A 144,179-nucleotide genomic window follows, 5' to 3' on the forward strand; every position below is an offset into this window, starting at 1 on the left:
TTTCATCAAATCTTCAAGTTTAGGTTCGAAAAACTGATAAGCGTATACATATTAGGCATACTGATATATTTGTCAAGTCTTCATGTTACGGATTTTAAGTCCTTTGTTTGTTCTTATTCCTACTGTTCTGTGGTTGATTTATGAAAACATTTAATGGCATGTTGCAACTTAGAGAATATATTATAGGATTCACGGAAACACATATATACACACGCGTAAACAAAATATTCACATATCATCACCATAAATTACTATAACATATAATTTTATTTTACCTTTTCAATTCTCTTCTTTTATAAACATTTTTGACGTCATTATGGGTACATTCAGAACTACCATAAGCTCCTCTACTTGTGAGTGACCTATTCCAGTGGCCACAGCTACCCATACTAACGCAGTGTTAATTTCACAATTGAGTACAAATTTTCATCTGTTGTGACATTTTCTTCAGCGCCACATTTTTCACATTCATACGCCCACATACAGAGAAGCCCTGTACGGATCTCATTCTGTATTTTCATTCGACCTGTTGTATATACTGTAAGGTGTTTAGATATGGACTCCACATGTGGGAGCAAAAATGATGGATTCATAATGCGTCGTCCAGGGACCACTTCGCTGAGTTGCAACGGATATGGATGATATTCAACGGTGAGAGGTGGATTATCCAGTACGTTTATATCAAATCCACCCTATTCCCATTATTAATTGACATCGTCGTCTTCATCTGTTGTCTGAATAGCACTGATAGTGGGAGAAACTGGTATAAGAACAAATTCATCTGCATCACTGAAAGTTAAATTGAAATAATATATTTAACGTTATTATTACTTTTCACAGTCCATACATAAGAGAAAATATGTACCTAACATGTACTGTATAGGGGTGGAAGACGTACGTGATATTTACGATACCGACCAGATTATTTAATCCAAAACTAACTCATGTCACTTTACTCATGGAACAAAATGCGGAAAATACAGGTGTCTGGTGACCTATAGAAAAAATTTATATATTTAAATTAATAAACAAGGTAAGGAATTTAATACTATAAAACAGAAGAAATCAGTCACGTGCTTTATTTCTTAAATTTCTGTTACCTACAACGGGTAAAACTTGGAGGAGGATGATCTAACGATTGACATAAAGAAAGTTCAATTTTCCTCTTTTTTCACATTTTGTCACTTTTTAAAGAATTTCATTTTACAAAATAAGTTTCATCTAACGAAAATTTTGGTAGATCAAAACTGATCTAACGATTATCCAACAAATGGAATAAAGAAAGTTCTAATTTTTAATTGTAGGGGTGCTAACTACGCACTTTTTTAAACATGATTATTTGGTAAAATATGTTTGATCAAACGCAACTTTTGGTTGAGCAAAACTTATCTAACGATTTATATAAAAAAAATTGTTAATCTTCCTTTTACTTCCCCGATTTTTAAATTGGGGGTGCTGACTTCACACTTTTTTAAACATGATTATTATCAAGATACCAATATTGATCAAATAAAACTTTTGGTTGATCAAAACTGATCTAACGATGATCTAACGAGCGACATAAAGAAAGTTTAAATTTTCTTGTTCCTTCCCCGAAAATAACTGATTTAATCTAACGAAACTTTTTGTTGATCAAAACTGATATAATGATGATCTAACGATTGACATATAGAAAAGTGTGGTTTTCAAAAGTGGGGGTGTTAACTTCGCACCGGTGCTAGCGGAGTGGCTAGGAACACCACTTCGGCCCCCACTATCGTCCTGTAACAGTAGAACTAAAATTTGAAAGAGTGATGATTTTTCAGACGTGAACCACGCCCTTAAGAGGAAAAATTAACACCAAGGAATAAACCTTACGTCCATCCGAATGCAAGTGGAGTGCATTACCATGGCACCACGCCAGCTTTTTTCGGAAACTATAATCAAGTTGGAGAAATGTTAATAGCCTAAAATAAATTATAGCCTGACTGTATAGCCGCAAACATTGTTGTATTGTTAAAATAACATGGGGCGTAATTACGATTGAACGATGGGCTACAAGTTTATTTTATTTCCTTTTTTTTTTAAAAACTTCAAACAATGTTCTCAGCTGGTCACGCATTTACAGTGAGTAGTTACATTTTGTCCTCTTTTACAAATCCTTGATAACGGATAAACCAGCAACATTATCAGATATCATTATCAAATATGTTCATGTTCGATTGTGATTCAGATTAACGTTACGTCTATAACTATATGAGAGGCAAAGGATTTATTAATGTGTTTTATTTTTGCACTTTTACGAATCAAAAACATTTTAGTTAATTATCTGGCATTATACCAGCAGTGTTGATGATTATAATCCTGACATTTTGGTAGAGCCTCAGTGCCGTGTAGCGAGACTGTGGTCTGGAACGTGGCAATTTCAGCTCTGTATTTCTTCATTGCTTTGGAACGTTTAATCATTTTACTTTTGTGATAACGTCTGCCGTATTTAATATTTACGGTGCCATCGCAACAGCAAAAATAACTATTGTATAGAAGTTAAATTAATTTAATTACTCTAATACATTGAAGCATTAAACCACTGACCACGACACTTGACAACTTGTTTAAACTGCTGTGGGGAAAGGAAGAAGGCCCGCTGGTCTAGAAGCAGGTAGAGAGGATTGTCACAGGCGGGTCAGGTACTCGGCAACGCCGGGCCAAGTCCGCGTGCTCTTTCCGGGAGGAGGGAAAGACGAGCCAGACAGTGCGGCACCACTAGAGTGGCGGGTTGCATTCAATATATTTTGGAATTCCAGGGGCTACATTTCTCTCGTAGAGGCTCAGAACTTTGATACAGTGAAAGTCACATTTTTGTTATTTAAGATGAACGAGTATTCAGATATGTATTTCGCAATTGTATTTTAATATGTTTTAAACAAGTATTTTTGGATCTAGAAAAAAGTTTAATTTTCTTATTTTCTGACTCAAGCACACGAATAACTTATTATTTTTAAAAAAAATTGGTTGTCTGTAAAGTCGGTTTACGGACGATAGTTTAACGTGCCAACGTCATAACAAAACATTGATGAAATGATTGATCCAGAAGAAAAGGAAATATCATATTCGGCCTGAGACTGAGCCGTAATAGTTTTTTGCAACCAAATCATTTAGGCATTAAAAATATTATATTCTTTGAGGAAGAATTTTTTTTTTAATTTTTCTATCTTTTGTATGATAAAATCTACCTCTGCATACTTTTATGAATAAAATTGAATCATTTTTATTGAATTATCACTATTTGGTATGGATACAAAGTAGTGAAATGAAATGTACGATTTAATTAATAAATTTACTTTTATTTGCATTCATTAATTCAAATATATTTATTACTTCTGAAGTGTCGCGCGCGGTATTTATTTTTACAAGTACAAAAAAATTCGCATCCGAGTTTCGAACTGTCAACCTTGAAATTTGTATTCTGCGACGCTGACCGCACAGCCACGAGGCCATATTTTAAATTGTTGTTTCAGATAGTATATATATAGATATTTATAAATATTTTGTGTTGTGGGAGTTTGAAAAACCTATGTAGTCCGCCATATTTATTTCTTATAGTGGTAGGCGGGAAATTAAAAATATATTGTCGGCTGCAAATCGGTGGACGATCGTTAAATTACATAATATTAATAATTCAAACGACGAAAATATGATTGAAAAGTCAAATCGATTGTTGTTCCAATGGAGTGGAAGAGAGATGCCACACATGCGTACAATGAGCAAAACAGGACACATACGTAGTGGGACATCCGAAGTGGGACAATTTTTCGTGTGTGCAGCCAGCGTTCATCGATTTATTAGACGTTGTCACGTCAAATATTTTAAAATACAGCACTCAATAGTATGCATAATGAACCCATAAATTACTAAAAATTAATAAATTACGTTGATCGGCTACTGAAATAATGTCTACAAGAAATGTCATATTTTAACTTGGAGTGCCAGCTATGAGAAAACTATAAGTTATAGCAAAAATCGGTTCTGCACAGAAACATGTATGCACGAGGCCAACATAAAGACAAAGTAATATTCTATAAATAATTTTGGGCCTAACACCTTTAAGAGTCAGAAACTGTCCAGAGACGGACGGTGGTAGGAGGTGATGAGCCACGGAGGCCACAGCATAGCCTCGCAAAACGTTGAAGCATATCCTCATAGAGCGCACTGTCGTAGCTGGGACAATCAACCAGGAATAGCTGCCGCCACTGTGTCTGTCTATAGCAGTTGGGTCCGAGGCTGGAGCTGGTAGCTAGCTATCTTTTCCCGCCGAGGGGGTTTTGACATGCGCGTGACTACACCTCTTATTCTTCCCACCACGGTTGGGCCGACATGATGTTAAAAAGCGGAAGGGGGAGCGACATCATCATGTGACGTAGCTGGGATGTGTAATGCACAAGGAGTGGGTATGTGCATCCGTTATTTTTGATTGTCACATGCGCCCCAAAAAAGTTGTCAAACTCAACTCGCCATAACTCAAAAACCATTCAGTCAAACGACGTTCAAATTTGTCAGTATAATTGTAAACTGTTCTGCCAACAAAACTATCCATTAATCTTCTTAATGTAAGTAATGCAATGGGGAAAATATTTTTTTTGGATCTAGGAGGCCTTAAAAAACCTAACCGTGACTTGATGTATCAGATTTCTCATTGCGAAGTATTTTAAAGATAGAACCGAGAATTTTTTCTGCATGCATAATTATACTATATTCATAGAAAGAAAAATTGTAGAGATTTCAGTGTCTTTTCCAGAATGATGTAATTTAAGGGCAAGCTTCAAGGTCGCGGTTGTGAATCACGGTCACCAGATAGCTCTGGGGTGGAGCTGAGAGCGAGAGATCGCAGACAGAGATATGACTGCGGCAGCGAGTGGGCTGAAGGGTGGAAGGGGGGCGCCGGCGGGATCACGTGTTCATCCGGTGTTGCCAGCTCTGTGTCCCACTGAGGAGCACAGGCGCGTGCCTGGGTAGGGATGGACCGTTAGGCGAGCGACACCCACTCAGCAGAGCTTCAGCACTAGAAGCCCGGGACAGCCGGAATCTTCATTGAGCATCGTATAGAGCAGGATTTTTTTGGAGATGAATTCAGATAATACGACATTGATAACTTTTTTTTTAAATTATAATCCTACAACCATTGGTCAGTTAAACTGAAATCTATCGCATGTCACGTTCAAGGATGACGTGCACTTACACGTCCCATAACATAAGCCCCGTCACTCTGGCGGGTTTGCCTACACACACATTTCATTTTATGAACAAACCTTTTTTTTTAATTTAAAATATTTTAACTTATCCACATAATGTATGCGAATATTACACTTGTGACCAAATGTTTGAATTACGTTTATTTATATTTATATATATATATATATTCGAGTTATAGGACAGGACTATTTTCATAATATTAAACAATTTGTCATTTATTTAAAAAATTTACAGTTGTCGAGATGCGCTTCTTGAAATAAATAAATCTATTTTTTATTTTATTTTTATATATTTATTTATTTCAAGACACAAATATTTCGTAAGAAATAAAACACAATGTACATACATACATATACTTGCTACACGTTGGCAATGTAACGAAATGTAAAAAATGAGGACCTAATACAAGGATGTATTAAAACTTAAGTTTATAAAAGAATTGCCAAGTGCAAGTACAATAGGCAAATCAAGTAGGCTACGTACTCTGTATCGTTCATGGATATGTGTTCTTAGCTTGCATACTTGTAAACTGAAGTATTCTGTTAATTAGTAGTATAAAAATAATTTATTATAATTAAATATCGTATTCCTTACACAGAAAAAAAAATGTTTTTGGACATTTACACAAAATTCCTTTAGAAATCGGTTGCCAAGAAATATTTCGTAATATTACAAGAGAAAATATAGTAAATTTCTACAAAACATTGTTATGGTTATTTTTGAATTTATGATTTGCGTTTTTCGAAACAAAGCTGGATATTTACTGTCGCGCTTACGAATATTGCAATATAATATTAAAAATCGACTTTTTTGTACAAGAGTACATTTTTGAACCCTTGGAAAATATAATAATATTTAGCAATTGGACTTCATAATTGTTTATTGTGCTTTTGTATGTGCGTATTTAGTCGTGGAAAGCTAGCCAGGGAACGGTTTACAAATAACTTTAACTAATTCAGGTACTGGGACAACCCAAAGCATAAATGCCCGGGCAATAATACAATCCCACATTTGCAGCGATTTGCTTTCATGCAAATGTACAGATTTACAAATATCTGTAATTTTGTTTGCATGAATATTTCAGTTTGATTGAAAAAAAATTAAAGAGTACTGTTTAAGCTTTCCTGTATAAGAATCAACAGTGTTTCAGTCATATATTGGCTGTAACCACGGTAAAGTTAATATGATTGACGAGCTGTCAACTTTGCAGATGCAGCGTTCCTAACGAAGTATATAGTATGTGAACATGGAAATTTTTATAGTTTGTCTTTTATGATCTACAAGCCAGTGCGGACAAGACCTACAAGCAAATGCGGACTGACAAATGACCATATTAGACAAAACAAGGTTGGTTACCAAATCTGTTAGACCTTTTACCTGAAACAGGGACGGAAAAGTAAAAAGAGGCAAAAGAAGTATAGGAATGTGACCGACTGACCTCTGATGTCACGGCGGCCATCTTGGACTCAAGAATTCCTCAAAATGACTCAACATTCCTCAAAAATGACTCAAAATTTCTACAAATTTCCCGTTTTTCATGGAAAAATTCCCGTCTTGAGGGAAAATTTACCGTTTTTAGACCTTAAAAATATCAGCGGCTAGAAATATCCATATTGAGACTTAAGCATCCATGTCTACAGCTTCCGATAAGAGCCCGTCTACAATAGTCCGAACCTGTGCGTGGTCCGTGTCCTTATCCGAATGTGAGTGACGTCACATTGTCTCACCGAAAACTGTCCTGTCCAAAATTGCGATGTCCGATGTCCGAATGTATTGATTTCTAAAGTTGTCACCAGAGCGCAGTAAATGTGCCAAACCAAATGTTTTTCTTTATTGCTTTGATGCTTTGTAGTTTGAGATTGAACTTATGAAAGTTGTGGGAGTTCAATATTATATATTTATTCAGTAAGGAAAAGTGGCAAATGTAAAAGCTAAAAAATGATCTCATATCACATTTCAAACGGGAACCGGAAATTCAAATATCGTGAGTGTTCTGTTCTTTTTCTGTGTCCGCAGTACACAGGTCGGGACAAAAAGTTCAAATTGACGAATGTCTTCGGACCAGGTAGGTTCGGACCTTCGCCCACTTGACGCATGACGTCAGAGGGTCACGTGGACCAATCAGCGACGAGTGTCCTTCGGACACAGTTTAGGACATTGCTATTGTAGACGGGCCTTATGCCTCTGACATCATTGAATATGTCATCATGTAATATGACGTCACCGTTGCAATTTCCGTTACGGCAGCCATCTTGAAAATCATTATTTGTTATCCGATTATAATGAAAAAAAAAATATTTTTTTTATAAATATAACTTTTTATAAATTTTTAATTTTTTTCATTAAAATCTGATGATAAATAATGATTTAAAGATGGCTGCCGTAACGGAAATTGCAACTGTGACGTCATATTACATGATGACATATTCAATTATCACGTCAGAGGCTTTTCGGAAGCTGTAGACATGGATGATTAAGCCTCAATATGGATATTTCTAGCCGCTGGTATTTTTAAGATCTAAAAACGGTAAGTTTTCCCTCGAGACGGGAATTTTTCCCTGGAAAACGGGAAATTTTGAGTCATTTTGAGTCATTTTGAGTCATTTTGAGTCATTTTTGAGAAATTTTAAGGAATTTTTGAGTCCAAGATGGCCGCCGTGACGTCAGAGGTCGGTCGATCATTGACCCGGCACCGGCACCAGCGCCTGGCCCCTGTGCCCGGACATACATCCCTATACTACTGGCGAATCGAATCACAGCCAGTGTTATCAGCCTGGATAGGCCTATAAATAGAGATAGGTAAATTTCTTGCATTCAATTTGTCGAAAGCTAGTATGAAAACATTTATACTGTTCCACTGAGTTCATTTTTGGGCGACAGTTATTTGGCTACCCCTCTGCGATGCCCAACTAGGAGAAAAAAAGCAAATCAGGTAGTTCTGATCAACTAGGATAGGAAATCAGCCAAAGGAAAAGCAAACATGGGTTGAGCACATGTAAGACATTTAATTCTATCCTGATTCCAGGTTAATTCACGAAATTTTCGAGTCCCTACGTAGAAGTAACGTGAAATCAGTACGTTTGTACGAAGGTTCGTATTCACTTAGTCATTTTATCAATTTTCTAAAAGTGGCCATCCAAACCTCATTAAAAATATATATTTCCTTTCAGTTTCCCATTACCAAGGAAATAATGATAAATCAGCATTTATTAATACACACAGAGATTTTCAGTAGAGTAAAATTGTGCTTAATGCATGAAAAATAATTATATATATATGTATATACATACATATATATGTATGTATGTATGTGTGTGTGTGTGTGTGTGTGTGTGTGTGTGTGTGTGTGTGTGTGTGTTTGTGTGTGTCATTGAAATATAACTTTACTTTGACAACGATTTTTTTGCGAAACTGAGATCTCTCCAAGATAAAGAACTTTGTTATAAGTTAGTAAGAACTACACATTAACGTAGTTATATGTTTTTATCATTAATTTCAGTTAAGTGTAGGGCATTCTTAGCTGAAACCGATTTACGTTTTTAATATTCAATTGCTGCAAGAAAACAAATCTCATAATAATAAAACTTTAATAAAACCTGCCAGAATTTGAATAATTTTCATCCACATATAACTTCACAGCTAAAGTATTACATAATACTTAATTGAAGTTGTTTGCATTGATTTTTAAAAATTATTTTCAGGCAATTAATAGCAGCTGAGAGTGTGTCAAAATAATTAAAAGAATTGTTTTATGTATTTGTGAAACATAAATACGGTTCCATACGTTTCAAAGCTGTAAATTTTACAAATATTTTTCTTTATTGATCAGTAAATGCAGCGATATGAGTTAATCTTTATGAAGGATCTTATCAGAGGATGTGGCTATGACAATGCTCAAAAAATTGGTATTGTGAAAAATGTGTCTAAATCAGAATTAACACAATATTAGATTTACTTTTCTTTAAAAAATGTATTTACCCTCTGCCATAATATTTAATGCTAATGATTGTACAATTATTGGTAAACGTGTATTAATTATTACATTTACCGGTACTACAAATAGTTATTACGTAGAATGACCACTTCTTAAGTTGCTGCGAAATGTGAACCACAGTTAAAGAAAATACATTAGGTTTGAAATTTTTTTTTTATATTTCATATTTTACAAAGAATTAAAAATAATAGTGACATTAACTCATTCAGTATAATATATCATACAAAATAGAATAATGAGAAGAAAAACCATATAACTGATAGTATAAACGCATTTTATATTAGCATAGAGACCAAAATACACGTATATTACTGGAACATACTAAACAAATAAATACTTAACTATAATAAAAATAAACAACTATAATCATTTTTTCGGAATTCATTATAAACAATATTTTAAAAGGTATGTCTCCACAGAATTAAAATGTAAACTTCAGATAAAATTATAACCTTATATAAAACTCATGGACAGTTACTTCCAAAAAAAAATTTTTTCTTACGTTTAACTTAATGTTTTCGATGTTAGAACAAATTTGAACACAACAGAACATTTTATGGCAATCGTCCAGGTTTCAAAGGAAAAAAAATATCTTACTTCAATTATATTTACATTCATTTATCCCTTGCTTTTTCCGGGTCAGTTTTGACGTCTTGATTGCTGTTTATCTGCCAAGCTTCTTTCAGCTTCCAAAATGTAGCCTGGTTCTCTAATGGCTCTGTCTATGCTTTGATTTTGCACCACTATCTCAGGCAGAAAACACCTACGATAAAATCTAGTCAGTTTCGGCAACATTTCTGTTTCCCGCATGAGCTCATCTCTTTCTACTCATTTACTTGTAAATTCTGACGAACAACGGACATTACCATGAAGTAACAGTATTCGCGCTCTGTATGTTTAAAGTACCTTGCAGCTGATAAAAATAAAGGTGTGAACGTTTAAGAATTAAACTTCAGTTTCATTCACACGTAGAAAAAACTTTCTTTTTCTTATTGCAGTTTCTTGGAGCCCTTGGTCAACTGCAGAAGGCACACACTTGATTTCAACAATCGCATTTTCTTCGACCACAAGTCCGTCAGGGCTAGCACTGAAATATCCGTATTATAGATCCAAAAATAAACCACACTTCTGTACAACTAATCCAGTTTGTGCTTGAAACCTCTGAATGGCAATATGCTCATTGCGACCACCGTACTCCATTGCCAGTGTCTAAAACGGGGGCGTGTAAAGTAGGTAACTGTTTAACATGATTTGAACAGGACACAGATTCTTTCCGGCGACAAACAATGCCGAAATTACTGACTTTTAACCGCACACGTCTCATTTTGTGCCATAGCTCACAATCAGCTAGCATTTTTGTTCGTTCCACGATATTAGTTCTTTCTCCAAAAGTGACTTGCAGTGATGCAATGTAATCAACATTAATTTCATAAGTTGTTTTGTCACAGAAATAATACTTCTAAATATACTAACTTGTGCACCTGTTAGATGTCAGACATGCAATTATAACATGACAATAATATACATTTTTATACTATTCATTACTATTAAATAAAAATAAACGTTAATTATATAACGTTTTTCAGTCACATTATAGTAAATTTAAGACGTGTGTATAATCACAATGGCAGTCCAACGGTGAGTGGGCAAAAGCGTCACCGAAACTCAGAAATTCTAATTTAGTACTCTTTTTAACGTAAGTTGATTTTTACATTAAATTAACATTTTTAATAAATTTTTTGTTTTACATAGACGTCTAAATAATTTATACATGGTAAAATTTAAAAATGGAATAACAAAGCATATTTTACAGAAATATTTCCGGATTAATTTCTCAGTTTCTGTTTTATAATCTATTGTCGCTGACAATAAGTGCCAGCACGTGTTATTGACAGTAAACATTACAAAAAATTATAGACGAAATTGCATCCTAATAAAAATGGTATTTATAGCTGCATATAAAATCAAAATTGTCCCGCATGCATCCGCAATTTTACGGCTAACATTGTCACTAGCACACCAGTGTAATGTATCATTAATAAATTTTCAAACTATAGGCTTATTTTACGCATAAAAGGAAACGTTAAATACGTTTGAAATGTTTTTAGAGCAAATATATTTATAAACTCTTACAAATGTTAAAAATTAATTTCCAGGAGTCAGTTTTCAATATTATTTTAAAAGTTTTACAGTAGGTCACATATAAATGTTTCATATCCGTGTATGTATAATAATATATATAACACATGTACATACTTTTTATTTTTAGCAGTACGTGCCAGAAGCATTTTCTTTTTTAGCGGATTTCTTTCACTTTGACATTTGTGGCCGTTTCTTGAGACATTTTGTGCTGCCGATAATCGCACACTACGTACCAAGACTTCATAAACTTAGTTGAATAAGTCACACGTAGTCGAGCGTTCCGAACACTAATACTACACAAGAGAGAATGAGTGACCGCGGTGAGACGCTGGCGCCAAACACCTTCCCCCATCCCTTCCCCTCATGCTCGGTAGCCGAGGGCGCAGCTAACCACGGGCCTCAACGCCATAAAACATTTTTCTTACAAAAAGTTATAATTGACAGAATGTGAGTGTCGCTAGATTTTTTATCTACTCAGCTCTACCAATAATATCAAAGTTTGAAGCAAACAATCATAATGTAATAGTTTGTGCGTCTTCAGAAACATTTGCATTTTCAGGAGAAGCCTAAACCTAAAGATAGCAAAAGCTATTCTATGTTATTTTTTAAACTCGTTATTAAAATAAAATGTTATCAAGTATGTGTAGATATTCAGATAGGAATTTGAGATCTGTGTCACAATAAATGTGAAGTTAAAAATTTTAATAAACATTTGGTTTAGACAGGATTGTTTTGATGAAGCGTCGGTGTGCATAACAGTGTGACATAAAAATCCTCCTAAATTATATACGAAAAAACGACCACAGAAAAAGCTATTTAAAATAATGAACGAATTTAATTTGTGAAGACGAACTGCGCGAGCACAATTTATACTGTTTTTAATACATGCCATCATGCTATCAGTTTTTGTTTTATTTGCTGTCCTGTAAAGAGTTAAACATTAACCACTGAAGTTGTAAATGCAGAACTGTCACTACCCCGCGCGCAAGGCGTGTCCGTCTCCCTGGCTCACAGTCGCGAGGGGTGGGCGACCTTCCAGGAAGGAGCTGGCAACACGACAGCCTGTCTCCGCCTCCTCGCGCGTCATCCTCTTCCCCCTGCCGCCCCTCGTCCACAACCACGTGCTGGGCCTCGCGGCCTCAATGTTTCCATTACAAATAACCATGCTGTGTCTTTGTTTTTAGAGATAGAGTATCAGCCACGCTGACTTTTTTAAAGAATTCAACTCAGTCAAGGTTTCAATACAGCTGTTTAAGCGATTAAATGAATAGCCTGAAAACTATGATACTTTAAATATTATATCACATGATATCACCATCTTGAAATAAAAAATTAAAACTTTTAAAGCTATAGAGCTGTTAAGGTCTTCAAAATCTACAACATGGTTTTTGTTTGACGCCGTTATCACAAAAATTGTGGAAATCGCGCGGGAATTTGTTTTGCTTGTAAATGCCTATCCCGCGGCCGGAGTGAATTTGGTTGAAGCCCGGCCTTAAAACGAAAAATTGTGAACACCATTTTACAGTTGGGTCTTTTGCTGTAGCCGATTTCGATAGAATTTCAAAGAAAATATGCATGTTATATGGCACGCAATCTGCGAAATGAATAAAAATGCAAATTTCATATCTGGTTTCAATTTGTATAATATTGATACCATATGTCTTCCAGGCAATGTGAAAACAAGTAAAAAATGTAATTAAAACAACTTTTTCAAAGTGAATTTCACGCATTTCCCAGTTAAACGTGTTTTTAGTGTGTTTATCATTATACATTAGGAAACATCTATTTAAAAAAGTCAAAAGATATATTTCGAAAATAATATATTAAAAGTTTGTATTGTTATTACCTATTGAAACATATTTATTAACAATTGGTAACTTGTCGATACTGGGCAATTCAATTATATAATTAGCTCGTGTGCATATGTAAATAGATATAAATAACAATCAGTGTAAATTGTGTCAGTAGTAATTAATATGCTGTGAAATAAATTTTCTGAAACATTGCTTATAGAATATAAATACTCATTCTAAAGGTAAAATTGTTTATTCGTCTAGCTCTGCACATTATGTGTAAAACGTTTTGGGGAGCATTGTTTACGTCCTAATTTAAATGATAATATTGCTCAAAAGTAAATTATTAAAATTTTACACTTGTTTAGTTGTCCATAAAATCTTAAAACATCGACAAATGTGCATTTGAAAAAAGAAAGGGAGGAAAGTATTTTCAGCAGTGCCGTAGCCAGGATTTGTGTATGAGGGGTGTTAAGAAGCATGGCCCCCCGTATTAAAAGGGGGGATCCGGGGATCCTCCCCCGGGAAAATTTGGATTTTAAGGTGTAAAATAGTGCTATTTCAGCAGTTTTCGGTTCTTAAATTTAAATATTGTAATGGTAAAATTTTTATTAATTTTAATATGAAATTTGTTTGAGTGATGAATAAGAAATTAATTAATTATTTGGAGCTAAAGGGGGGGGGGGGGTTTGAACCCCTAAAACCCCCACCTGGCTACGCCCCTGATTTTCAGTACCTACTCAGTTCGAAATTTTTATTGTAAACGTAAATACTTAAAGAAAACATTCAAACTTAATCTGTTTGTAAATACGAAACTGAGTTTTCCTTAACTTTGGTTGTAATTGGTGAAGAAAAATGATGTAGCTCGTTGGATCACATATCGTAGAAGCAAATTGATTGTTATCATTAGTTTGCATGAATTTAACACAAAATTACATAAATTAAATATTGTGTATTTGTTAAGTAACATAACCGGTATGCTGACAATATTTTACTGCTCCCTTTATATAGTTTTAAATGGAACATTTCCATTTTATGTTCAGCCATTGCTTTCATATAAAAACGTAATTTTTCAGAGTAGGGCCTATACCATCGTGTTAGTTATCATTAATTTGTAATACGTTGACATAGTGTGACATTGTCTGGAGTCTTGTTGTAATCGAAATACGTTAAACAAATTTTCTAGCCACAATATTTCATAAACCGTATTTCAATTTCGATGTTACAACTAAGCATATGGCAAAGAAAAATTTAAAAAATCTAAGGTCTCGTGGCGTCCTCAGCTTATCATCCTTTGGCCAGGCCGAGCGCGTACGAGCCATCCGCTGACGTCACGCATACCACAGGCGCCAGGCCGTATTAGTGGGCCCGCTTGTTCCACTTCCCCTCCCCCATGTTTCAGGCCAATCTTATCCGACCGCGAGCCTCCAGCCCCCAGCCAACTGGCATGCAGAGCCGAGCCTTCACGAAGTTAGCCGAAGCTTGATACAACGGCTAACGAAGCGAGTCACAAAAATTTGAAATTGCGCGCTAAAGCAAAGCAACATTTCACCTTCAGCAAGTTGCGATAAGTGCTTAACTAAACAATGTTTCATAGACGCGACCCACTAGTCAGTTTTAAAAAAAAATTAGGTTATATTTGCGATTTGAATCTTGGTAATAGGATACGCAAATCTGAATACGTTTTCCGATTAAAATAATTACCACAGGTCTACACATTGTAATAACATTGACTAAATCCACCCCAAAATTTGCTACTAATAATAAAAAAATAATTTTTCCTGCTAATTAAGAATGAACTGTATCTTATTAAATAAACGTTACCAAATTTACAACTTTGCAGAAGTTATTTACAGTTATACCGAAAATATAAGTACCTATCCATCACAAGACACAGAGCTACAATAAATAATTTTATAACTGCCTCGAATTAGATCTCTGATTAAGGTAAGTTTTGGAAAACAGATTTAAATTCCACACATTGAAAGTTATAAAAAGAGTCGAAACAAAATATTATCACCACATATATAGCAACTGACCTAAGAAGCTGAACAGTTACTAAAATTGCATGAATAGTTGCACATTTCGCGTACTAGCATTGAAAGTAAATAACATTGAAAGATTAGTTGTACATATGTATACGTATCATTTAATGTTATCCACTAGTACTCGGTACACATTAGATATTTGCCGTTCCTGCATTTAAACTTATACTCACATAAATATTAATTTATACAAATAAAAAAATACATCATGACCTTTGTTTTAAAATTTAATAATTAGTATTAATAATTGTTAGGCAACTCAACACTATACTAAAATGATTGTTTTGAGGCCCGCAATCGGTGGGTGGATAAAGCATTTGCCTTCAAATAAATATGGCGCGCGGCCTTGTTGCTGTTCATCGACATTTAAAGTGTAGGGGCAAATTAACTTCTAAATATTATATCTTGCTAAGGTAGAGGTTACAGTTTTCATGTGGTATGTATCTAATATTCAGACATTCATTGGAATGATATCTGTAGTATTTTAAATGTGCAAATTATGTCAATAATTGTGGTAACATATGTCGCTGCATTTTAAATACCCGCAATAAAAAAAGCACATCGAGAAAATTTATTGTAGCCTCAGGGCCGACACGTCCATAAAGGCGACCTAGGCAACCGCCTAAGGCGCCAAGTATCTGGGGGCGGCGCAGCACGACACACAACAGCTCATATAATATGTTTACGATTATTGAAAAAGATGAAAATGGATTTTTGTAACAGTATGGAATGTTATATTGATATAAGTAATTATTTAAAGTCCACGGTGACCTGTTTATGATTTGTAATAGGTAATTAAAAAAGTAAAAAAAAAAACACAAGCCTGCTTACATTAGATTGTTGACAAAATCTTAGGCTTACGTGACGTATTTTGAGACAAGGAAAATTTCTTTTTGTGGTGTCCGGCCTCGGGCATGAGGGGGGGGGGGTGGGTGGGGGGGGGGCATTAAGGTTTATCGCCTAGGGCGCCGATTTACCTTGCACCGGCCTTGTGTAGCCATAACCCTTATCTATAACATAACGCCGTTGTTTTCAATAATTTATATAGCTGACGACATTTATTAAAGTTTAGTAAGAGTTATAAGCTGTCAAGGAAGAATGGCGCGAAAACATGTAGCTGTACATCGGCATTAAAAATGTCGCCTAAGATAGAAATTCTAAAATGTACATATTGTTAACAAAAGGTTTCAGCTATCATTTGCATAGTGTCTGAAATTAAGATAATCCTTGGTATGAGCCCTGTAGTAGTTTTAATATAATAAATAATTTTTGAAAAAGTGCTTTATTCAATGGGCATGTAATTAAAAAGTACAAAATGAAAAAAAATAATTACATTAATTTCATGAAGAATTTACCTTCCTCTTTAATATTCTCCAGTTTTTTCTTCAAAATATAAATATTGAATGTCATAAATAAATTTTAGTTTGGAAGCCTGCAATCGGCGGGAGAAGCTATAGCATGAAAGGAAAACAGGGCGCGCGAACTTGTTGCTGTCCGTCGGCATTAAAAGTGTCGGCCCAGATAGAAATTCTGAAATGTACATATTGTTAGGGAAGGTTAGAGCTTTCATTTGCATAGTGTCTGATAATGGGACTATCCTTGGTATGAGCCCTGTGGTGGTTTCAGTATAATAAATAATTTTTGAAAAAGTGCTTTATTCAATGGGCGTGCAATTAAAAAGTACAAAATGAAAAAATGTAATTACATATATTTCATGAAGAATTTGCCTTCCTCTTTAATATTCTCAAGTTTTTTCTTCAAAATATAAATATAGAACGTCATAAATAAATTTTAGTTTGTAAGCCTGCAATCGGCGGGAGAAGCTACAGCATGAAAGGAAAACAGGGCGCGCGAACTTGTTGCTGTCCGTCGGCATTTTAAAGTGTCGGCCCAGATAGAAATTCTGAAATTTACATATTGTTAGGGAAGGTTAGAGCTTTCATTTGCATAGTGTCCGATATTGGGACTATCCTTGGTATGAGCCCTGTGGTGGTTTTAATATAATAAATAATTTTTGAAGAAGTGCTTTATTCAATGAGCGTGCAATTAAAAAGTACAAAATGAAAAAAAGTAATTTGATATATTTCATGAAGAATTTGCCTTCCTCTTTATTATTCTCAAGTTTTTTCTTTAAAATAAAAAAATAGAACGTCATAAATAAATTTTTGTTTGTAAGCCTGCAATCGGCGGGAGAAGCTATAGCATGAAAGGAAAACAGGGCGCGCGAACTTGTTGCTGTCCGTCGGCATTAAAAGTGTCGGCCGAGATAGAAATTCTGAAATGTACATATTGTTAGGGAAGGCTAGAGCTTTCATTTGCATAGTGTTTGATATTGGGACTATCCTTGGAATGAGTCCTGTGGTGGTTTTAATATAATAAATATTTTTCGAAAAAGTGCTTTATTCAATGGGCACGCAATTAAAATGTACAAAATGAAAAAAAAGTAATTGCATATATTTCATGAAGAATTTGCCTTCCTCTTTAATATTCTCAATTTTTTCTTCAAAATATAAATATAGAATGTCATAAATAAATTTTTGTTTGTAAGCCTGCAATCGGCGGGAGAAGCTACAGCATAAAAGAAAAACAGGGTGCGCGAACTTGTTGCTGTCCGTCGGCATTAAAAGTGTCGGCCCAGATAGAAATTCTGAAATGTACATATTGTTAGGGAAGGTTGGAGCTTTCATTTGCATAGTGTTTGATATTGGGACTATCCTTGGAATGAGTCCTGTGGTGGTTTTAATATAATAAATATTTTTCGAAAAATTGCTTTATTCAATGGGCATGCAATTAAAATGTACAAAATGAAAAAAAAGTAATTGCATATATTTCATGAAGAATTTGCCTTCCTCTTTAATATTCTCAATTTTTTCTTCAAAATATAAATATAGAATGTCATAAATAAATTTTTGTTTGTAAGCCTGCAATCGGCGGGAGAAGCTACAGCATGAAAGGAAAACAGGGCGCGCGAACTTGTTGCTGTCCGTCGGCATTAAAAGTGTCGGCCCAGATAGAAATTCTGATATGTAAATATTGTAAGGGAAGGTTAGAGCTCTCACAGTGGCGTAGCGTGCCATCTCGGCGCCTGGGGCGGGAGACCCATTTTGCCGCCCCCATTCTATAGGTGCTTAGTTAAAATTAAATTTCACATGCAATTAGGTACCTTTTATTGAAGTTAAAATAGGATGAGTGGTTTTACAAGCGGATTCTACGGGCCTTATGAGCAGCGAAGTCAGAAATAACTTTGTCAAAATCAATATTAGCAGCCAATTCTTGTTCAATCGACAATATAGCCAAGTTTATAGTCTAGCGGAGCTCATAGTAGATCTGAGGTAATTGTGCCACTGCCCCGTTGACCCTTTAGACCCCTGGTGCGAAACTATAATTTGTGGATTTTCGGGATTTAAATTAACGGACTAATAAAACTGAAACTGGGATTTTACGTTCAGCGTGTTTCATCCAATCCTTGCCAGACCTAGAAGAAAAAAGGCGTCGACCGTTAGAAAATGATTTAACTGAGAAGGGCTTGTAAACCCATAATTTGTAATTTGCTAAATTTTTGGTATATTTATTTGCATGTTAAGGTGTGTCAATTTTTTGCTAGATTTCGCCTATGTTAGTTAGTATTTACAGCGGTGATACGCCCGGTGCGTATCTATATTTGTATATATTTTTAATGCCTTTTTGGTAATTATATTTAATTTTTGGAGCTCCGAAGTATATGATCAAATTATAATTTTTTGGGGGAATTGTTAAAGTATTTTTTTAGTATTATTATATAGCTATTTTTTTATAAGTAGTAATAGGGTAGGTATTTTATGATGGATGCGCCGATTTGTGATGAAACGATTTTATGATATATATATATATATTTATTAAATGTTGTCATATAAATTTTGCGTCTTTTTAACTTGCTGCCTCCTCTCACTGTTCGCAACCTTATTAGTATTTTTTAAGCCTGCTATTAGTTTGGGTTTTAATATTTTTTTGGGTTTACCTGCGCTCGCGGTACGGGGCAATATAGGAGTTTTACTGTGTCCCGGTTCGCGGAAGTTGTTTGGTTTGCCCTGGGTTAAGGTCAAACTTTACAGTACAATGCGTAGTACTAAATTCAATGAGTGCGAAAGAGAGGCATCGACACGGGCCGACGCGTGAAACAAAAGATTTTGTATGAGTAATTAACATAATAAGGAGTGCCGCTCAACTCGGCTCGCGCGCGCCGGGCGGCGCGGCGTGATGCGATGTTGCCGTTCGTATGTAAACAAACAAACGTTATAAAGAGCTCTGTCAGTGATTTCGCAGTTTTTCTTTTAAATAAATATTAAAAAATAGTTGGTGCGCAAAATGTTAGATAAAAATGGAACATTATAGTGTGTCTGACACATGTAATGAATGAATCATAGATCAGATCTCAACCCGCTTCACCGGCGACCCGCCCCCCGCGGGCTGCCGCCCGGGGCGGGCCGCCCCCTCCGCCCCACCCACGCTACGCCACTGAGCTCTCATTTGCATAGTGTCTGATATTGGGACAATCCTTGGTATGAGCCCTGTGGTGGATTCATTATAAGGAAATATTTTCTAAAAAGGACGTTATTCGTTGGTCATGCTTAAAAAAATTTCTTACAAAAATAAACTTATAAAGATTATTATACATATTTGACCCTTTTCTGTAATATATATCAGTTTGTTTACATATGTAATTTTAAAAGTTTGATCGTTAAAATAATTTTTTTAACAGTCTTGTAATAGGCTTGTGGTTCGATAGCCTTCAAAGAATAAAGGGTGCGATAATTTGTTGCTGTCCGTCAGCATTAAAAATTTCGGTCCAATCAGTAATTCTAAAATATACATGTTGTTAAGGATGATTATAACTTTCATTTGCCATGTAGCTTAGGTATGTCTAGGCTATCCTAGCTCTATCGTTAGTAAGTGTGATATAATGCATATAAATTAGTAATTTTAATATAGTTTTAATTATTTATAATGGTTTATTTATTTTGTGTTACATATATGTTTACTTTATTTCCTTTGCTTCTTTTTATAATATTATTTTATTTTGTGTTATTTGGGGATAATGTTTTTGAAATAGTGAAATTGTAGCGAAAGTGTCATGGCAACCATGTGTCTGTGTAACTGTTGCTGTTGCTGTCCAAATCCATTCTTTTGACTCCGGTGGTGTCAACAGGATTAATTTTTGTATAATGATGTCTGTACTGACACTTGGAGTTGCTGCGATTATGCTGAGATGTAGAAATTAATGCGTGCTCGTTTACTGCTATAGAAATCACCGATGAACAAAAGAATGTCCAGCATGTCAGCTTTGACAACATTGTCATCAGACTGGGACCCGATAGCGAATACTGATTGGCAAAAAGAAACCCCATCACCGCAATGTATATTAAGGATAAAGAGGTGAGAATTTCTTTGAATAAATTGGTGCTTATTTTAGCGTAGTATATTTAGGGCAGTAACGTTTGGGAAATGGGTTTCCTGTCAATCGTGTGATGGAATTACAATAGACATCCCCCTTACCTTTTTTTGTCTGTTCCCTTTTTCGTCTGTTAGCACCACGCATCTTGTCAGGCGATTTACAACATTCATCCACCTCTCAAAATATTTTCCAAAATCCATACTGCCAACAAGCCATGTTTCATTTATGTTGATATTGGCTATTTATGTAGTATTCCTGTCTATACGTATTGTGTTAGGATGTATCCGGAAAATTCAGTCATGAATTAATTGTTTGGACAGTAATTATCGAACGCCGCGGCTTTTTAGAACAGAAAAAAAAAATTGGAATACATGATTTTCATACACTATACACGTCAATAAATTTGCTCCCAAAGAATGGTTTTTGTAATTCCTACTAGTTTGTGAAAAAATTAAAAAGTTATATCTGGCATTACAATACCTGTTCTTTAATGCTGCTACTGTCATTCATTGTTCACCCACGATAAATAAAAATATATGTTTTCTAAATACTTGAGATGTTCCTGAATTAACCCTGAAAGGAAGGTTTCGTCATTCCTACTGGTTCGAGAAGAAAAAAAAGTTTACTGCTTACATGAGATTTCAACCAAATAAAAAATATTTGGTTGCTGCATGTTTTTCAAAAATTCTGAAGATTTGTCCATTCATTGGTACATGTTTTGAGAGTTCAAAACCAATTTTACAAAAAGTTATTTCCTTTAATTTTTGCCTAGGCACCTGTTTGAAGATGACGGCGTGTGAAAATTTAAGCATTTTCAAGCATTTACGAAAAATGCTGTAGCTCCCTCAATTTTTATCTTAACAACTTCTTAAAAACTACATTTTACTCAGCTCAAAATGCTGATTATTTTTGTCACAAGCATTTCCTGCTGTGATAATTAACATATTTTCTGTTATTTTTCAAAGTGCACCAACAAAATTGACCTTTTCCCAACTTTAAGCCTAAAACCTTCCATGAAGGACATGAAACATTCCAATGATTTCTTGTATGTGTATTCTATAGTATTAGTATTATGTGGCAGATATGTGAAAATTTGGGTGTTTTGAGTCCTTTCATATTTACAGGCTGTTATAAATCGAATATTTCTGAAATTTGCACTTTTCAACGGGATTTTTGACTGTGGGACACACGTGAAAAATTGGAAATTTACACAGAATGTAGTTCTATTGAGGTACTTTAACATACATAAAATTGGTGAGGGTGTTTTGAAAATTAAAACAAGAAAAAAAAAAAAATTCTGAATTTTAGCAGAAAATTATTATTCATTTACTTAGCAGCGAATTGCTTATTTAACACAATGCTTAAGAAGGTGTGCAAACACTAAAGTACAATGCAGTGTATAAATAAATTAATAACTGTAATAATGTTATCTGCACAGAAAATTGAATGACCTAATGAGAATGCATAATGTCACTTCTGTAATATCTTTCTACAGCTGCTGGTATATAAAACACAAGGAAAACTACTACACCAGCAGTGGCTTTGTAACTGATGTCATTCCTTAAAATGTAAACAAATTTTAAATTGCTATAGGGCGTGTTTTTATTCTCAGCCAACAAAGCGAAGAGATTGTCAAACAAAGAAATAAGTAGTGTGAGGTAGTACTAATGGTGAGTTTTGGAATGTAATCTCTATGAAGGATTGCAACATTTATTGTCAACTTTTTTAGATCCTGCTTAACCCGCGATCAGGCGCACTATGAGCAAATTGCTCACGGTCAGCAAATAATCGTACATCATTTTATGAAATCTTCACATTTGACTTCGGGTCTCTTGGTACCTTCAAGTCGGCATTTTGTGATTCGCCTAGAGCCATTCATAGCCCCTAATACACAAAGGAATCGAAAGTGTCAACATTCAAAGTCAGCTACCTTCACTCTGTGAGCAGTTTGCTCTATGCGCGCCCGATAGGTAGTGTATGTTGACCTCGTATCGGGTGTGAATGTCTATCAAATGCGCATCCGATTACACTTGCATGTTATTACAGTCTGTGCATGTCGCTCGTGTATCCCCGATAGTTTTGGCGCGGTTTCTTTTGACTTTTGGGTGTAAAGTGATGAAGACTAAGACACTAGTCATGTGACACAATGAGATCTATAGGGACAGACTAAAAATTAGCTCTTGCGAGTTATTTATCTATTATTATGTTGATTTGAGTTATATTTTTAAAGGTTTTACTAGGGCCTCTGTAGCTATTCAGCATGGCTGTATTTTAGTTTCATTTTTTTTTTCAATATTATGATACTTCAAATGTGGATTTTACCTAACAATATTTTTTATGTTAGATTACTATAGATGAAGAGGCACGAAAGATGTTTGCAAATAATAATAATTATAAATAGTAGTGAAGTTGAATTTTATGTGAACTTCTTTAATTGTATCTTAAAAAAATATAGTGATGATTTAAGACTACATTACAAGATACGCATTGCAGTGCATTCATAAATGTGCAAATTATAGATGTGTAAATGTTTTTTCAGCATTAAACACAAATAAGTATTTAATTTGAATCATCATTTGAAACTTCTAGTATATAAAACATGTTATTTAACTAAAATCTCGCATTTTGACAGAATAATCACAACTGTTGCTGCCGTGAGCAAAATGCTCAATGCGCGCCCTATTGCGGAACATTTATAGTGCGCCTGATCGCGGGTTAATCTAGTGCATTGTTTTGGTTGATGAATGAGATGAAAATCCTACAGTGAGTTTTTCTATTGTTTTACATGATTGTGTTAAAATGGAGTGTTCAATTGGACATTATTTGAGTGAAGACTGCCACAAGAAAACTATGGTAGAAATATTACAGACCATTTAAAAAGGTTTAGTGAGTTAAGTGAGAAGAATCAAAGCCTTTTGAATCTAAGGTTAGAGCATTGTGACATTGAAACAATCTGTGCTTTCCATGAGAAGAAGTATTTACAAAAATTCTGTCATCTGTTTGGAAAAACTTGTTCAGATCCATTCAGTGTACATAAAAAAATCATTTCTAAGGGTCTCAAAGAAATTTGCAGCAACCAACCCTGGTTGAAATCTCCTGGAATGACCCCTAAGTATTCACACAATTACCAACATTCATTGTTTACTCGTTTGAGGTTTTTAATTTTTATTGAGAACTTAGTCAATTTAGGTTGTAATGTAGTAATTAAATTCGTTTAATGACTGTATTGCAATTGTAAGGAATTTTTAATGATTATATTTCATCTTGGTTGTTTAATTGGAAGAAGAAATTGTATTGCGAAAAGTTTGTTTTGTTACAGTGCATTTGAAGTACGTACTATTTTGAGTGACGTAACAAATAAGTCTAATGGGAGGAAAATTTTGAATAGAATTGTTAACGTCATTCATTTTCTGTGAGGAATACGTGATGTGTATTGAAGCAGCTGACATATTGAATTTTGCAGTCTTTCCAAGGAATTCTTTGATTGCAGCCATCATATATTCTGTGTTTTACATGGCTGGTGTTTCGTGTATCCCAGTTTATCCCTGGATCCTGTTGGCTTGGTCCTGATGGTATCATCCTGTGGTACATGATGCTTGTTTTAGTTCAGTACGTCGGAAGATCCTGCACACACAAGAAATTGCCAAATAAGAAAGAATTATGATTGTATTTTGAAAAATGTTTTTTTTTTTATTTTTTTTTAGACTTACGATCATAGTTAATTATTATATTTTTACGTACAAGAAATTGTACATCCTTAGAATTGAAATACAGTCATTAAACAAATTTCATTATTACATCACAACCTACATTGACTAAATTTCTCCAAAAAAATTAAAAACCCCAAACGAGTAATCAATGAATGTCGGTGATTGCGTGAATACATAGGTTTGTAATGTAAGCAGTAAACTGTTATTTTTCACAAACCGGTAGGAATTACGAAACCTTCCTTTCAGGGTTATTTCAGGAACGTCTCAAGTACCTATGTAGAAAACATGTATTCCTATTCATCGCGGGTAAACAATGATTGGCATTGGCAGCTTAAAAGCACAGGTATTGTAATGTGAGAAATAAAAACTTAATTTTTTCACAAACTAGCTGGAATTACGAAATCATTCCTTCGGAGTAAATTTAGGGACTTGTGTAGTGTGTGAAAATCATGTTTTATAATTTCTTTCTCTTCTGGAAAGCTACAATGTCTGAATATTATCGAAAAGGATACAGCATACAACTTTAAACAATGTAATGTAATGTACTTACTGAGGATATGTTAGTTCGAAGCCAAGCTTCGAATCGAAAATATACCATAATTATCGTTCACCCAGAAAAGAGTTAACCTTAGCTAAGTGTAAAATAGTCTAAGTGAAATTATTTGGATTCAAGTCAAACAGTAAAATTAAAGGAAAAATAATGTCATATTATTTATGAGTGCTTCACCATATCTGCTTCGTGACACTTTTGTTTTCAATTTTTAATCATAATGCACTAAACACATGGTACGAAAATCATAGCTCTAGTAAAGAGCCAATAATGGGTTGAATAGATTAAACTCTGGCGAGACTACCTTATATAAGCATACTACACGTTTAACGTACACATCCTTGTGAGTGCTCCAGCATATCAGCTTTGGGTGATATGATTTCAGATTTTTACCATGATATTTCTAAATAATGTTTTATTAATTACTAGCCAGTATCCGTGCTTTGCTACAGCAGTCTGTAGAGAGAGCGGGGGGTATGCCACAGTCATTGCCAAAGTTGTTTCCATGGATACACAGAAGGCAACAATGCAAAAGTCCGTACATAGTCATAGAAATAGAGAAAGCATCATCAATGAAAAGGCAAAATTTCATCAAGAAGAATTAAATTCTGCTTTAGGTGTGGTTTTCTTGAAATCTCACATAGTCAGTGACCTTCTCGGTGTTTTAAAGGTCAAGTGCATAGGCGTGCCCAGTTATTTCCATTAGGGGGGGGCCCTGCTAAATTTTTTAATCAGAAGCTGAATTTAGAATATTAAATAGCCTAAATACATTCACTCATTGACTTGTTTATATTTTTGTGCAGTACCAACGATATATGTTTACTAGTTAATATTTATATCCGTATGATTTTACAATCTTCAAAATATGTTTTTTTTTTTCCATAGACAATGTTTAAAGGGTACTTACACATTTTTTTCCCCTCGAATTTTCCAATAGTTTGGTCCAGATCTACCTTGAAATGAACTTCTTTTTAGTGAACGCAAACACAGCAATTCAGACAACAGAACTTTAACAAAACCTCTTAAAATATTTTTTGTGCTTTGAAATACATGTACATTATGGAGAGAGAAAAAAATCAAAATTCTAGATGACACAGACGACACTCAAAAGGTACATGTTTTTTAAACCACAATAGCTTGAATTTTCAACTGACCGTTTTACAATGAATGATTGTTCAATCCATCAAATTTTAAAAACATTAAAAAATATTTCGATTTATGTGGTGATATATTGTACTCAAGTATTTTCAAGTTAACTCAAAGCACTGATTACCAACACAAATTTTAACAAACCTGCAAAATATTCTTATTTACATGGTAATACATTCTACTTAATTATGTAGCATTTAGTTGGTGCGCGGAAGTGCCGGGCGATAAATTTAATTTTTCTAGTAAATTATGTTCAAATTAACACAAAGTTCTTCAGGGTGTCCAGCGACCTGGAAAACCTGGGAAACCTGAAAAAGTCAGGGAATTTTGGGTATTTACAAGTTTTTTGTTTCATAAATCATATGAATTTGATTCTTTGGCAAAATAATTATATTCAATATGAATGAGATCGTAAGCATACTTTGATAAGTATTTTCAGAGTCATCGAGGCTTTGGGACAATGAAGTATTTAGATTGAGGCTTTGGGCAAATGAAGTATTTAGTTGTTCAAGAGTTGATGTTACTGCCCTTGTGTAGTTATATGTTAATTTGGTTATACAAGCCCTGGAAGCTGCTGTGAGTGGGTGAATGACACTGCAGTAAACTCAGAGCTACACAAGGGAGAAACATTAAAAAAAAAGTAAACGTAATTCTTAGAAGAGGAAGTAGAAAATAGATTGTATTTGAAGAAATTTAAAAAAAAACCAAGATGTTTGCTTAAAGGTTACCCTATTTATTGTTAATTATAGTTTTCATTATTTTCTTTTAATAGTTTCAAGAATTACAAAATTACACAGAGCAAAGTTTTTTGGAGCCCTGGCTGTCAAACTCATCAATTACAAATATATTATTAATTGTAACTGGAGTACAAATTTTACATTTGCCTTTGACTAATTAAGATATGTTATAGTAAAGTTTTCACAAAAAAACTAACATAAATAATTTAACTAGAAAGTTGAAACATTTGTTAGACCAACCAGTGCGTGACTATATATAAGTAACTATGTTAGGTTTAACAATATCTGATATCGTTGACTGTTCACTGGCGGTGACTAGAAGCAAGGAGAAGAGGTGGCAACTCAAAGGTTGGCTGGCAGGAGAGACGCGTGGAATTCATGTCCATTCAAGATGAATCTGGCGATGGTCTTGAGCTGGAGGAAACCCGAACTCTTGGACCATCTCTTGTACCCCACTGGAACCAAATGAAAAAGGTCTATTGGTCAAGATTAGAAATGTAGGTGACAAGAAACAGGGATTGTGAAATCAGGGCAAAAGTTAAGTAGAGAGCCAACTATCAGCAAAAAGGAGTAGAATTTCCCACTTGCCATTCTGGGGGTGGAATGATGACAATCACGCCCTCTGGAGATGCACTAGCGCTCACGGGAGCTACGCGCAAGTTATGCCACAATATTGCCTAGTAATCAGAACTACGAGAATATCAATCTAGAAATAAATAAAATATGTATCACTTCCGGACTCCCTGGGATCACATCCCTTAAAGCTGGTCGCTACAAGACTGCTTCGTGATAAAGGGTCGCGGGTGAGAAGCACCGGGAAGAAACGACCATGTTGACGACAGAAGGACGAATCCATTCTTGGGCTGCACGCAGGTAAAACTCGCGATAGGGGCCCGGAGTCTTGGAAGTGGGGGAAGTGGCCTCTGATTGGCTGGATGTAGCGGTAGAGGGCTCGCTCCACCGACCAAAAGAAAAAAATAACAAAGGTGGCTGGTAGCCTACCTTAAGGGGCATCGAAGGTAACTTGTCTCGCTCCGAAAGCAGCGTGCTCCGTCAGGGCACAGGTGAAACAGACTCGGGGTTAGTTACAAAAGTCCCGCAAGAGGGACTAGCGTAAGCCTGGCCCTTATGGACCCAGCTGGTTCACACTCTGTTGGGCTAAAAGGGAAATAGAGGTGTGGTGGTGGCCACTAGAGGCATCGCTACTCGTCGAACTAAGGTAAAGTAGTTGGCATCTTCGCCACGAGATGGCGAAGGCAGACCTTTAGCCGTCCAGTGAGATGTCTTTGATTCCGGCTCGCCGAGAGCCGAGGTTAAAGCCCGGTCAGAGCTCTGGGTGAGGTTCCTGGGGATCTGCTAGCTCGTGAGAAATGTGTTAGGGTGCCCGACAGCCCTGGAACATTAGCAAGGAGCATGACGAGCTGCTAGCCTAAGCTGAGCTCTGGGAAGAGGGCTGCCCTGGGAGGACGCTGAGAAACACATTCTCGGTCACGAAGCCAGACACTGTTACTTGTGGTCGTGGCCTGAGGCAGGAAGATAAATGCAATCTTATACTTGGCAGGTGAAATCACACCAGGCTCTCGGTTGCAGAGCTGGGAAACATAGCGGGACTCTAGTAGGAAAGATTTGATCAGGATGAACAATGGGCTAACAAAGTTTATGTAAGGGAATTTAGATGAGAACTAAATTTGTGCCAATTATTTCAAATTTGCATCAGTTGTAATTTCAAGATCCATGCTATATTCAATCCCACTGTCCATTATTGAGACATTTACTCCTTCGCCTTATGGCCTGCAAAAAAACTCAATTCCAAGTCAATAAGGATATTTACAAGAAAACTATGATAGATGGGAAAGTTAGTATTATTCTTCACATGACAATAAGTATTATTACCTTTTGTTTGAGGGGAGCCAGTGTTTGAGGATGGCAAATGGTTGACTCAACTGTTCGCTCAGCTTTCTGACCTATAACAACAGAACCGAGTTGTTTTGGTTATGTTCTAAACAAATGGTGAAAGTGAAAGAGCGTGATAATGTTGTATGGAACATTTAGCCAGTCAGAAACCATAACCATGAAAGTGCGTGATGCGCTACAGTAAGTTTTGAATGAATTGTTGTCAAAATAACATTGTGATTAAAAAATATATAAATATGAGAACATGATTTATGATTGATTATTGGGAGAAAAAAAATGTACTTAATTCAGCATTTTTGGGTCAAGTTAAAATTACGATACCAGCCTTTCTATTGCCAGTGTTATACATCAAATTTGTTACTGAACAGCTTGTGAGTGTGATCTACTTACATCATTAGGCTATAGAAACACAGGCGTAATGGTTTTGTCCCTCAGCTATACCTATGTAGGACCTTTGAATATATATTCTATGGTAGGACACTGCTGTTTTTATTTCTAGGCTTTGAAAGTACAAGAATTTGTACTGTAAAATTTCCAGTAGTCTTGAAATGTGAGCATAGTGAATACCTAGAAATTAAGTGCCCTTAATTTATTTAAGTGTGAGTTTTGAATTTTAACACTACTCGAGTGCCTTTATAGTAGTTCAAATTAATAAAACCATTACAAGATCAGAAATAAATTCTTCCTTTGGCAACGCATAACACATGTAGCATGTGAATAGGGTTGGAACTAATATAATAAGGTAAACTTAATTTGTCACACTTTATGAGGGTAAATAAATCATTAAAGGTACATCAGGAATAGCAACATCTAATATTGAGGGCATCCTTCAAAGTTATAGTTGTTTATGAAACACATGTAAACTAACTCAATGCTCGTAAATTATATGCCAAACCAGTATGACACCATAACCCTTTTCCCCCATGAAAGATGTTGAATTCTGGAAAATGCCCTGCCCCACTCATGTTTTGAGCTGGATACACCATTGATACCAGTATTTCTCAGCACAATCGCAAAACGCATTAGCGTGCACAACCACCCCTCACAGCTGTTCTTTTCGTGGAAGGAAATGTACCCCAATTTCTTATATCTATTTACTCGTGTGATTAATTGATTGCATGTCATAGAAATTCAGAATGTAGCTTTTCAATCATTTTTTTACAAATAAAATTCAATAACACTAATTAATACCTCTGTTAGTCATTATAAAATTAATTTAGTCCAAACAAACAATGCCATGTTTTAAGATGTTAAAAGTTGTAAATTTTGTGAATGCTGTGTCATATGTAAGTAATAAAGAAATTATATATTTTGCATCCATAGTTCTTTGTGGATATTGATTAAGAAAATTCACATTTGTAATGTTTTAAGTATTAAATAGTGTACAATGCCTGGGGTGATATGTAAAGTAACACTTCTAATTAGACAATTTACTGCTGCAGTAATTGGGTTTAAGTTACTCAGTGAAGATTTTATTTTACATTTACTATTTATAATTTTGTTCTGCCATTATGATTCTTATTTATTTGACTCTAAGTATCAGGTATAAATTACATGCCTGCACCCTAAAATTAAGGGTGTAAAGTCAGATTTTTTGCACGAGTTAAATAAATTTTTCGATTGGCAGTGTTGTGCAAAATAGATGTAAACCCAGGCTGGGTGTGGTCACAGAATAAATAAATGTATCAGAAGCGAAATAGCAAGTCGGCGCCTTTGAAGTCAGCGAACTCGGGCGCTTATTGGCTAGTGATGTCCGCCATATTGTAACTGCGTTCTCTTGGTAAACAACTCATATACGATAATGTATTTTCGTGTGAAATGTTTATCGTCAAATGTGCATTTGTAGTGTGATTCTGACGAATAACTACGCTTTAATAAACACGCGCAAGCTTACGGTTCGTAATATTAAAATTTTTTTGAAGAAAATTATAAAATTTCTGATAAACTCGGTATTTCATTAACCTGCGTAGCTGATGTCGGCTGGTCATTGTACGTGAATAATTACATGGTTTCATGGAAGACAAGTTTTTTTTATTTATTAAATTTGGTTTTGCAGGAGGAATAGAATTTGTTTTTTGGATTGGTGCAATTATTGTGTAGTGCGACAGGTACTTTATTGCAAATATGCCCACTTATGAAGTTTCCAGATAGCATGATCCTGTACAACTGATACCGTGGTACATGGGGAGGCGCGTAGTGCCCATGCGCGATACCTGATGTAAAAAATAAATTACGTATAAGATAAATTACACACCTCCCCACTGATAAGCATCATGTACCACAGGATCACGTGTACAGGCTCATGCCATCAGGATCAAAGGGTTAACTTGGAAGCGCAATACGGAACTTTTACCAGAAATTTAAATTCTAAACGCATATATAGAAACATAACACAGGTTCGTCAATTATAGGTAGTTAGTAGGGCCTATTGCTATAAATAGGTTATGCATTCTAGTAGTTATAGTAAATGTAGGCCTACCTGCAATTAGTTACATGGTATTTATATAGTACATACAGTGGATATCACAGCAAGGGAGTGTTCTCCAGCTTCGCATTGAAAGTGTCGGTTATAAAAAATGATTGGCTTGATAAAACCCTAGAATAGGAAAGCTGGCCTAAGCTGTTTTCACACCATAAAAATGAGATAAACAAAAGTAGTCCTACCCTAGGCGAAGTTTTAAGGACAACAGTACTTACTGCAGTAAATAGAATATAAAAAGCTATTTGTACATTTCCTCATGATTCAATCACATCAGTTTAATATAACCAATACATGTACAAAGTGTAGGACTGTTACAAAAGTCTCACGGAAGACTTAAAACTAAAGAAAAGTCGGGACTCTTCCAGTTCGCGATACCATAACAATAACAATGACATCACCAAGATGGCGTCGCTTACGTCACTACCACCCCTACGTGGGAATATGGGGGTTTTTGGCGGGGAACTTTAAAAACACTGCTTTTCTATGTTCCTGAATTATTTTATATGGTATCGTTAACTGGAATACAATCCCCCCCGCTCAATTATATTTTGTGATACCAACGGTATCGTAAGAGAATTGACCGGGTGGGACAATATTCCAATTCACGATACCGCGATTTTATTTTATTGAAATATCACGATTTCAATAAACTAAAATCCGGTATCGCAAAATAGAATTCACCTGGTGGGACTATATTCCAATTCACGATACCGTGATTTTATTTTACTGAAATATCACGATTCCAATAAACTAAAATCCGGTATCGCAAAATAGAATTCACCGGGTGGGACTATATTCCAAATCACGATAAATAAAATACAGTATCGTGCAATAGTGTCTAATATTATAACATTAACTTACCTTCTATTTTATATTCCACCAGCTTCCTTCCATGAAACTTCACCATGTCACATTATCCCACCTCCTTTCCCCGTCGTTTCAATGGTTGTTTTGTGTCTCCAATCAATATAATAATGTTTATAACCTATCAATATTAAGTTTATCTTAATTATAATTCTTAACTCCTACCCGATTTCAAATTTTATTTTCTACTTTCTTGCGCCACTCCATAACTCACACAAGTTCAAAGCACACGTTTCTACCACTTCCAGCCAAAAACTAACAGTTTTTTAATGTCACATCCCGCAACTGCAATTCCATCAGCCCATAACTATATGGTTAAATTTCACACCCCAACACTTCTTCACGATTTAACTTCATATTACAACACCTCTTTTAACATTTCCCAATACTTCAATATTTACCTTTTCTTAATTATATTTTATACTATGTACCAAAAGCCCCACAATACTTCTTTTAAAATATGTTTTTCTCTCTTTCAGCGACGACATCATAACTTCCCATCTTTGTTTGACGTCACGGGTATCGTATTTTGGAATAGAGCCAAAAAGTCCTTACATTTTGACTATTAAAAAAGCTTTCTTCCAACAGCACAACTATTTCCAATATCGGCACCTATCTTATTTATTTATTGTCACAGAATGTCTTAAAGAACATAAATACGTGTTTACAGGAACTGTACAAGTAAGATTTAGGGTGTAAGTGGGGAGGATAGGGAGTTGTTTTTTTAGTTCACATAGTTAAACAAAACTTTTATTAATTTTTGTTATTTATTTATTACATCCAAAATTCAGCTCTAGGCTGTTTTACAATTGGTACATGTTATAAACACAAGTTACATGGTAATAAAATTACATTGTGTAAGTTAAATACAATACAATTAATAACATTACATTATGTGAAAACAATACAATTAATAACATTACATTATGTGAAAACAATAGAATTATGTGAGTACTTGAGACATTACAAGTATATCAGTTTTCTTTGATTTTACATAAACTTGTATATTATTGATATTTATTTGGATTAAGTTTGGTTCTGTTACATAAGGGACTTAAGCCCATCCATTAAGGTATGAAGCGTGGCCTATTTCAACAGAGTGGCTACCCGAAATCTCAAATGAAATTCCCTAACTTTTCCAGATTTTCCCTGACCCTTATTTTTAACTTTTATGCAACTTCACTTCTAAAAATTAATCATCACTATTTTTTCAAACTGCAAGTATTCTACAGACAAATGAGTAAACAAAGTTTGAACTAATTTTTAACCAAGTTATGGCAATATTATGTTATATGTATTTCTAGTGGTTATATTCCCCATGTACGAAATTCATCAAAAATAAAAACATGACATTCTGTAAGAAACCTAATGAACTTTAGCAGACAAATTAAGTTACCAAAATAAGACGCAGTAATTCTAATGAAAGCCACTTTTTCGCAAAAATTATAAAAAAACAAAATGCATAAATGCTTCTTTTTATATGTACTTCCTGATATGTTTTCCAATTATTATCTAAGATGGCATTGTAATACTAATAGTAGTTTACCAGTAATTGGTCATGTTAGGTATTATTATTATTATTATTCTCTTATAATTGGGCTTCCACCCGGTGGCAAGGATAACTCCCTCTCAACCTTAACTCCCTCTCTACTTTATACCTCTACATCTCTGAGCCTCCTCCTTAAGTCCCTCCCTCCCTTCCCATCTAATACTCTCTCCTCAAGCTCATTCCAGTCCCGTCCCGTTCTCACCAGAAATGCCTGCTTCCCCCTTTCCGTGCGTCTCCACTTTCTATGTATTTTCCACTGATGATCTTTTCGCCCTCTATACTCTCCTCTGCTTAACCTATCACCCAGCGTTCCCCAGCCCCCCTCTCCTTCAATTACCTTATACAGTCTCACCAAGCGCTCAATCTTTCTCCTCTTTTGCAGGCTTTCCCACCCTAGCTTCTTCATCATTACAGTTGGCCTGTGTGTCTCCCCTTCTCTTCGCCTCCACATTCCAGTCACCCACCTCGCTGCTCTGCGTTGCACCTTCCTAGCTCCTTTATTTCCTTTCCTAGATACGGGTCCCAGATTGCTCCTGCATATTCTATCACTGGTCTCACCAGCGTGGAATATGCTTTTTCTTTCACTTGTTCCCCTGTCCCCTTTAGAGTTCTGGCCACTAGCCCAAGCCCCTTCCTTCCCTTGCTTATCACCCGCTGTACCTGTTTCCCCCAACCCAGGTTGCTCTGTAGGGTAACTCCCAGGTACTGTATTTGTAATTCTCTGCTACCTCAAACTCGTGCCCCTTCCAGAAATACACTCTCTTCTCCACTTTCCTCCTCCTCGTGAATCTGACTAACTTCGATTTTTTCACATTTATGTCCATACTATTTACCCTTGACCAATCCTCCAACTTCCGCAGATCCTGTCTCAGGTGTGACACAGCCCCTATGTTTTCGTAAATTACACAGTCGTCCGCAAATAGTCTTAGGCAGCTCTTTATGCCCTCCCCTATATCATTTAGCATGATGAGGAACAGAAGGGGCCCCAAGACGCTCCCCTGTGGTACCCCTGACGTCACTCTTCCCTCTTCAGAACATTCCTGTCCCACCTTCACCCGTTGCTTTTTGTCCCTAAGAAAATCTCCAATCCAACTCACTACCCTGCTGTCCTCTATCAATTTACCCACCTTTACCATCACCCTCTGGTGTGGCACCCTATCGAAAGCCTTCTCAAAGACTATAAATATCGCATCCACCTACTTTTCCTCATCCACCGCCCCTACCAAGTCCTCCAGCAGCCCCGCCAGCTGGGTTTCACATGAGAAATTTTTTCTAAACCCATGCTGCCTCTCCTCTAACCAGCCCCGCTCTTCAATTTTTCCCATTACGTACCCCACTAATATCTTCTCCATGATCTTTCCTGCACACGAAGTCAAACTAACCGGCCTATAGTTAGCTGGTTTTGCCTTATGCCCACCTCCCTTAAAGATAGGCACCACCACTGCCTCCTTCCATTAAAAACCCTATAAAAGAGTAAAGATGTTTGGTTAATTTCAGTTAGCTACATTATAATGGTCATTCATAACCAAATTTTCAAAAAATATATCTCAGGAATTTTAATATGCTCAGTTACCCTTAGCATACGGTACAACCTCTAAGATATTCTAAACATGTCAAAGATCATACTTAAGATGTGATTACAACTTACAATTATATAGCCTTAGTACATCTGTGATAATTATGAGTACAATGTATACACAACTAACTAATTAATTAGAACACTAACTTTAAATCCCAAGATTAATGTGCACTTCTATGCCAATACATATAAATCATGGAAAATTAAATTAGTAATATTTAAACATATATGCTTTGAAACACAAACCACACAATGGGGGAAAGAAACACAAATTCCAAATAGGAGTTATCAATGAAAACAAAATGTATCTGTGTTTTACGACACACTTCCTGACAAGTTACTGGTACCTCTTATGTACAAAAAACCAACAATTACCTATAAATATTCACATGTATTGAAAAAGTAATGTAATGGAGAATAATCACAAAAATCATAAAATGAAAAAAAAAATTTTCATGAATTATTTTATGGTAAAGAGAATCATTGGAATTGATTATTAATTGTCTATACTGCACTCTAAATGTTTACTGCTTATAAGACAATAATGGAACAAACACTGTTGGTGCAGTAGCAGATAAAGTGCAACAATCACTTGACATAAATGCAGAATCTACATAGATACATAATAAGGTACTATGAAGATGCTCAACTAATTGATGTAACTGTGCTTTGCAGTGTTCAAAATTTGAAAGACGAAGTGTATCTCATTAGAATCTAACAACGATACAGTACAGTAACAGAAAATATGTAGTAGTAACTAGAGAAAGACGAAATGTATCTCATTAGAATCTAACAACGATACAGTACAGTAACAGAAAATATGTAGTAGTAACTAGAGAAAAATTAACAGTACCACAATTGGCAATTTCTTTCATATGCATGTAAGCCAAGATTACATGCACATACACAGTTCCAGCCCTATTACTTGTGTAATACTTTATTGGCTTTCCTGTTTCTTCTCTTCTGAAGTAGTTGAAAATGTATGTCTCTGTTGTACCGTTTCACAGAATGGTATATCTTCATTCTTAGAAAGAGCTTCATAATAAATGATTTTGGAAAACTGGGGCAAGGATGGCAGAAGTCAACACACTGAAATGCTTGTAAAATAGTGTGTGCAATTCCATGTGTCTTATGTTTCTCAAACAACAGCTGGAACAATTCATCAAGTTTAACAATAAAACTAACAAAATCTTCACAAGGCATCATCAAACCTCCAAAATCTCCACGATTACTGTCATATGCTCTGAAATAACATAACAATTGTGAACTGTCAGTTAAACTGGCATTACCACTTGCATAATTTTCACATACTCCACAAGAATGTCGCATGAGAGCTTTAGACATAAGATAGCCACAAATGTAAACTAATGCATTCTGCTCTGGAACATTCAGATGACGGTAATCTTGATGATTAACACAACAAAGACTTGAATTTACAAGTTGAGATGAATTTGCATCAACAAGTACCTTTTTGGATAGATCTGCAACATTTACAATCCATTTATCAGAATCTCACATACAATTGCTGGTGGGCGAGCCCTGCAGTTCAACCTGTACAAGCAATTTCTTGAAAATACAAGAGAAAAGGTAGGGTGTAGGATTATCACAGTTTCCACCTTGTTGACAAACAGTGCTGAAGTAGTTTTCCAGTGCATCCTGATTCAATCTCCTGGTGAACAGAAACTGGACATTCTCCTGTGTTTTCATTTGTTCCCAAATACCAAGAATTGCACGAAGTGAAATCCTCCAGCCAGATAAACACTTGATAGTTTTGGTTACATCTTTGCCTAAACAATTCCTTACTACCAGATGGTCCAGGAAAACGAGGAACTCTGATATGAATTCCTTATGACCAGAGGTTTCTGTCAGAGCACATCTATATTTCTTTGGAGACTTCAAAGATGAACTGTTTACACAATCAAAGATAGTGTCAAACTTCTGCAACAGTTCAGCAGTGCCAGAGGCAGATGCAGGAAGTAAACCCATGGCAACACTTGTATTAATGGCTGCCGCACACGTATGACTTAACACTTGAGCTGCTAATTTCACTAGCATTTTCGAAAAACCATTCAAATAAATGTGGTTGTCTGTGAGTTTACTTGCCAGTCTGTTGGAACGTGTCTTATCCTGCAAATACATTGTCTCTATGTCTTTCCAACATGCTACTTTACCATCAAAATGAAATGTGTGCTTCATAAGGTTGTTCCTGGATGACTTTTGTAAATGTGATGTGTCAAAACAATAAAATATTTTCTGACAGTCCAGTTCAAAATATGGTTTTTCTGGTGTGACGGACAGTAATTTAGTCATTTCCAGAAAGTTGGACCCCATATCAGAAATCACTACCCTGACAATCAGACCAACTTCCTTCAACTTTTGGACCAACGAAAACAGAATTTCCTTTACTTTCTCAGCGGGGCATGAATCTGCAACAAAGTGATAGGTTAAGGGCTGTTTCCAATTTTGAAACAAACCCTTCGCCATGAAAACAAGTGCAGATGTAGCCAATTCTGGTTTGCCTACTGTACCAGTCCTAGCAAATCCTACAACTTCATCTTTAACAGGATTGTATTGAAGATGCCGCTTCAGTGCCATTTCATCTACACACACAACACAGTTCTTGTCCCTTGGACTCAGTTCACTTGCTTTTACCTTCAAAACACTTGTTACTCAATCTGTAGACCCTTCTCCAACAGAAACTTTTGATAGCAATTTTTGTAAAAGCCTTGGTGTTGGAAGTGGCAAATGATTTCGCAAATATTTTTATGTTTTTGGACTTAAAAAATGGACAGACAGTGCAAAACTCTTCAAAGATTCAGAATACCGGTATTTCTTTTGTGTTTTGAACAACTCCATGAATGTTTTCAATTTCTGTGGTAATGACTGGCAAGAACAAACAGATGACACGTTGGGGAGGTTCTTGTGAAGCTTCTTCTTCAAACGCACAGTCCTGCACCTCCATTTGCAAGCCAGTTTCTTCAATGCCGCCTTCCTTGGTGAATATATTGGCCTGCATGGTGTCTGTTTAGGTGAACTCACTGGCTGAGATGATGGCACTGGAGTAGCAGTCCCGGCTAAATGGGGATCACTTTGTTCCACAGCCATACCATCTGCAGACAACAATTCCAATGTTTCAAAAACAGCAAAATAACGCTGTATCATAAGGCAATCACAAATAAAAGCATGTAAGGTGGGCAGATAAAAAAATTGGAGAATTGGCAGCTCTACATTATCAGGTATTCCAAAATACATTACTGTGTCCGAGATACAGTGCCATATTCAATCAATGTTTCATATTCAGAATGGTGCGCACACTAGCACAAGTGACAGGAAATGGGAACGGACTCACCCACTGCCTTTGTTAAAGAATCATCATGTTATATGCCTGGAGTGAACAGGGAAGCCATGGAAAACATAAATCAGGATGGCCTTACCACGAATAGAACCCTGAGTTCTCCTCAATGTGAGGTACAGGGTGGCCACACACCGGGAAATCTTGGAAAACCGGGAAATTACAGGGAATATCATTTTGCAATGGAAAACCGGGAAAAATACAGGGAATTAGTGATTTGGCCCTGGGCCCTATTTCATAAAACTTATTAGTCTCATAATTAGGAGTTAGGAGTCATAGAAGTAGCTGCTAATTATAAGTTTTGTTTCATAAAACTAGTAGTGTAAAAAAGTAGCTAGTAGTGTAGGACTCCTAATAATGAGTGATAAAATGAGTTCAAAATCAAGAGTGTTTCATAAACTTCAAACACTAATATAGTGCACTGATTATTAGCACTGAAATTTATCAGTCTTGGCTTTATAATAAATAATTTTAAGAGTCATCAATTCTTAGAGAACAGCAGTGGTATCTGTTTGTGTAGTACAAAAATTTAACAAAGAAAATGGAATCCTCAGATTCTAGTGGAAGTGAAGATGATAATGTAATAGTAAGACGCCCGAGACATTTTCAAGAAAGGAAAACCTATACGTTGTTAGAGGAAACATATGAGTACAATGAACATTTTAGGTTAACACGTGGTGTTTTTAATTATATGTGCTCACAAGCATTGAACCTTTTTTATTCCATCCAACAGCACGGAACCAGGCACTTTCACCTAAGCAACAACTGCAAATAGCACTACACTGGCTTGGTAGTGGTGTGCAATACCACTGCATAGCAGACATGCACAATGTTTCTAAAGCTACTGTCTGTAGAGCAATTGACAAAGTAGTCACTGCAGTGAATAACACCCTACTTGCAAATACTGTGTGCTGGCCCGAAAATGTTACTGACATTGTACATAAGTTCAGTGAAATAGCAGGTATGCCACTTATTTGTGGTGCACTGGATGGAACCCTCATCAAAATCGATGCCCCTTCTGAAGACGAACAAGCTTATGTTGATCGACATGGTAATCATTCGTTAAATGTTATGTTAGTAGCAGGTCCAGACCTCCAGTTCTACTATGTTTGCGCTAATTGGCCTGGAAGTGTAAGTGATGCACGTGTTCTAAGGAATAGTTCTTTGTTCGACAGAATGGAAATGGGTTGGAGACCTTTCCCTAGTGGAGTGCTTCTTGGAGACTCTATTAATCCCTTGAAAACATGGCTGATTCCTCCTGTATTACAAAATGTGGATGATCAGTCATAACTAAGATTCCTTCGTGCACATAAGCAATCACGACGTGTTGTAGAATGTGCAATAGGTAAACTGAAGGAAAAATTCCCTTGTTTGAACTATATGCGCATTCATCCTGTTTTTGCATGCAATATAGTCAAATGTTGTGTTGTATTAAGCAATCTATCAAAAGAAAATTATTTCTTGGAAGAAAATGAGTGGTTTGCTAATGAATTTGAGGAAAATCATGTACAACTAGAAGATTACGATAATGATGAAGATGTCCAGCAGAATATCATACAAGCACGAGAAAAACTGCAATATTTTTACAGGCATTTTCAGAATAGAAGATAAGGCACAAACTTAACACTTCTCACAATGAAAAATGTGGGGCGGCCAGATGTTCAAGTCATGTATTTAAGTTAAAGTATATAATGTCAATACAATGTACAATAATTTTTATGGGAAAAAAACATTGTTGTTTAAAAAATAAGTATTTAGGAACAAACTCCAACCATTCCTAACTTTTCAGTGTTCTTATGATTTACTTTTTTTTAATGTTTAACATTCTTTAAGTAATAGCATATTGCCATCATCATTTACTGTATATTGTCCATTGTTAACAATAACAATCTCTGTCTTATCTTGCTGGGATGCATCATTACAATTGTCAATGACATTTTTGATATCCTGTGTAAGTTCACAATGCTGAACACAGCCGGTTCTCTGTTTCCCAAATCTCCAGTTGCAGTTTCCTTACTTCTAGCTTCGTTTTTCTTATTTTAAGTTCTTCTAAACATTTTTTATTTTCCAAGGTTCTCACGATTACCCTTCTCTTTTTCAATGGTCTTGAACCTAAAACAAATTAATGTCACAATAATAAATATTTTTAAGGAAACAATATACCAATATTTAATTAAAATTGGGGCAGGCCTACTCACAGATTTCTTCGTTCGTAGTCTTTCCCGAAGAAGCAGCTGGTGAAGGATTTTGATACACATTCACATTCAATTCGTTAGAATGATGCCCGTGGTTGGCATTATCGTGATCACATATCTGGACATTTGCACATGGTATATCATTTTCAACAGGATTGTGTCCTTCTATTTCCTGATTTACTTCAAAGGAATCAGGAACTCCTAATCCTCTCAAAACAGGGGACGATCTGCCAATTATTTCCACAATCAACTGGTCCGTGACATCCAGCTTGCTGTGGACATCACCACCAGCCCCACTTTTAATGGACCTATCGAGTTTTGCCTGTAAAAAAATATAAAGCACTGTCTATAACCGCATTTTGTATTAAACGTAAAAATAAATCACTACCGGTACTTCCTTTTGGAAGGGAGAAGTTTCATATGCTTGTTACATGCCTTGCATGCCTACAACCTAACCCATAACCTATATACATCATTACATTTAAAAGCAAAATGTTTATCCTTTTTAAAGTCAATTGAAGTGTTAAAATTATAAACAGTTACATTTAAATATTTTCTAAGTACTTACCACTGTTCTATTTCTGAGATTTGGCCAAGTGCTGTCTCTGATGTATGCATAGTCTTTGTCGTTTGTGACTAAACCGATTGCTACTGCATAATCACGTATTTCTGTCCAACACAACTTCTTCACATCTTTTGTTAAAGTGCCAGAAAATGCACCAAACAGAACATCTTTATTCTCCAAAATTTTCCTCAGAAAATTTTCATATTTCCTGTTTTTAAGTTCTCTTTTAGCCATGTTTACACAATGTTCAAAAATGTAAACATCAAAATATTACCCACCAACATCAGCTGACTATTAAACTAATAAAAATAGTGAACTATTTTAGCAGTCCTTCAACTTTGTTTATGAAACACAAATTTCTACACTAATAGCTACTTTTTATTTCACTACTATTTAGGAACTAATATTATTACTGTGTTTATGAAATAGGGCCCTGGAATTTTTTTTGCTGGTAGTAATTATTTCGTCAACTGTGAATATGTACATTATAGAACCATTTAAGGGCAACGTGCAAATCTCAGCGTTTTTATTAGTGCTAATTAAATTTTATAAAACACGCTATTTAATGTATACTATCTTATTAAAATGCAGAATATTCCACGCCGTACCGCGCATCGGCTACATGGAATTTGGTACGGTACCAACATTCCATTAATATAGTATTTGTACCATATTGCTGATAATAGCACCATACAACGTGCGTAAGTAAGCAGACAATAAAATTAACGTACTGTATTTCTGGCCAGTGTACCATATTCTGGTCTACTGAATGTCGTATTTTTCGTGTATTTGCCGAAATAGCGGAACATTGCCGTGCCATTTGTTTTTGTGGCAAGGGCATGAATATCATGACCGGATTGTGCATGGTTTATTTGCTTAGTGGTTGTTGTTTGTTTTGCGTAATAAACCATTGAACAGCAATTTTTCACAAATTCCGAAGTGTATTTTGTGGTGAATTGAAACTATAACCATTTTGACGGTAATTTGTAGTCCATCGTATGTGAAAATACGGGTGCATAACCTGGATTAAATGGCGGGAGCGCGGGCCGTGAATGTATTATAGGCCTAGTTATGTTGTGGTTGATGCGTTTGTGTGAAAATTTGAATTTTTTGTGGAAACATTGATAAGGTAAGCTTTTGTTTTATTTGGTTTGTCAATTTTACAACTTGTCAGTTTATTCAACAATTACAAAGCGTTCCTAGTTAAAAATTTTCATATAGGTAGTAAGTCAAGCTGAAATCTCAATAGCACATAATTATATCACCGTGCGTCTTGGTAGATTAGGTTAAGAGTGCCGCACGAGTGTTTTTTTTCTTCACAATAACACTGGGGAAAATATTGCGTCAAACTGTGTGGTCGCCGGTATTCAGTTATGTTTAAACATTTTTAATTTTCTTTAAAGGTTAGGCAAGTTAGACTTACATTGAATTAAGTATAATACTTTTAGGATTTTTGAGAGTAATAGGAAACTAATTATAATTTTTCTTTATTTAGAGCCAAGATGTCACACTCAAAATATACTAAATCTGCATTTAAAGAAACATGGCTGCAGAATGAAGATTTTTCAGAATGGTTGAGGCCAGTTGTGCACAATCAGTATGCAGCAAGGTGTAGTTTTTGCCAGAATGTGTTCAGCTTGAGTAACATGGGCAAGAGAGCAGTTACTAGCCACATGACTAGTAAAAAACACATTAAATTTGTTAATGCTAAGAAGAGATTGCTGCTGATGGGAGTGTTTCTTAAACCAAAAGACTTACCTGGGACAGATTCTGAAATGATTAATGTTAATTCAGAAAAAGTAGTTGCTGGCACTTCTTCACAAGATTCAAAACCTGATATTCATTCTCAAGAAACTACATCCAAAAACATAAGCCATTTTTTATTGAATGATTCTGTTGTACATGCAGAAATTATTTGGTGTCTCAATATGATATTATCTCACAACTCAATGCGAAATGCTGCTAGCAGTGTTAATCTTTTCCCTATAATGTTTCCAGACTCTCAAATTGCTTGCAAAATGCAGCTACAAAGAACAAAATTGGCATACTCAATAGTGCATGGTCTTGCCCCACATTTTCATAAAGAGTTGATTCGGAAGTTGAAGGAATGTAAATACTGTGTTGTCGGTTTTGATGAGAGTCTTAATAAAGTTGCTCAAAAAGGTCAAATGGACATAACGGTTAGGTTTTGGAGTGAAAACAATTTGCGCACCCATTATTTTGGATCTGCTTTTTTAGAACATTCTTCAGCAAGTGATCTTGTCAAGGCTTTTGTGGAAGCACTTTCAGAAGTCGACATGAAAAAAATACTACAGATATCCATGGATGGACCTCATGTAAATTTTAAGTTCCTCCGGGATTTGAAAGAAGAAATAGTTACAAGTGAAAATGATCCATCATTCCTTGACATAGGTAGTTGTGGCTTACACACATTGCATTGTGCCTTCAAAGCTGCCATAAAAGCCACAGACTGGAAAATTGTTGAGTTCCTTCGTGCTCTGTATAATTTATTTAAGAATGTTCCAGCAAGAAGAGCAGATTATGTTCAATTTTCAGGGTCTTCAAATTTTTCAAAAAAGTTTTGTGCCATACGATGGCTGGAAAATTCTGGTGTTGCAGAACGTGCTGTTTTAATGGTTCCTCATTTGAAAGTGTTTGTGGAGAAGGCTACAGCAATGAAACGTGTTCCATCTTGCCAGAGTTTTTGTGTTGTTTCAAAAACTATTGGGGACAAATTTCTGATTCCAGAGTTAGTTTTCTTTCAAGCTATAGCTTTGGAAATGGAGCCATTTTTGCAGAAATTCCAGTCTGATGCTCCACTTGCTCCCCTCCTTTACGAGTCTTTAAGTAACTTGTTGGAAAAGTTCATGTTGAGGTTTGTGGTAAAGCATGTTTTAGAGAAATCTAAATCCATCAAAGATGTTCCACTCAATGATAAAGAAAGTTTAGTTAATCCAAAGTATGTAGATGTTGGGTATGCTACAAGAAGTGCTTTGCAGAAGGTAAAAGGTTCAACAGAGAAAGAATTACTGCTTTTTAAGGATGACTGCATGAAATGTTTTCAGGTTCTTTGTCAGAAGATAATGATTAGGTCACCCTTGAAATATTCTTTGGCAAAGGGAATTTCATGTCTGGATCCGTCTGTTGCTGTTATTCCTAAAGTCTGTGATGCTCGTCTTTCCACAACATTAAAACTGCTTGTTGAAAGTAAATGGTTGTCAGGAACAGTTGCTGATAATGTTGACAGGCAATTCAAGAGTGTGTGTAAATCATCAGAATTTTGTGAGAAAATGAAAACTTTTTCATCTGAAAGCACTTCTCTTGCTGAGTTGTGGCTAAGCCATATTCCAGAGAATGGAGACTATCAGGCATTAGTCAACTTTTTGAAGATGGTTTTCTGTTTGTCTCATGGGAACTCTAGTGTTGAGAGAGGATTCTCTATTAACAAAGAATGCTTAGTGGAAAACCTACATGAATCTTCAATAGTGTCACAGAGACAAGTTTATGATGCAGTTTCAGCGCTAGGAGGCATTCAAAATATGACCTTAACAAAAGATCTGGTAAAGTCATATCGCTGTGCTCGTTTGCGATACTCAGACGCCCTCAAAGATGCAAAAGAAAAAAAAGAAGCTCTACATCATGCAGAAGTAGAGAAGAGAAGGTCAGTTTCCCTTGTTAGAGAGTTAGAAGAGAAGCGGAGAAAATTGATGGAAGATGCCATGAAACAGTCTGCTCTTATTGAAGAGGAGATAAAAGCAATTTCAAAATAAGACACTAGTTTGTGCGCCGAACTCCGCCTTTTATTAGTCATCATTTATTCAGTGTTCCATCTCATTCAACATTTCTTATTTAATTTCAATGTTTAAAAAAAATATGTTTTATGCCTCATGTTTTTAGTTTTGCTTTAAAAGTTTGTTTGTCAGGATGTCTTTTTTTAAAGTAGGACACTTATTTTAGAGTGTATGTTTAATCAATTTCCCATGAAAGTTTTGTGGACATGTTTTTCAACAAGCATTATTTAACTTACTTAAGATAGGCTGTAAACAAGTAACTCATTCTTTTCCATCCATAAACTTTGTTTTTAATTACTAGAATATTGTGGTTGCAGATCTGATAATAGGTAAGAAAATATTTGATAAAAATTTAGTTTATTATTATTTAGGATATTTAATCAGTCATAGTAAGTTTTAATTATGTTAATGATTACACCATTGCATAATATGTAATTTTTTTAAATGAAATTTAACTTGTAGCACAATTATCTCCTTCAGGGAAAAAACTTAGAATTTTCTGGAAAACAGGGAAATTGCAGGGAATTTCATTTTCAAAAATATGTGGCCACCCTGGAGGTAATCCAGGTTGTAAAATTCTACCCCTTCTAACCCCATAAATTTCCGAATTTCAACACAGATGAACGCAGTACTAACGTAACATATTGGAAAATTACATACCTGCCAACCTTGACAATCCAAAATCTGGAGGTTTTCCCAGGGCAGTATTCACTTCCCCACCCCCCTCCACCCAACCCAGCATGTTTATTTGTCTAAAAATCATATATATGACCTGGCCATGATAGATTATTTTGAATATACATAACCAGAAACTTTACAGTTTTTAATTAATTTATAACATGGTTATTAATTTCTTGTAGAATTTGGTAGTCATTCTTTTATTTTCCTTAATGGCAATTTTTTTCTGCAAGTTCATTACCAGTTTATTTTTCTTAAAAGTGTGTGTCATTACTTTTTATTTTTACTAACATTCATAACATGTCACCCACAAGAGGAAAGGGATACTAGTAGCCTACCTCCAAATTTATGGTGTAACTTACTGCTGCTTATAAAATGTGTGTTGTGCTTTTTTATCTCAATTTTTCAGTGCAGTTTTCCAAAATCGTTATTTAAAAAAAGGCAATGAATTGTGTGCTGTCATGCATGAAATTCTTAAGCTAGATATAATATTTAAGACATTTCAGTAGGCCCTAGTACCTTTGAAAAAGCAACATGAATTCTCCCTTACATGTTAATAAGATTACCATACCTGCTGGTGTAGTAAGGCTGACAAGGATTCTGGCAGCTTCCAGCTCCTCTAAGGTCAGACTTGAAGCAGTGTTCTCACTCCCCATAGCCACACAGCTATCTTCAAATCTGCTGCATTTACCTGAAAGTTACAAAACATCATTGTTCATACTCTGCAGGAAAACATGGAAAATTTCATGACCAGCAGATAACCAAATTACTTATTACAATGATACTTTAAAGTTGCAATATAGTGTAGTTCAGCAACTCATGTGCTAGGAAAAAAAAAGTGTGACACTGATCCATTGGGGTGTTGTTCATATTGTTGACACATTTCAAACAAAATTAAAGAAATATGAAACCTATACACAAAATTAGGTCAATGAAGTTCAAGCAGTTTGTGGGATGAAGGCAGTAAAAATTACTGCGTAAACCAAGGAAATGTACAAAATTAGAGCACAGGTTGTTAGTTTATAAACTAGCATTACCACACAAAGTGTATAGTATGTCACTGCCCTCCACATAATTAGAAAATTTGTCCATTTCATGTTGAAAACCTGTTCACGTGCAATACACATTACATTAACACACATTCTATTGACCAACTGTTAAGTACGCTGGTTAAAATTTGATGTCAAGATAAGAAAATTTGTGGGTAGATCAATGAAGTTCAGGCCAATTAAGTGCTAAAGCCTGTGAAACAGTATGGAATGCACTAAAATGCACAAAAGAAAAAAGATTATTTACACTGGCTTCCCTAAATTGTTAGAACACTATTTTCATCCCCACAATGGGTTTGATGTATTTGTTCTTTCCAGTATGCATGCTTGTATTCACTTGAGTAAATACAAAATGTGTTAACATGAGCAAGGCACAATGAAATATCACATGTAAATAAATCAAATTTATCCTAACCCCTTTTCAACAGAAGGTGGAGGAAAACACTGTAATATAAAAGTAAGTAAATGTAAACTACCTCACGAACTATTCATACACATCAGGAAGACATGTATCTTCTAGGATCAACACATGTAAGCACAACAGACTTAAACATAATAATATAATGAGACAACAGCTGATATTTGTTTTTATACTTCAATCACATCTTGACTAACAACACAGTTTAAAAAATCACCAATTTTGAGATTAGCCTATATGGACATATCCGGTTAACAAGACTCTAATGTTAACAATGGTATGTAGAACAAAGACACACATTCACCTATTGTAATATCATCCTAGATGTGCTGTTGGTAGGCCTAAAATGAACAATTGTAACAATCCAAACAAAATTATTAATAAATATGGGACAGTATCATAATTGGAACTCATGTGCATGGAAAGGGCTCTACATGTATCTCCTAACTGAAAAACTTGTGATAACACTCACTTGGAACCGAAGATATTTTACTGTCCACAGATACTCGCTTCTTTGGCAATTTTCTCTGGGACTGAATAAGTGGAGGTGGGTTTGGAACATCAAATTTTGTAGGGACAGCATGACTGTGAAGTCTGTTCTTCAGATCATTCAAAAACATACAGTCTTCAAAGTGATCACTGCATATTGTACAATTCTTATGCAGATACTCAGCAGGTTTGTTGATCAAATCTGCTCGTCTGCAAGCAATAACCCATTTCTTGCATCTGCAATGATAAAGAAATAACATAATTCTCAACTGTACAAACACAAACCCTATGAAGAGACACAATCTTCCAATATATTAACACATTGCTTGCATTTTTTTACATAACTGTAATAATTTTATTATAACTTTTGAACACTCTTATAGTACATTACAATAGATAGGCTACTGTTTTGAGCAAATATACTTGCTGTTTATTTATCATATGGAATATTAATACATTGTAGTGTAGGATAAAAGCTCCATATCGCGTATCCAAATTTATCCTTTGCTCTTGCTGGCATGATCCTGTACATTTAGATCTGTGGTACATGGTGCTTGCTGTTTTCATTTAGTACATCGAAAGACCCTGAACACGATCAATAGTTGTTGCAAGTTGAATACAAGATATAAATTCCTTTTTATTCTACTTAAGATCATAATTTTTTAATACCATGAATTTTTTATGCAGGATCTTTCTAAGTACTGAATTAAAACAGAAAGCATCCTGTACCATAAGAAATATTTACAGGATCACCATCAAAAGCGAGGGATAAACTTGGATACGTGATACGGAACAATTACAATAGGGTAATGTCCCAATTGACATTTCAGTAGAGAGAGACTATTCAAGATTCTCTAAGACTTCAGCAAGTAATAGAACACAACACAATTTTCCCTAATATGTATTTGCGTATTAAGCTGTAGGCCTACCTGTACTGCCCGTATTATTTTATTTTGTGTACTTGTTAGTTTGCATTGTGTTAAGCTTAAACCTAGTCTCTGCCATGTCCTTTGGGGGTCTTTTGGCTTACACAATTACGGATGAACTCTATCTACCAATTGCGGATGTGTTACGAACTTTCCCACGTTATTCATCAGTATTAACAAATTTACAAATAGTGAATGCTAAAATAACTTACCTTGCTGAATCCAAAGGGAATGAGAAAAAACTTATTTTCTTCGCTTGCCTCCTATTATTCGAGCAATTAAATGCTGAGCAGTACGTTGTCCCGCAGGGCTTACGTTTTTCTTTTTCCATTCTTCGAAGAATCAAGTGAATGGAAATTCTTGCAGACAAATCTTAGTAATAAATCCGATCGCACAAAATCACCACAATATTATACAACATCTGCCGCTCATATACAGCGTACGACTACGTTGGAAACGCAGTTACAACATGGCGGCCGTCATAAGCAAACCAGGTGGAAGAGTTCGTGTTTGGCCGGTGTAGTTCGCTTCTGATACATTTATTTATTCTGTGGTGTGGTAGTTGTGTCCTTTAACTCTGGAGCGGAGTAAAAGGGACAAAACATAAAACATTTACAGTAGCGCGGTGTTACTGATGGTAATCCATTAACTGCAACTAAAAACAAAGAAATGTCCAAATTAACAAAAGGTGACTTTATCATCAACAGGAAAAAATTATCAAAGCTATTCTCATCGTAAATGTAAAACAATAATTATGCAACAATAAAGGAAAAATATTAAATGACCACACTGTTAACAAAAATATTTGTATTCGAGCCTCATTGCAACTCGTTAAAAATGGCCCTGAACAGCAGTGTAGTAATACTATAAGAATATTTACTACACAATTACTATTAACTTTGTGGGTGTAAAAAAATTACCCCGTGCGGGGGCGAACAGCCCACGTCCATCTCTACCTGCACCGCCAGTTACAAGCATTGTTTTTCAACCCCGCTAACCTTGACTTCGCCAAGGCTACTTGCGTAAACGCGGTAGAGACGCAAAACTAAATTACAAGTTTGATTGGGTGTGCAGTAGGTTATTGCAGCGTTCAAACCAATTACATTATATGCAAACATTTAAATTTATTCCCGATAATTTAGAATACATGAACTACAGACAAGTGAAATAAAATATATAAAAAACGACATAAAATTTACAAATGCTATACGTGACGCCCGGCCGTAGCGATCACGTTACCTGCGGCACAAAAACCTTGCCATCGCATAAGTCTAAGTCTGTCCTTCATCGCCGCGGGAGGGGGGGGAGAGTCCACACGAAATCTTGGCTACCGTCCCAAAAACAACCTCTTCTTTCACCATTAATAAATTAAAGTTTTACTTACATTGGTGCTCGCCGTGCAGTAGAAATTTACCAAACTGTCGCGCCTCGGGTACCCGGGCTGTAGACTGGGCGTAGATGACACCTGTTGCACGGTCAAATGGCCCCGGTCGACGCACTTCGGGGCTTGGTGGATTAACACTCGCGACTTGCGAAAAAGTTTAAAATCGTTGATGCGAAATACGTTCCCGTACATTCCAAATTATAAAAAATATAATACAGCTGATGCGGGCCGCGGCAACGATAACTCCGCGTAGCAATGTCCATGGTTAACCGTTCATAACGAAGTATGGGTCGTGTCCCAACTCCCGTGTACGGAGTTACCCTGGGAACCCATATTCACAACTGGCCCGCCGTCGGTCAACCCCCGCAAGCTTCTCTCGACTAGACTCCGACTCCCAGAGTCCAAACAGTCCGCTCGCCGCATACGTCACACTCCCGTGACGTCATCCACCTCCCTCCGCTAATTTCCCCCTCTCTCATGCGAGGACAAGTCCATTGAGCAGGGGTCAATGGCCGCACGGTAAACCACAGTACTTGATTAAATATTAACTAAAACTAGTAAAGACTTATATAAAAATAAATATAAAAACATTACTTAAAAAAATTACGTTAAAATTATAATTAAACATAATAAACACTAAACATAATCACATGAGACACCCGAAGTGTCTCAACTTAAATCTAAAATAATAGACCTTGAAAACATTAAAATACTGCAACTTGTTGCAGCTCATATGTAACCATGTTGAAACTGTTATAATGTTGTATAATGTGTGTTTTGGGCTAAACAAAAGCCCCTCGGTTATTCGGGTGACGACTCATACGAGTGAGAGGGAGGGTCCACTTCAGGGCCTCACTGCAGCCCTCCTCCCTCGCGACGCTCAGCACGGACCGGGCGTTGCCACTCGTAGTGGCCGTTGCCATGTTCTATCAGTGACACTTCAGTACTTCCCACTTCGTCAGAACCAAGGTCCAGTGTTTGCAAGTCAGCCACTGCCCCAGTCCTCTGCGTAGCCTCCGCTGACATGTGCCCTTCTAGCAGCGATGCTCTCTTCCACTCGCCCACTCGCACTCGCTCAACGAGTAAACAAATCAAAGTCGTAGGCGAGTATTTTTATACCTAGTTGGCGGCTTGCCCTTACCCAAAGGTCGTAAATCAGCTGAGTGATATTTCAGAAGCGAGTACCCACTTGCTCCGTGAGTGATGTCGACAATTAACTAAACGAGTTACCTCTTCTGCTGGCACCTCGGCGCTGAACGGGCGAAGTCGGCTGAGTCCAGTGTGCAGGTCGTCGTGATGTTGGGCAGAGTGACGTTGCTAGATGACGTGCTGATGGGCAGGAGGTGAGAGCTTCTTCCTCAGCTCTCTCAAGATTCTGAAGACTCCAGGAAGCCTGGCCCTTGTATACTCCCTCAGCTGGTATCGACTTCTGGGAAAACCCTCCAGAAACATGGAGTTACTTCCCTGCTCTGGTGTGGTCAGGTGACTCCACTTCCGCACCTCGGATGTGCCTTGGAGTAAATGTGTGAAAGTGTAAGTGCTATAGGGGTAGGCAACCAGAAGTGCATTGCTGTTCTGCTGGTGGTGTCACATCCAGGGGCCAACTCATATCACATCTGTATAATTGGTATTACGTTGCAGCTAAAAACCAACCACAACAAAGTAACAGGAAGTTTGTAATTTTGCGGGTGGCATTAGTTTGATTTGCGCAATTTTTTAATTAATGTGTTGGTGAACATGTCTGAAATGTATGTGTACATGGTTAACCATATAGGATGTTTAGTCGGTTGTCAGCTGTCAAAAAAGTTATATTTGTGTTGGTACCATTGGTAATTTTTTATTCATTATGAAATGGATGAGAGAATTTACATTAAATTTTGTTACAAGAATAGAATAAAATGTAGCAATGTTTTAGAAATGTTAAATATTGCTTTTGGTGAGTCTGCTGTGAGTAAAAAAAGGGTGTGGTACAAGCGAGTGGTACAAGTGAGTGGTACAAGCGTTTCCAAGAAGGCCGTGAAGACGTTGAATATGACGAGACCCTGGACACCCCAACGCATCAACAGTTGTTGAAAATGTCGAAAAAGTGAAAGAAATTAGTATGAACAATCGCCGAATCACAATCAGAGAAGTTGCTGATGTTGGCATATCAATTGGCTCATGCCATTAAATTTTTTTGGGTGTTTTGGGTATGGAACTCATGACAGCAAAATTTGTTCCAAAATTGTTGGATTTCGTACAGAAACAGCGACGAATGGAAGAGTCGCTAATGAAGTTAACAAGGACGTAGAACTATTGAAACGTGTCATAACAGGTGAAATATTACATTGAAACTAAGGTTCAGTCGTCCGAGTGGAGGCATTCTGGATCACCAAGACTGCAACAGCTCAAAAAGTGCGGTTCAATGTTCTTCAATTGTAACAGCATAGTGCCGCAAGGTTAAACAATCAACAAGTACTAACGGGGACTATTTTGAAGAGGACACATTAATGTATATGAATTAATAAACTTCTTTCCAAAAAATTGCAAATTACCATTACTTTTTAAATACACCTGGCATGTGTGCACACACACTTCAATGTTACATTTGCATGTACATGTTGCATTTGCTAACTGAGCTTTTTATTTTTGCATTTATTACTGCTTGAAATAGATGTTTTAAAATCAGATCTTAAGACAAAGCTTTAATTAACACAGCCAAGGTAGATTTTAGTGATAAAAAAAAGGTTAATCAAAGAGACAAGACATCAAGATGCCATAAATACAAGCAAAAATAAAATTTTATTGCATATATTTTCTGTACACAATAATGTAAATAGCAAAAATGTGTTAACATGAAGAAAATCTTATTTAGTAAAGAACCTGTTTGTATGTTTTGGCTGGCTATTCCTGTTATTTTAATGTTTATGTTGCTTGATTTATATATATATATATATATATATATATATATATATATATATATATATATATATAGAGAGAGAGAGAGAGAGAGAGAGAGAGAGAGAGAGAGAGAGAGAGAGAGAGGAATGAGTACATACTTATTAGTACATTTATTTGTTTGTGCTGTGTGAGGTTTCTTATGCTACACAGGATGAATGTAAATTTGGCAGTGAGTATACAAATTGGAAGTTGGAGCTGAACATTTAGTTTACTGCAAATAATAAAGTATTCAAGGTGGAACACTAAGATCTAGATAATGTTTTGTTGAAAAAAAATTGTAAGACTATCGCAAAACTCGTTGCTGTTGTAAAATTATTTCCCATATATTTTTCTGCTGTCTTGTCAAATTAAATCCAATTCCTCTGACCAAAGCACCTGGGTGAATATTTAAAGTTTCTCGTTGCATGGATATACGTACAGGGCACATATGGGCAGTGTACAACACACGAGCACTCTATCAGGAGATGACTGGTGTCTGTTAAAACCCACGCACATGCAAATCATACAGATTAGTGCCCCTGGTGAACACTGTTGTAAGATCAGGGCTAGCTGCAGTGGGAAGTGAGCTGGCAACATTGGAGCGACCGCACTGTCACGAACTGCCGTAGCTGTCCGCCATACCCCTAGTTCTACCCAACCTTGTCTACATGGGGCAGTCGGGGATCAGGCTTGAAAAATTCAGTGTTTTATTATTTTATTTTTTTTGTTTGGAGAAAAAAAGGGGAGGGGTTGCAGACTCACATTTAAATGGGCTTCTCCTGAATTTTGGTTTTCTCAAGTTGCGGACAGCTATTAATAGTTGGGCAACGGTTGAAGAAATTAGAGGCAGGGGTATGCAAAACAGTTTATTAGGGTTAAATACAACATAACAATATATCATTCAATGGGTGGTACTTAGATAGTTCAGGTGTTCATGTTTGCGAACTGGCTCCCCTTTGATTCTGGGTAAGCTTGTGTTGCGAACACACATAACAAAAATTACTGCCATTGAAAATAAAACTCTATGACTTTCTGTTTGTTATGTCAACAACTATAGTTTTTAGTTTGTGGGAAACAAAATTTCAGATCAAAACATTAAGGTAATTATGAATGATCAACCTTCTTTTAAAAGGCCTTAACCTGCATATGAGTATAACATAAATATAGTTAACTCTAATCAACAGAGCAAAGATTAAACAAGAAGACAATTACAGTTTGTGTGTATATATATATATATATACACACACACACACACACACACACATACACACCTTACTATAACTAAGTTCTACTTGCTCGGAGTTCACACCGTCTGTATATCGTAAACCATCATATACTGCACCAGGGCATATGTGTTGAGTTGTCCCGTGGGAGGCCGACGATGTACACCTGGTGGGGCCTCACCGGTACGGGGGCGGAACTAGGACCGGGAAATGTCAGCTGTGTCTTTGCTGCCGGAACCTGGCTGCTTCCACCAGTAACACAACACACAGTCCACCCTGTTGTCCTGCGTACTGGTCGGGCAGCATGAATACTCATGTCAGCCAATGGTATAGTAGCTCCACACTGTCCCCTTATAAATGTGTCTCAAAAGTGATTCACTGACTCACGGTCCGTGTGGGCGAGGCACTGCGCTCGGATTCACCGGGTCTCGCTCAGGGTAGCTGTTTGTCTCGGAGTGGTGACACCGGTAACACTGCTGAGATTTCTTAAAACTAAGCTTACATTTATAGAAGAGTTCATTTCTATCAAGAACATGTAACCATTACAATTGTATTATTTTTCTGTATGTAAATGAAGCAGGACAGATAGAACAAGATTCTGGTACAGATTTGTAAGAGTTATGTTTATTTGCATCTGCAAACTCGTACATTTCCCAGGGGAAAAAAACCCAATCACTGCCAGTATTTCAAAACCACTTGTTTTCAATTATTTTGAAAAGGGCTTCATTATAGGCACTATTTGTAATGTGTCCACCTTATAAATGTTACTAAATAAGTTACCATTACATAAGCAATTTTTGTATTTATAGTTTTTGCTTATCATGTAAAAGCAGTGACAATCGGTTAACATGCAAAATGTTTGCATTCAAAATTGTATCTATAGTATTTTCTTATTGTAACATAATATGTAAGTGATATTCAACGTGCATTATACTCCCTTTCCCACTCAGGGAATATTTAATAAAAATTCTTGGGTATATATTATTTTAATATTATATTTGGGTTAAAATCGTTTATACACATTTTTCTGGGTCCATTTTATTTACTAATTTAAATAGATGTTTTCAGAGTTAGTTCTTTATTTGACTTCAGTTTTGAATTATTTTATTTATGTTTAAGAATAATAGCATGGCACATTACACAGATGTATGTTGAGTGTTGACCGATTATGCTGGAAAAAAAATTTTACGAGATTTTTGCCCCCATGTTCAACTTGTTTGAATAACTTTCCAAAATGTAAACAGTTAAAGATTAAATATTTTAGCAATTTTTGTGAAAACAATTTTAACACTACCTTCAGAAAAACTAAATATACCCATTTTTCATTCATTTGAAAACAAAATCTTTTTAAACCTTTAAATTGCTGGGTACAATATTTATTACATTGCAGTCGTACCCCCCTCTCCCCCCACTTTGCGGCAAGTCTGCGGTGTTGCTGCTTCGTGTGCTGACCTGATCCTGTTGTAGATTCTGACAAAACTATATGTTTACATTTTGCGGTCTGTATTTTATTTTAACCCTTTCAGTCCATTCGTTCTCTGAAGTGGACAATTTATATCGCGATGATACACGGAGTTTATCAGACCTTGATCTTGTGGGTTAAGATGCACCTCAATTTTAGCAGACAACATACTTTATGTCCATGAAATAAATACATTTTATTTTACTTTTATTAATTATAAAATAATTATACACGTGTAATATAATTATAGAGTAAGATTATTACCACACACAAAAAATAAAATAAAACATATCTTAGGAATTGACAAAGTTTGATAGAAAGGGTTAATGCTTGTCTTACTGTGATTGTAATTTATTAGTACATTTTTATTTAGGTAGATTAACTTAGACCAGAGGGCATGCAATGTGATTAAATAACTACCTTCTGCATCTTCTGGAGTTCAAGGATTTCCTCGTAGCATTTATTTTCTATTAACTGTATTTACTTTTCAACATTGTAAAAAGCAATCTATCTGCTTTGTTACCATAATTATTTGACTTGTTATTGTGACATATTTATTAATGATCTTTAAACCTAATAAACCTTAAAAAATAATATCTAACTCTTTGTTGTTGTAAATTGTGGTACCTTAATTTTTAGTACCTCTTCTTGCTTGGTCTGGATGGTTTTTAAATTAGCAGCATCTCTTAAAATAAGACCCTTTCTCTGTTCTGTTAATTGTTTCAATAGTTACTGTGCTCAAAAAAAAGCACACAACCTTATTTTTTCTGGTAACATTTTGATGTTATAGGATTTTCGTTATTTTGCATTAATTATGGCCAGTCATGGTTAAAATTTCTTTATCTGCTTATCATACAGGATCATGAAACACGATTTCCAGAATATTAATTGTTATTATATAAGAATAATCTTATGGATACAGTACAGATGTGGTATCTTAAAATGTTCACTAAAGTTTCAAGTTTTAGACTTAGTTCAGTACACTTAGATATATTTCAGTTTTGGTGATGTGTAGACTGTATTAAATCTCCTGCCATATCTTCTGAATTGTGTCACACAGAGACGGCTGCAACTTTTGCAACAGTGTTCTCTTGGAATTTCCTCAGCGTACTCAATGTTTTCTGTCTCTCCCCACAGAAAAGAGAAAAGGTATCTATGTCCTTGTGTAACGGCAAGGCTTGAAGTGCTGCATGTATGAGAAGTGGGAGGCAACCCCGTTCACTCTGATGGCCCGTGGCTGTGTCATCTGGGGGTTTTCCCTCGTGGATACATATGTTAGCTTCTGTCTCACGCCACCTCTCGCTAGTCTCGCAGCACTACTACCGTTCCTCGCACATGCTGCGTTGTCACAGTAGGTCACCCGAATACTTCACTCTTTTCTGTGGGAATACGTTGAAAACATTCCGTACACCGAGAACTTGATAAACATCTAACACCTTAAAGAGTGTTTTGTTGCAGCAATTGTAACACTAGCTGTGGACACGATTCAGACGACGTTTCAGAAAATGGAGTAGGTACTGTCTAGATCACTGCAGCTGAAATGGCACTCATATCGAAGTGTATTAAGCTAAGTCTAAAACTTAAAACTTAAAATTTCACTGTACATTTAAAAAATGCCAAATGTGTATGTCCTCTAAATACTAATTTTATAATAACAGTTTAGAATCCTGGCAGTTGTTTTTCATGATCCTGTATTATTTATAGATTTATTCTCCATAACACATTGATTGCTGATGTTTTTTCACTTTTGGCATTATTTGATTTGCAGCATTAACGCTCTCTTCATCTGTGTTCTTTCCAACACAAGTATTCATGAACACCTAGAGCCATCTCCTGCCTCACCACTATCATTGATTTATTTTGGCATTATTATCTTGATGCTTTATGTCAGGCCATTCTTCTTGCTTCTTGCTCTGACTGAAATTGTTGTAGTGAATAATCTCTCATTTTGACAGAAACTGTACACACCATAATGTGATATGCAGACTTGTGAACCTGGCTGACAAAACTGTGTCATGCTGTCATGCTGTCATGCTGTCTTCCTGTCTTCCTGTCTTCCTGTCTTGGTTACAGTGAGGGTTAGTGATGTTATCATGCTCTTACTGTTAATCTTTCTTGCAAATTATTTCTAGCTTTACTTTCTCCATTGACTCTTGTTTAGCCTTATCAGTTTTTTATTTTTCCCCCACTTGCTTATCTCTGAAAAAGTTTTAAATGTAAATTGTTGTTTTCACTCCTTTTAAAGCCACATTACACACTTTTTAAGATGTAAAATGTTATCGCGTTATTATTTCTACAGATTTTAAAGATGTTTTTAAGAAAAAATTTTCAGTGTAGTTATAACTTATATATGTTGTTAGACTGTGGGCCATAGCACTTGAAGTGTTTGATCAGAGTGAACTTGTGGGTGATGTGACGGCGGTTGTCGCGCAGGGACATGATGTCCATATACAATGACCCGCCTCCCGGGCTGTTCGTCGTGCCGGACGAGAACAACATGACGGTGATCCATGCGCTCATCACAGGATCCTTCGACACGCCGTACGAAGGAGGCTTCTTCTACTTCCTGATCCGCTGCCCGTCCGACTACCCCATTCGACCGCCCCGAGTCAAGCTCATGACCACGGGGGCCGGCACCGTCCGCTTCAACCCCAACTTGTACAAGTGTGGCAAAGTGTGTCTCAGCATTCTGGGGTGAGTGCTTCTTTCAGCTAACGTGTTCTCAGGAAGAACCACTTCACTTCACTTTTTAGAGAAGTGTTTGTTAGTTTAGCATTTGGTAGATTTCGAAGAAAAGAAACTGTTGGCACCTCTCCCTCTTTCTTTATATCACTGTATTATTTTCTTACTAAAGTATTCACCTTAGGATGCATACAATTGGCTTGCAGAGCAGTAGACAACACACTGACAAAGCACCATCTCATTTCTGGCTTGCAATAGGGAGGTAGCGCTCGCTAGGTGGCTCGCTTAGCCCTCATCTATTGTGGCTCACAAGAATGAGGGAGACGAAGCAGCAACCATGCCATGTGTTCAAGCGGTTAGTTTTCTGTAACCCTTTTCCGCAAGGTCCATTTCTAAGTGTTTTAACAAAGTATAGCGATATATCTGTCAAAAGCTGCCCTGTGATACTCTCTGAAATGCAGTCTGTGAGGTTAGACCAGGGTCGATAATTTCTGGGAAAAAAAAATAATAATAGTTGGATGAAACCTGTTGAAAAAGGAAGAGAATATAACAAAAATGAAAGGAAAAATAATTTACGGGCAATCTGAGGTCGGGAAGTGGAAGAGGGGTGAGTTTTTAAGAGTAAAAAACGGTTTATCTCGATTTATGGCAAAACTACAAGTCCTATGTAAAAAATTAAATGACAAAGTTGTAGGTAATAAAAAGATATACAACTTTTGTGATTACACTTTTTTCACATAACCTCAAAATTTATGTGAAAAATTCAAATAATTAAGTTTTTGGTTTTTTATTTTTATCTTATACAAAACTAAATTATTTTTCTTATTGTAATTAGGCCTATGGTACTGCACATTTTTCAATAATAAGTTACACTTTTAGTGCCAATTATTTGTATGTTTGTAAAAAGCTTTTTATAGCCATGGCTACATTCATCATTCTTGGGTGAACATCACTGTTTAGGCCTAAAGTGTTTGTCAGTTGGTTTAGATGGGATTTAGTAAATGTCTTATGGGTTTATATTAGAAATAGTGTTTTTAATATTTAAAAATAAATATATGCATGCTTAGGATCATGTGTTTTTTAAATGAAAAAATTCTGCGTGCAGTTTACACTAAAATTTAATATTTTGGAAAGGTTTTACTGATTCTCATTTGGAAAAGTTGGCAAGTCTGCCAACATCAGCGGCTGGATGTGTGTCGAAATGGTTTGGCAATTAGTGGGCTGATTCTATATTATTTTTATTAGGTTTATTGAATGTACCAAAAACTGCATTAATAAGTAGGAATTATTTTAATCAACTGCTGTAAGACCCTGTCATCTAGGACATAATTGCACATTTTTGGTATGATGCATAAAATCTTTGTGTTTAAACTTCTGGTATATTATTAAGCATACTTTACTCTACCACTGTGCAAAAATTCAGCTTTGGATTAATTTTTTTACATGTTTGTGCTCTTTTAGGTGTTGGTTTCGTGTACTGCTAGCTAAGAACAGGGTATGACCAGGCATGGCACTGGCAGTATCAAAGACATTCTGGTTTGTAAAGCTTGCAGTGGCCATTTATGTAACTTGGTACCTCTATAGGTTTCAGATAGGCCAGGTTAACATGTAAACCCAAATTATAATTAATGTTAATAAAAGAAAATGTTTGTCTGACTGTATTTTGCATAGTGCGAAGACACGAGGCCTAGAGCTTTGAAATTTGGTAACGTAGATTCTCTAAGTTGGTTCCATTTGCACTTAAGAAATTTTTTTTTAATTTGTCTTAGTTTTTTTTTTAGTTTAATTTTTTTATAGCTTTTTTGAGCATACTTTCCTGATAATCTCCATGGCAACGGCCATGCGTTGTTGATGACTCTCTTCATGTCCTGACGTGGCTGTTACTTGGTAGATCTCAGTCCGGTGATTGTCTTTGCCATCCTGTTGACAAGGTCCTGGTGCACTAAATGTAAATTTGAAGGCTTTTAAAATCTATTGACTCCAAGATGGATCTTTGGTTTATTTTGTTGCTTGTTATCTTAGGTCTAGCAATTGTTTTTGTTTAATATGTTGATTTGCATAATTTGATTTTTTTGTTTGTTTTTTTGGTTTGAGTGTCTGCAGCGGTGTGCCTATGAGGAGGGGCATGTCTAATGAGCAGTGCAAGAGTGTTCTTAATCCGAATAGCAAAGCATGAGGGTATCTGCTAATTTAATATAAATGTATAATAATTTCATCCTAAAAAATTGTGCCATCAGTCATGATTTTTCAGCACAATTTTAATTTTTAATTTTGTACTATCATCCTAACAGTAATTTTATAGCTTAAAATTAAACTTGTTCCGCTCACTTTACCCTCCAACTTAATCTTTGTTCTGCTGTTTCCTCTAGTCGTTCCCAGCACAGTATCTAATATTGTCCGGCCCTATGCGAGTTCAGCGTCCTGCCTCGTCTTCTTCCCACCTTAGAGCACGCCTGGCTCCTGAAACTGTGCTGTCCCCATGACCAGGACCACTTTACTCTGCAGCTTCCCAGGCCAGCTCGCCTGAGGTGAGCACTCCCCTTGCTTTCGAGGTAATCTCGTCAACTTTGCATCTGTTTCGACCACTCCACGGTAGATCGCGCTGCGAACCCTGTATTTCTCGACCCCTCCCTCGGACGTCCTCGGAACTTTACGGCCCCGAAGCCGAAGCATCCCCTCCTTCCGAGGCGAAGCGCCGGATTTAACGAAGCGCCACAGGGACTTCTCGGCGCGACTTCCGACCGACCGCATCGTTCTCGGCCGTTTCCTTCTCGAGAGACCAGCGCTCGGCAAGATTCGCCTCCGCTACTCACGTGAACATGTGGTCGACTTGTCGAGGGATGTTTTCCTAAATCTTGTATGAAGTTACTTTTTTGTAATGGGTCAGTGAGTGTTTCTGTTGTAGAGAAGTGAATAGTTGAGCTTGGCGTCCAGCTGGTGGGTGTTGGTGTTGCAGCACGTGGACCGGGCCGTCGTGGAGTCCGGCGCAGAGCCTGGCCAGTGTGCTCATCTCCATTCAGTCGCTGCTCAACGACAAGCCCTACCACAACGAGCCCGGCTTCGAGCAGGTTCATATTGCACTACAACCATATTGTTTAAGTATTTAATAACTAATATATAAATAATATTAAAATATTTGAATAAACTTAAATCAAGAAAATATAAAAATTATAAAATATAATATAGTTTGAAAGGCAAAACACCGATAATATAAAATTTATTTTTTTATTGATACCCTATAATACTTAAATGTTATCTTTTTTGTATCAAAATGCAAAAAAAGTAAACCTAATTTATAAATTCAGCATAGGTGTTAAAAACATCTGTGGAAAAGAAACTACTTGAGACCACTAAAGATTTACTCCATCACACTTCTGCGACCTTTATAGTCCAAGAGCTCGCGACAAATTTCGGGAAGGTCCTTTCGGCAAAATGAAATTGTGGAAAAATGTAATTTCATCAATTGACGAAACCAGGCCTGCAAGTCTGGCAGAGAGTTTGCGGTTGTTTTGCTACTGTGCAGCATATAACATTTGCAAAAAAAAAATTGCAAAAAATATATTTTCGGCAGCCAAATTATTTTTTTAATTTTTTTATTTAGTTTTTAAGAATTCAAAAAAAATCCCAGACTTTTTTGTGGGTTATAAAATATTACCATACCCCTTTAAATATATTTTATGAAAATTCCCAAAAAATATAATTTTGGCAATCTGGAATTTTATTGACATATTTATTGAGTAATTTTGATGATAGCTGCAAATGGCCCTCACTCATGCTCCATGGCTCGGAGCAGGGAGGGGCAGACCACGAGGAGGGATGTGCTGCAGTTGTGTCCTCCATGGGGCAATATTGCCTCGGTCAAGTACACGGTAGGAGCGACTGGCTTCTGCTGGCGCACATGTGCCAGAAGCCTGGGACTTCACGTGGAGTCGAGCGTCGTGACTGGGGCATGCCAGTTTCACTGCTAAGTACTCGAGCCCAGTTTGGTCTAGGGAAATAAAAAAACACTCATGAAACATCACTAACACAAACTTGAAGTATACTAGGATTCTAGGATTATATACCTAGTAACTGTGAAGTTCTTAATTTAAGTACTTCAGCATGCAAGGCTTATATTCTGCTGCTTTTTAATATTATTAGCAAATTTGATAATAAGTATTGAATTTTCTAGCAATAGTGGCTGATTTTACATTATCTCTTATGTCTGTTTATTTTTAATTATTGTTTGGTTATATTTATGGCCATTTAGTGCAGGAACATCATAATTTGGTTTATGATAACCTATACTACAAAAACAAACAAAAAATAACTTCTATGCAAGCGTCTTACTCAACGTTTTGTAGAATTCGCTGCAGTAACAACTGTTTATTAAAATGGGCTTTGAATGTCCTTTTCCACATAACTATTATTTAGACCTTGCATTATTGAAAATAAATTAACGCACAAAGTAAACATCTGTTTTACCGTCTGCCCAGCTGGAAATAATGAATGTCAAGTGAAGATTGATAAATAAAAACGGACAAAGCACCCGAGTTAAAGCACAAACCCAATGCACGTGGATCCAAGTTTCTAATACAGCAGCTTCTCTGAAAAATAATATAAAAATAATTAATGAATACTACATAATAAATGTAGAATATACTATAGCTAAATTGAACAGCAGCATACTTTAGTTTTAATGTGGCCAAACAAAGTAATGTTAAGTAAAACCCACAAATAAATTTTTTTTATCCCAAACATAGTCATCAGACAAGCTGAGAATATTCTATACAACCATTTAATTTATTATGCTGTAAACATATTGACCTGGCATGCTAGAAATAATTGTTACATCATCTAAAAAATTCCAAAAAATAATAATACAGTGATATGAAAACTGATTAAATTACATTGATAAAATGGCCCATTACAAATATTTAAATGTACATCTACAGTTTCTGAACTCGAGTCCTTTGAAATATAACTATATAATGAAACAGCTCCAATAAAAGCAATAATACTTAAAATAATAATAAACACCAGCTTTGGCCCTGATTTTCGACAAGGGATTTAATTTAAATATTGCCCGTCTTGTTAGAATTCATAAAAAATTAAATACTATAAAGTTTTCTCTTGTCTTTATGAACTTTGGTTCACTTGATTCGCCATAGATGGCAGCATCATGGCAATACATTACGCTACCAAATGCAGAATACCAAGAGCTAAGATGTTGTTACGAACGTGAGCCAGGCCGTGACACGTGCAGGTGCACAGCTGGCTGGCGGCCGTCACGCGCGCCTGGAAGATTACAAGGACCAGCATCCGGAGTTTACGCGAGCCGCCGACACGTGTTTCCAGAGATTTCTGCCGTCGATTCGACGCGGAATGACGCGACCGGCCCCGGCCGCATATATGCCCGAGGACGCCGGCCTGGGGGAGAGTTCAGTCAGTCAGAGTTCAGGCAGGAGCTTTCCCGCGGCGGAGTTTCCGGGGCGATGGTGCCACGGGTGCGACAGAGTGGCGAAGTCCATGGACGAAGGTTCCAGGGCAGAGAGTTGAGTTCCGAGCGAAGTTCCGAGCGGATCCTCGGCGAAGGGAAGTGCGACGGACAGCGGCGGAGTCCCGCGACGGAGGACCACAAGGGGTGCTGCGGCGAGAGTTGCGCCAGAGGTGCGGCCCAGCGAGGCGTGCGGTGTGTGTAAAAACCGAGTGACTGGGGAAGCAACATTTTTTAAGTGCAATTGATTATTAGGCATTTTAGAAGATTATTTGTAAGTGACATAAGTAGTGGCCATCAATAAAACTAGTGGTGCACCGATGCGGATACCGATGAATCGTAATCGGCGATTATGGGAACTTACCGATTAATCGTAATCAGAGATTATCTTAACGATTACTTTGCCGATTATTTACGTCCCGGCGTAATTAAATAGGTTTTTACCGTGTAATATTTTGTTACACATTTTAGGACGAAATACCGTAATATTTGTATATATTACAAAATTCATCTAACTCCGTCATATCATAATTACAGATATTTCGTTAAGTTTAATAAATCTCATTGCCTCGAACAATAAAAAATACATTTTTCCTACACGTTTATTTACATTTCGTCTTTTGTTTGTTTAGTGGCCTTGATCATTACCTATAGCCAGAGACGTAAAATAGATGACACGCAATCAAAATACCACAAACAGTTGCAGTGGATTCTATGACAATCGATCTTTTCGAGTCGTAGTAGCGGTTCAAAATCGTGGTCCCGATACCTGCTAGAGTTTATCACTGCATTTTACCAACTCGTTATAGGCGTCTTTGGTAACATTATCCGTTGTGTTATTTGTATGTGACGTGAAAAAGTATTTATAATTTTATATATTCAGTCAACATAAATAAAATAACATGTGCTAGAATTGGTTTTTAGTCATTTTTATATAATTATAGTGAGATGGCGAGTAGGGAGAAAAAAAGTGAAGTGTGGAAACATTTTTCTATAAACTCAAGTGAACAAAATAAAGCAGCATGTTTACATTGCTAAACGGTAATTTCTTGATGCAACCTTATGTGATAGTCGATAATAATGCTAGTTTTCCGCAACAAAAACTTACCCATTGTAAATTACAATTATTAGACTGTAGTTCAAGTTGTTTACAATAACAAATATTTAAATAGAAGTTAATTTAATTTACACTTTGCAATGACTTAATAGTGTATTTTATATATTTTTATACTGTTATTATAACTGTATTCTCAATTTTACCTAATCTTGTTATTAAATTCACATGGGAATAAAAATTTTTGTTAGCATTATTACACTTAAAAAAATTTCATTATAATCGGTAACTGAATCGGTATCTGTCGATTATTGCTCTCATAATCGGTAATTGAATCGGTAATCGGTAAAGTCATATCGGTGCACCACTAAATAAAACTGTGTAGTGTGTTGTAAAATCTATTAATTGGGCTATCCTTTACGAACCCCGCGATTCGTAACAATATTTAATCATCAAAAATATTTTCTTATATGTGGTGGAAATATCTCACCCTTGAAGTGTGTCTTTATCCTAGTGGCATTATTTGCATATTTCTGTTTACAAAAATTAACACACTCCTGTTATTTTATGCCTCCTCTTAAAATACCACCAAGTAAGTAACTTGCTTAGGCATGTTGATTGTTAACTAGACCATTCAGATTTTCCACAACTCAAAATATGTCCGCAGGCAAAGAACAGCATTGCAATGGTCCTTGTTAACATTTGACAGGAACTACAAATGGTTGTTTAGTGAGTACCTACCAATCTGCAGTAAAGGGAATACAGTAGAATCTCGTTATAGCGAGCACGGTAATAGCGAGAACACGGCTATAACGAGGTATTTTTGAGGAATTTATGGCGTAATCGCTTTGAAGCGCGCTTTTGTTATTTGTCTGCTTTATCTCCACCCCTCTCGCTCGCCACTAGACATCTTGCCGTTGACGCCTGTCACATTTTTCAGCTTGCAGTCGCCACCTAAGTGCGTGGCTTTAAAAATAGAATCCCGTCCTTTCTTTCTTTTATCAAACTTCCGTTAGTTATCTGTGCCTGCGACTTCACAGTCACAGCATCACTGGCTGGCTTTAAGGCCAAGGTATGCTCGACTCGAATAAACCAAGCCTTTGAATATACATATACTTGTACGCATTTCTTGTTATTTAGAAAATAGACATCTATTTTTTCCCGCCATTAAACATAACAATGTGCACTTTTTTTAATATAAATGCTCTTAGTTAATTTGTTGCGACATTTTCATTAACGAATAATAACGTTGTTTATAACTATGTTAGGCCAAAAAAGTCAGAGCCGTCTTTATACTTGTTACTAATTGATCGCGTTAATAATACACAAATATTTATAACTTTTTTGGAATTATTTCAGTCGTGACACGTTTACAAACACGTCACATTATTTATTTTACTATCTGACAAATAGTAGGCACTAGAGCTGTAGCAAACCGTATGTATTCGGTAGTGAGTAACGGGTGCGCCATCTAGTAAAGAGTAACGAAACGTTACACACAGCTGCATCTCGTTTCTCACATTTTTCGTATGTTTTACGCATGCGCGCACATATTAGATGAATTTACGTTACAAAGAACGAGGTTTGTTTATTAAGTAAAGTATAATTTGGAAATTCATCGTCCAAGTTTTTTACTGTTTATTAAAGGTATTGTGTGTGTAGACAAAGTTTGAGATTGGAACAGTAAGAAAGTATTTTTTACAAATTAGAAATATGTATGTTTTTGTTTTTATAATCGCTTTTTTTTTTTTTTTTTTGTTATCTTAAAAGAGATAATATTAAAAATCCGCTCTAATGAGATTTAATTGTTTCTTGGTTAACAAAAACTATTAACTATCAAATATTGTTAATTGTTTATATTCTATTTATTATTATTTACGCGACGTCATACTCTACGCGTACGCAATACGACTGGATTCGTTGCTGCAACATAACATAGCATGTTATGCGGTATCAGAAGTAACGAGTAACGTAACGATAGTAACGAGTACTAATTGTTATAGTAACGAATACATACGGGTACACATTTTTTTGTTTCTTTTACATCTCTAGTAGGCACTACCGTATTTATTTCCGAATTGCTAGGACAATTTTCTTGTAACTTTTGTTTCGGTCAGTTGTTGGGGTATCTGTCCGTCTTTCTAAAAAAAAGTTGACAGGTTTCTTTAAATGAAAAAAGTATAGTTTTTCAGCGTCTATTTCGTTTGAGGCGTACGTGCGTTGCCGCAGCCGCACTCCTGCTATTTTGTAAGGAATTAAATCGTTGGCTACACTAGCACCACCTAGCAACGTCCCAAACCAACATGGCCGCCAGCAGACAGCCCGCGTCGACAATAGATAGCATGACAATGCTGCGTTGGCCGCGGATTGCAGGCTGAGATGACTTACGTGGCGTGGTAGGGTATTCTGGTTATTTTGACGCAATCGGTGATCGCATCCGTACTTGTGGGGTATCGTTTTAAAGAGATTTCACACATCTGCTTACAGAAATTAATATTTAGTTAATATAACCTGTTATTTTCCAATTATACAGGTTTAAACACAATTTTTATGCTATTTTCGGTTAATTTTTATTTTTTGGGGGCCAAAATTTGTCTAATTCGGTTATAGCGAGGACACGGTTATAGCAAGGATCAAACCCAGAACCATGACACCTCGCTATAACGGGACTAGTGTATTACATTAAATATATCAGCCTATCTAAATTATTTTTTTATTTATTTAAATTTGTAACATGCCCACCAACAGTTACAAACTTTTTAGGTGGGTACGACATAAATTTACGTAAATATATGTTAATAATGTAAACAAAAAAATTTAAAAAAAAAAAATTATTTTTTTCAGAATATGTTTCTTGGTAAATATTTCTATTCACATCTCTAATTTACAGCAATTATTTACTATGTAATACACCTGCCCCTTGGAATAATGCTGTTATATTAGTGTGATTTTGAAGTAACTATGTCAATAAAGTTTTGGCATGATTTGAAGTAGCGCGGTCATAGATACAGTGTAGTGCTTTTTTCTTTTACTTGAATTTTTATTTCCGTGCGCACACAATGGCAACAGCACTTGTTTAGCGTTAAATACAAGTGCATAAATTAAAAATTTGGTGCATCAACAAGCAATATTTTGCTCTTTCCTTAACGGCTATTTGCTTCCTTCATTGCAGTTTAACTTTGACGACGGCCAGAGTGTTCTGCCAAATTTGATATTGCACCTTCGGTTGTCAGCAGTAGCTCTGCCTACTAGGAGGTGTGCTTGTGACAAGCATGGCAGATACGGATTTAGTAAACTACACAGTTGGCAATTGCATTTACAGGTTAAATAATCTCTATAATAATAGAAAACATTTAGTTTATAAGCATTTAAATTTTATTATAATTGCAATATATCTCCTATATTAATGACATTATTATTTTGTGACTCAGAAATGTTGCTAGAGCCTGTTTGCTATGTTATGCCCAAGTCCTATTATCTAAACAATACAATCCTTGGATTTTTATAGTTTGATTATAAGCTTTTTTATCTTGAAAGTTACTCAATATTTCTTACATGTACTTCAAATGTATTTAGATATGTATTAGTATTATAAATTGATTTTAACAGGAGTAGTGTCTTAATTAAAATTTTTGTCAGCAAGCACACTTACCTGATTGGGAAATAATTTATTTTGATTAATATACACTCTTGTGAAAAAAGAACATATTTTATTAGTGCAGGTTTTATTAGCGCTCTGTTTTCTTAGAACGAATTAGGGCGTTACTTCGAAGTGGGTGTATGTAAAATGATGAAGAATAGAAGAAAAAAAAGAAAACACATTTTGCCCTGGCTTGAGTTTTAGTGTAGAATTCAAGGATTATTTATAAGTTTTGATAATGCATTTTCATGTATTTGAATGATTTCATAATTGTGTGTGTGTGTGTGTGTCTATGTCTGGTTCTGTGTGTCTCTGTGTGTCTGTCTGTGATGTGATGTAGAAACATCTAACCTCAGTAACCACCAAAGTTATGTGTTCTCATGTTGCAAATACACCAATCCCTCACTTAGGAGGACTTATGTGTTCCTAAAAATGTTTGGTTTATCCGAAATCGCGTATTCTGAAGCACTGATCTCCATAAATAGCAAGGCCAATTGACTCAATGTGTTCCAAAATGTGTAGGGAAATATTCTTTTCGTAATATAAATACTAGTGATGGGATTTTCGATACTTCGATACCTCGATACCTTCGATACTTGACGGTATCACAAAGTATCGAGTATCGAAACTGTAAGTTCGATACATTTTTTCGATACCGGAATGCTTGTTCATTTGTATTGAATTAAGTTTTGAGTCGCCATCGTACAAAATACAACTACAGTAGAACCTCGATGATACGTTCCCATTTCATACATTTTCCCGTGTCATACGCCGATTAATTTTGGTCCCGCCGAAAGTACTATATTTACAATGGTTTACGTTCCCGGAACATACACTTATAAAATCATTAATTTCCCGTTTCATACGTTTTTACGAAGCGGAAAAGTCCTAAAATTCACAAATTTTTTTGTTATATATATTCCTCCAGATCAATTACGTTTTAATTAATGATTTTATTTTAAAAACGTTTATTGTTTGCCTTTGCAAACGTAAGAAAATAACTTTATCGCACCATAGATATGGATAGTATCAGGAAGACTGTACACTTTGCTAGTAGCATCTATGGCCAGCACCAAGCGAGACTAGTAGCGCTAACTAGCAATGATTATGAAAATGGTGCACGCGCTTTACCAAGGCACGGATCTCATATTTTGTGCATTCATTAATCTTTGAACTGTATATACCCGTTTGTTATTGTTTTCGTACGATTGGATTGTTTTGTATTTTACGTTTCTCAAGTTAAAATTGTTCTGTTGCATAAAGTTGTTTCTAAAATGAAACAAACAAGCCAAAATTTCTGATTTTCTTTTTACAATAGCCTAATTTTTTTATTTCTAATTTAGGCTTGGTAACTTCCCCCCCCCCCCCCCCCCCCCCTTCCAAGAAAGGACTTCAAACATTTTGTAAGGCCACTGTTTCTCATGTCAGCTTTACTTGATTATGGACTGTATTTTACATTTCTGGTGGTTTTATTATATGTATATATAATGATGAATTCATATTTTTCATTAATATAATGCAATTATTTACACATTATGTATTTAAGTTTAATCTGACATTGTGCTGGTATGATAGATTGAATTTATATAGTTTAAAACTAATTTATGTTATTTGTAATAATTGTTACTTAATGGGAAAATATTTTTCCCTGGAGTATCGAAAGTATCGAACTGAAAAAACAATACAGAATCGAGTATCGAAAGTGTGGTGTCGTCCCACCTCTAATAAATACACAGAATTACACTCGATGATAAATATGTCACACCATTTATCTTTATAAGCCTACCATAGAATACTTTGTATGACAAATACAACACCGCGTAACGGGAGATAGTTATCGTCAGTCGGCTGGCTGACTGGCCTGCCCGGGCGTGACCTTCAACTCACGTCGTGTACCTTTCCATGAACTTTCCAAACCATCCTTTACTGGCAGTGAAAACAATATTACTGTCCAGATGGTTACATTCTAATTTTTCAAAAATTAAAGTGCTTATTCGTGTATCACAGCTTGGTTCGCATCAATCCTGTCAGGCCCGTGATTTTTTCTCATTGCGCCATTCATTTACAACCTTGTCCATGTGAATCGTCTGTTCAAATAATTCCTGCTAGTACAAACAACAGGTTCAGACTTATATAAGCGTTTAATAAAGGCCTTATTTTGTAAAATAGTGCTCCGAGTGGAATTGCTTGAAACCAAAGTGTGACCGACATAAGTGTTGCCTTCGTGATATTCTGTACGCCGTAATACTTCAAGGTTTGTCTCAAATACTTGAACATGATGCATTATGCTCTCACTTGAAAGCCATGACTCCAATATGATTCCAACAGCAGGTGCTTCTGCACTTACAGTATGGGCAGACATTGTTTGTGTTTGTGCGAGTTTTGTGCCACTGGCTAGACGGAAGTTCATCACGGCCTGGTCTGTGGCCCGGTGGCATACATGTGGACGTAAAAACATTTAGTCCTTTACATTCAATAGTTGTAACTGAACTTGCTCTAGCTGATGTTTGTACAACAGCCGATAGCGTAGTCACACCTGCAGTTACTATTGATTTATGGGGTAGCCGAACAACAGGAGAACCAAATGTGTTGCATGTAACCTGTGACATTTTCCCTTATACAGGAACATTCATCGCCTCCATTTTTGAGGTTATACTTCTTTAGCTGCATTGAGAGTGAAATTTTAGTATGCATCAGAAATGCAATGAAATAAGTGTGTATTCCACAATGGAATTTTAACAGGTTATAAGTCCAATGCGCTCATGAACCAGAGTCAAGATGGCAGACCCATGTGTGGGAACATTCATCTGTATTTATTGCACTTTCGCTAACTTTCGCTTGTAGACTGGAATAGTCTTAACAAGATGTTCCTAATCACAACTTTAAAACTATATGTAATATATTAGCCAGGAAAATTGTGTTGTAACAAACATGGCGTCAAAGCTGTTCAACATTTTGTTAGTTGTCTAAAGCATTGCAATGCGGCACTATCTTTGAAGTATTTTTCAAACTAAAAAGATAATAAAAATTGCAGTCCAATAGATACATTAAAACAATACTAACCTGAAACATTTCAAAACACAAACTATAACTCTTAAGTGTATTTATGTATATATGTTTTTGCTTAAGCAAAAGGTAATAAATACTTCCTACAAACAAACCTTAACCTTATTGAGCTCATTCAACATGACGTCAAATATATGTAGGCTTTCAATTTCTTGTGTCTCCACAGCTGTGCTATCTCTGCATTTCAGTGTTAACTAAGAATTGTAAAAATTGAATGTTTATTTTTTAAGTTGTCGTTATTTCTGTTTATGATTATAAATTATAACATAAAGTATTAAAGGATAGTTATACTATTATAAAGTATAGTTTGGCACACCAGTAAATCCCCCAATGTTCGCGAAAGTAAGTATATACTGATGCATCATGCGGGTCTGCCATCTTTTCAGGATTTCCAAGACTGTATTGACACACTTCTTTCTATTCAACCTCCATGCCATTCACTCAATTACTCCTGCCAGATGCCGTATACCGAGAGCTAAGATATGTGATGTACAGAATGATGCCTGAAATTATGCCTAGCACTAAAATATTATACAGTAGAACCCCGATTATCCGTGTTAATGAAGGGGACGAGTGAGTCAGATAATCGAAAATTGCGGTTAGCCGAGTCATGCTTGCCTCAAAGGTTATTAGCCCACAGACAGCCATCTGTGGACATTCGGAGATTACATATAAATATACACATGCTTTGTGTGCGTTGTTGACATAGAAGCAGGCTGCTCAGTGCTGGGCAGCAGTGGTTTTTAAGTCTTTCATGTGCAGAGACGTGGGCACGCGAGTCGTTTTTGCACCGAGGTGTGTGGCTAGTCGCCCGCCAGTCCGAGGGCCCAAGACAGCTGATAGCTGCCAAGGTCACACATTCTTTTCATCGCTCGTAAGCGACGCTGCCACACTTCGCTCATTGCTCTGTCGTCAGTAACACCATCGGGCTGGTTAATGTTGTACAGAACGATTACCTTTAAAATTATTTTCGAGATAAGATTTTTCATAGCAGTGCATTGAAACTTGATTTCATGATTTTATAATGTTGTCTCTGTCTCGTATAATTTATGGTGTTTTTTGTCCCCTTTTATTTATATGAATTTGAAATGTTAAATTTTTTTTATTTTTAGCTTGCTGAACGTGGACTTAGTGCAAAAACGGCCTATAATGACATAGGGTTGCAGATGGGTCGTAAATCTTATAACGACCACCTCTCATAACGACCCTAATCTCGGGAACCGTGAGGGGTCGTTATATCTATTCTCCGTTCACTCTTAGCTGAGTTTTGAATTAAACAAACACCGTTGTATCACTGCACCACATCAGCAAGTGATAGACTGAATCTATCTTGCGTCCAAGCACTAGTTGCAACACACACACACTTCACTAAATTCTTCTGTGAGGCCTAGTTTTTTTTTTTTTTAATTTGCGCCTGCCGTGATAAAATTGGGGCGACTGAATTGCTGCCCATTGGAAGGGAGCCCTTCAGGATTTTTCTGACATTGGTTTATTTGTACAGAGACTGGAAGGGCATCCCATCCAATTTCTGAAAACACGCTCATTTAAGAGTTTAAATAATCCTGAAAACTTGCCCCTTGGATGGGCTGCCCATCAGGATTTTTCTGACAGTGGTGTTTTTGAAAGCTTGTCTGAATTGTTGCCCCTTGGAAGGGCAGCCCATCAGGATTTTTCTGACAGTGGTGTTTTTGAAAGCTTGTCTGAATTGTTGCCCCTTGGAAGGGCAGCCCATCAGGATTTTTCTGACAGTGGTGTTTTTGAAAGCTTGTCTAAATTGTTGCCCCTTGGATGGGCAGCCCTTCATGATTTTTCTGATAGTGGTTAGTTTGTAAAGTGAAACCTAACCTAAACTAACCTAATCTAACCTAACCTAACTAACCTAACATAACCTAACCTAAACTAACCACTGTCAGAAAAATCCTGAAGGGCAGCCCATCCAAGGGGCAACAATTCAGACAACCTTTCAAAAACACCACTGTCAGAAAAATCCTGATGGGCTGCCCATTCAAGGGGCAACAATTCAGACAACCTTTCAAAAACACTACTTTAAGAAAAATCCTGATGGGCTGCCCTTCCAAGGGGCAAGTTTTCAGGATTATTTAAACACTTGAAGAAACATGTTTCCAGAAATTGGATGGGCTGCCCTTCCAGTCGCTGTACAAACAAACCATTGCCAGAAAAATCCTGAAGGGCTGCCCATCCAACGGGCAACAATTCAGCTCCCCCATAAAATTACGCCACTTAGTGATACACCGTCCGACCTTTTCTGTTAAACCATTCAAACAAACAAGCGTCCAAGCTGCTTAATGTGGATTCTTTCATCGTCTTGCGTTTATTTAATCCACTTGAAGTGTCAGCCTGTTAAGCAAACTGAAGGTATTTTTCGGGATTTTTTATGATGACGCGCACTGTAGTGTTACCGACATCACACTCAGTCGCAAGTTTTGCAATCGTTTCTCCACTCTGAAATCTTTCTATAATTTTTGTTTTGCTGTCAATTGGTGGTACCACTCGCTTTCTTTCCTGTTCATTTAATGACATAATGAAATGTTACGCTCAACACTTCCGCACAACACTACGTTATAATCCGTCGGAATGCAGATCACTGTTACAATACATAAAATTATCACCACCACGCTTCAACAACGTACACTAATGGACTGCCTCCATGCGCCGGGTAATCTCTGATCTCTGTGGCACGGCGCCGTGCTGCGCGCGGGAGTGTACAGTTCCGTCATTAGTCCAGAAAACCAAGACTTAAAAAGGCACAAACCTGTGAAAAATTTGTCCAAAGCTGAATTTTTGCACAGTGGTAGATTTGACTATGCTTAATAACATACCGAAAGTATACAGCTGTACACCTTGTGCGTATCACCGAAAATTTGCATTTAAGTCCTAGATGACAGCGACTTACATCAGTCCATTAAAATGCTACCCATTTGTACAGTTTTTAATTTAGACTATCCATAAAATTACCAAAATAATCTTGAGACTCTAATACAGCCATAAATGTTGTAAAAAGCATAAATTGTTAATATTTAAAATATGATATTAAGCGATTAATTCATGACATATTTTTTTTTATCTTAGCCACCCAGATAAAAATACTATTTACACAAATTTGAAGAGCCCAATGCGAAAAATGTCCAAATAAATGTTTTTGGTTATACCTTTAGCTTTAAGACAGTATATTTATAAAGAGTCTAACGTAATTAGTTGGCTCATTAAAGCGGCTCGAGCGTTCCAGTGTACTGCGGCCGTACTGATCTCTCACGGCCACCGCCGCGCCAGCGCGGCATTGCGACAAACTGCGTACTGCGACACTCATTCAACTTGGTCTTATTTAGGAATTACTTAAAACATAGCTAATTCATATTAGAGGGTGTATTTATGTTACATGTAATGAGATATGCATTTTTTTTCTTATATGAAAGTTTTTGATACAATAAAATTAACAATAAATGATTTCTGCTTGGAACTTGTAAATGAAAAACTCTAGAGGACCTCTGGTTTTATATCTGCATGGATTTATTCTGTTTAAAAAATTTTATTATTAAATATTACTTTTTTAGCAACAGTTTTTTTTATTTCTGATACATCATTTTATTTTCGATCAGAACAATGCAAAATTTTAATGTAGCCTGCATTCAAAAATATTAAAAATTATATATTTACTTCTTTAAAATCAGTTTACTACATAAAAATTGAATAAAACGATACATCGTAAATGTACTCTGAGTTTTATTTTTTTCCACTTTTATAACATAATTCCTATAATAATAGGTTTTTTTTCCAGAAAATAAATAAAATACGAGTTGTGTTGTAAAATGTGTAGGTAGCATTACATATTAAGTTATTTTTATAACTTAATGTATGTGAGTGCTGCGCCTAGCTGACGTCATTGGATTGCTAGTGGCAAAGAGCGGTGGTGGATGTTTTTGCAAGAGTTTGACCGTATTTTATGACCCTACCTGTGAGAGGGTGTTCGTACCAGAAATCCTAACGGTTGAGGAAACTATCCATTCTCTGTAGTCACGTACGGGTGTGCTACTCGCGCAATATCGTCATATATCACAAATTTCCGGGACGTACGGTCATTTCTCGGTTAGCTCTGGTTTCACCATAATAAACGGAACAAAATCTTGTCTGTAGTGATTTCATATTCCTATTACCGTAGCAGTATGGCATTTGAGGAAAACCAAGTTTGCTGTATACTGAGAGCCTACTTAAAAAAAGTATTTATGGGGTTATTAAATTATTTACGAAACACAATTTTGTGGATCGTTTGGGAAATTAAAATTTAAGACTTAACTGCTCGTTATTGGTGTGATCACAAGGGTTACATCGGTAAACTTTTGACATGTTACTAAGAAACGTTCATTCTACAACTGTACAAAGTTTCTTCTTTGGGATAATTTTCCATGTATTAAAAACCTTTGTTTCTTAACAGCGAAATTCGTCCGGACCCGAACCTACTTCGACAACCTCGCAGTAGTACACACTACGCGGCTCGGATCGCTTTAGTGGTCAGACTAATATTATGAGACACTTAAAAAATATACCAATTCAAAGATGAATAAATATGCAACAACGTTTACTATGGACGATTTCCATTTAGGGCTATTTAAGTTTATTTAAAATGTATTTATATTTCCTTAAAATTGAATGAAAGTGAATTCGTTAACTTATTTGTTTAAATTGTCTATTTTATAGAAAGATGTTAAAACTTTGTACTTTTTATTACTATCATCAGATAGGGCAATGTTTCTAGATTATTTTAGGTTCCATACTGCCAGCGTTCTCCATAAAATGCATTTTTAATATCCATTATTGTGGATTGTTGCAAAAAATTGTCATTTTGGACTTAACTGCTCGTTTTTGGTGTGACGCACAAGGTTTACGGCAGTAAACTTTTGACGTGTTACTAAGAAATGTTCATTCTACTACTGTACAAATTTTCGGCTTTGGAATAATTTTCCATGTATTAAAAACCTTTGTTTCTTTACAGCAATATTCGTCCGGACCCAAGCCTACTTTGGCAACCTCGCAGTAGTATACACTACGCGGCTCGGATCACTTTAGCGGTCAGACACATTGTACCAGGCTCTCAACAAATAAACTAATTTAAAGTTTAAGAACTTTGCAACTACTTTTAATTAATGTTTTCACATCGGGCTCTTTGTGTTTTTGTAATATGTATTTCCATTTGTGCCATTTTTTTTTTCATAACACCTATCTTCTAATATTATCGATTAAATAGCATATTTAGTCAAACGTAGTGAAAGGTTTTTAATTTTAATCATTGAGAATAATGTTTTGAGTAAGTTTTGGTTTGCTATTCTGAAAGTATACTATGGTAATTACGTTTGAGTGCCAACTGGGCCTGATGGTATTCCAAATTTTATTATAAAAGGATGTGCTGTTATTCTGGCCCCATACTTAACTTTATTTTCAATACTAGTATAAATAGCGGAATTTACCCCAAAAAATGGAAAATTGCAAAGGTAATACCTGTACATAAGAAAAAGAGTAAACTTAATATTGCAAACTACAGACCGATATCACTTTTAAATGGATTTGCTAAAGTATTTGACAAAATTATATGCAAGGATCTTGAATTCAATCTTAAAAATAGACTCTCCGACTGTCAACATGGGTTTATAAAGGGGAAATCTACTACTACTAATTTAATTAGTTTTGTTAACCCAATCTATTCAGAAGTGATAACGCGGGGTCAAGTTGACGCATGTTACTTTGACTTAGCCAAGGCTTTTGACATGGTGAACCACTGTATTTTAATAACAAAATTACCAAATATAGGATTAAGCGATAAATATCTAAAGTGGTTCAATAGCTATTTATTAGATAGAATCTTTTATGTTTCAATTAATAATATTAAATCTGATCTACATATAGTTAGTTCTGGTGTACCCCAGGGTGGAACATTATCCCCTCTTCTCTTTAACATTTTTATGGATGACATTATCAAAGTATTACAATTCTCTTATTGCCTACTTTTTGCTGATGATCTTAAGATTTACAGAAAAATTTCTCTTCATCTAGACTGTAAACTTCTTCAAAATGACATCTCATCAGTTTTCGATTGGTGTAAAAGAAATCTTCTTGACCTTAATTATGAGAAAACTACATCTATAACCTTCTCCAGAAAACATAATATCATTGCTTCTGATTATAAACTTGGTAATCATGTTATCTTGAAGTCAGTTTGTGTTAGAGATTTAGGTGTCTTACTTGATAATAAGTTGTACTTTCATAACCATATTGAATCTCTTAGATCGCAATGTAATAGATTGTTAGCGTTGATTAAATATATTACTTTCAATGCCACTAATTTAGATTCTATTGTTAGTTTATATTTAGCTTTAGTAAGATCCAAGATTGAGTATGCCTCCGTGGTCTGGAACAATATCACAAAAACAGATAGTGACAAACTAGATAAATTACAAAATAAATTAATCAATATCATTAATCAAAAGACCAACATTACCAACAATTCTAATAGTCTATCCTCTCTCAGATCTTTAGCTCTAAGAAGAGAGCTATTAGATGCCCTTTTTATCTATAACTGTTATACCAATAAAACAAAATGCAATTATATTCTAGATAATACTGGGATTAAAGTACCTACCTATAACAGTCGACAGACACCTTTATTATGCTCCTTAGGCAAATCAAATGATATATTATACAGAATTATATCAAATTTTAATAAACATGGTTGCTATGTCTCTCTATCTAAAAATAATTTAAATATAAAACAATTTTTCTTATCTTATTTTAATTTGAATATGTTTAAGGTTAATGATGCTACCATATTTCATTTTTTTTTTATAATCAGGTTCTGGATTTTCATTACTGTCGTTATAGAATTATGAAACTTGTTCTTGTTTATCTGTTAGTTGCTTGCTGTGTTGTCTTGTGTATGTGTTATTATAGTATTGTCCTCAATGTTATTCATTTTGTTTCATGTATTTGTTTTGTCTATGTATTTTTTTATGTTTATCGTGTCTACCACCCATGGTCTTATGCCGTTGGTAGGCATGTAACAAATTGATAAAATAAAATAAAAAATATTGTTGAGTGGTCAATAAAGTATTATTCAGAACTTAACTTCTCGTTTTCGGTGTTCCGCGCAAGGTTTGCGGAGGTAAACATTTCAAACATTTCAAATGTTGCTAGAAAACTTGAATGTTACCACTGTTTTAAATTTTAGTTAGGAGCAAATTTTACAAAGATTAAAAATCTTCGATTTCGTGGGAGTGAGAGTGGCCACAGCGCTTGCGGCTGTGGCTCTGTCGCAGTGCGTAGACGACAGTGATGAGCTCAGGAGTCTCTAGTGATCCTATAAATTAAGCTAGACTTTTGAGATATATGTCCCTGTAAAGCTTAAGAACTATACAACAACTTTTGTTTAAGAAATTTTTGCGTAAGACCCTTTATTTTTAAGTGAATTGTTTTTTATTGCCTTGACTGATGTAAAAAAACTTATTTAATTAATTAAACATTTTTTCTTACCTTTAATATTAACACTTAGAACTTCATTCATTATAAATGTGAGTAGTAGTGCTTTAAGATTATTTTCATATAGCTATCGAGAGTCTACAGTAAAAAGTGCGTAAATGGGAAGCATTTTAATGAACTGCTGCAAGTCGCTGTCATCCAGGACTTAACTGTAAATTTTCAGTGATACGCACAAGGTCTACAGCGGTAAACTTTCGGTATGTTATCAAGCATAGTTGACTCTATCACTGTGCAAAAATTCAGCTTTGGACAAATTTTTCACAGGTTGAAACCTTTGTTTCCTGGGCTACATGCGGACATGGAATCGCGCACCAGTGTATAATCTATTCACGTAACACGGAACACAAAAATAGTATGTACATACGTATGTATGTACTAGTATTTTTTTAACTTTCTGTGTATATAAACATGACTGAGTCAAAGTACTTTGCCCAACATACATTTTGCAAAGTATTTTAACATTTACATACATATTGAATCATCGGTTATAGGTAACTAAAAAATTGTACTTGACGGACATAAATCGCGGTCGATCCGCAAATCGGATGATGGAGTCGCGGATGATCGGGGTTCTACTGTTATATGAACATCAAAATAAATGTAAATGTTTTGTAGACATTAGTTTAGTTGATTATAGTTGGAGTTTATAATCAAGTTTTAAAATTATTTTCACTTGCACAAAATGAGAATAATAATTTTATAGACATGTGCTAAAATGTCAAAATAAAAGAAAGTGAAAACTTGTATAAATATAGAGAGGGGGTGTTGTTCAGGAGAGGTGCTCCGGAGACATCTCGAGGTACAATGACATAATCCAGCACGAGACCATCAGGGTGGCAGTGTGCGGCATGCTGGAGAACGACTGCTACCTCGCCATCCCCGGGGCCTTCCAGGAGGTCATGGAGAAGACCTTCCTGGAGTTCTACGACCACTACGAGGGCGTGGTCAGGAGGAAGCTGCACCTGCAGGGACAGAGCATGCAGGCGAGTGGCCGACACAACACACACCTGTGTATTAAGGATGGCATGAACCTAGAGTCAACTCTACTTTTTACTAATACCACGCTGTGTAAATGTGTATCGCAATGTACGATTGTAACTGATCGGATTGAATTATCAGAGTTCAACTGTTTTGTGTTAGTGTTGACGTGGACACAAAACGAGAAAAAAAAAATTTATAGAAGCTCAGATACAGATACTTGTCACTCAAAAAAGTGTCTGGTCATAAACAAAATTCTTCATAGAGTACTCAAAAATTGATTAAACCATTGATTTAGATATTTTTTCTAGGGATTTGACATTATAGTCAAGCACAAAAGTGTATGTATTTTGTATTGCTTACCTCTGGTTTCAGTCAAATGAAAATAAGATGCATTTCGTAAAATGTTAACGATTGAATAAGTACTCGTATGCTAGCTAAAAGTCTCGAAAAGTTGTTTGTTTGTGTTCAATATCTCATGTAGAATTTTTAGGTGCTTCTCAATACTGTTTTGTGCCAGGTTTTAATAATTTTTATTTAAATATATTTGGGAGCAACCTTCCATTTTGTGTGGTTATAATCATAAATAATGATTTTTTTAATATTTTTTTAAATTTGGGTTGTCTTGAATTTTTAACATGTTTTACCAATTTATTTTTAAAAATAAAGCAATATTTTTCAATACTATTAGTACTGCATATCATTTGTCTGAAAAACATGTGATGAATTTAACACCAATAATGAGCTTAGACTTTTGTAGCAATTTTTAAGTTATGAATTAATTGTGCTATTTACTCAAATAATTCAAATTCTGCAGAATCCATTATAGACATATAGACAGTCTATCTGTTTAACAGTATGCCTTGAAGCTGCCTTTTTTTCCCTGCATTCTGGCCGGACAAAAACTCCAAGAAAGGGGGATGAGGTAGAGAACTGTTATAAAATTACTGAGTGGCTTATATGGATTTCAAATACAGATGCTGGTAAAGCTGTGGAAAATAAATATAAAATAATTAATACCTTAAACAAGCTAATGAAATATAATTCTCAGACTCCTAATGCTCAGGGAACTCACAAAATAATTGCCTAATCAAAGATATCTTTTTTCCAGTAATGTGTGGGAAAAAAAACACCAAATAAACAAATATATTTCAGAAAAAAAAATTTAATTTACTGTAGTTTTTTTTTTGAAAATTTTAAAAATAATTAATAACTTGAACAGTACGAGAATGGAAACAATATTTGGAGTCTAAAAGCCATTACCTACAAGATCAGGAAACAGGTATTTTTTATCAAAATATAAATTCCTTAAGGATAATTAACAGCATTTATAATTGTATTTCTTCCAGAAGATTTCTTAAGTAAACACCATTTACTATATGTTTTTCAATCACAAACAGTCATTGATTACTACGTTTTTAAACCTGGAATTTTATGATGTCAAAATATTGTCCAAATTGCCTTGATTACGAAAGACATATGTTGATAAATGTTGATAAAATTTAATGGGTTTATTTCTTTTGAGACTGTAACATTTTGAAGTTAACAATATTGTTTAGCTGGCTCCCTCTCTTTGCCATTATGTTAGTTATTTTATAAATTCATTAATATTGTGATTTAGACAGTTGAGTTTCAATTTCTATTTAAAAGATAATTAATAGAGACCTGAAAAAAGAGGGGTTATTTTTTCTCAAAAGTGGTGTTATTTTCCCCAACATTCGTGATATAAAAGCGAGGTTATTTTATTTAAAATTTATTTTTAATTTGACATTGTGGATGTTTCAAATGAAGTATTCTAACATTCTAAGTATTCTGAAGTATGTCTGATTATTTGATTAAACAACTGTGTTATTTTTACCTTTGAATACATATGCTGATAACACACAATTGCATAGAAAATAACAAATTTAAATCATCATTTAACAAATTAAGTAGGTATTTACTGAATACAAGAAATTTCACTAAAGGAATTTTGTTATAGAGCACTTTAAAAATGGAAAGGCTAGGGTTAGTATAATGCTGCACTATTCTGATAGTGATAATAAATATTTACAAAAAAATTACAATGTATGTTACTTGTTAATTTTGGTCACCAAAAGAAAGCATGGTGAAAATTTCAATGTTTTTTTCTTTAAGGTTTTGTCGTGTGTCTGTTACGACATTATTGTAATGACTAAGCAGTCGCTCACTGTCTACATTGTGTGTGGGTTTCCAGACAGCATGCAGCACTGCCAGTGCAAATTCACTGGACTTAGCACTCAGAGCAGTCAGAACTTGCACAAAATCTATACTCTTTTCAGTCTTGATTATTTCTTGAACCTCTTCTCTTAAAGCTTTGTAACCCTTCAAAAGTTCTGTCTATTCAATGTTCTTCATTTCAGTGATACTTTTCAAAGTGGAAATAACATTTTCGGTCTGGTTCAGGATTATATTTTTTGGGTTGAACAACTTGCTCAAAGTTTTGAAAACTGGAGCTGAGGGGTCACCATTAAATAACATTTGGAGTTTATCCATCGCAAGTGCTGAGGCCTTCTGGCATTCGTGTTTGACGTGAGCTTGCTCACTCGTAGTCAACTTCTTCATTGCACTTTCTAGAGATGAATGGAAAATTCCCTTTGAATTAGCTTCAAACCCGCTTTTTACACTTTCCACATCTCCATACAAGGTGTGGGCAGTGGGATACTTCGCTCCTTCCAATTTAGTTAGCAAGTTCACAAGCTCTGATGCATGGTGCTTTATGAAAATACACTGAGCCAAAACTAACTTCACATCTTCATCAGAAAGCGAGGACAGGTATCTTATCCCAGCATTGCTAGACACCTGGTCAGACCCCTTGAAAAATGAAATGTGAATGAAGTAATCTGCTAGGTAGAACACTGCCTTGAACCAGGCATTCCACCGGGTAACTACTGGCATAGGAAATGGTGTGGCGGGCTGTGGGGTTTCTTCTTCCAGATACTGGAGGTATTGGTGCTTTCTTTTTCTAGTATTTAGAAAAGCCGACTTAACATTCGACACAGCATTGTTAACATCTGTAAGTTCACTACTGAGCACATTCCCTACAAGAGAGAGTTTATGAGCCCAACACTGAATGTGGGACACATGCTCACCAAACAACACTTGTAGACTTTTGATACATTTTGTCATATATCGTGCTGCATGTGTGACAAGTCCCATGATGTTTTGCTACTGAACTCCATACTTTCCCACACATTCTGTGATGACCTGAGCGCAAGTTGTAGCATCCGCCTTCTTCAAGAAATTAACAGACGCCACTACAAGTTTTGCCGGTGCAAATACGTCTGTAAACACTTGAAATAATACAACGAAAACACATCTGCCCATGCGGTCTGTCGTTTCGTCACAGAGAATGTAGAGATGATTGTCAGATACTACATCTTTAACACTTTTGAAGTGATCTGCTGCTAGTTGGGGTGTGTATTTTTCCCGTAAGTTTTTCACAAATGGCGAATCTCCACCACCTAAAACAAAATGAAAACTTTGGGGTAAGTAATGCTGAAGAATAGAGACTTTTGTAAAGTTGGGCTCACTGTCTGTAAAAGGGTAGGCCTAGACCTACGATGCTAAATCATTTTATTGCATTAGGATTTATTTTTACATTCATTCTGCATTCCAAGAAACCAAATAAGTTAGTGTCAATGTTTGTGGGGTTAAAAAAAATTAACCTAACCTAAAATGCTACAGAAAAAGTAAGTTGGGCCTAATTACTCTAATACCACAGTAGAGTGGCCTATTAACATCAAGGAAATTAATTCACACACTTTTTGTAAAGAAATTGCGATGACATATTTTTGTACTTTGAGTTGTGTCTACTTCGAAGCAGTAAAAATACTAAATAAAGTAGGCCTACAAGTTACCAACTTGCCACCATATTTTTACTAAATAGGCTTAAGTTACATTAAGTTACTTTACTAAACACGTGTGTATCACAAATATATTCAGAAGTAATAACGCGAGGTCAAGTTGACGCATGTTACTTTGACTTAGCCAAGGCTTTTGACACTGTTAATCACTGTATTTTACTAACAAAATTATCAAATATAGGATTAAGCGATAAATATCTAAAGTGGTTCAATAGCTATTTATTAGATAGAATCTTTTATGTTTCAATTAATAATATTAAATCTGATCTACATATAGTTAGTTCTGGTGTACCCCAGGGTGGAACATTATCCCCTCTTCTATTTAACATTTTTATAGATGACATTACCAAAGTATTACAATTCTCTAATTGCCTACTTTTTGCTGATGATCTTAAGATTTACAGAAAAATTTCTCTTCATCTAGACTGTAAACTTCTTCAAAATGACATCTCATCAGTTTTTGATTGGTGTAAAAGAAATCTTGTTGACCTTAATTATGAGAAAACTACATCTATAACCTTCTCCAGAAAACATAATATCATTGCTTCTGATTATAAACTTGGTAATCATGTTATCTTGAAGTCAGTTTGTGTTAGAGATTTAAGTGTCTTACTTGATAATAAATTGTACTTTCATAACCATATTGAATCTCTTAGATCGCAATGTAATAGATTGTTAGCGTTGATTAAATATATTACTTTCAATGCCACTAATTTAGATTCTATTGTTAGTTTATATTTAGCTTTAGTAAGATCCAAGATTGAGTATGCCTCCGTGGTCTGGAACAATATCTCAAAAACAGATAGTGACAAACTAGATTAATTACAAAATAAATTAATCAATATCATTAATCAAAAGACCAACATTACCAACAATTCTAATAGTCTATCCTCTCTCAGATCTTTAGCTCTAAGAAGAGAGCTATTAGATGCCCTTTTTATCTATAACTGTTATACCAATAAAACAAAATGCAATTATATTCTAGATAATACTGGGATTAAAGTACCTACCTATAACAGTCGACAGACACCTTTATTATGCTCCTTAGGCAAATCAAATGATATATTATACAGAATTATATCAAATTTTAATAAACATGGATGCTATGTGTCTATCAAAAAATAATTTAAATATAAAACAATTTTTCTTATCTTAATTTAATTTGAATATGTTTAAGGTTAATGATGATACCATATTTAATTTTTTTTTATATAATCAGGTTCTGGATTATCATTACTGTTGTTAAAGAATTATGAAACTTGTTCTTGTTTATCTGTTAGTTGCTTGCTGTATTGTCTTGTGTATGTGTTATTATAGTATTGTCCTCAATGTTATTCATTTTGTTTCATGTATTTGTTTTATTTATGTATTTTTTTATGTTTATCGTGCCTACCACCCATGGTCTTATGCCGTTGGTAGGCATGTAACAAATTGATAATAAAAATAAAAAAATTAATAAATAATAAATATTTGGTGAGTAATTCACCGAAATAATTTTAGGAAACACTTTTAATATTGCAGGTAAGTTGTGTACAGATCGAGGTGGTGTTTTCACACATTGCAAAATACAAAAAAAAAAAAACGGAGGAGGGTGGGGAATGAGTTGAGTTATACCCGGCCTCGTGAAAGAAAAAAAATTGATGCCTTCAGCTTTTCAATGTGTATGGACATTGGCATTATTTTTATTAAAACTGCGAGTTTCACAGACTCTCCGACATGGTTAGGCCTATGCACTGTAGGACCTAACAATACGTTATTTAATGACCTAGAATTAATAAATACAGAAGAGCTTAACTCAGAATGCAACGGGGAAAAATTCTACCTTCAACGAACTCATTTAACCATGACTTTAAATGTGGGTCTTCTAATATCTCCAGCGGTATATTTGCCTTGGCGAATGCCTCTGTCGTTTTCATTGCCACGTGTTCAATGTCGATTTTACGTTGATTTACGCTGCCGAAATTCTCGACAACAGACGTCTGGAATTTCCTTTCAGAAGAACCACTCGTGTATTTTCTTTCAGAGTTGACATGTTTTTCACTTTTTATGTGTTTTAAAACATAATCTTTCCTCTCAAATGCCACTCTGCAGTTGCAGTATTTACACATAAGCGTTGACGCATCTGACGCATAAACACCGGCACTTTTAAATTCGTCAGCTCGTTGCCGTACACTGACTGGAAGTTTTGGCATCTTTAAACTTATAATAATGGCATGAAACTTTAGATAAATCACTTGTATGCGACAATCACGTCAAAACCCAAGAAGTAAAATCTGAAATGGCGATAGTTTCGCGTCGCATGTGGATGTTTTACTCTGTGCCGTAAATTAGCTATTTTAGCACGTTTTTTTAATTTTATCATAATTTTAAAATTATTTTTGGAAATAATTTTATTTTTTTTTAAGTCGACTGTACCGCAATTCTCCCCTGGTCGACCTTAGTGCGTGCCACCTCCGACAGAGGGAAGTCTTTTACGATAGTTCACTTCGAGCCGGACGACGAGAGTTGCCGAAGGTTTCCGAAGCCCCTCCACCCTTTAGGACGAAGTCCTTGTTTTGAATTAGCGACACGGCGCGGATGTGAGGGGACTCTTGCTCTGCACTCTGGAACGACCGCGTCGGTAGACCGCTGATCGTGTTTCGGGCTCCGTCCAGTTAAATCAAAGCTGACGCCGAGCAACAGTACTAAGATGTAGTCCGATCAGAAAAGGGATGTTTCCCTATTTACCTTTTGGTTTTTTATTTTAGTCATCTCAGTATAGCCTCTACGTAGTAATCCTAGTTTCTCCGCGAACCAAATTTCTTGTCTGGTGCCGCATATATTTTTTTCTTTTAACCGCAACGTCGGCCGCGCATCGCCCTCCATCTTCCGACCAGGCAACATGGCTGTGCCTAACAACTACTACTACCCTGTTTTGGTAAGTTCTCTCTTCGGTCCTTTGAACGTTGTCTCTCTTGCGGTCGTTTTTTGAACCGACCTTGTTCTGTCTGTGGTGCAGATCTAATTTATTATGGTTTGGTCTGTCCACAGACAGGGTCCTAGTCCCCCCTCCCCCAAAGAGAAAGAAACCATCATGGGGAACTAAGGAAGCCCGGCGACCTCCAATTTTGAATTGGTGGTTTCGCCAGTGGAAGCTCTCACCCCCGGCCTTTTCGCCATCAGCTACGAACCGCCAGAAAATCTTCAGTTCGTGAGAGCGAGTGCCAGTGAAAGTTTTATTTTGTAAATTTCCAAATGTAATTTCAGATATCAGATTCGAACCAGTTTAACAGCTTTGGTCTCTTCAGCCATCTCGAAATTGTATATGTGAAATTTTTATAATTAACCAATGATAAGCTAATATGGTGATTACAGATTATTGCAAAATGTTAAAACTTTACGGTTTCTTTAAGAATGATGTGTTGGAAAAATAATTTTCTATTCGCGGCCCGGGTCGGCAAATGATTAGGTAAAATAAACTCTCTTTAATAATGGTTAAATGATAGAAGTATTTTCTCCTTATAACTTGTAATAGAAAATCTTGCAAACAAACTTTGATCTTAAATAAAAGGATGCCTATAAACGTAACTGTTTATTTTTATTACTTAAGGCAATAACGATCCACACTAAACTCCCAAGTCTTGATAGGGAGTTTACAAATTTTCTTTGGACCCACCCCGTGTCCGCCTCTGATGTTTAAATTTTGTTCTTAATTCTTCTTTTCTGCCCGCCACTTCCAAGGCCTGTTTTGTCGACATCTTGTCAATATTAATAACAAGGACACGAGGGGCGTTTCAACTCCAAATCGATTAGTCGAACTCATTTAGATACAGCGACTTAGAGAACACATATATCAAAAGAAAACGATAAATATCGATTTATTCAATAGGAAATATCGCCAGCTCGTAATTTCGTTAAATGAATCGTGAATAGTTATTTGTTTACAACAAATTCGCGTTATTGACTCAAAACATAAAAAATCACGTTTCTACTGTGAAATAAAGAAATTTGTGTTATTTTTCGGGTTTATCGCGATCGTGAATTTTCAGGTCCCTAATAATTAATTATTGGAATTATTTACGCCTTTTATTACTGCACACCATGATGTCATTAAAAGTGTGTGACTTATCTTAATAATTATAAACACACCATACAAGAAATGTTGGCCAGATTTTGTCAAATTTTTACTCATGGAAAATGGGACTTCCTAGTAAAAACTCTTGCGTACCGTACCTGTCTGTCAGCATGTGATGCAGTTACGGCACTCTTTTCATTTGTTTGTCTTTGATTACTTGCTTAAAAATATGTGAGGATGGATGCTATTAGAATACAGTAGAATCTCGTTATAAAGTACATCAATAAAGCCTCAACTTTTATACTTATTAATGAAAGTACTTTATTCTGAAAATCTATATATTTACCTTTAAAACGTAGTATTTTTGAATTTTTAAAAATAAAGTACTAGGGGATCAAATGTTACATTAGCTTGGAAGCGAATAATTGCTTTAGCCTGCAACATGGGCCCTGTGACTGGAACATTTTATGCCCTCATATCCTTCAGCCAGTTGTTCAGCGCAATTTCCAGGTCCTTGTTGTCGCCTAGGCAAAGTCTCTTACGATCAGCAGATAAAGAAGACTGTTCGTACATTTTAATAATTTTTTCGCGATCGTTTATTATTGTTGACAGTGTAGTGGGAACCAAACCAAACGACAGTGCCACATCTGCATTTTTCCTGCCTTTGTCAACTTCTTTTAAAATTTCAACATTTTCCTTCAAAGTGAACTGCTTGCTTTTCTTTTTATCTTTTCTTGCTGTTGCTATCCATCCTGATTAAAATATTCAATCAACAATATTGTTTGCCTCGCGCCACGTAAAACGTAAACAAATCTCTCATCCATAGATAACAATAGCACTACACTAGTAGCGTGTGTCGCGAGCATGGCTGTGCCAGGCGACATTCCGACTTTCATGGCAGCACTAAGCGTGTCGGCCATGTTGTGACACCAAACAGTTCAGAACTTAACCTGCATAAATCAACATGATTTAATTTTCTATTTTGTATATAAGTTAAAATATAATTTTTATTTGACGTTTGTATCTGTGTTAAATAAAACTTTTAAAAAGTGCTCTACAAATAACCAAAAGATGGCGCAGCTAAAAACAATTTTCTTGAAGAGGGGCAAGACAGCAATCAATTGTTTAGATTGTCTCGTGCACTAAAGTGTGTGATCCATGGAGGAGGATGAATGGCGCATTATACTGTACTATGATTCTATGAATCGTTGAGACAGTGTTTGTTTACGTTTTATACTTGTTAACGATTCTTGAAAGTGATAATAATTATTCATAATGTACATTTATATTAAAGAACTGCGCAAACACTGTAACAATTATGTAAAAAAATTTCCTGATAAGTGGAAAAGAATGGTCGTTGTATTGAAAGGTAGGATACGTATTTAATGTTAAAGTGTAATATTTTTACATTGTTTACATTGGTGTTTTGAACGGGAATTTAAAATAATACGTTGAACTGAAAGATACGTTATTCTGAAGTACGTTGTAACGGAATTTCATACTAATATTATGCAAAATTACTAAACACCATGTAAGCTACAGATGTAAACTAAGTTAACTATTGTTCGCATTTATTCGGGCAGTTTCCTTTTTTAACATGTGAACTGTGTGTTATAAGTTTTCTGTTAAGCCCTTGATTATAATGTTAATTCTTTCTATTGTTTTTATTCTACCATCATAAATTTAGTGCTTTTATTGCACTTTTACACAATTTTATTGTTTTGATTTGTTTTTTCAAAGGTGGTTGGTTATATTGCTCATTTGGATAGTTTTGACTTTTTTATTCCCCATGTTTCTGTGCACTTGAGCAATTTTATTTTTATTGATATTATGAGGTTTTTTAATTCATGCACACTGTTATAAATACTAGTTTGGTTTCTTATCAGTTGTAACTTCTGTGAGTGGCGTCGGTACAGTGCAGATGTAAAGTGAACGCAGGTGCGACAGTCTGGGAGTGGTCACGGGGCAGTCATGTTGCAGGACCCGTTTGGCGACGACCGGGGAGTGTTCCAGTACCAGACCTTGCTGTCGAGACTCCAGGCTCTGCGCGCCAAGAGCACGGTGGCCGCCGACCGCCCGGAGTCGGACGAGTGCTCCAGCGAGGACACGGACCCTGACGCAGCGACCACTGCTTCGAGAGCTGACTAGCGTGCTCTGCCACTTGTTATCAGTTACTGCTTACCTTTAGGGCTGACAAATAAAAATGTGAATGTTGACACACTTGTAATTATCATTAATAAAATTATTGTCAAGTTGGTTAGATTCTTCTGCCAGCCTAGCCGACTTACATAACACATTCAGATGTATGATTCTGGGTTAGAATACTGGTCGCATGGGCGTAGATCCGTGGGGGGGGGTTTCAAACTTGCGCACGAACACACAAAATTAAATTGAATGATTCCAGCTTGATGGAACACACAGACGTTTCTGAGGTTGCGTTGAATCAGAACAAATTTCATACTTAACAAAATTATTATAGATATTTATTTCGTTTAACAATGTATATCAAGCATAGGATGTATACGCAATTAGTATACACAATTAATATATTAACTTTAACTTCTTTATAAGGCAATCACAAAACAAACAGTATACTTTATAAGAAGCAGGTACATACATAAGGTGTCATGTAACGTGCAATACATTTCAATGCATGCAATGTATTTCTACACAATTGCGCTTGCTAGCTCTGATACTCCAGAAATTATACATTATAATTTAAGCGACTTAGTTTCATAGCTGGGTAAGTTACTAGCACACGCAGGTGCTGCAAAGATAAAATGGCTCATTAAAACAAGTTAATTAATACTGAAAATGTATAGAAAGGACTTTCAAACATTAAACACAACGTCGTGGGTCTGCACATTCACACGTGCCTGGTCGGTTGGGCTTCTGCGTAATCGCAAACTATGAGACGGTGATACAGTAGACTCCCGATTATCCGGGGTAATGACTGGCCAGGGGCCCACGGATAATCGAAAAACACGGTTAAAGCGATGACGAGGGAAAAAATGATTCAATTAAATTTTTTTTATCCCGACTGTCGATACCAAACACTATAACACCCGCCCCTCATAGCAACGTCCAAATTCGTTTCAGGTAAACATTGCACTAATAATAAAACAGTGATTAAACAACGTATATTTAAATTACAAAAAAATATTGAACAGTCTAAATTTAAAATTAAAAAAAATCACGAAACACATTGTTTACATAATATGGCTAGGCATTCCTAAGTAGGCGCTAAAAACATTTCAGTTGCAAAATAATAATAATGCTTTTAATATACAAGATATATTTGATTTCTAATAGGATTTCAAAATAACATAAAAACTTGAGTGGGTTGTATTATAACACAAAATTATTTTACCTGTTAATGTAATTCCCGACTTTGTTTACAAAGTGCGTTACTGCCTTGATAAGCCACTAGCGCAGCCTGTTTTAATGCCGAGTACTACTCGTTTGCGTTTATTAGACATTACTGTCAAAATATTACTACAGAAAACAATCCCACACAAAGCAACTGCTGACTTGAATCTACGCGAGCCAGTATCAGTCGCGTGAGTCACGCAGCAGCGGCGCCGCGCCGGCGCTAACCTGAGCCCGGTTCACAGGTCGCGGTTAACAGGGGTGCGTTTATGATTGCTCCTGCTGTTTTGACGTTCATGACGCTTATTAATACTTACCAACTATGCATGTACCGTGTTTGGCAGCATTTTTCGTCGAGAATCACAGCATAAAATGCTCAGTCACATCAATAGATACAGTAAAACCTTTTTGTTGCGACCACCTCTCTATTACAACCCGATTTCGAGGAACCGTGAAAAAATTGCCTAAAATCCGAAGAAAATCAGACAGAAAATAAGTTTCTTGTGGTGAGCAGCGTGTTACTGGGTTTCTCTTGCCGAGTGCTTCCTGTCGACTAGAGATGGGTCGAGTCTTGGTTTATCGAGTCGAGCCGAGCCGAGTTGGGTCAGATTGACTCGACTCGAAAACCAAGTCACATATTTTATCAAGTTCGAGACTCGAAACACGTTTCGAGTTAAGTACCTGCATCGTGACATTATAGCACTTTATTATAGGTTGTCTTAACGTTTTCGCCAAGTCATTAATACAGCAAGAAATGATAATGACCTTTAAACAAAACAAATCCCGTGCAAACCTAACCTTGCCCGCTACCGCGCTACGGCGCTATAATAGGTACAAGTGCAACCAAACCTAGGCCTACCTTCATTTATGAACGTGACGTCGTAACGTGATTTTGTCGATAGTGGCGACAGTTTATAGGACAAAATTATGTCACATGACCATTTAATATTAAAAAAATGCTTGGAAAACAGCGTGCACTGTTTTCATTTTGTTTTTCATCATGTGTTTACTTCAAATACGGTACCGCATTTGTTTACAAAATACGTCAATGGATTTTCACTGAAGAAAAATTTGTTGCAAAACGCACATATATTAATAATCATCACGTTTATCGTGCCCCGTTTATAATAACTCGTATAAACAAGAGATTTCCGTAACCTAAAAATAAAAACATACAATAATTATACTGTAATATTTAGTAAATAACACCAAGCCGTGATGCGTGAAAATGGCTGCGTGTTAGGCCAGCCAGCCTTGCATTTTGGAACTAAATTTAGCTGTGCTCCGCTACGCACACGCAGCGCTGCGTGTCAATAACGTTTAGGATAAAATTACTTTCTTATTGTTTGAATAAAAAATAATAATAACAACGCTCATGCATTTTATTTGGCAATCAGTTACTGATCGCCAAATCAAATGCATGAAATATTTATTTAAAAACATATTGATATTCTTGTAGTTGTAACAAGTTCCGGGCGAATAATCTTGCCGCGGAAAGTGTATTTACAATATTTACATTGAGAATGTGACAATGTGACAATGTGACAAGGCCTATATCCCTTGAGCTGTTTGTTCATGTGGGGATCTGTCGGTGGATCGGAAAAAAAAAGTTACATAACTCGGGAAGCCTTCTTTTCACAGACGAAAGAGCCAAACTCCCGATCGTACATCTTCGTTTTTTTTTGTTCATTGTAAATAAATATGGCGGTGTTGATAAAAGGAAATACCATAAACAAGGCAACGGTATTTATTTGTACGCCGCCATATTTTTCGTTTGCAGTGTGTCCGTGAATGTTTATTTTGGACAACTCATGATAACTATGGTCAATTAGGTTAGGTTAGCTACATTAAAAATTCTTTAAAACATTGTGGACGGTTGATATGGTTAGGATAGCTACTGTACATTAAAGATACTGTGAAATTATGTTGCAATAAAGCTTAGTTTTTTATATTTAAATAACATAATGATTTGAATTAATCATTTAAAATATTTAAATAACGCAGATGTATCTTGGATACACAATTTTTATATCAATGGGTGTAGTAATATTTTATTTATCATATTCGACGCAAAAAATTATAAAATTATGAAACTCGAACTGACTCGACCTCTTCAAAAATTTTGTGACTCGAACTCGACTCGACTCGAAATATGAATTGCTAAACTCGGCTCGACTCGACTCGAAGCCAAAAAACCTCAACTCGTCCATCTCTACTGTCGACCGCTGTCAGCGCTGACAACCCCCATTCCACGTCCCTTTGCCGACAGGGTGCAGATAAAGGTTTTTGTGGCAACGTGTTTACGTTTAGCTTCTGCGAGTGTCTAGTGTGGTACGCAGTTAAGGCAAAGCTACCTGCTGGATTTCTCTTGATTTTGATTACTATCGGTTGACAATACACAGCGACCGACTGGATGAACGCCCGCCTCGACTTGTTTTAACTGCCGCAGCGATGTTTATTTTGACAGCTCAAGCAATTATCTTTTCCCGTGGGTTGATAGAAAAAGGTCGCTTCACCCAGCATAAAAAAAAGGCTACGCCACTTATTTCCCGCGCAGGAAACACACTGGCTGCCGTCTGTCTACCCCGCATTTATCTTTCTTCTAAAATTCCACGACTCGCCTCTCGCGCGAGCAATAACTAGGGCCACGATTATATGGTGAATTGCGAAATCGCGTAATTTTCCGCGAATTTATATGGAAAATGCGAAAACTATTTTTAAGAAAAACCTCTAAATAACACCGAAATTACACAATACAAGTCTCTTATATTTTAATGTGAAAAGCTTGATAGTCGAGACTTGCCCGGGTCCTGGTTGATAAGATGGAAAAATTTCCTGCCTTGCATTTCTACATGCTTCCTCTAATCAGCTTTAGGGCGCCGTCTGGTCAGCGTGTGTGTTAGTGAAGCGGGATGATAAGAGCGACGCTCAATGGTAGTTCTAGCGCGGTAAAACCTCTAAGTGCAAGGCTCTGAACTGGCGCGCAGTCATCTCGTTCCCGTCAGATAACTGTGAAATTTGAGCGGTGACCGTAACATTATATGGCGGAAAAATAAAGATAAAGGTGTAATGCATTTCCCTATGATACTTTCAAGAAATTTGTAACGGGTTTTTTACACCTAAAACTTCGAAAACATGCCTTTTAGCCATTTTATCTCAATAGAACCAGTTGGGCATTAACAAATTCTTAAATGCTTTTGTAAACAGACTCCAATCGGATATCTAGTGTAGTTTGGAAATCGCGTAGGTTTTTCGTGGCTGTGCGCGGCACACGACTGTAGTTGCCATGCGTCACGCGCCTAGAATGTTGTCCGGCAGGAAGGGCGAGTATAGTTCATTTGCGGGAAAAATGAATACTTTTACGGCCCAGCTAAATTTTTCCATTAAAGAAATTTTGAAGTTTCAGTGATTTTCCAGCAGAAATAATGTTGTGTAACTAACAAACAAGTTGTATCAAAACAATTAACGGTAAATGGCTGTCGCGGGGGCCATTAAAAATTTTTCATTTTACCAGAAATGGACTATACAAACCTAGCTTTCGTCGCACGCAGTTTGGGAAGGGGAGGAAGGATGTTGACAGTTTCACATGCCAAAGGACGTTGAGGGAGGAGGGGGAGAGAGACACGATGGTTTGTATGCCTGGGAGGGATGAACCTTGAAGTCTGGACAAGGGAAGGAGAGGTAAGCTGTATGACGTCATGCATCCGCCGCCTGTGCTGCCGCCAGCCTGTCTAGACGATATTCCCGCGCTCCCACTTACGTTGCACAAGCTACTGCTGCCGTATGTTTAAAGGAAAGGTCCCATTATTTTTTTGTTATTCTTACATGAACATTATTGGAAGTATTAAAGCCGACACAAAAATACGCTGTGTGTTAAAATTAACAGATAATAATGAATTTTCATTTTGTTTTTTTTAATTTTTTTTAATTTTTTTTCTTCTGATTTTCACATTTTGGTCAAAATGTCCAATTTTTTGACGGTTCCCGAGAATGTATTCGTAAAATCACTGCTTCGTTAAATCCGGGGTTCGTGACATCGGGGTTCTAGTGTATTTAACTATGGCAAGCAGAAAACGTACATGTAAACTAACCAGTAAAAATAAACTGTCTTTTGACATATTTTCTTTAGAGGTGGCCTGTAGGGCGACGGACATGTCATGAAGGGTGAAGTGGGTTTAAAGCAAAGCCGTCTAGCATTGTGAGTGACAGCATCCTGCTATTGTACGGCTAGTTTCTTAGCGAGTAGCGGTTTGGGAAAAGGGGGGGGGGTTTGAAATCAACTGAAAATTTCGGAAAACATCTATTACGACCCTATTCCTGGGAACCGTGAGGGGTCGTTTCAGAGAGGTTTGACTGTAACAAATATAAAAAAAAGTCAAAAAATTATTTTGGTTTTTATGGTTTATGGAAGTTAAATATGGCACAGTTAATCCGCAAACCGGATAATCCGCACCCGGATAATCGGGAGTCTACTGTACAAGCAAAAGCAAACATAGTTAAACTAGAAAAACAAAATATTTTCAAATTTATTTGGGAATAATACGTTAGAAAAACGTCTCAAACTTGCAAGACGACAAACAACAATGACTACTAGAGTCAAAAGGGGGTGGGCCGTTGCACCCTTACATGTTTACCTTGGCATGTTTCATTACTCAATTACTCAAAAGTACTCAAAACATGGCTAAGCACAACAGGAAAAACGCCAAGCCACGGGAAGGCAATTCCGCCAGGCTAACATCAGGAGAGTTTATAGTTGGCAAGGTATTGGCTATTCCTAACGCAAGACAATATAAAAAGTTACTATTTAGCTCTAGAAATGTACGCAACTACAAAAACGCAGATTTGACTGGGAACAGTGCCTGTTACGTTACGTTTGCAATGCATGGCAACAACCTGCAAAATCAAGGAGAAATACCGACCATGACGGAGCCCAGACGACCAACACCCGCAATCAGGGCAAGCGACAGACCCGAGGCCTAGTGCCTCGCACCCATATATAAGAAGCATAGGTGGCGCTGCGAATAAGGTGGGAGAACGTGAAGTCACACAACCTGGAGGAGGGGTTGTCGGGGGGGGGGAAGTGGGAGGGGGAGGAAATTCGGTGCACACGACCTCAAGAAGACTGCGAAGCCTCTTCAACTTTGTGAAACAGGTTTGATGTCAAACCTATGTTTTATGGAAAACTTTGTGTATATTTTAAAGTTTTCTGCTTATTGCTCAAGTAGCCTAAGATACGGGCATATACAACATATAAGCACCGTATCCAGGGATGCAGAGATGACACTTAGGCTATACTGACACTAGTGCTTCCTGGTTGCCTGTACTGTAATTAATGATGGCTAGGGACCCCCGAAACACCGCAGTTTTCCGTGAAAAAATGCCATATTCCCGTTCAACACAAACGACGCATATTAGTACTTCGAAACTAAATTCAAGCTTATTTGTTTAACTGGTTTACTTTTAACGAGCTGTCGCAAGACAACTTCTACTGTTATTTCTACTCAAAATAATGCTACTTCAGTTGTTAATTGTTGTGGGGAAATACAGTACACATTTGTTTACTTCCGTACCCGTGATAATCTCTCCGCTTCGCTTTGTTTTACTGTGAAAAATTTGGTGTGCATTTCTGGTACTACTTAGTATAAACATTCGTACAAATGCCAAAGATCTCGTACCATATACCAGTATAGCGCGTGTGCGAGAATTATGAAACAAATACCAAAAATCGAGTAAAACTACAGTGATCAATTTAGTGCACGAAAAATGTGGCAGGATGTAATTACGTACCTACTTTAAATTACTGTTTTATGTAATTACCGGTAAATTATTAGCCATTTTTGTTTATGTAACAGTTATTTATTGAAAATATTTAGTTTATGATATAATAGTGCGTTTAAAATAGCTCTCACTAACTTTTACGGGACGTCACCGACTAGTATAATCACTTTAAAAACGTAATTTTTTTTAATCATGTAGTATTCAGTTCCAATCAACACAATAAGCAATAACGTGATTCTCGGAGCGAGAGGCTTACTAATGAGCGTTGCTTGAAGCCAGAAAATGCCGAAGATTATTTCTATAAACGATCGTGAAAGGGAGTTTATAAGGGGGGTGCGGCGTTTGTCCTAAAATTGAATGTCCTAAAGCGTTTATCCTAATTTCGTTTGTCCTAAAAATTAGGACAAACGACTTTAGGACAAACGAATTTTAGGACAAACGAAGGAACAGCTTCAAAATATTTTTACTCTGAGTTTTAGGACAAACGACAATTCCAGTATCGATAAATCATTACTCTGAGTTTTAGGACAAACGACTTTAGGACAAACGACATTAGGACAAACGACTTTAGGACAAACGACTTTTAGGACAAATGATTTTAGGACAAACGACATTATGAAAACCAAGTTAGGACAAATGACTTTAGGACAAAAACCGTGAGTCAAACTGTTTTATTTGAAAACCACAGAGCATGTGAGAACTTACAGTAAAAGAAAAGGTTTGAAAAAATAATGTTATATACTGGGGAAATACTTTATTATCTATGTAAAAAAATTCAGCGTTTACGATCGTTACAATTATTAGACATCCAGGAATGGTCTACTACAGTTTCAACGACCTAAAACTGTTTTTTATTTCGCCATCTTGGATCCGCCATATTTAAATCGAGCGCCCCACTCATTATAATAAAATTTTCGTCATGACCGCCATACTGAATTTTTCTGTTCCAGTGCCGGCTACCATCTTGGATGCCGTCGACTTTGTTTCTCTTGTTTGATCCTAGATAGCGCCAGCATCGCTCTTGATTTTTTTTTTTTTTTTTTTTTGTTCTTTTGAAGGCCGCTATCTTGGATAACGTTGACTTTGTTTCTGCTGTTTGTTCCTAGAGAGCGCCAGCGTCGCTCTTTATTTTATTTTTTTTTGTTCTTCTTGAGGCCGCCATCTTGGATACCGTTGACTTTGTTTCTGCTGTTTGTTCATAGAGAGCGCAAGCATCGCTCTGTTTTATCACATAAGGTCAATGTTTCATTACCTACCATAGCTATTATGGTCCTTATCGACATATTAAATATAAATTTAAAAAAATATATACATTGGAAGCGCTGTGATTCGAACCATTGCAGCTCTGATCTCTAGGTTGGAAAACATACGCCTTTAACCGCACGGCCATCGAGACATTTACCAGACCGAGAATGAAATAAGGTAACACGCATATTTGGACTAGTAATTTTTTTTTATTTGAAGTAATAATAACACCACCTGTTTGAGACAAACACCATCATGTATTAAGACTTAACTGTTGCAATTATCGTTACGGTATCTATCTTGAAAATCTGTAATTTTTATGTTAGAAAATCGGTGGGAAAAATTAAAAATCATTAAAAAATTAATCACTATAATTAAATAATAAAAATCTTAAAAAACACGGCTGCACTTTTCGTTACGGTCGCCATCATGAAAATCCGTAATTTTAATTCTAGAGATTCAAGAAAAATTCCAAAATTCATCAAAAAATTTACTTATTATAATACTGATTGATTAGTTTGATTCCTGTCCTTGGTTCGAAACCGGTAAGAGCAAAAAAAAAAATCTACACATCCTTCCTTCACAGAAGCCACCTACAGAATGATCTACCGCCACTAATACCAAGGTATCCTATATATCGTCAGCTGGTATGACGACATGTCCGCCATCTTGTCTTCATCCACTGGAAACCACCATCTTGTTTTCGTCTGCTAGAGTGTGCTGATACCATGTTAGTATAATATTCTGTTCACCATAACTTTGTCCTCAACTGTTGGCATTGAACCTTGACCTTGAAATTTGATCTTTACTTTGACCTTGAACTTTGCCCTTGACATTTGACCTTGACCTTGAAATTTGACTTTTACCTTGACGACCATCATGGATCCGCCATTTTGCGTTCAGTACATGCTACCAGGAGCTACCACCTGCTAGAGGTCATTGCCACCATCTTGTTTTCGTCTGCTGGAGGACACCATCTTGTGCGTGTACTCGTCTTATAGAATACATTACCATCATACTTGTCTAAGTTTTACCCGCTAGAGTGCAGTGATCATTTGTTATTACTGAAGTGCCTGCCATCTTGAAATTTGGGTGCCATCTTGGAATCGTGTAATTATTTAGCTAGAAATTCGGGGAAAAATTCCAAAATTCATCAAAAAATTCACTCTTTAAATTAATGATTGATTATATAAATTCCTGCTCTTGGTTCGATCCTTGGATGATGCAAAAAAAATAATTTTATGTAAAAAATATTAATTATAATAAATTATTATCAAAGTCCTAAAAGAGACTTAAAATCATCTATTACCCTCATCCTTTAAACCATTACGGCCACCATTTTAGATATTTGTATTTATTTACTTATTAGTTCGGGAAAAATTCCAAAAATAACTGAAAAAATCACACATTATTTTACATATTGAATCGAAACTTGCTTCTGTCTATGGACGAAGCTGAAAATAAATTTAATTTAAATACCAGAAAAGTGTCAGGTTCGAGAAATAAAACACCGCAAGTTCTTTTACAAACATAATATTTATTACATAATTTCTATCCTAATACAGGATCACTTGCGAAAGCCAGCAATCTTATAAAAATTTAGCCCTGCATAGACGTGAAACGACTAATTCTTAGCTCCAACAGCTCTAACTGCTCAAAATGCTCCAAATGCTCTAACAGCTCCAAATGCTCCAACTTATTTCAATTACTTTTTTTTTATCAAACTTGACATGTTTACGTGCATTACTTTATTAGTATACATTTTGGATGTCAGTGATGACTTTTTTACACCTTTAAGTTATAAGTTTTATTTAGAAATGAGCTTTCGAGAAATGATAAAATACATTTTGAAAAAAATATTAATTTTTCTTCAAATTTTACACATGCATTTAATTGAAACCATTATTTTATGTAGCCAGCTTCCCTCAGTTCTTTAAGTATGAAGGTTTTTTTCTTTGATGCTGTAATAGTTTCCTGCACAAAGCAAACCATGTAGAAGTCTTAGCCTGTCAACCATTATGTTAGGATCTTCCCATGAGGTATAATCAATCTCTTCTGCTACGTTCATCTTCCTTGTACATATGTTGTATGTTTATAATAAATATTATCTCTGGTGTCTTCCGTTTTAACACCAACCACAAGGTCACTTTCGTAATCGAGCCAGTGATTATCACAAGTTTGATCAGGATAATTAATTTTATTGCGTTGTTTCCATCGTTTTGATCTCAAGCCACCATCTCAGTTTCGATCTTGACCGCTTTAGGTGTTTCAGCACAGTACTCAATCATGTCAGCCTTATTAATGTCAGCACAGTCATCAATCATGTCAGCCTCAGATGTGTCACCACAATCTTCAATCATGTCAGCTTCAGATGTTTCATCACAGTCTTCGGTCTTGTCAGCTTCAGGTGGTTCTCCATCTTTCACATTTTCATGGAGACGACTAGATATTGATGTAAATATCTTTTCATTTCTTATGAGGTTGCTACTTTAGTAGTATAGTTTGGTGCCTCCGAGATATGGTTTCTGTCTGTGGTGTTTTCCGCCATGTTGAATTATGACGTCACGGTGGCCATTTTTGACTCAAAAATTCCTTGAAAATCCTCAAAAATTGTTGTAAGTCGTATTTAGATTTTGCCAAACTGATTACATAATAAACCCAGTTTAAGTTTTCAGACAAACAATGCTTTTATTTACCGTTTCACTTGTATTTTTACTGTATACACACTAAACGAAACACGACCTTCCGCCGCCATCATGTCACCTACTACTCTAGTCAAAAGGCACTTTTACATGTACACACTTGATTTCGGCAGGTGACAACAAAAACAATTATGGTCTAACTACGAAACGAAAAACTGAGGATTACATATTTACGTTATTACAATTCCCAAAACTCCCCCTTAATTCTCAGTTTTTGTTTCCCTTTCAGTTCTCAGGAGACTATTTTACTTGCATGTGTTTTAAATTTTACACTTTGCAGGGGCTTCGTAAAGATGTCTGCTGTCTGTTTGTCACTGGAGCAGTAATATACTTTTACTAGGCCTTCGCTCACCTTCTCATGAATGTAGTGGAACCGCACATCTATGTGTTTAGACCTGCGGTTCACCACACCGTTCTTCATCAAACTCAATGCACTCTGATTGTCCACATGTAGTTCTGCTGTCACCTCTTCACCCAGGATCTCCTCCAACACAGCTTTCATATACATCAGCTCTTTCGTACACTCAGCTGCTGCAATGTACTCCGCCTCTGCAGTGGAAAGTGCGACCACTGGCTGCTTCCTGGTGCACCAGCTGATGGGGCCTCCACAGTAGAAGATGACGTACCCTGTGGTGCTCCTTCTGGATTCTTCGTCCCCAGCAAAGTCAGCATCACAGAATCCAACCAATTTATTCACAGGACTGCAACCTTCAAATTTGATACCCAGATTTGCAGTGCCTCGCAAGTACCTCACAATTCGCTTGATTGAGATAATGTCTTCTTCGGTTGGTTTCTCAACACTTCTGCTGCAGCGATTCACTGCAAACGCTATATCTGGCCTTGTCTTATTGGACAGATACATGAGACTCCCTAACAACTCTCTATATGGAAAAATCTTGTTTCGTCTTTCTTTTTCTTCTCCTTTTTTCTCCACCGCTGGAGTTGGGACAGGCTTTGCTTCAGACATCTTGTAGGCTTTCATGAGCTGAATCACAGTCCCTGTCTGGTTGAGATGAAGACCTCTTTCATTTCTGCTAATTTCCATTCCCAGGAATCTGATAGGGTTTTTCTGAACAGTCACTTCAAATTCCTTCTGCAGGCTTTCCAGTAAACTGTCTACAGCTTTACTGTCCTTGCCCACTACAACACCATCGTCCACATACAGACCCAGGATCACAGAGCCATCGCAATTTTTAAACACACAGGGTTCAGACTTCAGCTGACGCATACCAGCTGACTTCAAGTAGTCTGTAATTCTCTCATTCCACCTTGCAGGAGCTTGCTTGAGGCCGTACAACGACTTTGTAAGTCGGCACACACCATCAATGTTCATTCCTTCTGGGGGATGCATATAGACTGGCTCTTCCAGATGGCCATAGAGGAATGCTGTTTTGATGTCAAACGTTCTCACCACATACCCTTCGTTTTGAGCCATGCCTAGGAGAGCCCGCATGGGTCCGCTGTTCAAGACTGGGCTGTAGGTTTCACCACAGTCAATGCCGTTTACTTGTTGACACCCTCGTACGACCAACCTTGCCTTATATTTCCCATCCTCCTTCCTTTTAAAAACCCATTTACTGGTCAGTATCTTTTGTCCGGTTGGAACATTTTTCTTTTCCACAACTGTCCACGTCCCATTTTCCAGCAGTGATCTCTTCTCTTCTTCAACTGCTGCTTTCCAATGCTTTCCTTCGGTGCAGGAAGAAACAGCTTCTTCATATGTCAGCATCACATAATCTTCAAATCTCGCAGGGATCCTTCTGTTCCTTCCATGTGCTCTCCCCTGTTCATGCACAGCATTTTCGTCAGTTTCCTCACTAATTTTAAATCCATGAAACGATTCATCACTGTCTGTGTTTTCATCATAATTTGACATCCTATCTGTTTTGTCTTCATCATTTTCTTTCTGCAGCACTGGCAGCATCAGCGGAGGGTCGCTTGCTTCTTTATGAGTGTCCCAGCCTTCTATGCACACCACATCTCTTCTAACCACAATTTCTCTTCTATTTTCATCCCACAGCCGGTAACCCGTTCCCGTGTAGCCCACGAACAGCAGTTTTTCACTTCTTGACTTCAGTTTTAACTGGTACTTGTTAATCTTTGCATAAGCTGCGCATCCAAATATTCGTAGGTTAGAAACGTCAGGTTTTCTTCCATACCACAGCTCTGCCGGGGTTTCACTCCGGCCTGTTGTTGGGCTTCTGTTGATGAGATAGGTTGCTGTATATGCAGCCTCACTCCACAGTTCTTCCGGCATGCAGGAGTCCAGCATTAGTGCTCTAATCTTGTCCATCAAGGTTCGGTTGAAACGTTCGGCCATTCCTTGGTGTTGAGGTGTGTATGGAGCAGATGTGTCAGCAACAATACCTTCAGCTTCAATCCAGGCTCTGAGCTTCTCATTCACATACTCCTTGCCATTGTCTGTTCGCAGTTTGTGAACTTTCAGATTCCATTGCCTTTCTATTTTCTTCACATGCTGAATCACTAGTTCAGGGACCTCCGCCTTTGATTCGAGCAAGCGGATTTCAGCAAAGTGTGTGAATCCATCAATGAAAGTCAGGATATATTTCTTCTTATTCCAACTATGTGGTGTAATTGGCCCCACCAAGTCGGAGTGTAATATTTCCAGGGGCTTGCTGGCTTGTGCCCGTTCTTTCACGAATGGAGCCCTTGTCTGTTTTGCTTGTATGCATATTACACATGGTTCATGGTTCAGATCTCCACTCCTCAACGTCATTCCTTTCACAACCTTTGATGTAGCTTTAAGACGATCTTGACTGATGTGACCCATTCTTCTGTGCCAATTTATGTCAGGATTTGTACTTTCGGCCACCAGAGCTTCTGATGGTGTGTCTTTGGGAATTTTTATCACATACAGTCCATTTGCACTTCTTTCGCCCCTTAGCATCACTTCATTATTTTTGATCACTCTCACTTCATTCTTTGAAAAATTCACTTCTCCCCCATTTCCTGTGATTGACCCCACTGACAATATGTTCTTACTGAGCTGAGGTACATACAGTACTTGCTTCAGTTCACAACACTCTGTCACTACTTTCCCTACACCCTCTGCACTCATGCTCACAGAATTTTTCGCAAGGCCTATATTCATCCTAGCAGCTCTCGTTTCTTCCAGTATGCTTTTGTCGTAGGTCATGTGGCATGACGACCCTGAATCCAGGATCCATTCAGTGTCTGCTAAGTCACAGCTCGCTGTCATGAAGGAAACTGGTGGCTCCTTGTTCGCCTTATTTCGAAAATAGCAGTCCTTTTCTTCATGGTTGGTTCTTTTGCATATGCTACAGTTCTTCACTTTGCTCGGACACTCCCTAGCCATATGTCCGGTTTTGTGACATGAGAAACATCTAATGGTGGAGGTACCTTGCCTTTTATTCACTGCACTGGCTCTGTGAAACCCCGCTAAATGTTTGTCTGAACCACACTCGTAGCATCTTCTTGCTTCAGCTTTGAATACTACTGCATCAGTTTCGGCCCTGGAGTCAGTGCATCTTTTTTCCTCCGCCACCAATCGTGTTGCCAAATTTGCCAGAGTTTTACTTTCCATTGGAGTAGATTCCCATGCACTAAAAAATAGCTGTACCTTTCAGGTAAAGTCGTCAGGATCCTAGAAATCAACATATGTTCTGGAACATCGTTTCCCAACGCCTTCAACCTGAACACCAGGTTTTCAAGCTTACTTACATGCGTCGCCAAGTCTACTCCTGCTGTGTATTTGTAAGCAAAAAATTCCTGCATTAGATCGAACTTCTGCTGCGATGCGTCCCGTTCATATACGTCGCACAGTTTTTTGAACATGCTGTACGCATTTTCACACGTAAGAATATGCGTCAGAGGAATCCTGTCGACAGTGGCTATTATTATCCTTTGTGCTTTCGCATCCTTTTTGATGTACTCCGCATAATTTGCACTGTCTCGCTCTGGTAATTTTGTTTCTCCAGTTACGATGTCGTACAAACCTTGTGACTTGAATAGTATATTCACTTTGAACTTCCACAGCTGAAAATCACAAGGTTCCTTTAATTTTTCCACCAATGAAAGTTCGTTCATTTCGGAGTGAGCCATTTTTGTATCGTCGCAGCGACCTTTTAATGCATCCACACTGTTTTGCGCGATACTGGGCCCATAACCTGTTGTAAGTCGTATTTAGATTTTGCCAAACTGATTACATAATAAACCCAGTTTAAGTTTTCAGACAAACAATGCTTTTATTTACCGTTTCACTTGTATTTTTACTGTATACACACTAAACGAAACACGACCTTCCACCGCCATCATGTCACCTACTACTCTAGTCAAAAGGCACTTTTACATGTACACACTTGATTTCGGCAGGTGACAACAAAAACAATTATGGTCTAACTACGAAACGAAAAACTGAGGATTACATATTTACGTTATTACAATTCCCAACAAAAATGACTCAAAATGACTCAAAAATTCCCGTTTTAGTCCTTAAAAATACCAGCAGCTAGAAAAGTCCTAAAAGAAGCTTAAGCATCCTTACCTCAAGCCTCAGTTAAGCCTCTATCAGGACTTGACCTTGACCCCGACGGCCATTTTGGATCCGCCATCTTGGATCTGCCATTTTGGATGACATCATTTTGTTTTCTCGAACATTCCGGCATTGTTTTCCGCCATTTTGAATTATGACGTCACCGTTGCATATATCGTTATGCCTGCCATCTTTAACTTTTTTATTTATTATCCGATTTTAATGAATTTTTTAAAAAAAACTATAAAAAAATTCAATCAAAATTTTTAATAAAAATATTTTAAAAAAACATTTACGACATGGAGCTCTTAGTCTTCGGTTCAAACCCGACGAGTGCAAAAAAATTAAAAATGGCGACCAATTCTTCCTGCGTGGTGGGTGCTGGCAGACTGACCCCCACCACTTTTTGCCATTTATATATATCATCAGGAAGTATTATGTCATGTTCGCCATCTTGAAATTTGGACGCCATCTTTAAAATCTTTATTTATTATCCGATTGTAATGAAAAAAATCCAAAATTTATCAAAAAATTAACTTATTTAAATTCTGTTTGATTAGAATGATTTACGTCCTTGGTTTGATTCCCAGCGAGAGTAAACGGCCGATCCTTCCTCTATGAAAGCTACCTAGACTGATCTACCACCAACAATACCAAGGTACATATATCATCAGCTGGTAACACGACATGTCCACCATCTTGTCTTCATCCGCTGGAGACCACCATCTTGTTTTTGTCTGCTAGAATGTACCGATACCATGTTAGTATGTATAATTATCTGGTCACCATACCTTTGTCCTCAACTGTTGACCTTGAACTTTGACCATGACCTTGAAATTTTACCTTGACCTTGAAATTTTACCTTGGTCTTGATATATGACTTTGACCTTGACGACCATCATGGATCCAACATTTTAAGTTCAGTACATGCTACCAGGAGCTACCACATGCTGGAGTACACCATCTTATGTGTGTACTCGTCTTACAGAGTACATTTCCATCTGAATAATTTAATTCCAACCCGCTACAGTGCAGTGAACATTTATTACCGAGGTACCCCCGCCATATTGAAATTTGGACGCCATCTTGAAATCGTGTAATTATTTAGCTAGAAATTCGGGAAAAAAATCCAAAATTCATCAAAAAAATCACTTATTAATTTACATATTGAATCGCTGGATTCCTGCCCTTGATTCGATACTTGGAACAGTGACAAGTGTAACTAAATATTAAATCAATTCAATTTTTCTGTTTTTCCATTACTTTTCGCGGAGTTTATAAATCATTCTCTCTTCAAAAATAAAACACAAATCAATGTACGTCAATGTTCGACGAATTAAATACGTTACCGAAAAGCCTAACATGAAAGTCTAGTTTTTCGATAGTCTAAATATCCTATAAACTGTTCATGTACAAAGCCATACATACATATAGACCAAGCGTCTTCGGACCGAGAGAACGGGTCATAATCAATGTCAGACGTATAGACCAGTTATTTCCGAACCTCACGACCTTCCTCATCGTCAGCTAATTATATTCAATTGAACCAATGGACCATGTTTTTTATGCTTCCAAGAGGACCAAGATACCAATCAAAAAGGAAGCACAATTGGAAGCACCATCAACAAAAAGGCAGCACATTTGGAAGCACCATAATAAAAAAGGAAGCACATTTTGGAAGCACCATCAACAAAAAGGCAGCACATTTTGGAAGCACCATCAACAAAAAGGAAAAAGGAAGCACAAGTTAAGAGAACTAAGTCTTAGTTAGAAATCAGAATACAAGAAATAAAAACATTAAATTTTTATAATTTAAATTATTTATTTTATTTCTTTACATTATACAAATGCAAGTAAAACAAGCCATTATTGTATGAAGCCAGCTTCCCTCAATTCTTTGAGTATGAAGGATGTTTCTTTGATGCACGAATAGTTTCTTGCACTGACGCCGTCCCCGTTGCCTGATCTGAATTTACGTGAATTTAAACTGGTGGATTAATTTTGGATCTCAAGGGTGGGGTTCCTGGCCTCGTGGCTGCAGGCAGGGACGTGGCGACAAAGGACTCCCCGGGCTGTTATGGCCTCCCAGGACGCCTTATTAATGAAACACACACGTACTTGTAGCTGATTTATTGCGTAGCACAGTCTACACGTCACACGTTCACGTAACTGGCTGCTTCATCGTCGACCTAAGCTCCGCGCACGATGAACCTGTTCTGGCTTATGCGAATGTCCGTGGACGTAACGCGAAGTGTGTGGGCGATCGGTCCCGCAAATTACTTATGAAAACACATTACACTATAAGGGCGGTAGGTCCCGCGAATTTACTTATGAAAACACATTGCACTAAATCACTGTGATAAGTCCCGCACAGGAGGATATGCACAGGCGGCTAGTCCGCGTGGTGGCGAGGGCCACGTTAAGCTGGGTACGGACACGGTGGAATCTTGATCGATATCACACATGTGGCCGTGGCATGTCCCAGTTGATGACTCGTCCGACTGTTTTTGGTCGCGTTTGGCGCAGTGCCGCCCTGCGTGGGCAATGAACTATGTCCCGAGGTGGGACGTTATAGCGTGAGGCGCAGGTGCCACTAGGGGCCACCTAATTAATTACGTAGGAAATAAAAGGTCCATGGATGGACTACACACTTTATTAATAGACCGCGCGAGATCGCTAACGGCCGATTTGGGCCGACCGGGGAGCTGATATAAAAACGATTGGGCTATAATTACCTATTGCAGTTACATAATGTTGGCGCGAAAGTTGAAGGCTCCCCGTGCGTGGGCTGCCGGCCCGGGCGAGTGCTGGATGGCGACTGACTAACCTCCCTGGCCGCCGGGGCCAGGGAGGGGGGAAATTCCGCGGGAAAAATGCGGAGCGCGGGAAGATGACTTCGGCCAGTTTTGTGAATTAAAACCCTTTATAAAATGATTATTACATTAACATTGATTATTGATGGTTTTAGATTTATTAGTTTCTGTTTATATTATCGAATGCATGAATAAACAATACCCTTGCGCAGTGTCACACCCGGCCGGGCGCTTTGCACATGTAGGAGGCCGTGACTGACGTCACGCCGTTCGGGGCACTGCACTACGTTGCGCGCGCGGGCGCGTTCGGGGCGCGGCACTTATCAGGTGTTGAGGACACATAACGGCCTGTGCTCTCAGAGGGAGCACTGACGGCGGCGTCAGCACAAAGTGAACCATGTAGAAGTCTTAGCCGGTCAACCAATATGTTTGGATCTTTCCATGATGTGTAATCATTCTCTTCTACCACCATCTTCCTTGCACGTTTATAATAAATATTATGATCTCTGGTGTCTTCCGTTTTACCACCAACCTCAGGGTAACTTTCATTTTTGAGACAGTGATCATCACAAGCTTGATCAGATTTATTTAATATATTACGTCGTTTCCATCGTTTCGGTCTCAGGACACCGCCACATTCTTCGACCTTGTCAGCGTTAGGTGCTTCATCACAGTCTATGTCTTTGTCAACAGCCTCAGAGTCACTGTAACAATCACCATAGAAGGCATCGTCTTCACCCAGATTACCGTAAGAATTCGATGTTGATGATGTCGAAGTGTCTTCATCGTCTTCATGCTTCCATTTTAGGAGTCCATCATTTTTACAAAGTAGGAAAGATCTAATTGAATTCGGCTGGAATATATTCTCACTTTTCACGTTAAGGATTCTTCCATTGTCTTCATTCTTACGTAAATCATCAACCTCCTTCAATTTAAGTTCTTTGTCGAGATTTGAAGTGCCAGGAAAATTATTGTCGTAATGCAGATCACTCTTCCTTAGTCTAGTAGATTCATCGTTGTCCTCTAGCTTGTACGCAGGCTTGGCATTACAAGTTCTGCTATGTCTTTTTAGGCTCTCTCTCCACGTAAACGACTTGCTACATCGAACACAACTTATCATATTGCGTAGTGGATTATTAACACAGTCATTCTTCTCGTGTTGTCTTTTATTCTTTCTCAAGATAAACTCTTTGCTGCAAAACTTGCATCTATGTTCTTTCGATACAGCGTCAGATCCCAAATCGGAATACATATTAGTTACTGAGACTAATGCCAGATACCAATTGAGTGTTTTAAATTAGATCCATTACTTAAATAGAATTTTTTTCATATTTCATCAGCGAGAATTAATATATCTCATGCAAAGGAACTTGATGCATGTAGTTCTGCTTTTCAACTACAGATTTCGCCACATGTTGCTTGCAGGTAAATAATATTTAATTCTTTTATGCGTGATGCGGGATGCTCACTAACGATCGCAAAAGAAGGATGGTTTCGCTAGACTCCAAGGAGAAGGAAGTCCGTCCTTCCTGTTAGTGCTTCTTAGATTTCTCAGAGATTATTATTATTTGACTGAGAAATGATATTTTTTTTAATTTCCACCTGATAAAAATATTACAAGTGTTGATCAAGTAGCAGAAATTCACTAATTAAATGTAACCTTAAATAAATTAACATGACTCATTTAATAAAAAAAATCCTTCATGCAGAGATCAATTGCTCATCTGTAACCAGAAGCACTTGCAGAAAACCATCAAAATATTGTCAAGTATAATCAGGAGCAAACGGAGATAACCATCAAAATATTGACAAGAATATTCAGGAGCACACAGAGAAAACCACCATAATATTGTCAGGAATATTTAGAGAGCACACGGAGAAAACCACCATAATATTTGACAATAATAATCAGGAGCACACGGAGAAAACCGCCATAATATTGACAATAATAATCGGAAGCACACGGAGAAAACCGCCACAAGTTTTCTTTGTTATCATAAAATTACAGAAAAAAATTAATAAAAATATCACAAAAAATTCAAAAATTGATTTTGCTAGTTTGTGAACTTCTCATTGTTGAGCTAAGATAGAGTTCAAATCCAAGCCACTAACTGGATGAACAAACTTCCTTCTCCTTGGAGTCTAGCAAAGCCATCCTTCTTTTGCGATCGTTAGTAAGCGTCCTGCATCCCGCATAAAATAAATAAATATTATTTACCTCCAAGCAACACATGGCGTCATCTGTTGTTGAAAAGCATAACTACTTACAACCAGAACTTTTGCATGAGGTAATTTAACTCTCGCTGACGAAATATTTAAAAAATTCTATTTAAGTAATGGTTTTAGTTTAAAACTCTTTATTTGCATCTGCTGTCGTGGTTGGCACCCCCTGTGTCACACCACAACAAATCAGACACCCGTCTGGGAACAGCCTTAAACACTCCACATAAATTCTTAATCTTTTTCAAATTATTATTTTGCGGGCTGCTACAATAAACGGGTGCCTTAAAATTCTTAAGTAAATTATTCAAAGACCTTTTGGAAAAGGAAGAGAGCCGAGTAATAGTATTTAAAACGAAAAACACGTAATTACTTGAAATGCCAAAAACTTTAATAGGACTACTTGCGCATGAACATGCCAGGCAATTTAATTGAAGACAAAATCTCAAAAAGATTACAATAATACCTATAACCTTTTGCCCTATAGAGCTACAGAGGCTTTTAATAGAGCCACGTTTTAGTATATACCAATAAATAAATACTGTAATAAACCCATAAATAAAAACAGACATTGATGAAAAGCTGCTCCAAAAATATATATATGTATATAAATAATGAATTACAATTCTTTTTAAATAAAAGTTAATAAAAATAAATGTCACTCTAAAATGTCTTAATTACACCCGGGTGATTTTTAATTTTCGACGCTTCACGGCAAGCATGATACAAGGTTCGTTAAAATTGGTACCACGATGGAACATACACTCGAAGTTGTGGGCAGGGTCTTTTTGCAGAAGTTATTTTTGAATTATTCACTTTTATTTTGGCAAAGTCCAAATAAACGCCCCGGGATTACAGGGGCAAAAGTTCAGGGCCGGAATCACTTACTTGGATGAACGATGTACGTTGAATCGCACCCCGGACCTCCTGGCCCGGAGTTTAGCGGGCTGTAATTTAGCAGAGGTGCTAAATGCTTCATATTCACTCTGCAATCAACGGAAAATGTAGCGTGAACTCTTCTTCTTCTTGGCGGCACCCGTGATGACGTAAGTATTCCCCAATGCTCAATACACGTCAGCTGATTTTATTGAAAAATTATTCGCGAGCTTGCCCAGGCCCAATACCACGAGCCATCGCGCCCGTTACGCTCGAAGCGCACACACGCCACACGTCGATCAGCTGACGACTCCCCGCCTACAGCTCATTCTGTCTTTTTCTTTTTTCTTGACGTATTTCCCCCACCACCTTATATCCTTGGAACAGTCCATTTGCATGCTCACAGCGGGGGAGCGTCGCACACAGTATTTTGATTGAAAGTCCAAAGCGTTATTATGAAATATTAAGAAACTAAACCATTAACGTAAAAAATAACATAATATAAAAACATATTTAAAAATAAGATTTACAGAACTTATAACAAACCAATACTTTTTTTTTTAAAAAAAGAGGCAAATATTACAACTAAAATTACGTAACAGCCATAATTCAAAATTAATTAAAATAAATCTAAAATCAAGTGGCCATGCCGCCTATATGGCCACAAATCTCCCCAGCCAAAAAAAAAGATCTAAAAATAGTAACTAAAATACAGAATCTTACAGCTACCTAAGTTCCACATAAGTCTTGAACACTTAAAGCAACATATAATAAGGCAAGTATGAAAATTAGAGTTCGAAAGGAGAGTATTAGAAATAGTCTCAAAAGTGTCAAGGCACATTTAGTATGCTTCACAAGATAGAACAACACGTAATTAGAACACACTCGTGGAACAGCATGGTAAACTTAAATCAGTAAACTAAATAAAAATTTAATAAAATTTTCCTAAACTTACATACTCATTTCCTTTTACCATAAAATTTCTTAAGATGCGTAATATGTGCTTTTCGCACTCTTAACTTATTTCCTACTTCTTCAAGCAACACTGTTGCTGGACCTAGAAATTTCTTAATAATAAATGGCCCCCCATATGGACTTTGCAACTTAGCGGCACGGAATTTGGCTTTGTTGCTCTGCCAAAATTGACGGCATACTACTTCTTGACCTACAGTGATAGGATTGGGTAGCCGGTATTTATCATATTGAGACTTCATTTTAAGCCTCACTTTATCCAAATTTGCAGCAACTTGCTCCCACAGCTGCTCTAATTTTCGGGGGCTGCATATAAGCAAATTATCGGATTCCAACCCCCAAAAATTGAACAATGGATGGCATAACTCGCGTCCTATAAATACATGCCCGGGGGTAACTCCTGTGGCACCATGCCTGGTCGTATTAAAAGCCAAGTTTAAAAAAGGTAAATATTCATCCCACTTGCGTTGATCGCGTTGGTGAAAAATGGTTAGGGCAACTTTAACGTTTTTGTTTACTCTTTCTACCAAGTTCGGGTTTGGGAAATATGGACTAGTATTAATATGCTTTATGCCCCAGCTTAAACACATACGATTAAAGGTTTCACTATTAAAGTAACTAGCATTATCCGAAATTAGTTGCTCTGGGGCCCCGAATAAACTCCACACTTTTTCCACCAAATTCTTCACCACTTGAGCACTTTTCATATCGCGCATAGCCAAAAATATGCAAAATTTACTAAAACCATCTACCAGTATAAGTAAGCAATTATTCCCTTTCATAGACCTGGGTAAGGGACCAAAAACGTCAATAAACGCCCTTTCCCATGGTCGAGTAATTTTCTCCACAGAGTATTTTCCCACTTTAGTGTTACGTGGTTGTTTGGCCAACTGGCAAAGTTCGCATTGTCTCACATACTGCTCCACGTCAGACCGCATCCCAGGCCAATAAAATTTGGCCGAAATATTTTCAAAAGTCTTTTCAATACCCCCATGAGCCCCTACTACTGAGTCATGAAAATATCTAATGACCATATTAATTAATCCTCTCGGCACATATACTAACCTTTTTCCATTTTTTACGAAATACACTTTATCTTTAATTACCTGAAAATCTTGAAATTTAGGTTCATGAATACCCGCTCGGATCTCCCTAATTTCCGGGTCCTTACTTTGCCATTCCTTCAAATCTACAAAACATTCGGGAAATTCTCCCAACACGTTACAAACTACCATATCCTCAGCTTCACTACTCGCATCTAAATCATCCACCTCACTATTTTCTTTCTCAGCCTCAAAATCTTGAGGGTCATACATTCTGGATAACGCGTCGGCAACGACATTTTCACTACCTTTTACGTGTTTGATTTGGAACTTAAAACGGGTTAGGTGCATTATCCACCACCCTATTTTCCCTAATTGGCGGGGGTGGGAAAACAACCATGTGAGCGCCTGGTTTTCGGTACAAAGCTCGAACTCGGCATGTTCCAAAAAACTTTCAAAACGTTCTACAGCGAAAATACAGGCCAAAGCCTCTTTCTCATAAACGCTATATTTACGTTCATGCCGATTAAGGGTACGACTGACGTACATCACCGGTTGCAACCCTTTAGGACCTTCCTGTAATAACACCCTGCCCAATGCTAAACTAGACGCATCCACCTGCACAAAAAATTTTTTGTCAAAGTCTGGCAACGAGAGTATTGGTGGTTCCGAAAGGGCTTTCTTCAGTTCCTTAAATGCTCTATCTTGCTCCTCTCCCCATATAAAAGCTACACCTTTTTTCTTGAGATGATTTAAGGACGCACAAATTTCCGCATAATTCGGAATAAATCTACTAAAAAACCCTACCATTCCCAAGAAACGCATAACCCCTTTTACGTTCTTAGGGGGGGGGGGGGGGGGAACGCACGATCGGTGCCACTTTCAAGGGGTCCAGTTCTAACTTCCCATTTCCTACCACAAACCCGAGAAAATGTATTTGGTTTTTGGCCCAACAAACTTTATCAGGATTAATGGTAAATCCCGCAGATCGTAACTTCTCTAACACTACCCTCACATGTTCAACATGCTCCTCTAAAGACTCTGAATAGATACAGATATCATCAAGAAAACTAAGCACAAATTTAAACTGCTCTTCATTCAAAATTTTTCCCAGAATATGTGAAAGGCATTGTGCACCAAAATTTACCCCAAAGGGGACTCGTTTCCACTCGTAATGTCCCCAGGGGGTGACAAACCCCGTGTACTTACGACTGGATTCGTGCAACATACAATGGTGGAAAGCGGCATTTAGGTCTAAAATCGTAAAAAAATTAGCCTTACTCAAATATTGCAATAGAACTTCTATTTTCGGCATGGGATGGGGATCTAATAGCACCTTCTGGTTCAAAAATCTATAGTCCAGCACAAGCTTTTGAGGATTTTCGAAATCTTAATTTTTGGTTTGTGTAATTTTTGAGAATTTTTGGCGGAATTTTTTTTCCGGAGAAAACACGCACGCGAGAGAAGTGACTGACTGCACGCCGCGACTGAATGACACGATGACACACCTAAATGACCACACGACTATGACAGAGGAATCACTTCCTCTCGGCAATTCATGAACTGCAGCGAGACACCGCGCCCGTCCTCACCGTCTCGGAGAGCTCTCGTAGACACGTCTGTCGCCTCCTGAGTCCAGCTGCCGACTGACTCCCCGCCTCGCGCGACCCAGCGCCCGCGTCCCACCCCTCCTCGCGAGCCCGCGGAACACGCTGATTGGTCACAGGCGGAAGCCATGGCCTTAGCGCCAGGTGAACACGTGAGAACTTATTCTACATGACATTTCATACAATATAATAAACTATTTACAATAAAGAAAACACGACCCTTCAAATAGTAATATAAACAATTTACAAATAAGAATGTTTCTTATGTATTTTACATTAAACTTCCCCTAGCGTGCGAATCTCCCCCCCCCCCCCTGCCCTAGCCGCACTGCACATCGGCGCACATGCAACACAGGGTAGGAGAAGGCGTTGGTGTGGCATAACGGGCTGTGAGAGCTGGGTCGGCACTTGGGTCGACGTCAACTTCGTTTCGCCCTCGATGGAGACTTCAATGGATGCCGAATCGACAACAACTAACGAACATCGGTGCTGTTACTGTGACAATATTTTCTCAAACAGCAGCAATCCTCGATGGCATGAGAAGAGAGAATGTGCCAAGAACCTATATCGTAAAATGTTTGTTTGTGAGAAATGTCATAAGCAGTTTGCCAGAAAAGATAATATGAAAACGCACATGAAGACATGTAAATGTCTTGCTGTGCGGCAGAAAGTAAAGGTTTCGGTGCAACAGCGATGCATCGATGTTCATAAGAGTATGCCTGGAAATGGTACTACTGTTGCAACGTCCATATCTGGATCGAGTCTGAAAGGTTCGTCTACATCAGCATGGTATCCTTGCAGCTACTGTGATATGTCGTTCACATTTTCCCATGATGCACGAAGACATGAGCGGAGCAAATGCAAAAAGAATCCTTCTCGTATAAAGTTTCGTTGTGATGATTGTCATGAATGGTTTACTCGAATTGATAGTTTGCGACGACATGCGAAAATATGTAAAGGTGAAGTCCGTGTGCCTACTGCTGAACTATTTGCAGACATTTCGACTCCTCACTTTAGATTGGAGACCCGGGCTCGTGCAATCAAAAAAAACAGATGCGCAGCAACCGATTGTCATGACGTCTGAACATGGAACTAAACCTAAGACTGTGTTCGGAGCATTACAAGTGAACGATAATGGCTTCTACTTGGCGCAGTCTGCATTTCGTGGAACGTTGAAAGACTACTATTATCTAAATACGTTTGGTGAGTCGAAAGACATTTGTACTTTTCTTGATGATATCAGACAGAACATAATCAATCAGCTTACTGATGACGTAGCAACAAACGGACCATTAAAATATAACCTGTGGTTGGACTGTATATATGGAAAGCCATATCCGTTAGATGACAAAGTGAAGAAATGTGCATTCAAGACTTCGGCTGCAGTAATTTACAGTTCTGATGATGTGAAGCAAACTGTTAAATATGTAATCAAGAAACTCTGCCAAGAAGAGGAGGACTATGTCAGCAAAGGTTCTGGTTGGTCTCTGTCTAGTATAAACCAATTGATACTAAAAATTAGTCATTTCACACCGATGCGTATCTAAATGATTATAAGATTGTTGGCTTTCGCAAGTGATCCTGTAGTAGAATAGAAATTATGTAATAAATATTATGTTTGTAAAAGAACTTGTGGTGTTTAATTCCTCGAACCTGACACTATTCTGGTATTTAAATTAAATTTATTTTTAGCATCGTCCAGGATCGAAACAACTATAGACTCAATATGTAAAGTGATTTTTATCGGTGAATTTTGGAATTTTTCCCGAATTTCTAGCTAAATAATTACACGATTCCAAGATGGCTGCCGTAGCGAAACATGCAACAGTAATAGGATCCAATATGGCGGTCATAACGTAAAGTGTAATGATGACATAGTACTCAACCAAGATGGCGGGCATAACGAAACATGCTACAATTATATAATCCAAGATTGCGACCATAACGATATGTACAACAGTGGTTTTAAGTACTATTTTATTTCATTTTTATTATTTAATTCGATTAGTTAATTTTTTTAATGAATTTTAAAATTTTTCCCGTTTTTCTAACATAAAAATTACGGATTTTCAAGATGGTGGTCATGACATCATACTAGGTGACGATATATATGCTTTGAAAAAAAGTGGCGGGAGTCAGTCTTCCTGCAGCCACCATTGAGGAAGGAGCCTGTCGCCATTATTTTTTTTTTTTTTTTTTTGCACTCGTCGGGTTCAAATTGAGGTCTCCGAGCTCCGTGTCGAAAATGTTTATTTTTAAATATTTTTTTACTGAAATTTTATTATTTGAATTTTTTTATAAATTTAAATTTTTTTTATTAAAATCTGATAAAAATTAAAAAAGTTAAAGATGGCGGTCGTAACGGAAATTGCAACGGTGACTTCATATTTCAAAATGGCTGCCATAACGTCCTTATTTTAAGGACGGTGGCTTAAAAGCGGCTAGCTCTTAGGAGTTTTAAGCCGCTTTAAGGCATTTGGGTTCTTTCTAAGATAAAACAGCTTTTGAGGATTTTCGAAATCCTAATTTTTGGTTTGTGGAATTTTTGAGAATTTTTGACGGAATTTTTTTTCCATAGAAATGTAAATTTTTGCGATTTTTGAGGAATTTTGGGCAATTTTTGCCCAATTTTGGCGAATTTTGAGGGTCAAAGGTCAATATTCTACTTGTCCCGTTACGCTGTGTCCCGTTACATTCATCCAAGATGGCCGCTGTGACGTCAGAGATGGACGTGACGTCAGAGATGTGGCTCGGCACTCGGCACCACTACCTGCATCCTGTCCCAGTAGCCCCTTTTCTATACTACTGCCCGGTTTGCATTTGTACTCGATTTTCATTCCTTTTTAAAAATAGGATTTAGAAACTTTTGCCACTGTAAAAGTAATTTAACATGTGTATTTCAGTTGTGCCAACACCACGCAATTAAAATATCAACTTTTCCAATTTTGTCAATTAGGCACTTTTGGAAATGGACGACTCATTTTCCTTGTACGTAAATGTGATGTACAGCGACGTACATAGATTCTGAGCACAGAAGCTGTCACATCTAGCCATTTTTACTTTTTCTTTTGCATTATACCCCAAAGTTGTATTTCTTTTACATCGCTATCGATGTTATGGTTTATTTAAGTAAGAGCTACGTGACTTCCAGAGCCAGAGGCGAGGCGTCCATGGAAGCTGTGGAAGCGGCGCTTCCCTTCCATTAACCAGTAAACAACAATAAAAATATTTAATTTTTATATTATCTAGAAAATGTAATAAGCAACAAAAAATAGTATCTAGAAAATGTAATAAGTAACAAAAAAGTCATGGGCAGTGTAGATGCATGTCAAAATCTAACCGTACGAGCAGTCCGCCCATGGAAGCTACTGTCTGACGGGCCTTTGCCAGTATCTGCGCGCGCAGCTGGACTGGTGCTTCTATCTAGGAGGGATTAAAGGAACTACGAACTGGGCTTGCGGGAGTTGCCGTTGGCCTGGAAGCGACCTCGCCTGCAGCTTCCAGTTGTGCAAAAACAGTATAAGAACCACGTGTGAAATATAAAGGATAAAACATTATTAGTATATTTTAACGTTAACTAATGAGTATCGAGTATCTTGAAATATGCTTAAACGTTTTATTTTGTTAAAGTGAATAGTGGTGTTCTATAAATAAACCGTAAACTTTTCTTTCAATGCACGAGCTGCGATATGCATGCATAGTGTGGCGGGCTATACCGTGGGTTGGAAGCTGCTGTGAAGAAAGCTTCCACGCCAGAATAATGGCGAGTAGTGAGGTTTCTCAACCTGGATTTTCAGGTAATGCTTTTTTGTTGGACTCTGAGGAATCGTGCGTCAATAATTGTAAATTTATTATAGAAAAACTAATAAACAGTCCATTTAGTGCTTTAACTTTTGAACAAAAAAATGAAATAATTCTCAGTGGCAGACCTATACCTCCGTTAGCTCTGCAGACAAAAGTAAAAGCATTTACTAGGTATTTTCATCCACGCACTTACGAACATAACCTGGTTATGTGGCTGCAAGAAACTGATGAAACTTTTTTGTTGGCCTTTCGTACTCTTTTCAAAAGAAAATTCAGTGTGGAGTACTTCCGGTTTTTGCGGTTTAAATAATCTTCAGAAAGCAGAAAAATGGCACAAATTATCCCACAGCCACATTATGTGATTGAAAGAAATCAAACAGTTCGGTAAAACACGTATTGAATTCGCGGTAAGCAGTCAGTATCGGCTAGGTATTGAGATGCATAATGAGAAAGTGTGGAAAAACAGACGGATCGTGAGCCATCTGATAAGAGCAACTTGTTTTTTGGCTAAACAAGAACTGGCTTTTCGCGGTCACGATGAGTCTACTTTGTCACTTAACAAGGGTAATTATATAGAATTTCTTAATGAATTGGCTGAATATGACAATGAACTCAAAGCTCACCTTGAGAACTCAACAGTTTTCACAGGTTTATCGAGTGACATCCAGAATGATATTCTGTTTCCTCTGTCTGACTTACTGATACGTGAAATAAAATAAAAAAATATCGTAGTCACCTTTTGTGGCACTGATTTTGGATGAAACAACCGACATAGCAGTCAAATCACAATTATCCTCAGTACTACGCTATGTTACAAGAAATGGGGATGTTGAGAAAAGATTTTTAAAGTTCGTGGATGTAAGTGATGATAGAACAGCTAATGGACTTTACCAACATGCCATACAAATTTTAGAATACTCTAAATGTGTCGATAAATTAATAGCGCAGGCATAATATGATGGAGCTGCAGTGATGGCTGGAGAGCATGGTGGACTGCAAACAAAACTTAGAGCAGTCTGTGATCAAGCTATTTTTGTTCACTGTTACGTCCACAAGTTAAATCTTGTTCTTTCACAGTCTGTAAGTTACATCAAACAGTGCAAGGTATTTTTCATCTCTCTAACAGCGTTCGGCAGTTTTTTTTTTTTTTTTTTTTTTTTTTTTGGAAAACCAACGAAGAGGATGCAGGCTCTAGATGCAGAGGTGAAAAAGAGGTTTCCCGCGCTTGCTCCAACTCGCTGGAATTACAATAGTAAGCTTGTAGAAACTGTGTACGAACACAAGGAAAATATAGCAGATCTTCTAAGAGCTATGATAGAAAATGCTGACAAGTGGGATTCCGAAACATTATGTTCTGCCCGTGTTTTTTTTTATCACATTTGAAAGATTTCGATTTTAATTTCTTTCTTGTATTTTCGTACATTTTCCCGCATTCTGATCAATTTTCCAAATACTTAAAGCTAAAATCAGTGACATAAATTGTTGTATGAAGAAGATTGAAAACTTTAAAACCTTTCTAAACGATTTAAGAAATGATTTTGACCGAGTGTGGGGAAATGTATGCTCAGAGTGTGAAAATACTCTCCCAACAGCAATACGCGCTTGTGTAGATTTTTCCTCAGGTGAGGATAAAAAAGTTATTTACAGAAGACTTTTTTTTTCAAATTGTGGATGCCATTATTGTGCATGTAAATCAAAGATTTTCAGAAGTACCCAAGCTAAAATTCGTAAGCTTGTTGGATAGCAAACTTTTCCTTCAGCATGCACAAAACTTCCCAGAAGAAGCTTTTGTTTCTCTGAAGAAAAACTACGGGAAATTCTTTGATTTACCAAGCTTAAGAAGTGAGTTGTACGTTTTATTCACGGACAGTGACATGCACAAATGTACTGTGTCAGATTTCCAATTGTATTTGGTAGCATCCGAACTAAGTGACGTATTTCCAGAAACACTAAAACTTTCAAAGCTTATCTTGATAATGCCAGCTACAAGTGCTTCAGCTGAGAGATCATTCTCAGCTTTTAAGCGAATTAAAGACTACTTGCGGAACAGCCAGCGTCAGGAAAGATTGTCTGCCCTTGCACTACTCAGCATTGAAAAAAACTGCTGCAGAAACTACGTCGTGGATCATCTTTCAATGATGATGTGATCGATATCTTCGCAACTAAAAACCGCAGAATTGAGCTGAAATATAAAATTTAAGGTAAGAAGAACATTTTTATGAGGTTCTTCTCTTTATTTTAAGTACTTACTTTGCCATGTGTTGTCTGTTTATATATTTTGTACCAGATATCGATGATACTACACTCCCACTTAGTATATAAATAATGTAGAGTATGTATTTTATTATCAGAATAATGTAAATCAAACATTATTATTTTTCCAAAATAATTTATAATTTAAAAAAATTTCAATTTTTCTACCTGTGGAATAGTCAATATTCAGTTAAGAAAATTACTTAAATAGCACCCTTTTGTACCTTGAAATCCATAACACCCCCCTTACCCCCCGACAAGTTTTGGGGTGAACAGAGTTGTTGCTTACCTTCATGTAAACCTCACGCCTCGCCACTGTTCCAGACGGCAAACTGGTTTCTTTTATGTGTATTTCTAAAATAGGAGCTTGGTCAAGCTAGCCACCGAGCTGCGCAAAAATAGTTAGAATATATTGCCTTGGTTTTGAATCTTATCCAAAAAAAATTACAATATCACCATGTCCGATAAGGGTTGATTCTTCTTGAGTCACAATTACTGAAAATATAACTTTACATCGTTAACAAAAAAACTTCTCCCCTATCCACTGGAACACCAAGATTTATGAAATTTTGACGTTCAGAACTCACGACCAGGTAAAATTCGGCGGGAAGAGCAGAATAATTTTTTTTTGGAGTTCACTCAATTGACTTTCAATCGCGACCATTTGTGGAGGGGTGACTCTCGGATGACGGGGGTGTTTCTTCAATCGGTGGGTATCTCTTGCACCCTGCCTGCAACAAGGTCCAACATCGACAGAGATTAGACCAGGTCACAGACAGACCATCAAATGGGCAAAAGCCCGCTAAAAAGGAGCGAATTGGGGGGAATATTGAAAGCAAAAGACTCACCGAAGCAGGGTGATGACAGATGATTCCACTCATGTTGCGCGATCGCCAGTCAGGACGCGCGACGCGGAGATGTCGCGGAAGCACAAAGAAAAGAAATTTGTAAAAAAAGTACTAAAACGTAGCTATTCGGGTTGGCTGACTAACTAACAGAAGATAAAGAAAAGTTTAGGGAAAAATTCCCTCGGCCGAGACGATTACATCCTATAGTGCAGTAGAAGGCAGATCTACACGCGATTTATTAGTAGAGGTGCAGCTCGACAGAGACGCCGATGTAGTCAGCCCAACAGCCCGCGAATTAATTCCATCATGGCGGCTAGATCGTCTAAAAAAAGGATGCTGGGACCCGAAAGGGGGGGTGGGGGGGGGGGTGTTATGGCTCAGTGCCGAACGGAGCCGAAGACATCCGAGGCAAGGTAAAACAAAGGTATGTTGCTTGGTAAAACCCTCTATAGCCGTCGAGCGCCGCGCGTTCTATGGAGGCGCAGTCGAACTAAGTTTAACTTCGACTCGCAAATCTCACGCTAGATGACATGCAACCAGCATGGTGATAAAGGAGTCGAGGGGGGGGGGGAACAAGAGTGCGCTCTGGCGGCCAAAGAAGAGAGAGAGGGAGAGACTTAAGGACACGACCACTAGAGTGCGCCGAAAACCAGGGAAAGAGACCTAGGATGAAAAAGGTTTTATAAGATTGTACAGAAGTCTGACAAAAATTAAATAAGAATAAAAATGCAAAAATTTTAAACATGGCAGATGGGTGGGGGCCAGTTGAGCTGTCGCTCGCTTCCGGGAAACAGTGGTCCGGTGCCGTCAGCTCGTGTTCCTAGTTACACGATCCAACGCTATCCATGGCATCAAGGTCTGGTCATAAGTCAAGGATTTTAAGCGGCACGCCGTTGTAGGGACAGGCACGGGAGATTGTGTACAATGTGGCGACACATTTGAAAAAGCAAAAGCGATTACATAATTTGAATTACAACATTGTCGAAGCAACAAGTGCTGCAACAAGTGTTTCTCAGTCAACTGTAAAAAGAATTTTGGCAGAAGGTAAAGTAAAAATTAATAATAGTTTAAGTTTTTCTACTCCCACAGGAAAGAATAAGGAGCGGAAAAAAAAAAGAATCGAAGTAGATGACTTTAAGTGCGGCGCTATACGGCGGAAAATTCACGAGTTTTACACCATTAGAAAAACAATTCCAACATTAAAGAAACTGACCAGGGCATTACAAGAGGGCAGAGTTTTAAATTGCAGTAGAGAGTACTTGCGGCATTTGTTAAAACGTATAGGATTTAGGTGGAAGAAATGCCAAACAAAAAGAAAGATTTTGGTAGAAAAACCAGAAATTTCTGCTTTGAGGGGGGAGGTATCTACAAACAATTCGTAAATATCGAAATGCAGGTAGAAATATCGTGTATGTTGACGAAACATACCAACATGCAACATATTGCGTTAATTCCTGCTGGCAGTCGAGCACTGAAGTAGGTGTAACAGAATCAATTGGCAAGGGGCCACGTTTGATAATCGTGCATGCTGGTGGAGAAGAAGGCTTCGTTTCTAATGCTTTATTAATTTTCAAATCAAAACAAAAGTCTGATGATTATCATGACGACTTGAACTACCAAAATTTTTCTACCTGGGTAAGACAGAAGCTACTTCCAAATTTACCTGAACATAGTGTCATAGTTCTAGACAATGCCAGCTACCACAATGTCCAAATAAATAAAAAGTCTACGACCACTACTCTGAAACCTGGCATCCAAGACTGGTTAAAAGCCAACAACATTCAATTCTCCACACACATGACCAAAGCCGATTTGCTACTTTTGGTAAAATCCCACCAAAGCACAAAAAGATTCAAAGTGGATCAAATAATAGAGGAGTGTGACCATGACACCATTCGTTTGCCTCCATACCACCAGGATTTGAATCCAAATGAACTAGTGTGGGCAGATTTCAAAGCAAAAGTTTGCGAGTAAACATCTACATCTACAAACTGTGTGAGAAGTTATTTTGTTCCTATACGGTGGAACAGTGGAAAAAGTGCTGTGATCACATTAAAAACATTGAAACCGAATATTTCAAGAACGATGCAATAGTGGACATCGAAATAGACAAGATAATAGTGAATCTTGACTCATCATGTGGCGAAAGTTCTTCGGGTGACACAGGATCTAGCGCTACAGAAACGGCCGAATGTCTGAACTCAGACTCGAGCTCGGAATAGGTGAGTCGCGTTCAAATCAATTTTAACCGTACTTCCCTGTTATACATAGTTATAAATATTTTTGTACTTTTACAAAAATTCCTTTGCAAAACTAATTGCCAACGGGTTCGAATCCCGACTCTGGTGTTCTTGATGGTAACCGTGTTTTCCAGAAATTAAACAACAGTTGAACGATGTGATGGTTCCTAAACAAAGAACGACGCAATACCGCAACATAGCGATTTTTAAACTCTCAACTTTCTAGCGTTTTTGTCTGGAGTGTCCGCCTTCTTAATTCATAACAAATCCTTTCCGATAATGTCGAATGCTCAAAATGTGTATCTCAGGCCCCGGTTTTACTTTTTCGCTGCGTTTATTTTATTTGTGTCTTGTTTGTTTTAATTGATAGTAAAGTTTGTTATTCGTGTTTGTAAAATAACTTGTTAAATAACTTACGCTTCCTTTGTAGACAATTGGCGTATTGGAAAAAGCTGACGAAATCCTAGTTCCCAATAGAGAAATCTCATTCAATAATTATTACATTTAAAATAACTTAGTTTTTTCTTGCCATCCTTTTGTCGTTGCGGTTTTTTTTTTGTTTATATACTTAGCCTTACTCTTTACATTCTTAACAATAGGCGTACAACTTAGACTGAGCGAGATGAGCTCACATACATACAAAAGGTATTAAATACTTGAGTGTTGTCCGCACAAAGCTGCGGCGAAGAGTTATTTCTTCGTACAGAGTTTACTTTGCTACTGGCCAACTGCGTGGGTACGATACCGTGTTCGTGTAAGTCGTGCCGATGCGACGGACAAGGACAAGGGCAGAGTCACTCCCTCCCCCTACTTCCCCTCGACTGTCCTCGGGAACCCGCGCATGCGCAGTAAAAGGTCCAGCTCTATCTTGTCGGGTTATAGTACACAGTAGAGCTAAGAATATTTCTTGAGATGTGACATCATCACATGGAAGCGAGGCAGTAGGACGATGCAAACAAGGGACCTAGATCGAGGTGTCGGGAGCGCGTCGTTGGACCTAAAATATTTGGCCTAAAACTGTTTCAGAAAAATCACTTGGCCTAAACTTGTTTTACCTAAAGTCATTAGGTCTAAAATTATTTGGCCAAAACACATTTGGCCAAAACATATTTGACCTAAAACCATTTGGCATAAATTTGTTTGGCCTAAAGTCATTTGACCTAAAATAGTTCCACCTAAATTCGTTTGGCATAAAGTTATTTGGCCTAAAGTCATTTGACCTAAAATTGTTTGACATAAAGTCACTTGGCCTAAAATAATTTTGTGACATTTGGCCTAAAGACGTTTGGCCTAAACGTATTTGGCCTAAAGTCATTTGACCTAAACGTATTTGGCCTAAAGTCATTTGACCTTAAATTATTTCCTCTAAAGTCGTTTGGCATAAATAATTTAGCTTGAAGGTATTTGGCTTAAAACTGTTTTTAGAATAATTAACTCTGATTTTTAACAGGTACTTCTAGCAAATAGTAGAATGTTTTAGTTACTTCCAGCTATGCTATATGTTGAGCTGTAGCGTTTATAGAGCAATAATTTACAACCCTTTATTTAGACATACAAAAAGTCACGTGACTGCAACCTCCCTCCCCAGCTCTTCCAAGGTTCTTTTGTAACTTGTGTGATTATAGCATGTAGCCCCACCAAGCACCAACATACCACTAATTGGCACCCAGCACAACATCAAACCTAAATTCACCCCTGTCATCCATGTTGGCAAGTAAGTAGGCGATGCAACAAAGAATATTTAGCTTATCTTCTTTTCCTTCCCAGGTAGAATTAACCCCTCAAGTTATCCCCCAGCTTTGGCAGTTGACATTTGGTGCTGTTGGCCACAAAAATTAAATACTATAACAATTAAAAGTTAATGTTGAAGGCTATTAATGTACTAGCCAGAAAAAAAGTTAAGATATTTTAGTGTATTTTATTTGATCTGTTAACTTTTATAGATGTAATATTATTTTTGCTTAAATCAATTTATTTGTCTTTATTTGTTGAATAAGTAGACAAACAATTGTAATTGTGCAGACAGTGAATGTTTAAAAGTTTAACATTTGTAACGTTGTCGGTGAAAGTCGCCCTTTCGAGTTGTTTGCACATATCGTTTACTTATCCGTGGTTCATCTCCGAGTGATTGCCATTTTGTCTGTTTGCAGTAGTGTTTAGTAAATTATGTATGTTTATCGGAAAGTTGAGCTTATTTTTATTTTTGTGAGCGGAAAAAGTTGGTGTGTACTTTAAAGTATGGCAGGATTTTATGCGTTTCAAATTGTGGTGCGTCAGATGTGTAAACGTCTCAGAAAAATGGCGTAATGATTACGTCTAGTGTCTTTGTGTTTAATGTGTCTACCTTTCCGTCTGCTGTCAAACAGCTGGTTGGTGCTTATATATAGGTTATCATCCTGGATCTCTTACAATCCCATAATACGCTTACGGTGTAAATATTATTCACTTTATCGACATGAGTTCGAGGAACATACCGACAGACAAGGTGAGACCTAGTTTTACATTGAAACCGCACCCTCTATAGCGAACGTCATTTGACCTACACTTTTGTTTTTAATTCATTTTATATAATCTCTTTTATATTGTAAGGCGTAAATTTGTTTTTATTACACACTTGTCATTATTTTCCTTATATGTTCATTATCAAACTTTCTTTTGGTAATATTTTTGGGAAGACACTAATACTAAATAATAAAATGTAATTTTTCAGCTCATGAGTTTATGTGTTGAAAGAAAATTAGAATTTTTTTAATAAGTTAAAAGTTATACTTATGTTGCCTGATAATCTTGCAAAACATTATTTCATTTCCCAAAGGATTCTGAAATATTTGTTTGTGAGTTGGGGAATGAAGTTCAAGGAAATTTTAAGATGTGATGATCATTTAATTAAAACTTTGAAATATTGAAGTAAAAATTATGGTAATTATCGGACAATGTGGCTTTAGAACAGAAAGAAAAAAATCTGAAAACATGGTTATCACATAGCCAACTACACTTTCCCCTAAATTTACTCCTAAGAGACAGTTTCGTAATTCCTACTAGTTAGTGGAAAAACTAAAAAAAATTTATCTTACATTTCAACAAATTTTACTGTATAATTTTTCAAAATTAAACTAATTTTTTTATCTTGGTAATTAACATCATTAGTTTTAATAGTATGTTGAGCAGCTTGTTAATTTAACTGCAGTCTCTAATCTCAAATATGAGATGATATTTTATATTTTATGTACAGCTTACCATTGTTGAATTGTACCCCTACAATGGGACACATTCTACAGGTGGTGGGTACCTTTCTAAAAAAAATTGTATATTTTTTCTATTTTCAAATCAATAAAACATTTTTGGAATAAGTCAAATAAGCTAATATATGCATAACAATATACAAATGCAACAAAATAAAAATTATAAATAAAATTAATGGATATGGTTAAATCATTTTATTCACTTAAAGCATAACATTTAGGTTTTACATTATTTTCTCTTTAACTGAAGATAAGTTTACAGCAAATGCCATTGAAGAAATGGCCTGAGACGTTCCTCCACTCATGGTTGGCTACACAGTTTCATCATGTCACTTCTGTCAACAATGCTGTTATCGTCTTTTTCAGGGAAAAAATAATTACACGAATCTTCCCTCTTTCGCATGAATCTAACTTTGCAATTGTTTTCTTCTTGGTCTTCTACTTGCTCTACAAATAGGAATTGGTATTTCTTTCCTGCAAACTGAACTAGCACAAAATCATTTATTTGGATTACTGTATCATTATTTTTTTAATCTACATTTTCTTCAAACTTTGATGTGGAAATCAAAAGTTGAACTATATCTTCACAATCAGATTCGTCTTGCAAAAGAATTGCACTACCTTCACTATCAGAAGATTTATCATTGAAACATTTTCTTGCAGGTTTGTATTTTACAGTTTTGATTATTTTCTTTAATTTCATTTTCTTTGTGCCTAATTTTGACTTCTTCTTTAACCTTTTGAGTGTTTCCTCTTCAACTCTGGTTTTTTCTTGATGACTTAGTACTTTTATTTCTTCCTCCAATTTTTCATCTTGGTTCTGCTTTTGGAAAAGGCTAAACATCTCTAGGTGTCAGATTTCCTTCAGGTCTACTTGTGTTTCTTTCACAGTTTTTGATTTTACTGTGCAGTTTGGTGTGCAGTTTGAAACAGCAGAATAGCTTGGTTTATTTTCAGTTGTACAACTCAACACAACAGGTGAAAGATCAACAGAAGGGGTTGATGTATCCTGTTGTAAAATGGCTGTGTTAGGTACTGATAGGTGCACTAATGACATGTCAGGCTTCGAAATCTTCCTCTGTAAACACTGGCCAAGTACCTATTGCTTTAAAAGCTTCTGTGATGTTTTTAGGAGTAAATGAAGCAACATATGCTGTGTTCATCAAAGCAGCTAGGTTATGAATGGTTACTGTTTTGCCAGGATTTGATAACAACCAATCAATTTTCAGTTTTGATTTAAATGGTCCCAATATTCCAACATCTAAAGGCTGGAGGCGGTGAGTACAGTGATGAGGAAAAGTGACTAACACTAAGAGGAAGAGGAAGAGGAAGTTGAAGAGCATATGATAAAGGTATTTTCGGATTTTTACAATTTTTTTTTGCAAATACCGCTCAACTACATATGATGAAATTTAAAAGTTCGATATCTCCTAAAGTATTTGGAATTTCTTACCTCCGCCACTTTTAATGAAAATAGGAAGTTGAAGACCATAAAATAAAGGTATTTTCGGATTTTTAAAATTTTTTTTCGGAAATGCCGCCCAAGTAAATATTTTTTTTTGCAAATACCGCTCAACTACATATGATGACATTTAAAAATTCGATATCTCCTAAAGTATTTGGAATTTCTTACCTCCGCCACTTTTAATGAAAAGAGGAAGTTGAAGACCATAAAATAAAGGTATTTTCGGATTTTTAACATTTTTTTTCGGAAATACCGCCCAAGTAAATATTTACCCAAAATGTTTGTTTAGTTACATTGGATTTGAAGTACGTACTATTTTGAGTCACGTAATGAACTAGTAATGAGAGAAAAATCTGAATGGAATTGTTAACGTCGTTCATACGAGCTGTGTACTGAAGCAGCTGACACATTGAATTTTGCAGTCATTCCAAGGAATTCTTTGATTACAGCTGTCGTATATTCTGTGTTTGATATGGCTGGTGTTTCATGTATCCCAGTTTATCCCTGATCCTGAAGGCTTGCTCCTGATGGCATGATCCTGTTGGCTTGATCCTGTGGTACATGATGCTTGCTGTTTTAAATCATTTGGTCGAAAGGTCCTGTTGGCTTGATCCTGTGGTACATGATGCTTGCTGTTTTAGATCATTACGTTGAAAGATCCGGATGGCATGATCCTGTTGGCTTCATCCTGTGGTACATGATGCTTGCTGTTTTAGATCATTACGTCGAAAGATCCGGATGGCATGATCCTGTTGGCTTGATCCTGTGGTACATGATGCTTGCTGTTTTAGATCATTACGTCGAAAGATCCTGATGGCATGATCCTGTTGGCTTCATCCTGTGGTACATGATGCTTGCTGTTTTAGATCATTACGTCGAAAGATCCTGATGGCATGATCCTGTTGGCTTGATCCTGTGGTACATGATGCTTGCTGTTTTAGATCATTACGTCGAAAGATCCGGATGGCATGATCCTGTTGGCTTGATCCTGTGGTACATGATGCTTGCTGTTTTAGATCATTACGTCGAATGATCCTGTTGGCTTCATCCTGTGGTACATGATGTTTGCTGTTTTAGATCATTACGTCGAAAGATCCGGATGGCATGATCCTGTTGGCTTCATCCTGTGGTACATGATGCTTGCTGTTTTAGATCATTACGTCGAAAGATCCGGATGGCATGATCCTGTTGGCTTCATCCTGTGGTACATGATGTTTGCTGTTTTAGATCATTACGTCGAAAGATCCGGATGGCATGATCCTGTTGGCTTGATCCTGTGGTACATGATGCTTGCTGTTTTAGATCATTACGTCGAAAGATCCGGATGGAATGATCCTGTTGGCTTGATCCTGTGGTACATGATGCTTGCTGTTTTAGATCATTACGTCGAAAGATCCTGATGGCATGATCCTGTTGGCTTCATCCTGTGGTACATGATGCTTGCTGTTTTAGATCATTACGTCGAAAGATCCGGATGGCATGATCCTGTTGGCTTCATCCTGTGGTACATGATGTTTGCTGTTTTAGTTCAGTAGCCTACTTCAAAAGATCCAGCACATGAAAAATTTTGAAATAAGAAAGAATCATGACTCTTCCACCCTCGGCTGGTCCGCCACTGGTTGATCCGACCGTGTTCGGGGCGAACTTGTCTCAACTCGACGGTGACTCATCATCCATCCCGTAATTGTTGTTTACTTTCTGTTATTGCTTGTCCGCTTTAGTTCTCCGTCATTTCTCGTATTGTTTCTTTCATTGTGCGGGTTTTTTGTACTGTAGGCTCTACCGTGTAGTTTTTAGTGCTTACTATTTGTTGATTTTTCGACAGTTTTCCTCTGTGTTCAGTACAGTATTTTCTTTACATTGTACGGTTGTGTGTGTGTTTTTTTTTAACTTGTCAGGAGTGAAACCTAAACAAGTTACTCTTTCATTAAATGAAAAATTAGCAGTGCTGCAAAGACTGGGTAAAGAGGAATATCTCCAAAAAATTGCCAAAGAACTCAATGTAGGTGTTACTACAATATAAGATTGGAGCAGAAATTGGAAAGACATTGAATCATATACAGAAACAGTAGATGGTGAAAATGCTCTTAAGAATAGAAAAACCTAAAAAACTCAAACTTGAACTGCTTGACAAGCACTGTGAAAGAAGTTCTGCCAAGAAAGAAGGAAAGGAATCCCAATATCTGAGCCCATTACAAAATAAAAGGCAATAACTTTGCACAAAAAACTAGAAGTGTGAATCCTCAGCTAGTGAAGGCTGGATTCATCGCTGGAAAATCCGTCATGGCGTCCGGTTTTTTCAGTTTCGGGTAAAAAACTATCTGCTGATGCCCGAGGGGGCTAAGAAGTTATCTGTGAAGTTTCAAGAAATTATCTAAGAATATGAACTGTCACCTTGCCAAGTGTATAATATAGACGAGACAGGCCTAAAATATAAAATGCTGCCAAACAAAACGCTCGCTGCTCAAATGAAACCGTGGCAAGAACAAGACTTGTTAAAGCTAGGCTAACAGTTGCTCCTTGCAGCATGTTTTCGATGATTCTTTCCATCTATTAAAAAAGACTTGAAACAAAAATATCTCCCTGTTCGTGCTCTATTGCTGTTGTATAATGCACCATCACATCCATCTGAGGTGGAATTAGTAGTGATTGTATAATGCACCATCACATCCATCCGAGGTGGTATTAGTAGTGATTGTATAACACACCATCACATTCATCTGAGGTGAAATTAGTAGTGATTGTATAACGCACCATCAATTCATCTGAGGTGGAATTAGTAGTGATTGTATAACGCACCACCACATCCATCTCAGTTGGAATCAGTAGTGTAAGAGGACATAAATAACAGGTATCTTCCTTCTACCAAATGTCGCATCACTTATCCAACAAATATATCAAGGAGTTGTAGAATGGTTAAAGAGGTGGTATAGCAGAAAGTACATCAGCTCAGTTTTATAAAAGTCAGAAGATGGTAGAAACATATGTTAAGCCATGAAATCCCTCAACATCGAAGATGCTTTCTATAGGATTGCTGAGCCATGGGAGCAACTGAAACCTGACACGCTGCGAAACTCCTGGCGTAAGGTTTGGCAGGAAGTTATGACCGAAAATGACCTGATCAAAGGTGAGCAAGACGACATGCAGGAAATCGTTAGTTAAAGATCTACAAACCGTACAGTAAGTTCAGGAGTGGATTGTGCAATGTGACAAAGACTGTTTAAACCAGATTATTGCAGCTGTGTTGGAAAATAATGGTCAAGAAACTCTGAACGAAGAATCAGACGGTGATGATACGGAATAACCCTTTTTTTTCCACAAATCAGTCCTGATGAGTGCTGCTATCTACAGAACGCCAATGAACTTCATGTAGTGGATGTAAAGCGTGTAGCAGACAAGATACTCGTGCTCTCTCTCTCTGCCGATGCATGGTGGAAGGTATCAGTTACTAAAGGCATGCAGATCACGGGAAGCACTCAGTTTTCCAGTGGTCTTCGCCTGTTGGTCGTGCGAGTGTACATATTTTATTTATTTCTTTTAGCATTACAAGTACGTAACTGCCCAACAGTTTTCAATGGCATTTTTAGCCTGTAAATTCAGTGCATGTTAGGTTCACCAGACAAAAAATTAGTCACCCCTGTAGAAATCATTACAAGCACAATTTAATACAGTGTAACTCCGCCTCTGGACTTGATAACCACCTGTATTCGGTTAGGAAGTGAGTCATAAGGTTGTGCAGGTACGTTGCATCCAGGTTAAGCCAGTTGCAGTTGTTCCACCTAATTGCAAGAATGCTGCTGTCAGTGTTTTACCACTGTTCTAACCTGTCCCACACATTTCAATGGGGTTCCAGTCAGGTGATCGAGATGTAATATTGTGGGGGAGTGTTCATAAAACCAGTCGTGTATGCATCCAGCTTGATCGGGGTATTGATTGCATGTTGACTAAAGGCAACACCTGATCATCCAGAATGTTTGAATAAGCATGGTTGTTCATGTTAGTGGTCACCTCCGGCTTGAACCTGACCTTGCTCACATCCAGGATGGCCTTCGGTGCACTCCACGTTCCGCCAGTCAGCTGCTGTCCAGGTTCAATGATGCTAGTCCATTGAAGAGGAGACTCCACGTGTTCGCTGCAGGCAGTTCCCGTCGCAATGTTCTCTCGCTATCAGGTTGGGACGGGCCTTCATTCTCTGACTGCAGCAATTCCTGTCGGGTTTGGCAGTGATTTTAATCCACAAGCCGTGAAACACATCTCTGGTCTCTCTCAGTTAGGACCACAGTTCTGATGTGGTGTATCGCGGCCACGTGTAGTACACCTCTGCTTGTAGACGTGTGGAACAGTCCGCTGCAACTTCACGCACCGTATGGCCGTGGGCATTGCCAAACATGATCGCCCCTTTTCGCCACTCTGTCACATCCATGCATCTACCCGTGTTGACGTACAATGTCTCACTGCGTCATCTGTACAGGCTTAACGATCCATCTGTGTGCACTAGGGTGACTAATTGTTTGTCCGGTGAGCTTATGTACGTGTCTGGAAAAGAAGCCTGTTTTTTGTCGAAGAGTGGCAATATTTAAGCTTTCTCTATTTATGCTTTCTTAATCATGTGTATTTGTTTGGGTGTGATAAACATAACAAATATGGATTATATATAGGTAATTGCTCTTTTTTTGTAACTTATATTATAAAAAAATATTTTCTGGTTAAAAACAGTCTTTATTATATAAATATGTATGTATTATCAAGGCATTTTTTTATCTACTTAGTTTAAGTGGTCTAAAAGAACCAATCTATAAACAATAAGGTGCACACATTTCATCAATATTATTTCACATTTCAGTAGGCCTAATGTAATTAACTCATGCTGCTATTTCTAAAAAGGGAACTTTCTCAAATTATCAACTTTGAATCAAATTCATTTGGTGTAGCTTCAGTTGAACTGTAACCAACTGGAACTGTTTCCTTTTAGAATGGTTTGTTGGAAGACTATCCTGAATGACTAGGCGTTGCTTGAAAGATGATCGCATGAGAACTACTTCAAAAAGAGAAAGTGCACTGGGAGTCAGTCGGGAAGTGGTTTACAACTGAGCGGAAGTCTCCTGGGTCGAGGTTTCATTGCCTAGTCTCCCACAGCTGTAAACAGTAGTCATCCAATATAACACCTTTGTCTAACTGATGAGCACACTGCAAACAAATAAATGAAATAAGTTCTTCATGAACATCATCAATGCTCCGTATTATGTTTACGTGACATAAAATATCTGTATCCAGTTTTTCGTGATATCATTAATATATGTAGTTCATTTATCAGTTTTCTTTTGGCTTGGGAATAAATTTTTGGTTTATTAGAAAGTAGTTTTACCATGAACTGTAGTGTAGTATTTTATCAAATTATTAAAATATGTAGGTCTAAACTTAGCTTTTTAAATATCATCAGTATAAATATTGCTATCACTAACTCTTAACCCTTCATCAGGTGCAATATAGGTTATAACACAAAAGGGCGTAAAGTAACTATTGGATACAAAAGTTAATTTTGCTTGTCTTATATTGTTAACACATTCTTAGTTATGAAAAATATTTAAGTGATGAAGTTTCAAGTGATTCTGTTACTTACACTGTCCAATATATTTGCTCAGTATTTTTCTGGTATGTATGTGATTCAAGCCATAATCCCCAAGTTCCTGTCTGCAATAACAACCTCCACACAATATCTATTCCTTCCATTTCTGATAGTCTTGTTCTGTGGGGTATTAAGGCCCTAAAATTGTCAAGGTCAACAGGTCTGATGGCATTCCTAATTTCATTTTTAAAGGTTGCTCTAACTTACTTATACCGATCTTAAAACGTTTATATAACTCAAGTTTTAAATCCCAAGTTTTTCAAAATAAATGGTAAATAGCCAAAGTAATTCCTAAACATAAAAATGGTTCTAAAATAAATGTTTTGAATTATCGGCCAATATCTTTATTGAATGGATATTCTTAAATGAAAAATTTTCATTCACACTGTTAAATTTTCAACTTAAAAATAAATTTTCTAGTAATCAACATGGGTTCAGAACAGAATGTCTACTTCTACTAATATAATCACTTTTCTTTATCCAGTTATAATGAAGTTAATAATAGAGGGCTTGCTGATGCCTGTTTTATTTATATTGCAAAAGCATTTGATACCGTCAATCACTATTCTTCTTGGAAAGTTGTCAAATTTCAGTTTAAGTGATAATTATGTAAATTGTTTCTCCAACTACTTAATTGATATGACTCTATGTATCCATTAATAACAACTCCTTGTGTAAAGCTAGCCAGGGAGCTATACTGTCGCCTCTACTTTTCAAGATTTTTGTTGATGACATTTCTCAAGATCTGATCAATTCTACTGGTGTAGATTTTGCTGATGAAAAATCACAACACTTCATAATTGTTTCTATTTCAAAATGATAGAAGCTTAAACTAAATTTATGATTGGTGAAATACGTACTTAATTACTCTTAAAAAAATTTATTCCACCTTTTAATAATGTTTTTAATATAATCTATCAACTAGGCACTGTTTAAAAAAATTGAGTTACTAATACTTTAAAAGAAAAAAAAATTGGTTGTCTGTAAAGTCGGTTTACGGACGATAGTTTAACGTGACGTCATAACAAAACATTGATGAAATGATTGATCCAGAAGAAAAGGAAATATATTCGGCCTGAGACTGAGCCGTAATAGGTTTTTGCAACCAAACCATTTAGGTATTAAAAATATTATATTCTTTGAAAAAGAAATTTTTTTTAAAATTTTTCTATATTTTGTATGATAAAATCTACCACTGCATACTTTTATGAATAAAATTGAATCAATTTTATTGAATTATCACTATTTTGTATGGATACAAAGAAGGATTGAAATGAAATGTACAATTCAATTAATAAATTTACTTTTATTTGCATTTATTAATTCAAATATATTTATTACTTTTGAAATTTTGCATGCGCCATATATATTTTTACATGTACAAAAAAAAAATTTCTAACTGCCGAGATTCGAACCGATAACCTTTGGATTGGAAGTCATCCATGCTAACTGTGGGTCATTCCATGTCAAATAACACACTTTTAATAACAATTTTACCTCACCATCTCAGATTTTGATGAAATTTTGCACAGATGTTACCTCCATACAGACTAACAAAAGTATAAAATTTTAGAATGATATATCCATCCGTTTTTAAAATATTGCTTTGTAAATTTTCGAAAAAACACTCAAAAATGCATGTCAGGCATATTTTAAAACTACCATAACTCTTCTCCAAATTAAGTTAGAAAGGTGAGACAGGTGTCATGCAGTATTTGGTGTGGCCTTCCATGTGATATGTAACACAATAATGTCTAGAAAAAAAAATAATTTTCAAAATAGGTAATTTTTAAAATTTAAATTAAAAATTTTGGAAAAAGTGCATTTTTAATTTTTTTTTTAAAATTCTATAAATTTTTTTGTACAAATATTAAATTATCTGCAACGTTTCAAAGTGGAGATTTAATGGGTTCATAGTAAAATTGATTTGTAATTGTAACCATATTTATACTTTACTTTACCCAATTATGATATTTAACCATTTACATAATTATAATAAGTTATGTTGAAAGTATAAACACATAAAATTGATTAAAAATCACTAATAACACAATTGTAATTAATTCTATTGCTACACTTAGCTTGTCTCTGATACAGGATTTTAAAGATTAGTTCAGACAAACATCCAGCTACTGGGGATTCGCCTCAATTTGCTTTGGGATTTCCCTAGCTTTGGGATTCTCCTTGCATTGCCTTGGGATTCTCCTTGCATTGCCTTGGGATTCCCTTGCTTTGCCCTGGGATTCCCCCCTAGCTCTTTCAGAGTACTACTGTACAGTAGTGGTTTCAGCTAGTTTATGCTAGGAATCTGTATTCTTCTGATGCAGTATCAAAGTTTTTAGTACAAGTATCAGTGCTACGCCTATATAAAAAAGTGGCCATTTGATTTATATTATTAGTGGAGTTTATGCATTCTGAATTGAGAATGTTGATATTTATTTTTTTAAAAAGGTAATGTGTTCATCATGATAGTGACTGGAAACCCTATGAAAAGGTGGGCAGTTTACAGTAAGAAATGGCCCTCAGTGAATCATTTTTGAAGTTACAGTGTTTTAATCAATTAAAAAAAAGCAATCACAACATTAGGGAAAAAAGAAAATTAAGGAATGTTACTAGTTGGATGTGCAGTTTGTTTTTCTGGGTTGCCAAAGGGAGCAAAAATTTGTGATAGCTGTAGAATATAAATTACAACATTACAAACTGCTGCTGCTTCTTCTTCTTCTACTCACCAGGATAACGAATCAAGTTCAGATTCTGATAAAGATCCCAGTTTTTCTGCATCCTCAGAGGTGATTGGTTCATTAAATATTTCACTACAAGGGCTAGGAGAATCTCCTATTAATAGGAAAAAATTCAAATCAAAAAATTATGCAACCAGAAAAATTGAAAAAATTGACTCCACAGTCAAAAGGAAACTTTTTGAGTTGCCATGTAATTTCTCTGAGGATGATGGTGAAGATTTAGAGGAATCAGTTTGGCAAAACCTCAAAGCCAATTTCTTGAGTTCTACTAGTAGGAGCAAGAAGTTAATGATATTAACCTGTTTACCACCAAATTGGGGAGTTAGAAAAATAATGTGAGAGTTTGATGCGCCAAACTACATGGTACGACAATCAAAAAAACTCTTGGCTGAAAAAGGAATGTTAGAAATCCTAACCCCCCAAACCAGGCAAACACCTCTCAGAAGATGTAGTTGAAGCTGTCCATTTATTTTATGAAAATGATGAAGTCAGTAGAGCGATGCCTGGTGTTAAAGACTGCATAACAGTCACTGAACCTAATAAAAGTAAATCAAAAATATCAAAAAGACTTATTTTGTACAATCTGAAAGAGGGATACACTTAATTCAAGGAGAAATTTCCAAATATTAAAATAGGTTTTTCAAAATTTGCGGAGCTTCGTCCAAAGCATTGTATTTTAGCGGGTTCTAGTTGGACACATGCAGTGTGTGTATGTACAATCCATCACAATGCAAGATTTATGTGATTTAACAAATGGAGAATTCAAAACCTACAAAACATTGCCTACCAAAAATGGTATGCAATCCACCAACAATAGATTGCAATATTGGACATTGTACATATTGTCCTGGTACTGCAGCAATACGGACCGTCCTTGAGAATTCATTTGAAGAGCACCTGATACGAAAGATCACATTTCGGCAGTGGATTTCAGTTGACCGTTGCAATTTAGAGACACTGCAGAAATCATCAGCAGATTTCATAGATTTACTCTGTGACAAGCTGTCACTCTTAGTCTGCCACGACTTTATTGCAAAACAATAGACCTCTTTCATGAATCACTTACAGGAAAATTTAAAAAAATCAGAATTTGCCATCACACTCGACTTTTCAGAAAACTACAGTATGGTTGTACAAGATGAAGCCCAGACTTACCACTGGACTAAAGGACATGCCACAGTTCACCCGTTTGTGATATATTATAAAGGAGAAAAAAGAATTGAACATTTGAACTACGTTGTAATTTCTGACTGCCTAGAGCACAATACAGTTGCTGTTTACACATTTCAAAGAAATTTGGTTGCTCTTTTGATTACAAAATTTAAAAACGTTCCTCATAAGTTCTTTTACTTTTCAGATGGGTCTGCTGCGTCTGCTGCCCAATATAAAAATAAGAAAAATTTCATCAATTTGTGTTTTCACAAGCAAGACTTACACATATCAGCTGAATGGCATTTTTCAGCCACAGCTCACGGTAAAGGGCCTTGCGATGGAGTTGGAGGTACGGCTAAGAGATTAGCAGCTAAAGCTAGCTTGCAACGGCCCTACGAAAACCAGATCTTGACCCCTTTCCAGCTTTATGAATGGGCAGTAGAAAATATTTCTGGTATTAATTTCACTTTCACTACACAAGAGAATTACATAGAGTCAGAAATATTTTTAAAAGATCGTTTCAATCAGGCAATTACCATCCAAGGAACTCAGCAATATCATGCATTTATACCTGTTGACTCAAGCACATCAAAAATTACTGTGAAAATATTTTCTGGAGCTACACATTCATCACAAGTAACTGTTACAAGATCACTAGACAAACCGCAAATAGGAGACGTAAAGGGCTACACTGCAGTTGTATATGACAAGAACTGGTCTCCACCCTGCTGGACCATCACCATCATTTTCTTATCCAGGGAAACCAGATGTATTATGGACTCCTCTCACAGATGTGTTATGTACAGTAAATCCTGTGACACCAACTGGAAGAATTTATGTGCTATCTGAAAATGACACTTTAAAAACCAATGAGGAATTTTTCAAGTACTGTAATTGTAAATTGCAATCAAACATGTGAGTGCTAATTTCCTTTCTTCAATTTATTTCTCATTTTAAATTATTGTGCAGGGGAATCTTGCATATATTGTACTTCAGCATAAAGTATTTCTCATTTTAAATTAAATTCCCTGTAAAATTTAATTTAAAAAATGTTCAGTTTAAGATACTTTCAGTGTACATAATATAATTATCTGATTTTTTTTTGTGTATTTTACAACAAGTTTTTACAGTATTCTGTTATGCTTTCCTTTACTGCCAACATTTAACCTGAGGTTTGACAAAAAGGGCCTTTGTTTTCAATTAATTTTACTATGAACCCATTAACTCTCCACTTTGAAACTTTGTAGACAATTTAATATTTGTACAAAAAATTTTATAGAAATTTTTGAAAAAATTTAAAAAAGCACTTTTTCCAAAATTTAAAATTTTAAAAATTATTTTGAAAATTATTTTTTTTCTAGACATTATTGTGTTACATATCACATGGAAGGCCACACCAAATACTGCATGACACCTGTCTCACCTTTCTAACTTAATTTGGAGAAGAGTTATGGTAATTTTAAAATATGCCTATCGTGCAATTTTGAGTGTTTTTTCGAAAATTTACAAAGCAATATTTTCAAAACGGATGGATATATCATTCTAAACTTTTATATTTTTATTAGTCTGTATGGAGGTAACATCGGTGCAAAATTTCATCAAAACCTGAGATGGTGAGGTAAAATGGGTGTGTTGATTTGACATGGAATGACCCCCACACAGCCACGAGACCATATTGAGAATAATTGTTTCAGATGGTATAAATTAATGATATTCCATGCACGTTATTTGTTTGAATTTCTTTTAACTAACATATTCTCTGTTGAACTCGAAATATTTACACGCTCGTGGGCTCATAACTATAATACGGTGTGTGATTTAGTTGATCAAATAATAACTCATGACAAATAATTACCAATGTCAAACTAAAGCGTGAAAAGTATCATACCAGCAATAAATATTTAGTTACACAGCTAAAACAATACTCATACAACACTGTTTAAATATACTGATTTACACTAGTAATTAAAATAACACGTACTTGTAAGAACGCCATTTCCTTGCGAATATACTCCCGTGGCGCGGTGCACAACAATAACCTCGAACCAGTACGCCACCACGTGCCGGCCGAGTTCTCTGTATCGTCCGCAACATACCAGAGAGATGCCACGCATGCGTAAACAGGACACATCCGTAGTGGGACATCCAAGTGGGACAATTTTTCGTGCGTGCAGCCAGCGTTCATTGATTTATTAGATGTCACGTCAAAAAAAAATTTAATAATTTACCAGGAAATATAAACCTTTAAATCACATCAATCTCAAAACTATCATTTATAAAAGATCTTGGCATAGTTTTAGATTCTGAATCATACCTTCTTCAGCATGTGGAATATTCAATTTCTAGTTCCTGAAGAACATTAGCCCTAATTAAGTACTTCACTAATTCTGACTCAATTCTCTCACCTCGCCTTATTTGGCCTTAATTAGATCTAAATTAGAATACTGTTCATGAATATGGGATAACATAACACATCCGGTGGTGATAAAATAGAAGACATACAAAACGAAATTATGAAACTAATAACTCAAAAGAATTTCCCTCAACCCACTTTTATGTCGTGCTGCTTACTGTGTTAATATTTTACACTGTCATTGTGCTTGCCTGTCTGTATGTTTTGCCCTTTGTTCTTAAGGTGTTTCTTAAATATTTACTGAGTATTGATATTATTGTAAATTAATAAATACATGTTACATAAAAATTACATTGACAGATAAATATCAACCCATTCTTGAGTAAACTGAAGACCTTCCCACGAAGAAGCATCTGTTTTACTTTTCATGGCCTTACACAAATTATCTTCACAAATGATGCTTCTTTAAAATTTATAGCCTCATATTAAGGTAATTTTTATTTTTTACTAGCAGCATTGGTAGACTGATTGTTATTACAGCACAATTAACAAATCATGACCGAATGCTCCAAGCAAAAATATTCATCACAATTTTAACACAAAAAACTCAAGCTGGATTCAATAATATTTTCTGGGAATTTCACATTTTAAGATTGCACAACGTACTGACGAATGAAAATGAACACAAAGTTTGTCAACTTTTAATAATAGCTAGTTGCAGATTCTATGTTTAAATTTTCCAAATAAATTATTATATATATTGGACATTGTACTGAAATAATATTTGTAGGGTACTACATTGAAAAATTTTTCAAATACTATCAATTGATTGCGAGTTTTTGGGATTTCGACATGCCAAAGAACTGATGTTTTGAGGATATATTTTGTTTTGTTATTTTACAAACTTGCTTTTGGAGTAAGTAATTTAAATTCAATGAACAATTAAATGGGGCGTAGTTATTTTATAATTTAATGACATATATACGAAAGTTACCTTACTTTGATAAAAGACATTGAGTTACTCCAACTTTGTTAGATTCACCCATATACATTTAGGAAATAGGCCTTTCTGTTTTACTTTCAAATGATATATGTGTATTTGTACTGCAGCAGCAAGTGTTCACAAAAAAAGTACTCAATTTATGGAATTTTAGTGTTATGTGCAAGCTATGTTAACATAGAAGTATAATTAATACAATTAATTTTATTTACTTAATTAAATTACAATTTCCTTGTTAGCCAAGCATAAACGACTTATCCAACTAATCGTACTAATTGTGTTGTTAAGAATATTGATATAGATTTCTTTAGAGGTAAGGGAGCGTTCAAGTATTACGTAATGCAATTTTTTGATATTTTTGACCCCCTTCCCCCCCATGTAACGCGCAGTAACGTTTTTCTGTACCCCCTCTCCCCCCTAGTAAAACGTTACGTAACCCCAAGTGACCATTTTTACCTAAAAGTCACAATTATGTGGCGTAACGTACCGGAATAAGTCACTATTATTACCTTTGTTATTGTTTTAATCACTTTAATGTTATTTATTAACATTTGAAATGTCTTTTTTTAAAAGCAAGAGCTTTCTAATGTTTTTTTGTCCTAATGAATTTTTACTACTCAATCATACATTTAGCAATCATACATTTAATTACGTCATTTTCCTGACTTGGCCCTGTCCTTACACACTTTTTGCTTTATCCGCCATTGTTCTTCTCATGCATTCTCCTATTTTAGCGTTTTACTAATAAAGCTATTAAAATCAAATAACAAATTTTATTTCTAATAATTATTTTTACTTTAGGCAATGCAATTACAAACATAAAACTAACTGAAATAAAATATATTTGTCAAAATATAATCGTATTTAAGAATACAATCAAACGAAAACGAAAAAAATTTAAAATAAAATTAGCCATTATTAAAATAAGTAGATTGTAAAAAAAAACAATCCAATTGGAGTTTTACTGCTCCTCTGTCCATGGGTTTACCAGCCACTCAGATTCTTTCATTACTGGCATCCGGAGAGCAGACGAAGAGGGTTCCGGAATTGTTAACCCGCTTGCATCAACTTCGTCTTCGTCGAGCCAATCGGCATCCTCAGACGATGTTTCACAGCGACGCACAATGCAGAGAAGCTCATTTGCCCTTCTTGCAGCAAGTCGCTGTGGCCGTACTCAACTTTCACGAAAGTCTTGGGCAGTCTTGCCATGCATGTAACGATTGTGCATTTGCACTCTCTTGTGGGATGTAAAATAAACCCCACAGGTTGAACATACTCGGTTCTTTAGGTAGGATTGTACTGATGGGCAAAAGAAATCGTAAGGCATCTGATAAACCCTTCTAGAGGCGACAGGGCAGGCAGGGTTCATACACGTCCTGGAAAATCTGGAATTTCAAAAAACTGTTTCCAGTACTGGAAATGTCCTGGAATTCGCAAATAATTGTAAATTGTCCTGGAAATTTTATCGGTATCCTTGAAATTTTATTTAGCACACTTTGTGTTACAGTAAAACACTTGATTAAATAACTTAAGTTTCCTTTAACTGAAGTAAATTCTCCGTCCGTGCAGCATGTATTGTAAATAAACATTAATTCATAGATAACATGTTGTGAAGTAGATGTTCATCTATAAACTAAAAAGGCGTAATACATGAAGTTGCACTTTAAAGCTGTTTTTTTTTTTTTTTTTTTCATTTCGGTGTTTTCACCAATGTGATTTTTTTTGTGGATTCCCAAAGTTAAATGATCAAAATTAATATGAACATCTTATATTAATACAGAGATACTAGTAAAAACATTTTTAAAGCCATTAAAATGAGGAAATTATTATTTACTTATAGTCAGATCTCTACATAATTCTAACTTTTATATTAATTTGTCAGTAATACTCTTAGCAAAAAATTCACAGTTTCCTTTTTGTCATAAATCATAAAAATATATTTACAGCTGCAAAGCTTTCAAGTTGATATTTTCCTTTTTCTTTCCCATGGATCCGAAGGTATTAAAAAAAGTGTTTATATACGCCGCATTCTCCATGTAACAAAAAAAAATGGCTGTGATGACTGGCGTAAAATGGCTTACACCGGCGGACTTTTATTTATGTAATTAAAATGAATCAAATTGAGGTTTAAGTTGTTTATATTTAAGTGGAACTTTGTATCTTTGCCTTTATGAGATGTTTTACAAACGTAAATATGTTGATAAGCCGTTGCTTAATTAACCGCAAAAATGTTTAAATGGTTTTTACTGGTAGTGTTTCTATGCAGCATTAATATTTTCACCACATTTTCTTGGCGTGAGTTTATTAAATATGAGTGCCTCT

General features: G+C 36.5%; 3 protein-coding genes across 9 annotated transcripts in view; 2 read left to right on the forward strand and 1 right to left on the reverse strand.

The window, feature by feature from the left end:
* Positions 1 to 20,295: 20,295 nt before the first annotated feature.
* On the forward strand, positions 20,296 to 90,211 carry LOC134533316 (ubiquitin-conjugating enzyme E2 Z-like). Of its 4 annotated transcripts, none has more exons than XM_063370805.1 (5): positions 20,296 to 20,615; positions 58,053 to 58,313; positions 61,258 to 61,369; positions 79,853 to 80,062; positions 89,976 to 90,211. In XM_063370805.1, the coding sequence occupies exons 1-5, from the start codon at positions 20,494 to 20,496 to the stop codon at positions 90,141 to 90,143; spliced, it is 873 nt and encodes a 290-aa protein (XP_063226875.1). In that variant the 5' UTR covers positions 20,296 to 20,493; the 3' UTR covers positions 90,144 to 90,211. The 4 variants fall into 4 exon arrangements, with proteins under 4 accessions (XP_063226875.1, XP_063226874.1, XP_063226873.1 ...); XM_063370806.1 differs by lacking the exon at positions 20,296 to 20,615 and adding an exon at positions 42,268 to 42,409; XM_063370804.1 differs by lacking the exon at positions 89,976 to 90,211 and having other exon boundaries at positions 20,301 to 20,615; positions 79,853 to 80,747.
* Positions 40,283 to 41,552, reverse strand: LOC134533317 (uncharacterized). Its single transcript, XM_063370807.1, has 3 exons — positions 41,284 to 41,552; positions 40,719 to 41,037; positions 40,283 to 40,632 (listed from the first exon to the last, which is right to left on the reverse strand). Exons 1-3 carry the CDS (start codon positions 41,512 to 41,514, stop codon positions 40,478 to 40,480), a joined length of 705 nt encoding a protein of 234 aa, XP_063226877.1. The 5' UTR covers positions 41,515 to 41,552; the 3' UTR covers positions 40,283 to 40,477.
* A 36,156-nt stretch (positions 90,212 to 126,367) lies between the features above and the next one.
* LOC134533318 (ubiquitin-like protein 3) overlaps positions 126,368 to 144,179 on the forward strand; it is a 167,822-nt gene continuing 150,010 nt past the window's right edge. For 3 of the 4 annotated variants that reach the window (XM_063370812.1, XM_063370809.1, XM_063370811.1), the window contains exon 1: positions 126,381 to 126,763. In XM_063370812.1, the coding sequence (XP_063226882.1) occupies positions 126,734 to 126,763 (30 nt within the window). In that variant the 5' untranslated portion in view covers positions 126,381 to 126,733. Of the gene's footprint in view, positions 126,764 to 144,179 lie in introns of all 4 variants that reach the window. The other variant, XM_063370810.1, reaches the window with a different exon arrangement.

Source organism: Bacillus rossius, chromosome 6 (assembly GCF_032445375.1).
Source record: "Bacillus rossius redtenbacheri isolate Brsri chromosome 6, Brsri_v3, whole genome shotgun sequence".
NCBI classification, from domain to species: Eukaryota; Metazoa; Arthropoda; class Insecta; order Phasmatodea; family Bacillidae; genus Bacillus; species Bacillus rossius.

Bases quoted from the DNA above. Each gene is read 5' to 3' on its own strand.
- LOC134533317 (XM_063370807.1), bottom strand. From the start codon at position 41,514: ATGGCTAAAAGAGAACTTAAAAACAGGAAATATGAAAATTTTCTGAGG. The intron at 41,038-41,283 runs GTAAGTACTTAG...ATTTTTTTACAG, and splicing joins ATCTCAGAAATAGAACAGTG to GCAAAACTCGATAGGTCCAT. The intron at 40,633-40,718 runs GTGAGTAGGCCT...AATTTGTTTTAG, and splicing joins GACTACGAACGAAGAAATCT to GTTCAAGACCATTGAAAAAG.
- LOC134533316 (XM_063370803.1), top strand. From the start codon at position 42,783: ATGTCACACTCAAAATATACTAAATCTGCATTTAAAGAAACATGGCTG.